Below are 144179 nucleotides of genomic sequence, written 5' to 3' on the forward strand. Positions count from 1 at the left end.
TTGGACCTCCTCGGAAACTCATCATAGAATTCGTCCATGTTATATTTCTTACTTGATGTAGCAAATAACCTTTTATTCATTCCGCTTGAAGTTGTCTCAGAAAATTCTCCCAGGAGATAAGAAATAATATGTCGATTCAATTAGCAAATTATTTATTTTTCAAAGTATTTTTTATTAGAACCTGCTCTTCAACAGTTGTTTATCAAGATCATTAAGGTGATTATAGAATGAAGCCAGAAATCGGCCATTTTGTAAACCACGTGCTTTTCCAATATTTTTTCAAGAGCACTAGATGAAAGAACCATAACGCCTATGGGGCTGAAATAATGGTAGATCGTTTGCTTAGTTATGCTGAACAATCATAATTTGAGTTTCGGCACTGTACGAAAACTATTACGCCAGATTTGGGGTTTTGGAAATGTATATAGATAAAGGTGTGGTGAATTTGAAATTCACCGCGGGCTTCATTCTATAATTACCTTAATTCAATTGTCTCTTTACAATTTTCTCCTCGAATGTCCCAACGGTTTTTCATGAATTCTAAGCATTCACAAAAATTGTTAAAACTTCTTCAGGTTTTTGCTAAAAGTTCTTAGGACAATTTGAAACATACTCTTAAATTCATCCATTGTAGATGATATTTTCGCTGCTTAAGGTTTACATTCATATTGCAATACTCCAAAATATAACCAACTACTAGCTGTATGTACCCGGATCATTCCGGGCAAACGTCTATTTTTAAAGAAGGGATCACATTCACCAGGAAACACATAAATCATTGCTTTTAACTGGGCAAACCATGATTTATATGAAGGGTTGAGTTGACCGATAGCTAAACATTCCCAAGCAACCAAAAGTTCATTTCTGGCTTAATCAGCTCCAAGTGGGATCCTGAATAGAATTCTATTCAGCTAACTTTTTAAGTAGTTAACCGAACTATCGTTCACATTAAGTTATTTTCAACCTTTTAAGTGGACAAATTTCGGTGAGAGTCCTGTATAACATGTTATTCAGTCAAACAATGAACTTAAAGTGTACTTTACAAAACAAAATAAAACCACAAGGCGATGTACTGTAAGAGCTAATTTCAATGATTGTACCACAAGTATTGAACTTTAGTCCTCCTCTTGTAATCCGGGATGCGTACCACTGCTCCATACGATCGACATGTGAAGAGGCAAAATTTCACTTCGCGAGTTGATTTCATATATGACACTTGTGTCAAAGTTCACCATAAGTTCAATTAGGATAACTGATTCTGAATTTGAAAGTTCACAAAAAGTTCGTATGGAGCATGATTCTGAACTTTAAAGTTTATAAAAAGTTCATGTGGACCTTATTGGCGGCTTTTAACAGTTTGGCGTTTCACTTTATTTTGTTTTTGTAGCAGTGTGCCTATGCTCAAGTTCGTACAAGGTATTATTCAGAACTTGTTTGTACTTGTGAAGTGAAAAACATATTTTGTGAACTTTTGTGCTGACAACAAGTTCGATTTGTGCAATCGTGGAACTTGATATTAGAACTTCGGAACAAGTTCCAAAGTAGCGTGGTGTGAACTTTATAGTTCGGAATAATATTGATTTTTCAAGCTGATTAGAAGTTCGGTTAGTACTTGAACCGAACTTCTTGTTAGAAGTTCAGAACAATAATTTAAGTAGCATGACGTGAACTTTAAAGTTTAGATGAAGAGGAATAAGCAACTTTTTCATTAAACTTTCCAGTTCATTAATAGTATTAATTGAGAGTTGAGTTTGGTTTATGAAAACCGTCTAAGACGAATTAAGTACTGTCCATTTAATTCCACCAGTTAATTTTCGTTATCTTTGCAGATACGTATTTCGACCACAACTGTGTGGTCGTCTTCAGTGTCTTGTACTTGACTCGACTGAGTCAAGTACAAGACGACAAGTCGAGTCAAGTACAAGACACTGAAGACGACCACACAGTTGTGGTCGAAATACGTATCTGCAAAGATAACGAAATTAACTGGTGGAATTAAATGGACAGTACTTAATTCGTCTTAGACGGTTGAATACATTCCATTAAAAGAGCTATATATATTTTTTTGGTTTATGAAAAATGGAGCTATAATCGGACTAAATGTGAACTTCTTAGTTCAATCCTCAAGTCTAATCTGAACTTTTGGTTGCTTGGTTGTTTGCGAGATTTGGCTTAGTGAATAATTTAAAAAAAAAGCTTAAGAACTTTTTCCAAATTTTATTTTTGTATCTAAGCCTCTCCAAAAGCAACATTTTCTGGAAAAATCCTGTAACTTTAATCAATTGATTAAGTCTACCTGTATGAAAGACGTTTAAGTATATAAAGTGAACCGTAGAAAAACACTTATTTAGGGTAAATCCGGATGAGATGCCTCGTCGGTATAGATGCCGCACTTCAGAGATCTGGTAGAACGAACTTGATTTATTGACACAAATGTGCGTGAAAACAACAACGTATGTAGTAACTGCTCATTATTATTAGTCAAAAAAGTAATATAATGGTTTATAGACTTTTACTTATGCGACAGAAGACGTAAAATTTCTAACACTATTATTAAGTAATGATTTTTCGTACCGTTTTGCGATTTTTTTTACGATTTCGCATGTTTAATTCATTATGTGAATCCTCTAAAAAGCTTGTAGGTTATGTTTGTAAGCAGTTTATGTTTTGAGTAAAAATTATAGTGATGTGGCGTCTATCCCTTACAATCGGTATAGACACCGCAAAAAAACAGGGAGATATGCCGTACCTACCTACTATCAGCACTTTAATGAGATATTATTTTTAACTGGGAGAATCATATGAAATACGAAGACCAAAATATTGCAAGGGATTAGGAGGAGAATCCCGCCCAGAAAATGTAGACGTCCTAGGATATTTGTTCCTTTCTTAGTAACATGCTCCAAAATTAATGGTTTTTTCACAAGGAACGATTTAGACTTAATACCTATCTTTCGTTTTTAATTGCTATCATGCTCGCACACTACTGAAAACATCACAATAAAGAGAAACATTTTTGCTCAAATCCATAGACTTCGATTTCGAGGAAGGAAAACATTGTTTCGAAGAATATTAGGCCACCTTAGAAAGTACGTCAAGTTGAAAAGACGTGGTGGATATAGAAAAAGGCAGTATGTGCTATTTTTAACTATTTGTGTAGGGGAACAGACGGCTTTGGCAGGTTTTGTTCTATTATTGGCAGGGGGTTTTTGTCGACCGAATTTTATGAGATTTGGCCACAATATTCATTGATATGCAAAGAATGTTTAGGCCAAATTTGAGCAAAATCAGTCATAAAAAACCCCCCTGACAATAATAGAACAAAACCTGCCAAAGCCGTCATTCCCCCTAATTCATTGTGAGAGGAAATCAATTAAATAAAAGCCAATTAATGACTAATATCCTCGACTGTGAATTATTACACAGTAGAAATAAAACATTGTTCAGGCGATGCATTCGTTTGTTTTTTGGGCTTAAATACAAATATAAATGATAATGCATAAATGTATCATCGGGTTAGCCTCATGATACACGGATGCAAAAATAGTTACTTGGCTTAGAAACCTCGCAGTTAACAACTGTGGAAGTGCTTAATGAACACAAAGCTGCGAGGCGGCTCTGTCCCAGGTGTGGGGATGTAATGCCAATAAGAAGAAGAAGATAAATGATAATACTTTTCTGAAAAATATCGTGCACCGCAAAAAAAAATCCTATTTCTCCAACATTTCCCACGTGCGGCATCTCCCCCTGAGGTGTTGCATCTCACCCGGATTTGACTTTTATTTCGTAACTAGTCGACCCGGCAGACGTTGTCCTGCATAGTAGGCGGAAATGCGCGTTGTGAACTGCCCGTGGGAAATTTCCATACGAATCTTAATATTAGTTTTTTCACGATTTAAACAACTTTACTAATGATTTTCGCATGAGGAAATATTATATAAACACGTCGGAAACAATAACGAACATATCTGCTGAAGGAATGAAGACAATCCATCCAGCAGGGTTGTTAACGTTAATCAACGATTAACGCCGTTAACGTTAACTTTCATTTCAGTTAACGTCAACGTGGTTGCGTTGGATTACTTTGATTATAACGTTAACGTTAGCGGAATGCGTTGAATCAACGTTAACGAACATCGATAAACTGTCCGTTATTTTTTCTCCATGCAGACTAATCAACAACTATTACGTTCCTAAGCCATTGCGGTTTCCATGGCGCATGGAACCTTTATTATGAGCATTTTATTTTTCAATCATAGTTCACTGTTACAAAAATCCAATACATATTTTCATTCAAGCCATATCAAGTTTTGACAAAGTACGAAAAAACAATATGCCAAGTCTTGGAACCTACAAGGCAAGGAGACCGTTCAAGACGCGCTCATCAAAAACATAAATGTTGGCTGCAGCGTGTTTGCAGATATCATAAAATCGAAACTGTACTACAATTCCTGCTCTCAAAGCAAGGGCGTTCCCGTTTTTTGATTCACCGGAAAATTTTGGTATTGAAACCAACGCCTAAAGAAAAATATAGCTTTCAGTCTTACGAAATAAAATACTACGAAAAAGGTACACCAGATTGTTTCATCCATGGAAAGTTCTACCCAGTCTATGAACATGGTCTTTCAAGGGATTTATAATTATGTAATGAGTAGAACACGAATGTAATGTTTTTCACAAAAGCAAGTATATTCGCAAATAATTTATAATCTGTTTTTATTTGTCCAACTATGTGTTTCATTTCGAGTGATAAGTTCCCATAGTATTTTTCTTTTGTGTCAATTCTGCCATTATTCCGTTAATGATAATAAATATCTGAGTACACTGGGGTCGCCTTATACGCGGATGAATTTCATCATTTTCTCATTCTGCCTCAATTTCTACAACTTTTTTAATACCATTTGTGAAGTTTGCTTAATGCTCAACACAAATCCAAACTCTAAAAACAAGCAAAAGCAAACCGTGTAATAAGCGACTCCAGCATAATTAAGGGTTTTTGGCACAATTCGTCTTTCCTATGGCCAATTTGGCCATCTTATTAATTTGGCCAACACACTTATTAATGCCTTGATAGAACAGAATTTGTCAAACCCGTTGTTTTGCTTAGAAAATTGTACTCCGATAAAGCAGACCATTAACGTTTAAAATAACGCGATCGTTAACGTTAAATCAACGGAGAGCGTTACCGTTACCGTTGATAAACGTTCAATAGAAATTAACGGAAAAATCGTTAATCGTTGATATTAACGTCAACGAATTAACGAAACGGCGTTAATCGTTGATTAACGTTAACAACCCTGCCATCCAGCCGTTTTCGGGTTATGCGGATACGAACACAGACCATTTCATTTTTATTATATAGAAGATGTAAATAGTACAGTCAGATTCTTTTTGTTTTGCAAATGACTTCTACACTATGTAGTTGGATCCCTAATCTATCGAAAACATTAATAAGAGCATCAATAAAACGGATCTGCTTGAAAAAATATCGATTTTTAAAAAGGTGTGGAATAGACTGGCCCAGCTTAGTATAGGGAGAAAAAAATGTTGTCGAATACCACGGGGCACCCCCCAGAATTGTGTCTTTGGGTGAGAAAATCAATCTCTGAAAATTTCAGCTCAATCGCTTATTCCATAAGCTGGCGCATTTGATTTGAAATTTGTATGGGGTTTTCAGCCAAAATGTATAGGAAAATACACCTCTGTCACTCATTCGATCTGGAAATTGGTTCTGATTACTCGATTGACCTCAGAATTGCAGAAACGGCAGTTGGTGTGCTACAGAACATTTTCACAGAACATTGTATGATGATTAAAAGATCTTTTATAGAGTTTTCGGCTGATTTATTAGGAGTTGAATTGTGTATTTTTGGATTTATTGATCGAATCGCATCAGTCGAAACCTATATAAAAGTTCATTTAATTATCATACAATGTTCTGTGAAATTGTTCTGTAGCATACCAACTGCCGTTTTTGCAATTCTGAGGTCAATCGAGCAATCGTAACCAATTTCCAGATCGAATGAGTGACGGAGGTGTATTTTCCTATATATTTTGGATGAAATCCCCATACAAACTTCAAATCAAATGCGCCAGCTTATGCAACAAGCGATTGAGCTGAAAATTTCAGAGATTGATTTTCTCACCCAAAGACACAATTATGGGGGGTGCCCCGTGGAATTAGACAACTTTTTGTTTCCTGGGCCAGTCTAGTGTGGAATCTCACCCGGATTTACCCTATACCTATAGCCCACTTCGGTTCTAATCAGGGTTCTTATATCTTATATTCTTATATCTTGTATTCACCTTAGTTCTAATATTCACAGAGTCAAATAATAATGTAGTAAATTAGTGTGAACAATACACGATGGCTTTTTGCAGTTGCACCTGAGGGCGCTCAATGTTCAGGGCGACTGAAAGCGATTGACCCAGGATCATGTCCAGTGGAGAAGGATACTCCATTCGGCGTAGGTTCATCTAAGAGCTGTAGCTCATCAAGTGTGAACAATAAAAATCAATGCCGCCTTCCTTAGCCTAGTGGCAAGGGTCCGTACACATATTACGTAAGCACTTATGGAGGGAGGGGGGTCTGTCAATATCTTACGCTCCATATAAATGAAAAATCTTGTGTATGGAAAAAATCTTACAGGAGGGGGTCGAAAACCCAAAAAAAAAAAATGCTTACGTAATAAGTGTACGGCCCCCAAGATCCGCGACTACGATACAAAACCATTCAGAACGTGGCAAGTATTAGGGGAAGTGCACCGGTTTTGACCAACTTAGTGCCTAATTTGGCCAACCCTGAAAAATACATATTTTCCAAAATAATCGATCAGTTTAGAGCAGCGTTGAAGCGTGAGGGATATATCTCTTGTTGGAACTAATAAAACCCTTGCGAATTGCTTTATTTTTGGAGTTATTTGCAAAATTGGCCAATTTAGGAACATGGCCAAAAGCGGTACAGTTCCCCTATCATGTTAGCCGATATCTGAATACCAAAATGATTACCTTTCAGTGGATAACTATGGAGTTGTCTAGAAAAATGAAATAGCAATGCGGAAATGTACCAGGAGGGATGTAATGTTAACAAGAAATAAGCAGAAAACTAAAAAATAATTGATGAACGTGTTCAAATATTAATTTACTAGTCGAACCTGCCCGATCTTGCTCGAGTTATTTTTTTTTCGTCCAAAACGTCAATCGTTTAGTAGTCGCCCACTAGATCGATTTCTGTTGGAGCTTGGTGGTTTTCTTCAGAATTCATGGGAACGTAACATTTTTATATTTGTTCAACTTTTCCTGCAAAATGTTCTATTTTTCATATACATAAACGCAGAAGAACAAATCGGTCAGCCCGTTCGTGAGTTATATTGCCTCAAAGGAAATGCAAACTTATTTTTATATATAGATGAAGAAGAATAAGAAGAAGATGTTGCTTTTTTTATTGGTCTCATATGGTCCTGCCCTCCTTTGCCTAGCGGTAAGATGCGCGGCTGTAAAGCAAGAACATGCTGAGGGTGGCTGAGTTCGATTCCCGGTGCCGATCAAGACAATTTTCGATTTGGCCCTGGGCATAAAAGTATCATCATGTTAGCCTCATATACGATTGCAAAAATGGTAACTTGGCTTAGAAACCTCGCGGTTAATAACTGTGGAAGTACTGAATGAACACTAAGCAGCGAGGCGGCAATGTCCTAGTGGGGGATGTAATGCCAATAAGAAGAAGAAGATGGTCCTGAGTATCCAACGATTTATTTTAAGTTTTTAGAATTAGAGGCCGTAAGATTGATAAATAGATTACCACACTGTTATACAGAGCTTGAATTTATAAATATTAGAAATTCACTCTAACTGCAAAATATATATCTTTATCTACATCACGTCCAAGGCATACGGAGCGAATACCTACTCTAAGACTGCCAGAAGGTACAAATTCACGTTCAATTCCATTCAAGGTCTCAATGAGTAGCGCATCCTCTAGCGATGATCTAATGGTCGCCGCATGTAAATAGTTTGCCCCTTTCCGTCTTTATTACCCCTCCTTACCCGGTGGCAGTCTGCATCGACCAGTCAGTCAGTGCCTGGGTGGGTCCATGTCTGGTTCATATACCGTTTTTCCAACGTCGTCGTCGCTTGGCGCATATACTAGGAAAACTATTTCGATGCATACACATTAATGGACTTTGGTGGTGGACGTTGGCGATGACTATGGCGGTGGTGGGGATGACACAACCACAAAACCAACCCTGGTTGGGATGGAGCTGTAGAATAGCACTTCTCATAGAACCAAAACCAACCGCACGAACGAGGAAGTGTCGCACAGAATATGGCTCCCAAGCTGCACACTACCAGTGGGACAGGAAGAGTTCTTTCTCTCGTGTACCGTGTACTGTGCAGTTTGCAAGTAGTGTGTACATACCAGTAGTTAGCTGATAGTGTTTTCAATATGATTCATGCGCAATTTTAGTTTGCACTATTATAGACATATCTAGTATGAGTCCGCGATGCCAGATTTTTTTTTTAATCTTTGACATTGGCTGTATATTATTGACAATTGCTTCCAATGTGAAGTGAAACATAAATTCAATAAAACGCTGTATACTATTACTAAACAGTTACGAAAACAACGTAAATTTTGAGACAGTCAATTAATTGAAATTGGCGATGGCTCAAATGCTACGTAATTCTACGCAAATGAAATATAAATTAAATCCTTCTCGTAATTAGTACATAAATACACCATCAATTTTGGTTCAATAAGCCAAGTTTATCATAAAATTAAAATCAATAGTGATCAACTAGACATTCTTGAATTGAATTTTATTTCGTCAACCGACGTGGACTAGTATATATAGGGGAAATGCTCCTGGGTTTTATCGCATGGCTCCGATGTTCATCTCATTAAAAACAAAGCAATAAAAAGGAACTTGACTTATTTCTTATTTTTGTGATTTTTCACAGCAGCGAGTACGCATACTTACAAAAAGTAGCGACGAAATTGGTGCCGTATTTCTTTTTTTCACGATGAGATGAATATATGTTCAGTGAGATGGAGATAGGAACATTTCCCCTACAATATACAACGTTTTAAAAACGTTTTTATAATGTATAAAAATAAAAATAGATTGGTTAAGTAGTGTATTTTTGAATAATTAGTATTATGTAGTAATTTTTAGATGCGTAGGTTTCTGATTGTGAGAAAATATTTTTTTAGATTCTGCCGAAACATTGTAAAGTCTATAGTTCCGCAGTGTTGATTATAGATGGTCATCATCTGATTGAGAGGTCCGCATTTGGCATAATTTGTACGACAGTGGTTAGTTGAAAGTATGTTTCGATGACAAAGTAGTCGAGATGGCATGTAGAAATTTAATTTCAATAAACTATTTGTTAAATCAACAGGCTGCAAAACTATATCGTTAACAAAAGAAACCACTGCAAATTCACTACGCTCTTTCAAAGTTTAAATGTTTATAAGCTTTCGCTCATATTCTCAAACTGAGTCGATTTGTATATGCATATTACGATGGGTATCCGAGCCTGGTAGAAAAAGGTGACCTTAGGCTTAGCCTTTTCGAGGAAAGCAAAGAGTTCTACAGTCTCTTAATTAAGTAACGCTTGTAAGACATTTTGTCCGTATTATTTTGTCATTCTCTCTTGCTCACGACTCTTTTCAAGGATTTCAAAAGGAAGGAATCATCTTTGAGAAAAATTCTAGAACAAAAGTCATTTGGCATAACTTAAATTAGTGGAAAACGAAAAAAAAAGTTTTTTATTGTAAATCAATAGTTTAACTATTTGTTCAATACCAAATTTTCAAAACGACTTATCTGCTTTTTTAAACAAAGATTCAAACGTCGATTTGTAGAATCTGAGGGCCTCCCACTCAAATCAACACCATCAACACATAGATGAAGACCTCGTCTACTTATTGGTGGTGTTAGTTTGCGTGGGAATGCTTCCATATTCGACAAATCGACGTTTGAATTTATGTTTACGAAAGCAGATGTCGTTTTGAAATTTAAATATTTGTTCTCAAAATTGATTATATTTACAGTTCAATGGAACCATAGAGATGTGCCAAATATTGTTTTTTGTTGTTGAAATAATTCGATGAATGTTAGAAGGTGCAAAATTTGATGGTGCTCTACAGACACCATGGGCGGTAGAGGGTTTATTTTGAATTGATTCAAAGATTCCTTATTTCTTTTAACTTTTATTTTTTTACCGTTACATGAGCTACCATGCGTCTTATCCGTTGCTATGCTCGTGTGACATTGAAAAGTCCAAATAACACCTGAAATAGTGCCCTAGTCCTAATTGTAACAATTTTCTTGAGTGTTTGTACCCCTTGCAACAGTTTAACAATATAGCTAGATGATGCTTACTGAGTTAGATAGCTTCTTCTTCTTCTTATTGGCATTACATCCCCATACTGGGACAGAGCCGCCTCGCAGCTTAGTGTTCATTAAGCACTTCCACAGTTATTAACTGCGAGGTTTCTAAGCCAGGTTACCATTTTTGCATTCGTATATCATGAGGTTAGCACGATGATAGTTTTATGCCCAGGGCAGTCGAGACAATTTTCAATCCGAAAATTGCCTAGACTGGCACCGGGAATCGAACCCAGCCACCCTCAGCATGGTCTTGCTTTATAGCCGCGCGTCTTACCGCACGGCTAAGGAGGGACCCAGTTAGATAGCTAGATCATCTTAAATTAATTGCTTTATTTATTATATTGCTTAAATAGATTCTAGAAAATCTTGATCATATTAACAATATTCATATTTCAAAAGGTGGTGATATTGTGTTGCCGGAAAACTCATGACCATGAGACAGCACGCTTTTTAGCTGGCAGCTCTAATGGAACAACGCATCACGTGTCGGCGAATCAGCATTCTAGAACGGATACCTAGTGCGTGGAGGCACGTAGTATATTGTACATAGGTTAGTCAGTAGAAGCATAACTACTAGAACGCTAGTGGCGCTGTAGTCATTTAAATTATTTTGCCAAGTAGTACCGGTACTTTTGCTGTCATGGTCGAAGTAACCTAGATGTTAGTCACGCGAACAGGAACGACATTAGCAATCTTATACTTTTAAATCAACTGATTGTTTTTTCGACTGATCTGTCAATTGTTTAGTCGATTGCAGCGTGGCACTCTAGATCGATTTCATATGGGAAGATCCATTAATCTTTTTTCTTCTTTCTTCTTCGTAACGTAAAAATGGTCATTTTCAACCCCCCTCACCCCTATGTCACACTTTTTGTGTGAAGCCTCTGGAAATTTTGTATGGGTCGTCACACTTCAGACAGTCCCCCCCTCTAAGCGTTACGTAACTTATGGATGTTCCCTTTCGAGCTAGATGATTTTTGTTGCACGCTAGCTTTCATCTACATACTTAGTGACTGAGTAGAATTTTATTGCCCCCTCTTTTCTTCCCACGGTTATACTTCCGAAGGCGGGACTACTCAAAACAATTTTTAAATTGAGTAAAATTTCCGTATAAAGAAAAGAGACGGCAATACAATTTTACTCAGTCACTGAGTGGAACTCAGTTAGATTGTGGAACTCATGAAAATGTAGCATTTTTACATTTGTTTAACTATCCCAGCGAAATGTTATATCTTTCCATGTACATAACCACAGCTGATCCCAAGACATTCCACTAAAAGTGCTTAAATAATTTTTCTTTTATTTGTTTCAAAATGTTTACGCCTCACTCACTTTTCGCGAAAAATGACCGCAATGGGATTCGCACCTAGAACACCGCGATAGGATGTGGTCACTATAGCTATACCATCACATCGACTGCTTATAGTAATGAGGTTATTTGTTCCATGAAGGCTACTCTTTTTGCAATTGGTGATGGTACAAAAAAGATGAAAGAAGTGAGAAAATAACCTTTTGCGGCACTGGCATTGAGAGAAAAATATTTATTTCTCATCAAACCTTTTTATCTTCCTGCATAACGATTTCTCGGAGAAAATCTGCATTAGTGAGCATTCTCTGCTTGTGAGAATGAGTTTGAATTACGATCCTCTATTGACATAGATTGAGAGATTGTATTTGGAGAATGGTTTTCAATAGTTTAATCAAACATCGCTGCATTTAGAAGTTATTTAAATGTTTTATCCATTCTACTCATGGGACAGAACCCTTAAAAATGATTGTAAATTGAATCCTACATTGTCTTGGATGTTCATTGGGAATTTAGGACTAATGCTTTGTTGTATCTACTTAGGGTATAAAATTGAATAAACCCAAACTTTTTCTCGCTCTTTTTCACATGTATTATGAACTCTTGACTTTCTACTATACTTCTCGAATCGCAGTAACCCATGGACCAGGTTGATTATGAAAACCCTATTTCATACTACCGATTCTAATAATTCTGAAGGGCATCCCGAGTAGGAAGGTAAAACAAGATTTTAACATAATAGCATCATATGTATAACAACTGTTGTAGCAAAATTATAACATCGTTAGTTTTGTTTGAAAATTTAGTAACAAAACATGATATAAATTTGTTATTCCACTTATGCTCTGAGATGCATAATTATTGCGTCAGAATCGAATTAGATGTACCGTTGTCGGAGGTGACAATGGGTCTGGGGGTAAGAATGGGTCAGTGCCCTCACCGGCAGTCTGCAGGACGGATTTGAAAATCGTTCAAACAGGTATCTTATAATTCAGTTTTCTCGTCCTCAGATACATTTCAGTGACCCATCCTCAAATCCATTTGACCCATTGTAACCCACGACGATGGTATGTAAACAGTATGAGATTGTGACTGTGATCGTGACTGTAAACACCTACGTAATCTCAATACGTCGAATGGAATTATTTGAAAATAGAATTGTGTATGCTTCTAAAAAGCATGAATACTGTTTCCGGCTTTCAGAAACTGGAAAATAGCAGTTAGTTAAGGAATTGCTAGAAGGTTTATTCAGGTTTGATTGAAAAATTCGCTTAACCATCGACTCATGTGTTGGTTGTATTACTTTCTTTGATGGCAAAGCTGTAAAAGGAAGATTACATTTTTAGAAACAAATCAACCTACGATTTTGTAATGTGTGCATCCAAAGCTCAGTAATAAATATTATGTTTCGGTATTTAAAAAATAAAATCAACCGGAATCGCTGGAATATGGATTTAAAATACTATGTGAAAGTGTGGAATCAAAATTCAGGAAGGAGCTTTTGACATGAATTTCAGATCATAGGGTAACGATGGTATTTTGGACATCTGAATATATGGACTTTTTGCTGTATTTAGTTTATTTTGTTACATAAATGTGGTTAGAAATGTGATTATTGAAGAGGCTAAATTGCCACATTATTCCTATTTATTTAAAGAAAGCCAAGTTGAAAAACACACAAAATATAACCAAAAGTCCAAAATTTATTCAGATGTCCAAAATCTTCAAAAAATCAGATGTAGTAGGGTATACCTTATTTTACAGTTCATGTTTCATTTTGACAATCAGTGTTTTATTGATCGTTACTGTACAAAACATTACTAGAGCAAGAATGGATTTTGCTTATTAGGCCTAGTTGTGTGGTCGAATAAGGTTGTTTTGTCGTATATATCGCATTATTATCAATAATTACTTTAGTTTGGCGAAGTCTGTGGCGCATTATTACATAATTACAAGTTTTCTAAGCTGAGTTTAAAGTTTTCCAGAAACAGGTTTTGATATCGCCTCATAGTGCGCCGAGGTGTGTAATTCTGTTCGACAATTTGAAAACTGATTGTTGTCTGCGCATGTGAAGTAAATCGGACAGAGGAAGTTCTGTTTCGAATATGTTGTCAAATTTAAACCCATTTTTCGTCATAACATAGTGCACGCAACTCGTTTCAAAATATGATTTTCTCAGCACTCGTATTACTTATACAATTCAACTCGTATTATCTATATTTTTTTTTATAAAATTGAAAAAAAAACTGAAACTATGAATCGTTATTTATGAAACGAGCAGAAATAAATTTATATATTTAGCTAGGATGAACGCACAATTCGTGCTAAATATTTTAATTTATTGCTACTCGTTTCATAAATAACGATTCTTAGTTTGTTTTTTTTTTAATTTCAACTGAATGCATGATGTTTGAAGAATATTGTGTCCAAACATTCAAGTTAATTGGAGTAAAATTGACGATTTACTTAAAGGTGCCGGACACCTTAGCCATTTTACTCAAAACTTTTAAACTATTTGGATTTTGTTGACTGGTACACTCTAAACACACAATTTAAAAGGTTATGATTAATGTGAACCGTATTCGAGCATTCAGCTAATACACGAACACGGATTTCCGGATAAACTGACACGGTTGATCAACGCAACGATGGAGCGGGTGATGTGCGTAGTTCAAGTTTCAGGAGCATTCTCGTGTCCTTTCGAAACCCGCAGAGAGTTACGGCAAGGTGATGGTCTTTCGTGTCTGCTATTCAACATCGCTTTGGAAGGGGTAATACGAAGAGCAGGGATTGACACGAGTGGTACAATTTTCAATAAGTCCGTCCAGCTATTTGGTTTCGCCGACGACATTGATATCATGGCACGAACCTTGGAAAGGATGGAGGAACCCTACATCAGACTGAAAAGCGAAGCTAAACGGATTGGACTAGTCATCAACACGTCGAAGACAAAGTACATGATAGGAAGAGGCTCAAGAGAGGTCAATGTAAGCCACCCACCACGAGTTTCTATCGGTGGTGACGAAATCGAGGTGGTTGAAGAATTGGTGTACTTGGGCTCACTGGTGACCTCCGATAACGATACCAGCAGAGAAATTCGGAGACACATAGTGGCTGGAAATCGTGCGTACTTTGGACTCCGCAAGACCTACGATCGAATAGAGTTCACCGCCGTACCAAACTAATTATCTACAAAACGCTTATAAGACCGGTAGTTCTCTACGGACACGAGACCTGGACGATGCTCGTTGGTCCTCGCGCACTGGGAGTTTTCGAAGGAAAAGTATTGCGTACCATCTATGGTGGGGTTCATATGGCAGACGTGGTATGTGGTACGTGGAGGAGGCGAATGAATCACGAGTTGCATGAGCTGCTGGGAGAACCATCCATCGTTCACACCGCGAAAATCGGACGACTGCGGTGGGCCGGGCACGTAGCCAGAATGTCGGACAGTAACCTGGTCAAAATGGTTCTCAACAACGATCTGACGGGAACAAGAAGGCGAGGCATCAGGCAAGGTGGATCGATCAGGTGGAAGTGACTTGCGGACCTTCCGTAGACTGCGTGGTTGGCGACGTGTAGCCATGGACCGAGCCGAATGGAGAAGACTCTTATATACCGTACCGTACTTCGGCCTTAGTCTGAATAAATAATAAATAATAGTATTCGAGCATTTGAACATGTTTTTCGACGATGAAATTTGATGATAATGATGTAAATTTTTGCGGTTCATAAAAGTGTACCCCGATACTGAACACTGTTGCGATGTGTTTAGATATGACCAAATCCCTAAAACTTAAGTTAATAAAACATTCAGAGTAGTCATAAAGCCAGTCCATGTTAAATTTCGGACAGTTAGATGATATTTATTTGATTTGTTACCACTTCATCATTTTGGACGAAAGTCATGCTGAAAGTAGCAGTAAAGCGAAGAGATTGAGCTATCATGTGAATAGATCGTGTCAGTGGTTGGTAAAAATGTTTAAAAATCGCGTTGGAAGATGAGTGTCCGAAATGTAACGTGAGCAGTAACGTACCACAGTAAAAATTGAACAATGTTTTAAAGTAAATTCAACAATACAGCTGTAAAAATATATTGTTTTTTCATACATATGAAAAATGTTACTGTCCGGATCTATGGAACAGCTGCCCTTATACCGAAATTGGTTTCAGAATATATTTAGAAGATATTTAGCAAATAAACGTTGTCCCAAATGTAGGGAAATGTTTCTGGTTGTTGGCCACTTTGAATAATTTTTGACACTTGATAAATACAACAAATCTGAGCAATGTCAAACTTTGAATTAAACAGCATAAATAATCAGAGCCAATATCGAAGCGTTCACACGCATATGGTTTCCTGTCGCAAGCAAACAAGAAAAAATCGTAAAAATTTGATTGCGTTTTAAAATTTAGTAATTTTTCAAGTGCGATAAATCGAAGCAAATCAGTGGTAAAAGGTAAGTGTCACACTTTAACATTTAGTACGTCATCGTATCGTCATTAAGTGTACTTCATGATGCGATATTAAATTCCAATGAAATGTTTGTGTCGTACACATTTGCTGAACAAAATAAAAAATGTCCATAATTTCCGGTAGTGGGCCATTTAATGTACCTAAATGTTGGCCGTTACAAACTCCACTCATTGCGATGATTGCGATTCGTGCATTTGAAGTGCGCTGGTGTGGCAACCACATGCAACCGTAAGTTTCTTCCATTTTACTAATATAAAACCCTGATTGTTCCACCTAGCGGTGTTTGAGCCTTTCTCGTACATCAGATATACAAAAAAAAATTGAGTGAGAATTTCTTAGCGTTTTTTTTTGTATATAGATCGTATTTTGGCCATAACTTGTGATCCCATAGTCCGATCTGTCCAATTTTCAATAGGAAACAATGGGACAGGATTCCTCGTCGAATGCAATTATTGCAAACAAATCGGATCAAGATAAGTGCCTAGAAGATGAGTGAGTTTAATTTTGCGCACATACATACACACATGCACACACAGACAGACATCATCTCAATTCGTCGAGCTGAATCGATTGATATATAACACTATGGATCTCCGGGCCTTCTATCACAAAATCGTTTTGGAAGTGAATATATAGCCTTTTCGTTACACTTTGGTGTACGAGAAAGGCAACCCCATTTTTTTTTTTGTGGGAGCTTCTAAAATAAATAAACTTTTTTTTCCATAACCGGATACAATTTTTTTGTTGGTCAAACATCCTTTTGTGTTAAACAATAAAGTTACTTCGGAGAAAAGTTAGCCATGGTTTGTGGTGTTGCGTAATGTCGACTTGAAAAAAAAAGTTATGGGCGAAACATGCAACTAGGCCCACAACCAGAAACATTCTCGTATAATTTCTAAATAATCAGAAAGGATCTAATCGATTTAATATTGTTCATTCAAAACTTGATCTTTTTAAAATATTTTCTCAATCTCAAAATTTTGAAAAAGAAAGCTTAAAACATGGGAATCCGAAATTCCGTTCAGGTTGAGTGTTTTAAATAGCTTCTTTGTGTGCTACAAAAGATATTTAAATCAGTTTTACGAAGTTTAGAAGCGTCCCTTTTGAGAAGTGTCCCTGCATTAGGAGGTATCCAGCGCTAAGGGCTCTCACCCTATACTTTCGCATTTTTATATTGTATACACGACCCGAGCGTGCTAGAGTTACCCTACTTTGATGTGGCGCTTGTACTGACTATCCATTTAAAGTTCTGTACACATAAAATCTTTCCACTGTAAAGTAGTATCGTATAAAAGTATCGACTCCACTAAACATCGAATTAACCTTTCCGTCCCCAACGTCTGTTTTTAAGGGCTTTCAAAAATCTAAACTGATGTTAAAATCGCATTTCTTGACCGATTCTTTCGCAACAAGTTGCATTCCATCCGGATGGATCCCAAGTTTTGATTTATACTAGTTTCGAGGCTATGCACAGTACGGTTCCAGAATTATTCCAGATTCCGTTGGGGTCAGTTGTCCCCGGAATAAGTGGCCATTTACAATTTTAAGTCAAAACAGGTCGTGCGACACCTCAAACTTCATGATTTCACAAAGCAATGATGGGAATAATATTTTTGGGGTTCCTGGCCCATTCGGACTCAATCTGGCCACATCGGTTACAATCCGGGGACCTACGGAATGGCCATTTTCTAAATTGATTCAAAATAGGTCGTGCGACACCTCAAACTTCATGATTTCACAAAGCAATGATGGGAATGATATTTTTAGGGTTCCTGGCCCACTCGGATCCATTCCGGCCACAATCCGGGGGACCTACGGAATGGCCATTTTCTAAATTTATTCAAAATAGGTCGTGCGACACCTCAAACTTCATGATTTCACAAAGCAATGATGGGAATGATATTTTTAGGGCTCCTGTCCCACTCGGACTCAATCTGGCCACATCGGTCACAATCCGGGGACCTACGGAATGGCCATTTTCTAAATTGATTCAAAATAGGTCGTGCGACACCTCAAACTTCATGGTTTCACAAAGCAATGATGGGAATCATATTTTTGGGGTTCCTGGCCCACTCGGACTCAATCTGGCCACATCGGTCACAATCCGGAGACCTACGGAATGGGCATTTTCTAAATTGATTCAAAATAAGTCGTGCGACACCTCAAACTTCATGATTTCACAAAGCAATGATGGGAATCATATTTTTGGGGTTCCTGGCCCACTCGGACTCAATCTGGCCACATCGGTCACAATCCGGAGACCTACGGAATGGCCATTTTCTAAATTGATTCAAAATAAGTCGTGCGACACCTCAAACTTCATGATTTTACAAAGCAATGATGGGAATCATATTTTTGGGGTTCCTGGCCCACTCGGACTCAATCTGGCCACATCGGTTACAATCCGGGGACCTACGGAATGGCCATTTTCTAAATTGATTCAAAATAGGTCGTGCGACACCTCAAACTTCATGATTTCACAAAGCAATGATGGGAATCATATTTTTGGGGTTCCTGGCCCACTCGGACTCAATCTGGCCACATCGGTCACAATCCGGAGACCTACGGAATGGCCATTTTCTAAATTGATTCAAAATAAGTCGTGCGACACCTCAAACTTCATGATTTCACAAAGCAATGATGGGAATGATATTTTTAGGGTTCCTGGCCCACTCGGACTAAATCTGGCCACATCGATCACAATCCGGGGACCTACGGAATGGCCATTTTCTAAATTGATTCAAAATAGGTCGTGCGACACCTCAAACTTCATGATTTTACAAAGCAATGATGGGAATGATATTTTTAGGGTTGCTGGCCCACTCGGATCCATTCCGGCTAAAATCCGGAGGACCTACGGAATGGCCATTTTCTAAATTTATTCAAAATAGGTCGTGCGACACCTCAAACTTCATGATTTTACATAGCAATGATGGGAATGATATTTTTAGGGTTCCTGGCCCACTCGGATTCAATTCGGCCATATCGGTCACAAGCCTACGGAACGTTTTTTTTCTAAATTGATTCAAAATAGGTCGTGCGACACCTCAAACTTCATTATTTTACAAAGCTTTAATGAGAATTATATTTTTAGGGTTCCTGGCCCACTCGGATCCATTCCGGCCACAATCCGCAGGACCTACGGAACAGCCATTTTCTAAATTGATTCAAAATAGGTCATGCGACACCTCAAACTTCATGATTTTACAAAGCAATGATGGGAATGATATTTTTAGGGTCCCTGACCCACTCGGATTCAATCCGACCACATCGGTCACATTCCAAGGACCCAGGAGTTCCAACGAAAAAATTTATACAGAAATTATACCGTAAATGAAATCAATAATGGAATTTTCGGAAGAATTCCTATATTAATTCCCAAAAAAAAATCCTGAAAGAATTCCGGTGGAAACTTCAAGATTTCTACTGGGAGATCCTTCAGGAGTTTTTCCGAAAATTCCTTCTTGAGTTCCTCCGGGAGTTCCACGTGCAGTTCCTCAAAGAGTTCCTGCAGGATTTTCTCCGAGAATTATTCCGGTAGTTCTATCGGCAGATCCCACGGGGATCCCAAAGTTCTTCCAATAGTTTCTCTGAGAGTTATTCTAGGAATTCTTCTAAGAGTTCCTCCTGAAATTCCTCCGGGAGTTCTTGCGGGAATCCTTCCGGCAGTTCCTAACGGAATTCCTCCGGGAGGTCCACCGGCAGTTTCTATGAGCATTCCTTCGGAAGTTTCTACAGCTGTTCCTCCGAGTGTTTCTCTAAGAAGGAACTCCTGGAGTAATTTCCGGAGGAGCTCCCGGAGGAATTTCTGGAGAAATTATCAGAGGAATTTTCGGAGGAACTTCCGGTGGAACTTCTGGAGGAATTTCTTAAAGAACTACAGGAAGAATTTCAAGAGTAACTCTCGTAAGAACTCTTGGATGAACTTCCGTAAGAGTTCCAGAAGGAACTCCTGGAAGAATTATCAAAGGATCTCCCGGAGGAACTCCAGGAGAAATTCTCCGAGGAACTTCTAGAGGATTTTGTAGATAAATTCACACCATAAGCCTGAATGAATTCCCGGAGGAGCTACTGGCGGAAGTCCCGGAAGAATTTTCAGAGGAACAGCCGTTGGAATACACGGAGTTAAATTTCAAGAGGAACTTCCGAAATTCCATTTCCCGTGAAATTCCTGCCATAGTGCCATATATCCTCCAGGAATTCCCTGTGAAGTTGTTGAAGGGATTTCCGGAGGAACTCTTGGAAAAACTCCTGGAGGACCTCCCGGAGGAACTCTCACAAGCTCTTCCGGAAGAATTCTCACAAGGAAGTCCTGAACTAATTCTCTCATGAAGGAATTTCTGGATAAATATCTGAAGGAACTCCCGGAAAAATGCCAGGAGGAATTAATGCAGGAATTCCCAGATGAAATGCTGAAGAAATTACCGGATGAATTCCCGGAGGTTAGTTCTGAAGAAATTCTTGGAAGAACTCTTGGAAGATATCTTGGAGGAACTCTCAAATTAATATCCGATTGAAATTCTGGAGTAAATTTCTAGTGAAGTCCGGAAAGCATTCTAGGACAATTTCGCGGAAAAATTTCGAGAGTAATTCCTGGAGAAGTACTTGAAGCAATTCCAGGGAAAATACCGGAAAGAATTTCCGAGGAAATACATGGACGAATTCCTGGAGAAATTTCTAAAGAAATTTTTAGATGAATTCTTGAAGGATATTCTGAAGTAATAGCGGAAAGAATTCCAGAATGAAATCCTAGAGGATTTCGCAATTAAATTTATGGAGGTATTCCCGGAAAAAACTGTTGAAAGTTATCCTGGGGGAATTAACGGAAGAATTCCTGGAGGAATGCCCGGAGAAGTCCCTAGAAGAATTTCCGAAGGAATTTCTGATAGACTCACAAGTGAAATTATGGAGCGAAATCGGAGGATTTCCGTCATCAATTTCTGAAAAAACTTCTGGTGGAATTTTGGGAATTCCGTACGTATTGTTGAAAAACTCTCGAATGCATTCCTGAAGGAAATGGCGGAGATTTTTCTAGAAGAATAGCCAAAGAAATATCTAGAAGGAAAAATTGGAGAAGAAAAGAAATCTTCAAGGAATTCCCTCATGAATTTCCTAAAAAACAAATTTAGTAAGAGGTTTCTAGATAAGGAGAAATTACAACTACATGAGAAAAATTTTCGAACTGTTTTCAGAGGAATTTGTGGATAACTTTCCAGGGGAATTTAGAAGTTCCTAGGGGAGCTTCTAGAAGAATTTCAAGGAGAATTCTTGAGCCCGAAATTTTTCGAGTTGTTTCGCTCCAACCTACCCCCTCTGGCTACGCCCTTGTATCATTCCCATCATTGCTTTGTAAAATCATGAAGTTTGATGTGTCGTACGACCTATTTTGAATCAATTTAGAAAATGGCCATTCCGTAGGTCCTCCGAATTGTGGCCGGAGTGGATTCGAGTGGGCCAGGAACCCTAAACATATCATTCTCATTATTGCTTTGTAAAATCATGAAGTTTGAGGTGTCGCACGACCTATTTTGAATAAATTTAGAAAATGGCCATTCCGTTCGTTCCCGGATTGTGACCGATGTATCCGGATTGAATCTGAGTGGCCAGGAACCCTAAAAATATCATTCCCATCATTGCTTTGTGAAATCATGAAGTTTGAGGTGTCGCACGACCTATTTTGAATAAATTTAGAAATGGCCATTCCGTAGGTTCTCGGGATTGGGGCCGGAATGGCGCCGAGTGGGCCAGTAACACTAAAAATATGATTCCCTTCATCGCTGTGTCAAAGCATGGGGTTTGAGGTGTCGCACGACCTATTTTGAATCAATTTAGAAAATGGCCATTCCGTAGGTCCCGGATTGTGACCGATGTGGCCAGATTGAGTCCGAGTGGGCCAGGAACCCCAAAAATATCATTCCCATCATTGCTTTGTGAAATCATGAAGTTTGAGGTGTCGCACGACCTATTTTGAATAAATTTAGAAAATGGCCATTCCGTTCGTTCCTGGATTGTGACCGATGTATCCGGATTGAATCTGAGTGGGCCAGGAACCCTAAAAATATCATTCCCATCATTGCTTTGTGAAATCATGAAGTTTGAGGTGTCGCACGACCTATTTTGAATAAATTTAGAAAATGGCCATTCCGTAGGTCTTCCGGATTGTGGCCGGAATGGATCCGAGTGGGCCAGGAACACTAAAAATATCATTCCCATCATTGCTATGTAAAATCATGAAGTTTGAGGTGTCGCACGACCTATTTTGAATCAATTTAGAAAATGGCCATTCTGTAGGTCCCCGGATTGTGACCGATGTGGCCAGATTGAGTCCGAGTGGGCCAGGAACCCCAAAAATATCATTCCCATCATTGCTTTGTGAAATCGTGAAGTTTGAGGTGTCGCACGACCTCTTTTGACTTAAAATTGTAAATGGCCACTTATTCCGGGGACAACTGACCCCAACGGAATCTGGAATCATTCTGGAACCGTACTGTGGATAGCCTCGAAACTAGTATAAATCGAAACTTGGGATCCATCCGGATGGAATGCAACTTGTTGCAAAAGAATCGGTCAAGAAATGCGATTTTTACAGCAGTTTAGATTTTTGAAAGCCCTCAAAAACAGACGTTGGGGACGGAAAGGTTAAAAGTATCATATGATGACTCATATATTATATCTATATATATAAAAATCAATCTATGTATGTATGTTCGCTAACTACTTCTGAACCACTTGGCCGAATTCAACCAAATTTGGTACACACGTTCTCTATCCTCAGGGGAAGTTGACAAAGGGGATGGGAGGGTCATTTAGAAAAGGGGAGGGGTTTTGTTTAGAAAACGAACAATTATGTGTAACTTTCAACTACTAGGACCGATTTCAATCAAATTTTGTACATATTCAATATAAGGAGACAACCATATGAGAGTGTAATCTTTGAAAGGGGGAGGGGTCTGGAGGAGGGGTATGGTTCAGAAAACGGGTAATTCAGAGTAAATTCTGAACCCCTGCACCGATTTCAACCAAATTTGATACAAACATTCTCTACCCTAAACAAAAGATAACAAAGCGGGTGGGGCGGTCATTGTAAAAAAGGAGGGTATGGGGAGGGGTTGTCTTTATAAAACGAGCAATTCAGTGTAACTCCCAACCCCAGTACCCATATCAACCAAATTTTGTACACATATTCACTAAGAGTAGTCGATCATATGGAAGTGTAATTTGGGAAAGAGGGAGGGGCTGGGGGAGGTATTGTTCAGAAAACAAGCAATTCAGTGTATCTTTTGAATCCCTGGACCGATTTCATCCAAATTTGGTACACACATTCTCTATCCTAAGGAGAAAATAACAAAGGTGGTATGATCATTGGGAAAAAGGGAGGTAAGGGGAAGGGTTGTATTTAGAAAAGAGCAATTCAGTGTAACACCTAACTCCCAGGACCGATTTCAACCAAAATTGGTGTACACATTTTCTATCCCAAGGAGAAGATAACAAAGGAGGTGGGAGGGTCATTGGGGAAAAAGGGAAGTTATGGGGAAGGGTTGTCTTTAAAAAAAATGAGCAATTCAGTGTAACTCCCAGGATAAATTACAACCAGATTTGGTACACTTATTCTCTATTTTGGAAGATGTTTATTGAAAAGGTAGAAGGGCCAAACAAATATATAAAAATAGATTGATACAAAGGAACAATTCTATGAGCGGTAGATCTACCTCTGTGGGTTTTGTGCTACAGCATTGGACATTTTAATTGAATAATTTACTTTTCAGTCCCTAGCAAAGCCGAATACATATAGCTATTAGCTATCTATATATCTCGGATACTTATTCAACGTATGTGACGTATGTGATTTTGTAAACAAAAATTTAAACGTTGATTTCTGCAATCTGATAGCACTCCCACGCAAACCATCGCCACATACAGGTAGGGGGAGGTTTCGGCTACATGTTCGTTGTGTTGGTTTGCGTAGGAGTGCCATCATATTTGACAAATCGACGTATGCATCTTTGTTTACAAAATCACATACGTCCTCTTGAATAAGTACCCTGAGATATATAAAACTCAATGTTTGTATGTTTGTGTGTATGCTCCAGCCTAACTTCTGAACCCATTATTGTATTGTTTAGTTATCGATCAATTTAACCATTTATCGAAATTATGGTTGCCCAGTGACAAGCAATGATTAATGTGTTTCCTTCTGGATGGTGAATGTGATCCCTTCTTTAAAAATAGACGTTTGCCCGGAATAAGGCATCGGTGGATGTTTTTCCTTCTTTAGAAATAAACGTTTGCCCGGAATATGGCGATTATGGGTTTGCTCCCTTCTTCAAAATCAGTCAATGTTTTCAAATGAAATCTGCCTTCTTCTGATCAAATGATGAAGTATCGATAAGAAAACGCAATTATCCTGTTGACCAATTGGTTTATTCATTTTCCGATTGTGAAAGTCTGCGAATCAAACTGGCAATTCCGAGCAAGGCCGGGTACATAAAGCTAGTTTGAAGTAAAATTCAAAATTGATTGTTTTGTCACTGTCAAGTACTTATTGATTTTTTATGTTGGATAAAACTCTAAAGGGTAGAAGAATTAAGCTCATTTCATTACTATTTGTACTTTGATACTTTAATTCACTTATCTCGAGTGTATTCAAAGCGGTTAAACGTTATTTCACGGGAAACATCATTGAAACAATATGTAAACCAATTTGCAAAGATGCAAATTTCTCTGATGCTTTCCATTATGGGACTTAAGCAACACAATTGCAAATACAGTGTTGACCCGATTTTGTCACTCCCCGATTTTGTCTACCCCCGATTTTATCGCGTTTTCGACCCGATTTTATCACGTCCCGATTTTGTCACGTTTTCGACCCGATTTTGTCACCCCTTTCAAATTTTTCATTCTTTTTATTTTCGTAAATAATACCAAAAACAACATTGATTGCCATGAAATAACTTTCACCGACTGTAGTTTATTACGAACGACTTCTGAGTACCTGGGAAATATTCTGTAATTAATTTCGACAAGAAATAACGGGTACTGTTCACGCATTTGGGCTTTCTAAGGAATAAAATGATTCATATTTGTGGAATGAATTAAAAAAAATGAAAAAAAAAATTTCCGATTTTGTCACATACATATCATTATTTTATCACCCAAAAATTCACCAGGGGGGTGATAAAATCGGGATATTACTGTATTAGCTCGAAGCCGAAATTACCGAGATATTTGAGTAATTTTCTATCGAATTTGAGGAAACTTTAAACCGATATATTGATTAGGATTGAGTATAGTGACTAGTTTTTTCTTGAGTCAATCCGACACACTTTATGCATTATTTATTTTGAAAGCTTATCAAATTGATTCAAAAGAATTAAATGTGCTATCAACCTTCAACACCTAGTATGAGGCCAACTACTCGATTTCTTAGAAACGATTACTTTGAATTTTCTTAATATTTTTGAGAGAATTATTTCACAATCTTGATATCGTGGCCTTGCGGTTTGCTCGCCGGTCGTCTGGGCGTATGATATTCCGACCACAAGAAGATAACAGATTTATATTAGAATGTTTTTATTTTGTTACGGCATTTTTTTTATAACGGAGGTTGTTTTTTAATATAGATCGTTCCGATAATTATAAATACACTAAGAAAAAGTCGGCAATTGGAGTGGCGTTAGATATTTCATGAAAATGTCGATTCTTCTTATAGATTACATCCTACTCTTGCACGTATTATATGAAACGATTTTTTTTCGCTGAAAATTAAGAAATTTGTTTTTGCACAAAATGAGTTATTTTTGGAACGTGTTTTTTGGGTATATTATCTCGAAAAAGTATAGAACTGTTAAAGCAATATAATTTTCAATGCAGATACATAAAAATGCCTGTTTAGTCGCATTAGCGACGAGATCTGTATGAAAAATGAATTCAATGACCTGAAAATTCCGAAAAATCTCAAAAATTATTTCGAAAATGAAATAATCCACATAGGCGCGGATATGGCTTTAGAATCAGACGATTGATACATTAATGACACAGACTACATTGCTCCAAAAAGTAAAAAACTGGTTGCATTAGTGAAAACGAGAGCTCGAAATAATTTTTTAATGTTTTTTGAGGCTAGTCGCTGTTAATTTGAAATTGTTTTTTTTTGTATATTTATTAAGGAGACTTTCAACCCTAAACTTGAAATTGTTCTAATTCTCGTCCGATTGCAATTATTTAATTTTCAAAATGCATAATGCTTGTTAAATGAAAACCAAGTTGTATGGAGTAAGTAGAAATATTTATGAAACATGTTGTGCAAAATACTCAAAACAATGGGAAGTAAAAATTCATAGAACTTGATAAATATTTAAAACATTCTCGAATACTCGATGCTATATGAAAGTAAATAAAATTTTGGGCCATATGAAACCATAAAATAGTAGATTACTTGAAAAATTTGAATTATTGTGTTTTTATTATTATCGGAACGGTCTGTATGTACCATAAGTAGTTAAAATAACAAAAATTGTAACCAAATTTCTTTTAGATTTAACAAAAACTTCAAGAAATATGTTTTCAATTGAACAAAAATATAACTCGATGTGTTATATGAAAAGTAATGTGCTTCGGGCGTTTTCCTGATTTAACAATTTGTTTAGATCTTTACAGGTATATGGATCTTCCAGATTTTACACATTTTCTGACTTCCAGATTTTCAGATTATTACATAAATAAAGTTAAAAAAATCAGATCATTGAAGTGACTCAGAGCCTTTAGATTCAGATCAGTGACGATTCAAACTTTTCAGAATATTTTGACATATTTTCGATTTCGTACATCAAATTAATTTTCAATGATTCCACACTCTCCTTACAAACAAACCCTTAACGTTATTAATTTTCAGATTCCATAGATTTTTACTGATACCTAGGATTTTGTACAGTTCCATGCATCGCGGGACAAATAAACTGAATTCGGCTCTCTCCCACATAATATGAGACGTCTGGTGACTTTAGATATTAGAATAGGTTACAGTTATGATCCGACATTTTAAGCGAATCATAATGAAAAATTTGGATGATTGTTTCGAAGAAAATACGAATGTTTCTATAAAGGTTTATTATATTAAATAGACTTCGAATCGAACCTCAATTCGATACTTACTTAGTATCGATTTCAAAGTACTTGGTATCGAATCAAAAGTATCGAGTATTTACTCGTATTTACTTGTATCGATCCATCCCTAGTTACAAGGGACACCGCAAACTAGCTTTTGAGTCATGTCCGAATAATAGCTGTCATTGTCGTATATTTCAATATTTCTACTTAAAAATCTTAAATATTCTTTAAATGGTCAACTTTATGTCCCATTGGTTTCGATACAGAGATTTCCTCTGTGTCGTCACAAAATATGCACAAAAATATGGCTTTCTTGGTACGAATTACTTTAACCCCTCCTTCTTTTAAGTGAGCATATATGTTATCAAAAATAATTTATGACAATAGTGCTCTATTAAATAGTTTCGTGGAAGAACGAATATGCGACTCTGTGAAGAAAATTTCGTTGAGTAAATTGAAAAGATTGAAAAGCTTGCACATATTAGGTTACGAAAAATCAAAGTTATACTAGTAGAATAATGTGGAAGGCGGCGATGCGTATTGCCTTTTGAATTGCAGTGCATTCAACTGGAACACAATAATTATCTATAATCTTGTAATCCTAATATCCGAATAAAAAAAAATCAAGAAAAAAAATGATTATGTTTTTTCTTTAAATTTGAACACATCAATCAAAGATTTGGTAAGCAGTTAAAGTTTGAATGTCGGAAATTGGTCTTAATTGCAAACTTCTTACAAATATATGTTTTAATGTATTCAAAACGCAAACGCAAAATGATCATCCTCGCCGTAGTTCAAATGTTATCTCATCTGGCACCCCTGAAGCAACCTAACCCGATTTCCTCGTGAACAAAGAGATGGAAATTGAAAAATTCTTCCTCGTAGACGACGGTGCAAGGTCTTTGTTGGTCGGAATCGGGACCAATTACTTATCCTAATAAAATTAGATTAAATTAGTGAGGCAGACATGCTTACGTTGAGAGTGTGGTCACGGCGTTAGATCATCCTGGTGGAAATGGTGCAGTTTGTAATGGTAATTGCAATAGTTCTATGGAACGAGTCTGATTCACAGCAATCAATCTATTTTCGCTGACTGCCGTTCTACTTGGTTCACTGGTTATTTCTTCTTCACTTGAAACACATTTGCATAGATTTTCATTTTATTGGGTTTCTACTAAGCCGCATTTCTGCGCACTGCTGTATTGGGTTGGTTTTCTTCGTTTTAGTATTGCTGAAAACAAAATTCACATTCCTCCAAGGGCATTCTAAAATCAATCGCGCATTTAGAGACTCGTCTACAGCATGAGATTGCGTGGATTTTTTCAACTGCTTTTTTGTTCCAAAATTCTCGTGAGCATGCATCGTAAGGAATTTGAACCCGTGAACAGACACATGGTGTTAAAATTAACCGTTTGAAAACCCAAAGGCTGTCACTAAAGTACGGGCCAACTGGAGTAGGCATTAGCGTATGTAAAGCTCAAACCATTATTCTTTCGTTTTTACTGCTCCATTTGGAGTTTCTTCCCCGAACGCGCTGCACATTGCACTCGCAATTTTTCACACTCCGTGGTACTTCTCCTCCGTTAACTGACGACAACTGGCTTATACCCGCACGGCTTCGAACACGGCAGATGAACACTACAAAAACGACAACTACGGCGACGACCAGCTTTGCAATGCACATTGAATTTCTTCCGATCTTGAACCTCTGCACTAAACCAGTACATACGGTGGCCGTTGCGTTGCACTTCCCAAGTCGTTGCACATTCTCTGAGATGTCTGCTCTCAGCTCCAGCACCAGGCTCTCGTATCGTCCCATAATGAGATGAAATTCGATAATGCCATAGCAGGAAGCATTCGGATGCAATCGTCCACGACTACGAGCCGGTGCCCATGGAACCAGAACCACCACCTAGAGAAGCAGAGCTAGGACCTAGAACCTAGAACAACCGCGCGCCAGGTCGCTGGTCGTCCCAGAAGCCACTGCAACAAAGCGCAACGACGACGTCGGCGGCTCAGAGAAAACTATGGATCCCGCAAAAAACGTACAATAAAATGCACCGCGATGCATTATGTTTGAAATTTTTTTGCAGTCTACCCCTCTCAGTCTTGCCAGTGGCAAAAAGCCGAATATGTTCGCTCTTTTCACCCGATGCGCTTGTCGTCGTCGTCGTTTGTCCTGTTCGATGTCTGTGTCTCCGCGCGTAGCGGTCCCATCTTTGGACACAGTCCACTCCAGTTCGCATACACATTCGCATCCGGTTCCTATCCGATACCCGAACTGACCCCACCGCGACCAGTGCACTGCTCTGTCGCTGCACACACATATTCATCAGTGCCGTGGCGTGCTCTTGCTCAAAAAGTGCAAAAGTGCATCAGCGGCTGGCAATCGATGTGGTACAACAAATGCAAACCTGTCCCAAACCCAGCTCGCCTATATCTCGGTGGTTGCGTTTGCTCATTCTCTTCCAAAGCCCTGAGCCAAGTTTGTGCAAAATGCAATCGGCTCCGGTGAAGACGACAACGACGACTTCCCACAGTGACAAGTCCTCGAAGAAGAGCTTGAAAAATCAAACGGGATATGGGAAACCATCGACTGGAGCAGTGATACGTAAACTACTTTTATTGGGAACTACCTAGTTATTAACGTCCTAATTAATTATGCATTCTGAGCTTTTTAGAGTTCACAATGATGGGTTATAAAAAGCTCTCCAATCTATTTTATATTGCATTATTAATACAGCTTCTACAAGATAAATTGTTAATTGTTCGAGAAACGAGTCATTTTTTTCAAGGGGGTCACGTAAAAAATATCATGAATTCCTAAAACTTTTGTAAAGAAAAAATCATGCTACCTGAAGTCGTGCCTAAACCGGCTCTAGCCGCGTGATAATAAACGTCAAATAAAACAGAGTATTAACAGACTAAACAGAGTACTATTATGATAATAGTGATAATTTATGACTATTAGAATGGGATGAAGAACAAATTTCCAATCACAATGTGCATATTTCGAAAGTTTTATTCAAATAATGGCATTAGTAATATGCTTACAGTTATATGAAAAGACATATTGTGTATATGACCCTTGTTACTACTAGAGACCAGGATCTCATCTGCATCTCCACAATTGCATTAGGATAGAAAATTGTGCAAATAAGGAATACTTTAGCTGGATTCACTTCAGTAAGTCATGCCCATCCCACATGAAGTTGGAATATGTTTGCGGACCCATCTTTTATCATGATTTATCCGGTCATCGGTCACTCTGTAACGCGACGGTCGATATCGGACGATGAGGCGATGGTGCAGCTCCACCCTCCGTTGCTGTATTCCAACCGGCCGACATCAGGCGTCCGACCTTTGACGGTGCTGCAGTTTCCACTTTATATTGCATTAATATTTACGTGCATGCATATACGGTGCGCCAGCGATCGACCGGCCGTCGAACGAACGGAACCTCAGTGTGCGTGCACTTGTGCGAGCGAGAAGGCATTCTCTAGTAAAGGGTTAATCCTGCTAGGGATGCTCGCTTGCGAATAGTGGCCGACTAGCCGTATACACGAAATAAATGGGTTGATTAATGGTTATAAAACCATTGGAAATAAAACATAAAAAAAATAATCTGCTTTGTTTGTTTTTACCTTTCTCGTACACCAAGGTGCAACGAAAAGGCTATATATTCACTTCCAAGACGATTATGTGATAGAAGGCCCGGAGACCCATTTTGTTATAAACCATTCGACTCAGCTCTACATATTGAGATGATGTCTGTCTGTATGTGTGTGTGTGTGTGTGTGTGTGTGTATGTGCGCAAAATAAAACTCACGCATCTTTAAGGAACTTATCTTGATCCGATTTGTTTGCATTGCAAGTTGCATTCCACGGGCAATCCTGTCCCATTGTTTCCTATTGAAAATTAGCCAGATCGGACTATGGGATCAAAAGTTATGGCCAAAATACGATTTCTGTGCAAAAAACACGCTAAGAAAATCTCTTTCAAGTTTTTTAAGTATATATAATGCACGAGAAAGGCACAAACACCGCTAGGCGGATGAATAAGGGTTTTTTAGTATTAAAAGACTAAAAAAAATCAAGAAAGAAGAAAGTAGATTAAAAAATACAAAAATAAAGAACCAAATACTATGACGATGAAGAAAAAGAAAAGAGCATGAAGAAGGAGAATAATGGAGTAAGAAGTAAAAAAGTAGTAAAATCCACTAACAATCTTAAAAGGGTCATACACGAGAGAAGTCTTTTTGTTTGCAGTAGGCGGCATTTTGATTTCATACGATCCAGCCACAGCCAATAAATGCTGGGAACAAGGCAATCTAAATAAATCTAAATAAAAAAATCTGAAAAATTTGGACGACACTATGGGTGTAGCCGTCGTCGAAGTACACCGGCCAAACTTGGACTGCAAAATGTTACATCTATAATCGATTCTACTCCGTTTCGCTGGAAGGTACTGCGAGAGCCATCGTTTTCTAGTACGACGTCCAGCTTAGCTAAGGCCTCTAGTAACGTTTGCCCGGTTAGTAAGGCGGCTTCCCCACTCCGTCGCCCACGTATTGAAGTCACCTGCAATGACTACTAGCTTACAACCCGCCAGGTCTGATGTCAGCCGATCTACCATCTGGGTGAAATGCTCTATCGGCCACCTTGGCGGCGCTGCAGTTTCAGTAGTACAATCCATTTATCTTAGTTATAATTGCACCCTCAGCTCTTGTGTTTACCACGTCCTAGTTCGGAAATCTTCCCATCGTATAAATCGCTGGATCCGTCTGCTACCCAGTTCCCGTTATCTGCGGAGATGCGGTACGGGTCCGACAGGATAGCTACGTCTGTTCTCGCTTCTGCTACCGCACAATGGTTGAGGTTGAGCTGTGTTCCTTAGACGGCTTACTCGTACTAACACTCAACGGGCAAGCAGGCCCATCCATGACATGGTTGTGTATCTGGTTCCTGCTCGCACATAGCGGCGATTTCTCGCACGTGTGCGCCTTATGCCCCTTTTCGCCGAATCGCCTACATAAGATACTCCTATCCGGCCCTTTGCACGCCCACGATTTGTGTCCCGCTTCGAGGCAGCAGAAGCCCTTGTCGGTTGGTAGAGGCTGACTGGACATACTGACCAGCTAACTTTCAGCTTACCAACTTTGATCACCTTGTTAGCGTCGGTGGCCGGTAACTTCACCGTGGCACTCTGCGTTCCCTGCGGTCCTCTTCGCAAGTGGACGGACGGCTTTGCTACTCCCACTCCTCCTTGGTCCTTGATGGCCGAGGCGATCTCTTCCGATGTCGTGACCTCGTCCAGCTGCTTACACTGGAGGGTCACTTCGTCATGTAGCGCCCTCACTTCTACTTTCTCGCCTAGGACCTCCTGGGCTAGTGCTCCATAAGAGGTACCGCTCGCCTGTGAGCCCTTGTGACGTCATACTCGATTGAATCATAAAAATAAAAGTTCAATTGGATCCTAACTTCTATCCGCCAGACTGCACCACCCGTTCGGTAACTGCAACGCATTCTAGACGTCAAACGTTTGTCAGTCGACGTCAGATGCAATAAAAGTGCATCTGATTGTGCAGCGTAATGCAGCTGTCATCGGTTATTGTGGGGGTTGAGTGAAATTCCTTTAGCGTGTGTTAATAGATTCACATATCACCGTGTCAATCGGCGAGCAGCAAGCCATGGCTTTGCCCCTTCTAGTCAGACCTCCACGGCGTGCACACGCATGTGCGGAGAGTCGCTGTCATATGTAACTTCGTTCCGGCCCTTTTGGGGTACACATTTTGGCGATCCTGCCAGTCTATTTTTTGAATCCTGTCGCTGATTTCATGAGGTGAATTGAATTCAAGTGGTTTAATTGTGACGAGTGATTTATTTTAGTGCAGAGGTGAGCCAGCCAGGGGTGAAAACCTCTTAAATAAAGACGATAATAATAATTATTATTTTAGTTTACAAAATCACAAGGCGCGCCTCGAAGACCGTCGGAAAATGGTTTGTGGTTTGCTAAATCACAAGACGCGTCTTGAAGACCGTCGGACAATGGTTTGTGGTTTGCTAAATCACAAGACGCGTCACGAAGACCGTCGGAAAATGGTTTGTGGTTTACTAAATCACAAGACGCGTCTCGAAGACCGTCGGAAAATGGTTTGTGGTTTGCTAAATCACAAGACGCGTCTCGAAGACCGTCGGAAAATGGTTTGTGGTTTGCTAAATCACAAGACCCGTCTCGAAGACCGTCGGAAAATGGTGTGTGGTTTGCTAAATCACAAGACGTGTCTCGAAGTCCGTCGGAAAATGGTTGGTGGTTTGCTAAATCACAAGACGCGTCTCGAAGACCGTCGGAAAATGGTTTGTGGTTTGCTAAATCACAAGACGCGTCTCGAAGACCGTCGGAAAATGGTTTGTGGTTTGCTTAATCGCAAGACGCGTCTCGAAGACCGTCGGAAAACGGTTTGTGATTTATGGAAGTGGTTGTTATGGTGCATATGGAAGACCAACGGAAAATGGTTTACGATTTAGAAAATTTCAAAGTCCTGCGAGCATTGATTTTGATTAAAACAAATTTAGATTTCATGATGCCACCTGGCGACGTACATGAGACTACCAGTTGAGCTATGATATAACGAAATCTGAGAGATATGGACAAAAGTTCAATGCTGTACTGTTAGAAACTGTTCGGAAAGCCAAATATATTATCTGGAAATTTATCTTGGAATGTACTGACTTAGTAGCCATAGCGGGATTTTACAAAGCTATTCGGAAGTTCTTATTGGCTAACAGTACTAGTTTATAGCAAATAGTTGATGGTGTACTATACGCGGATTGGATTTGGTTTGGAATTGGATCAGATTGGATTTAGATTTGGATTGGACTTGGATTGAATTTGGATTGATTTTGGATAGGATTTGGATTTGGATTGGATTTAGATTGGATTTGGATTGGATTAGCATTGGATTTGATTTGGATTAGCATGGATTTTCTTACCTTTATTAGGTTGTTCTTAAATCTTATTAGTAACGAAGTTCAACACCGCTTATTTTTGGATTGCATTTGGGTAAGATTTGGAATGTTTTTTGGAAGAAATTGTCATTGTATTTGACAAACAAAAGAAGTTCATTTGCTTCGTAAATTTGTTGTTCTTTAATCATCCAACGAAAGTATGAATCACGTTTCATCTTTCGCGACCCACAGTTTGGGAACCTACACTCTGAATCATTGTTCTGGTATTAAAACCATGATGTTGAAGACAAGTTTATTTTGGTGTGCAGTTTTCAATGGAGTTAACCTGTTGCTCAAATGCAACCGATGTTCACGTTCGTATCATTTAAATAGCCCAGGAGAAAAACAAGCATTGCATCCTATGCTAGAAGTATTTTTTGCGTTTTTAATGAGAGAAGAAGGGAAATGTGGGAATTGAGTGAAATGCCTTTAGCGTGTGTTAATAGATTCACACATCACCGTGCCAATCGGCGAGCAGGACGCCATGGCTTTGCCCCTTCCAGTCAGACCTCCGCGGCGTGCACACACATTCACGGAGAGTCACTGTCATAACTTCGTTCCTGCCATTTTGGGCTACACAGTTATGACATCGCACGGTCTTGAATGTTATCGGTCCGATAACTGCAAAACTGTTGCAACTGTCGAATTGCAGTCAAATAACTTGCAGTTATGGATCGCATACTGTATAGTAGAGTGACTGTTAATAGAACATACTAACCATTTTTATATTCTGATATCATGATGCTTTAATGCCCAAGAAAATCTTAAATATTTGCAACCCAAAAATTTCCTTGACCGGATTGGGAATCGAACCCAGTCACCTTCAGCATGGTCTTGCTTTATAGCCGCGAAACTTACCGCACGGCTTAGGAAGGCCCCAATCAATATTTATAAGGGAAATTGTTTACGTTGGGGTTGGTTGCGATGTGCTTCAGTAAAGGTGTGGGCCAAAGTCCTCTATGTCTGTAGTAGTCGAAAAAATAACGTAAACATTGCCACCCACAGTGGGTGGGCGGAATGAAACGTCACGTCTGTTATAAAAATTGTACTGAGTATGCCAGACGTGACGTCACATTCGGTCGCCTTCGGCCATCTTCGGCAACCCAGCTGAGAGTTTCTCTCTCAAAAGAGAGAATTTTCGTTGAACAAATACTACTTTAGGGTTTGGCCCACACCTGTAGTAAAGCACATCGGGTTGGTTGTTTACAGTTGACGTTTGTGAAGGTCAACTGCACCCACCGTTCCGAGCATTTTGATCAATCTGGTAAATAAGAAGGCGTGAATCCACTTCATCAGCACCTTCTTATTTAACACATTGATTTTTCCCGTAACACGGTAGATCACTTTGACGTAGTGTGTTGCGGTGTAAGATCTACCAAACAGAGCCCTAGCTTAATCCATTTTTCTAGCTAGGGCAATAAGTTGTGATAATTAAGGATTCATCGTATTTAGTCCCCGCTACCAACAGCAGTCTCAGAAATAAAACATAATTAATGTTACCTTGCAGAGAGTTGAAAGACTCGAATTCCTCTTGTTTGAGGCTAGACTGTATGCAGCGGAAACAACTCTTCAAGCAGTTAGTTAAAAAACCTCGGTACCCGGTCCTAGGCTGAACTGACTGCTGGAAAAAACGAGTTAGTGGTTTAAATACGTACTAACTCGTTTTGAACTGGTAAACAATGGTAGGGAAAGGGGGGGCAATATGCCCTAGCTAAGCAAACACTGCTCTATTGTCTTATTTGTAACGCTGTTCATGGGTATTTTTACATTATGCATCAGTTAAACAAGATAGCTAGTTGATGCCATTCAAAAATTGTCAAAAATCTCAATCATATTGATAATATTCACATTTCAAAAAAGTGGTGATATTTTGTTGCCGGAAAACTCATGAGGCAAAACGCCTTTCAGCTGGCGGCTCCTAGGGAACAAAGTACCACGCGTCGGCGAATCAGCATTCTAGTATGGATAGTCCGTGGAGACGCAAGTACTTTGTAGGTTATTGCCACTAGGGCGTTTTGCCTCGCCAAAATGTTAGATGTTTCTTCAAAATGTGGAAATTTTCGGTTTTTCCGACCTTCCCATGCTCTATTTTGAAACTTTCTTCGCCTATCCTACATAATTTTAGATCTAGTTTTGTTACGGACATATTAATGAAGGTAAATATGAGGGAAACCACAAAAGGCGTTTTGCATCGGGGGGGCGTTGCATGGCCAAAAACAGTATTACTGTTCTGTTTACTCAAGAAAGGATTGATTTCCTATTGATAAGGGGCGCGCCTTCAATGGGATTGCTCTCTGTGAAGGGTCTAAATAGCGGGACCTTGTCATGGTGCTCTTGAGAAAACAAAACAACAACTGTATCGAAACCGACACTGCATTGCTTATCAATAGTAATGAAGTAATTCGACATGCACTTAAACACTAAGGATACGGGTAATGCTACAATAGATCTAATAACAGGTCGCAGTGGCACACCCGAACAGGAAAAAAAACACATTGATCAAAATGCTTGGAACGATGGGTGCAGTTGACCTTTAGGGATTATATATATGTAGGATCCCTATTGACCACAAACGTCAAATCAGAGAGTACAGCCCACAGGCAAGCTAGCGGCCATTACTGTTCGCGGAAAACTGGAAACCGTTTTGATTCATATTCCGAACACTTTAGTACATTTTTCACCTTGGAAGTATTCATGGTACATAAATTAACAGCAGTTTGTGCAACTAGTTGCAAAAGGATGATTTTTTCAGCACGAGTTGTACGTTGCCGAATTGGATAAATATTACGAAGGCTGAAAAAATCGAGTTTTGCAACGAGTTATACACGCTATTTTTTGCAATGACGAAAGAATAAGCTTTAATATGATAAATCTGTAGCAAAATGGAACAAACTGATTTACTCCACATGATCATTCTTACCAATAAATCATGTTGCTGCACTCGGCAAGCCTCGTTGGATAAACGTACACCTCGTGCTGAAAAAATCATCTTTTTGCAACTTGTTGCACAAACTACTATTATGCAAATCATTTGAGCACCCATTTCGTTGGTATAGAAAAGTAGGCGTTTTATCACTCAAAGACGAACTGGTCGGGGTTCAGCCAAACCGCACCAAGCGGCTTTTCGACTGGCTTGTGATATTTTGTTCGTAAAAGGACAACGGAAATAGTTTCGTATCACTTTAAACGTACATTTGCAGTAGGATATCCTCAGTTATGGGGTTGATGGATATCCGATACGATTTACGATCAATTAAATCTGCTAAACCAGCGGTTCTCAACCTTTTTCTTGAGAGGTACCCCTTGGAACTTTTGCATTAATTGAGGTATCCCCTCTTGAAAGTAAGCTTCCAAGCCTCTCGAAAGAATAATTCTGAGCCCTATGAAGGGAGGCTTCCGAGCCTTTTGAAGGAGCCTCTGAATCTCTTGAAAGTAGGCTTCCGCAACTCTTGATAAGAGGCTTTCGAGCATCTTGAATGATGGCTTTCGAGCCTCTTGAATGGCGGCTTTTAGGCCTCTCGAATGGCGACTATCGAACCAGGAGGCTTCCGAGCCTCTTGAAAGGAGGCTTCCGAGCCTCTTGAAAGGAGGCTTCCGAGCCTCTTGAAAGTAGGCTTCCGAGCCTCTTGAGAGGAGGCTTCCGAGCCTCTTGAAAGGAGGCTTCCGAGCCTCTTGAAAGGAGGCTTCCGAGCCTCTTGAAAGGAGGCTTCCGAGCCTCTTGAAAGGAGGCTTCCAGGCCTCTTGAAAGGAGGCTTCCAGGCCTCTTGAAAGGAGGCTTGAGCCTCTTGAAAGGGAGGCTTCCTGAGCTCTTGAAAGGAGGCTTCCGAGCTCTTGAAAGGAGGCTTCTGAGCCTCTTGAAAGGAGGCTTCCTGAGCCTCTTGAAAGGAGGCTTGAGCCTCTTGAAAGGAGGCTTCTGAGCCTCTTGAAAGGAGGCTTCTGAGCCTCTTGAAAGGAGGCTTCTGAGCCTCTTGAAAGGAGGCTTCCGAGCCTCTTGAAAGGAGGCTTCCAGCCTCTTGAAAGGAGGCTTCCTGAGCCTCTTGAAAGGAGGCTTCCTGAGCCTCTTGAAAGGAGGCTTCCAGGCCTTGAAAGGAGGCTTCTGAGCCTCTTGAAAGGAGGCTTCTGAGCCTCTTGAAAGGAGGCTTGGGCCTCTTGAAAGGAGGCTTCCTGAGCCTCTTGAAAGGAGGCTTCCGAGCCTCTTGAAAGGAGGCTTGAGCCTCTTGAAAGGAGGCTGAGGCCTCTTGAAAGGATGCTTCTGAGCCTCTTGAAAGGATGCTTCCAAGCCTCTTGAAAGGAGGCTTCTGAGCCTCTTGAAAGGAGGCTTGAGGCCTCTTGAAAGGAGGCCTGAGGCCTCTTGAAAGGAGGCTTCGAGCCTCTTGAAAGGAGGCTTCCTGAGCCTCTTGAAAGGAGGCTTCTCTGAGGCCTCTTGAAAGGAGGCTTCTGAGCCTCTTGAAAGGAGGCTTGAGCCTCTTGAAAGGAGGCCTGAGCCTCTTGAAAGGAGGCTTCTGAGCCTCTTGAAAGGAGGCTTCCTGAGCCTCCTCTTGAAAGGAGGCTTCCAGGCCTCTTGAAAGGAGGCTCTGAGCCCTCTTGAAAGGAGGCTTCCGAGCCTCTTGAAAGGAGGCTTCCGAGCCTCTTGAAAGGAGGCTTCCGAGCCTCTTGAAAGGAGGCTTCCGAGCCTCTTGAAAGGAGGCTTTCTAGCTTTTTGAAAAAAAAAAACTTCCGATCTTCTTGAAAGGATCAATCCGAGCTTTTTGAAAAGAGGCTTCTGACTCTCTGAAAATGAGGCTTCCGAGCCACTTGGAAGGAGACATAGGGCTCTTGAAAAGGAGGCTTCCGAATCTTCCCTAGCAGCACGCGTGTTCCACATGTGGGTTACGAGTTGCTGCAAACATTTTTACTGACATGTGCTGCTCGGGTTTTCAAGAAGGATTCTGAACATCTTGAAAGGAGGCATTCGAGCTGCTCTGAAGAAGGCTTCCGAGAAGTGTAGAAGGATGCTTCTAATCCTCTTGCAACGAAGCAACCGAGCTCCCGAGGTTCCGGAGGCTCCCGAACCTTTAGATTCTAGATTTTAATTCAAAAGCATGTTTCTATCATATTATTTAACATTTTGTTTAGATCAGGTAGATTGCATTCAAGATTTTTTAAATTTGATCATTCGACGTTTTATCCGTTTGATCTTTTGTTCCGCAGCCTCTCATACGCTGTTCTGGTTGAGGAGGGTGAGGTACAATTGGCTTTGATTTACTGATCGCCATGCATAATATGTACAAGACAATGTTTTGAAATAAAAAAATTCACAATTATTAAAACTTTATCGATAAGCTCCGATTGAAATTGTAATACGGCCGCCATTATGCATTTTTTTCCGAGGTACCCCCTAGAGCCAGCAAAGGTACCCCCAGGGGTACATTTACCCCAGGTTGAGAACCGCTGTGCTAAACGAAAGTTTGAGCAGAAAAATCGGTAATTTTTCGTTGGCGCTTGGTGCGTTTTGGCTGAACCCCGACCAACTGTAAACCAAATTTTATGTTCAAGAATTGCAAAATAGTAGTTTGTGCAACTAGTTGCAAAAAGATGATTTTTTCAGCACGAGTTGTACGTTTATCCAACGAGGCTTGCCGAGTTGGGTAAATAAAACGAGTGCTGAAAAAATCGAGTTTTGCAACGCTATTTTCTGCAATGACGAAAAATAGACTTTAATATGATAAATCCGTACCAAAATGGTACAATTTACATGATCAATCTTGCCAAAATATAATGGTGCTGCAGGAAACAAACATATTCCATGTTATCGTGCCACATTTGTATGCTCGATAGACCATGAAGCGATAGAAAAACCTGCCTTTGAAGAATTTGATGTCATGCCCATCAAATTATTTAATTTATTATGTGACACGGAGAATACACTATTTGAACACTCACCCAAGGTAATTGAGCAAAATGTGGTCTATAATGGATTGTATGCAACCCATTTGAGTTGCATAATGTTCATTAAAGCACCCATTTCATTGGTATGGAAAAGTAGACCTTTTCATCACTCAAATGTCAACTGTAAACCAGGTATTATTATCAGGAATTGCAAAAAATATTTTATAGATCAAATGTCTCCATCGGGTAGCGAAAGAATAGGACTTTCATATAAGCACCGGGCACGTAGCCGAACTCTCGCAATATTTTATTACATCAATATATTAACGTAACGCTAAGAGGGGGAGGGGGGTTGCCTCAATTGTGACGACCTATCCAAAATGTTCAGATGCTTCATACAAAAAAGTGTGGTATTAGAGGGAGGGAGTTGAAAATATACAAATTTTGCATTACGTAATTAATGGATCTTCCCAAGCTGTCAGTAATGAATGGTTTTATTCCGCCAAACTTTGTCTCAAATGCTGAACAATGAACATGCATAGTAAAAATTGACCCAAATTCCGAACACTTTGATTCATATTCCCAACGCCACCTTAAATGCACTAAAATGAAAAATTTCAACGTTATCTCATTATTGGACTATTATAATGTCCTTGATCTGTACGTCTGCCGAGAAAATTCGTTTGTTTATTAAATAATAACAGAATGATTCAGAGAAATCTCCAAGTAACGAGTGTTCGGAATATGAGTTTGTTCAGGATATGAATCAAAACGGTAACACAAAGTTCAGAAACAAACAAAATCAAACCGTGTAAAAAGCGACCTTAGTGTAAACAGCCTGTTAAAAACATATACATCTTAGGGATCCTACATCCCGAGATATGCGAAAGCGGCCATCTTATGCCAATCGAGGATTGAGAACTGACAAAATCTGAGCCAAATATGAACATCGTTATTATTGCAGAGCGAAAGGTTTTGCGATTGTAATGGAAGAGATTTTTCAAAAAAATTTATCGAATGAACAATTCATTTTTCTTTCGCAACTAGAAGTAGTCTAGTTTATTCATTGAATCTTGTTCTTTGGTACTACACTTTTATTTTAGTGATAATGCACAGTTGGAGGATAGATAACATAATCGAAAAGTGTCATCAATTGATCAATTGCAATGTAATATACAAGCTACAACATTTTACTCTACGGCAAGTGCTGGCAGCGTTTGTTTATGTAATTAACAGCGTTGCTAAATCGCCTTTAAAAGTATTCGCCCATCTCTTAATACAGGATCCCTAATACATCACACATCACATCCACATCGAAGCAATTGATGACAAATTGATCTTTTATTTTTAATGGCATCCTCCACCAACAGTTTGTATGTCTTTTTTCTTGTCCTTATGGTTTAACTTCCAGGGTTTAACCATTCGAAGCAACAAGATCGAATGAAAGAAGTAAAATACAAAAGGGCATGCATAGCAATGTTCCAAACCTTCAACTTCTCCAAACATAATTATTTCAGGCTAAGAAAACTTGCACAGAAGAAATGTTGCAAGTGCAGTTAAATATGTGTCATACAAGTCTATGTGAGACGAAAAAGGGATACAAGTATCAGTTTCGAATCTAAAATCGCGATATATATTCAGGTGAAATGGCTCAGTATACTATTTTCTTTGCATAAAATGTATCGAAATCAAACTTGAACCGTTTGAGAAACTGCATATGTAACATTTTTGGCCAAAATGAGATTTTTATATATTCTGAATCCTCGTCCAAAAATACGTATTCTGATATATGTAATTTTTTTCGTTTGTTTGAGAAACTACATATGTCCACGTACTTTGAAGAGCAATTGCACAGAGAAAAAAAAAGTTGGGATTCCAACATTTTCTACTTTTTATTTTAAAAGTAAGGATAATCTGGTAATTTTAAGTGCTAAAATAATTAAAATCAATGTAAAATATTTGAAATGAAAGTTTTTTTCTCGGTGTAGAACTGTGATTTTCACAGCGATCTCAATCATAACAAAAATTATAAAATAATCAAAACAGCTTAGATATTTCATATTTCTGGCAACCATGCCAACATAAAATAATATAACTGGCAGCTAAAGATAATATGTCAGAACAGTCAGAACAGCAACAGAAATATTTGAGAAAAAAGTTGTGCACCATCAGCAGGATTTTTTCTGTGGGCGAAAAGGTTAACAGAACCTGAGTTACGGAACGATCGTGACACAGAAGAGGGAATCGGCCCGACTACAACAACAACAACGGCGAAATAATCTACCGGACAAAGTACATCTGGCTGCTGATGAAACACCCAAGCTCGGAAACACCCAAAACGGAATCGCTCCACCGGTGGGTGCGGAAGAGGCAAACGCTGAGCAGAAAATATTGATATAGTTCCTCCGACGATGATGACTTTAACGGAGTGGTTCAGTCTATATGGGTATCCTGGATTCAATCAGCTGCACATGAAAAGCAGAAATAGGACTAAAGGGTGATTATGGGAATCCACTTTCGGAGGAGGCACTGTCCGATAATATGGCTTTACGGGTAAGCTTGCAATTTTTGTAATTCTCTTTATTTTTTCTTTTATTTTCTCATCCATTTATACATGCCACAATTATGTTTTGCTTTCAGAAGGCTCTCAGACCCTCTATACCGCAAACACAGCAACGGCTGGATCACTACGCTTCAGCAAAAGTTCGACCCAGCTGATTCGCAACGTCTTCATCGTCTAATATTCATCGAGAATCGCCACCTTCTGAGCAACGATGGAAATGGACGTGGTGGCGGTGACAAATTCTAGATGCATCGCCGTAATGAAGGCAAACCAAATCACCATTAGCACAACTATCGCAACAATCAAAACGGTGGTCAGAACCGAGACGGAATAAATAAGCACAATTCAACCAACTAAAGTCGAGGCGACGGCGTTATTCTGATTACAATGCTTCTAGAGTATAGGCATAAAAATAATGGCATATCTGTAATAATAAAATAGAAAAAATAAATGAAATGATTACAATAAATAAAAATGAAAATAAACAACTTTGCAAATGTAACATTTGATTATGACGACTCAAATTGAAAGCGCACACTAGGGGAAAGTGGGGCAAGATGGCCACCCTAAGCGGTAACCCTTGTAAAATAGTGACACTCCTTCAAATTCTGCTGATTTGTCCATGAAACACCTTTGTGATGACCCGTCTTTGACATAAGTATCAATAAACACTAATTAATAAAGTTTTAGTATCTTATAAACTGGTTTTAAAGAAGCTGTTTTTATGATGCCTATATTTACCATATGGGGCAATATGACCACCCCCTCGGGGCAAGACGAGCATTGACCAAAAACTATATCAAAAGTGTGCTAAATTTATTAAGAATAGGGGACACATTTCTTGCACTTCTATGGATTATGTTCAAATGATGCTTCGTTTAAAAATGTCGTATTTCGTGTTGATTTCTTGACAACTGGCACTACGACAATATCAGAATTTGCCTAAATATAATTTCTACTGTTAAAACCATATCCTTTGTTTTAAATCATCTCTGATTCACACAGAAACTGTTTTGATCATTTTTTAAATGCATTCAAGGGTTAGGCGACTCTTAATCCTGGAGATGACCTTGTTCCTATGCAGTTGGCAATACCGCCCCAAGCCGTCGCATATCCAAAGATTTATATCCTATCGAACCTAATTACTGTGAATCTCCTCAAATTATTATTGTATAGAGGCTATAGTTATATAAAAGCTTCGGTAAATATCAATTTGTCCTGAAAAATGAGTAATTTAGGCTTCAATTGTTAAATTATGTAATTAGAAAATTATAAGAAAATTCGAATTTCAACTAAACCATCTTCAAATGAATATTACAAGAAGAAGTGAGGTTGACAAAGTGCATTTTTCAGTTGTATAGCTCTTTTACATTATTGTGAACCATCCCTTGTAATAATGATGTGAATATAATGCTCACTTAAGGCATAATTAACGTTGGCTGTCTTGCCCCATATGGCCATCTTACCCCACTTTCCCCTACTTGTTGTTTTGAAAGTATCACTCGTTCATTCAAGTATAAAATACGCATTTAGTTTTAAGAGAAAAATGTTATTTCAAAAAGTCGACCCTTGTTAAAGTTCTTCCCGATGTGACATTTTTGCAATTGTAGATTTAACAGTTCAATACTTTCTACTGAAAATCACTAACGAATTTTCTTAATTTTACTAACGATTCTTTGGATTTTACCAACGATTTTTTTTTTGTGTGTGTGGAATACTGCTTAGATTTTTTGCACTGAAAATGCCCAAGGGTGTTTAGTATTGCCAAAAACTATGTATTGATCTGTATCGAAGAAATCGAAAGATTCGGTGCAAATTTGTTCAGAAAACAGTTTTTTGTTGTTTTCTCGAAATAGTGTAAAATGGACTTATGCAGTTTCTCAAACAAATGATTCACTTACTATTTTAGAAAGAATTTTAGAAAAAATACAAAATTTGGAAAATTTCGAGTGGGAATTTGTTTTGACTTCTCTGGGCATGAAGTGTGCTAGCCATAGAAGGGAAATTGGAATATAATAGCTGTGAAAATGATTTAATCAAATTTAAGTTACGATGCGAAAATGAGGCGTTGGAGAAATATGATTTGAGTCGGAATAGAGTCTGTACTTTAAAAAAATAATCAAATTTTGCAAATAAAGCGAGTTTACAAAGAAAATTTGATTTTAATCCCAACAGGTTTAAACAGAGTTATACATTTAGAAACCAATATTGTATCTTACTAAAGCCTCGAGTGCAATAAAACGGAACTTCGACGATAACGGCGGGATTTGACAAAAAATGTATGGACTAACGGTCAAATCCTGCCATTACCGTTGCCATTCCGTTCCAATGCGTTTAGAACTTAAGTATGTATTGGTAAAATGTAAAAAGCGTTAGCATTATCTTACTTGTCAAAAAAATTCACCAACCTTGTATAGTACAACTTTTTTTTTAATATCTCTGGAATGCAATGACCGGTCATTATCAAATGCAACTTGCAACAAACGGTTTAAAACAAGTCTTACAGTGGAAGTACTGCATGAAAATTTGTTTAATGTTTTTGTTTTTTAATTATATTTTGTGCATACCCACGGGCAGACAGACATTATATTATATTACATTATGGATCTCTCCAAGCAACACAAGTCAGACAAAATAGGTTGCAGCAACTTGTTTGTGACTAAGTCTGGTCACTTACGAGTTGCAGTATCCTAAGTGAAAAATATTCCTTTCATTAAAAGTTTGTTTTTGGAGTGAAATGATAGCCTTTTGGTACAACTTTGTCGAAAAAACCATGATTGATCCACCTAGTGGTGTTGGTGCCTTTCTCGTGCATTAGATAAACTAAAAAAATGTTTTTAGCGTGTTTCTTATAAAAATTGTATATCGTAATCGTATTAATCGAAGACTATGGGGCCTTATTATGGATTCCACTGCCCGGTACACAGATTTCACATAAATGAAGTAGACTATGTATTCCTTAGCTGGTCATTTGCAGGTTCTGCCATTGAATGCGATGGAATAATGGAACTGGTCATCTTTTTCAAACACCTCATTATAAAATAAATAAAATGCATTTTATTTCACAAAGATAGATAAATAATTGTACAAAATGTAGGTATAACTAACTCACCAATATCAAGCAGAATAGCGTGACCTTCAATCACAATATTGTATGCATGCATTGTGCTTACTTTTGATAACTTCATTTTAGAGCAAAGTCCCTAGTTTCGTATCAATGTTTTTCATCCAATAACATAATAAATAGCGATATTCAACTTTCTCCTTGAGCTGCCCGTCGCTTTTGCTTGTAGTGGGTTATTGTCCCATAGACACTTATAACAAATGTACTCATAGATAGACTTCATATCAATTCAGAGTATAACTAGCATACCGTTCCGATGATGCGTGAGTAGATTAGCGTACGTGCGCCTATTTAATAGTAAGTAACAATAAAACAGTACAAATGGAAAACCCCGTTGCAGTGCTTTTCCTACGTTCTACTGTTGAGCACAGCGTTCTTTTGATTTTCGTTTCTTATTGTCGGCTGAGGTGTTTCGCCGCGTGCCTTGTATCGGCATGTACGGTGGCACTGGACTAGATGAGCCGGGATCGGAGAACTCCAGGATATCTGAGGATTACAAAAGGGGTTTCGTTGAATATTTAAAGTCCATTTGTTGTAACAAAGAATTGTCACCTGGTGGAGAGGACAGTGTTGAAGCAGTCATCGAATTTGTGTTCATCGGACTGCTTCCGGAGGTGTTGAACGTAGGATCGATTTTGGTCGCGATGTTTTCGTCGTTGTATGGATTTCTGTGAGAAAATAAAAAGAACTTGTACTCTAATTAAGCATAAATCAATGGAAGGGAGTATTACCTCGATCCAGGTGATGTACGGTTAACGACTCCTCTGACATCCAGATGACTTGGTCTTTGCGGGCTTCGATTATCACCATTTCCATCGGAAACTGGCAGCACGTATATGTCGTCCTCTTTCCTACCGTTCTCCACTAGCCTTTGGACATTGGCAGATAGTTTTAGATTTGGTGTAGATTTCTGCTGTCGGATCATATCGATCGGGTTCGAATAGCTATCGTCGTTAGGTGAAACTTGAGAATTCACATAATGACTGCCCGATCCTGACCCATGTGACGAAATGCTTCCCTGTGCTTTGTGAATTGCACCACTGCTGTGTTCTGGCGAATGAGTTGGAGCTCCATAGTATCGTTTAGCACTTCCGACACTTCCTCCGGAATTCCCCATAGCACCAACGGTTTGCGATTGTTGCAACATATCGATCGGATTAGAGTACGAGTCTCCGTCGTCCGGATCCCCGATGTCTGGTTCCAGCGACCCAGGCTGTTGATCACCGATCGGTTGGGCTGAGGAACTACCCTCACCAATGGTGTCTTCCGCGTCCCCAGAATCCTGGAGTTGCTGTTGTTGTCGTTGCATTTCCTTTTTGAGACGAGCCTTTTCTCGGGCTCGTTTAGCTTTGGCTCTTTCGCGCTCCTGAAGCATCTTGGCGAGCTCTTTGTCTTGAGCTTCCATGGCCACGCGGCGATCAATTACCTCTTGGTCTAGTTCATCAGCCTCTTGCTCTTGCAGCTTGCGGGCGAGTTCCTGAAGAAGATTTAAGTTGTTTTAATTGAAACTAGTGCAAAGGATAATTGATCATGCTGGATTACATTAAATGAGATAGATATAATTTTCAATGTTGTGCAAATCAGCATGAATGAATACTCATAAAGTGAAACAAGAATCGGTAATGATAAAATTCGCTCATTGTCATTATTCCTTGATTCCTAATCACAAAAATGATATTCTACACATTTTAAATATTCTGTTAATCTTTCTATACATAATCTTTCTATACATAATAATGAATTTCTGTCTGTCTGAACCTTATAGACTCGGAAACTACTGAACCGATCGGCGTGAAAATTTGTATGCAGAGGTTTTTGGGGCCGGAGAAGATTCTTAAGATGGTTCGAGACACCTCCCCGTTTTGCAAAGAGGGGCTTCCATACAAACTGAAATTTCTGCATAACTTGAAAACTAATCTGAGAATAGATCAATTTTAGGCGAAACGAAGTTCGTCGGGTCTGCTAGTAACCGTGGCTTTAAGCATTAGATACGGTCAACGATTTGTTACATTCGCTGCTGCTAGATAGATGGCAATCTGCAGTACCTATTTCTCACGTTTAAGTGGCGACACTTTCTTCCAGATAGATTACATGCTGATTGCTGATCAACGGAACGCATATATCGGATGTTATAGAGTAAGGTCCTTCAAAGGCCCAAACATCCACACGGATTATTGTCTTTTGAAAGCGTCCATTTGGGCCTGCCTCACAAACTAATAAACTATAGAACGATTCGCTTCACAGTTGAAGTGGTCTAGCTAAACAGTACCACAAGAAGCCAGAGTGTGTCAAATACAGAACTCGGCGTACAAAACATTACAATTTCTGTTTGTTATCTGGGCCCAATTGAATTGTTCTCGGCCAGTGAATACCAGTTGGGTTAAGTGGATGATCGACCAACATACAGTTTGAATGTTAACGCTGTAGCTGTACGTACAACCTGAAATCAAACTATTTTTCCTGTTACAAGAGTACCATCGTGTCAGCCTTTTGAGAAACGAATGCAAAATGGCTAATCGTTGCAAAAAAAGTTTAATAAACACTAAGCTGCGAGCTGGAAATGTCTCAACATGGTTTTCAGGTGAAACTAATCAGCTTTATTTGAGCAACGCGTGGCTAGAAAATAATATGAGAATTGCGATTTGAAACGAAATGTCAACTTTGTTTGTGACTGTAGAGGAATTGCCACAGCGTGATGCGTGATTTTAAAGGTGCGTATAGGAGATCTGGCGAGTAGAGGAACGGCATTACCATCATGTGGTCTCAAACGCTCCTAGGCTTTGCAGATGACCTCATCAGAATCGATCGTAGGACTGTGTTAGAAGCTATAATTTTAACTAAAGAAAGATACTAAGAAAAAAGTTTTGACTTTAAACTCTACCAAGACGATGTACATTAGAGTGATTCAAATTTTGACTTTTTCGCTCCCCTGTGCTTAAACGATTGTTTTTGCTAGTTTAAAAGTCATCCTTAATTTTTAGCTGATTTGGATGTAATTTGATTGTGCACGTGCCATTTAAAGGTTATATGAAAATTCATCTTCTTCTTATTGGTATTACATCCCCACCCTGGGACAGAGCCGCCTCGCAGCTTAGTGTTTATTAAACACTTCCACAGTTAGTAACTGCGAGGTTTCTAAGCCAGGTTACCATTTTTGCATTCGTATATCATGAGGCTAGCACGATGATACTTTTATGCCCAGGGAAGTCGAGACAATTTCCAATCCGAAAATTGCCTAGACCGGCACCGGGAATCGAACCCAACCATCCTCAGCATGGTCTTGCTTTGTAGCCGCGCGTCTTACCGCACGGCTAAGGAGGGCCCCATACGAAAATTACTATGAGAAAATTACTAAGCAGCCAAGAATCTTTTTGATTATATTTAACGCATCGCCATCACAGAATAGATCCTAAGCTGAAAGTCAGTTGTTGTTGCGAAACAATCTGATCTTTGTGAGCAAAATTATAAAGAAAACAGAAATGCTCATTATTGATATTGATGTTATTCTTTTAAGTGTTAAATTGAATTTCCCACAATTCAGTATTTTCCTAATAACTTTTGTTGCCAGCATCAAATCGATTAGCAACAACGACGATATTTTCCCTTGTTAATTTTTCTATGTTGCTGATGTATTCATACATTTTAGAGCTTAATGGACGATGATGCAGAACGGTTTTTCACAAAAGATACTGTTTTCATAGTAATTTTCATACAAGCTGCAAACTGCTTGTGTTCAGTTATATTATATCCAAATTAGCTAAAAATTTAGGACGATTATTAAAATAGCAAATGCCATCGTTTAACTTCAGGGGAGCAAAAAAGTCAAAATATGAATTACTCTAACATGATTGCGAGTAAAGACAGAGGTATACTTAACAGTAATAGGGGTAATGACGGCTTTGGCAAGTTTTGTTCTATTATTGGTAGGGGGGTTTTTATGACTGATTATGCTCAAATTTGGCCCAAACATTCTTTGCATATCGAAGAAAATTGTGGCCAAATTTCATAAAATTCGGTCGACAAAAACCCCCCTGCCAATAAAGAACAAAACCTGCCAAAGCCGTCTGTTCCCCTAGTACAGCGGTTCTCAACCTGGGGTACATGTACCCCTGGGGGTACCTTTCCCAGACCCCGGGGGTACCTCGGACAAAAAGGCATAATGGCGGATTTTAATCAATTGGAATCATTCAAGTTTTCATAGGGTAAACGTTCCGATAGTCGTGGGTGTTCCTATAGTTGCGGTAGTACGGTTTGCAGGGAATCTACAAATTAAACGCAGTAGCCCACATTACCAGTCAATTAGTTGACCTGTCATAACACGATAGAGTCAAAAACAACATTGGAATTCCATTTAAACTGGTAAAGTATCTTCAAAATACCTAATTTTTTCCTCTTCCTTGCGCCAATAGTTGCGGTAGTGTTCCTATAGTTGCGAATCCGAATAACAAAATACCGCAACTATTGAAACACCAACTATTGAAAAATACCGCAACTATTGAAGCACCAATAATTGGAGGATTGATTTCAGGTAACAAAAAAGGATTTTGATACAATTATGGCACGCTTTGGATAAAATGTAAATAATGAGCTTTCGGATGCACTCTCAAGGTAAGGGAAATGAAATATAGATTAGAAGTTATTGAGAAATTAGTGTTGGAATGTGCTTAGTTCCTCCACTATTGGGTCTTTTACCCTATCCAGTATTTTGCGCTAGATAATGGCGGCCGTGAGTGCCTTTTTGACATTCAAGAGGTAGAAAATATTTACATACTTCAATCACAGTAGGCTTTGATTTATTGGAAAACATTGGAACTCATCCGGTATCAACAAACAAACAAATGTCAATTATTTCTTCTACGCTATTCAAGGATTTGGTACTTTTCTGATCGATTTTTTTTTTTTGTAATAATATAATTTTATTTTCTAGGAATGAAGCCACAAAAAATTAACAAATCAATGATGATTAATCAGTATTTTTCTAATGGAAAGGAAATTTGCAACCGAGTCCTGTGCGAGACGATAGCCAGGTAGTGTCAGGCTTGGTTCACTACGCTGGATGCATTAAAATAAACTTCGTTTGCCCTATCCAGCTGCCTCCGACCCCCACATCACTGCGAATATTCTTAAACCTCTAGCAGACAACTAAATGTTCCACTTACTGAATCTTAGACCTGTTACAATTGACCGGCCACGTAGCATTATTAACTGTATAAAGTTGTTGTGCTGATATTTATTAAGGGACCCATAAAATGTTTTTTTTTCACAAATTACAAAAGACCTAATTTGCCATTCTCAACCTTAAGATGAGGTGCCAAGTCCACCGCTGCAAGGATACTTCCGTCGCTTTACTAGAGGAGTATTGTGGGACAGATGCTTCCGGAACGTTATTGTGCAGTCAGTGGGAAAAGTGGGAGTACAATATGTGTCGATGTGCACGTAGGTAGAGCATTGAGCGCAATGCTTAACAGTCCCTTTAAAGTATTTCTTGAGTGGGGGGGGGGGGGTTTGGCGGAGGCATCTGGATAGGGCAAACGAAGTTTATTTGAATGCGTCCAGCGTGTGAGCCCAGCCTGACACAACCTGGCTAACGTCTCACCCAGGTGCTCGGTTGTAAATTTCATTTCCCTTAGAAAAATACTGATTACAATCATCATTGTTTCGTTGACTTTTTGTGGCTTCATCCCTAGAAAATAAAATTATATTATTGCAAAAAAAAACCACAAGAAAAGTACCAAATCCTTGAATAACGTAGAGAAATATTTGACATTTGTTTGTTTGTTGATACCGGATGAGTGCCAATGTTTTTCAATGAATCAAAGCCTACTGTGATTGAAATACGTAAATATTTTCCACCTCTTGAATGTCAAAAAGGCACTCACTTGGCCGCCATTATCGAGCGCAAAATACTGGATATGTATTTTTTTATTTCAAAATTGTGTACATAATATGCATGGCGATCAGTAACCACAGGACTGTTGAATCTTTCTCTACACAATCACCACAGTGGATGAAGGACAGTGGGACAAAACACCAAAAGGCCAGAACGACGAATGAATAATTTTTTTAAAAAATCTATGCAATCAACCTTGAATCAAAATGTTGAATTATGTGTTAAGAATATGCTTCTGAATTAAAGTTTAGTGATGGCCTCCTTCTAAACAGCTCGTAGGACTCTTTTCAAGAGGCTTGGAAGCCTTCTTTCAAAAAGTTCGGAAGCTTACTTTCAAGAGGCCCGGAAGCCTCCTCTCTAGAGGCCCAGAAGCCTCTTTTCTAGAGGCCCGGAATCCTCCTTTCTGGAGGCCCGGAAGCCTCATTTTAAAAGGCGTGAAAGCCTCCTTTCAAGAGGACCGGAAGCCTCCTTTCAAGAGGCCCGGTAGCCTTCTTTCAAAAGTTCCGGAAGCCTACTTTTAAGAGGCTCGGAAGCCTTATTTTTCAAGAGGGCCGGAAACCTCTCTTCAAGGGACTCGGAATTCAACTTTCCAGATGATTTGAAGCCAACGTTCAAGATGCTCAGAAGCGTCCTTTCAAGATGCTTAGAAGCTTACTTTTAAGTGACTCGGAAGCCGCTTTTCAAGAGACTCGAAAGCTTTTCTTCAAGAGATCGATATAATTAAAATTTCAGTCAACTTTATGGAGAGTCATATATCCCGTTAATTTTCAGTACCATTTTCCATATATCTTATGAGTTATTTAATTAAAATTATGTCCTTCTGGTCTCTGAAAGGTCAAGTTTGGCGAGGATAATAAGAAAAATAAATATTAAATGAAAAAAAAACTTCTAGGATTTCTTTAAGAATATTTTGACAATCCTAGGAATTATCCAAATTTTATTTTGTTGCCCCCTCAAAATATTATTATTCTTTACCAAAAATCCAAGGGGGGGAACAAAATGTTTTTAAATATTTGTATCGGCCTCATTTTCACAGCAAAAAAAGGGGTACCTCAATTGATGCAAAACTCCGAAGGGGTACCTCTCAAGAAAAAGGTTGAGAATTGCTGCCCTAGTACAAAGGACTTCTTTCGATATTTTTTTGCTTGTAGAAGTATCATCCACATTAATAACTCAACTTTTTTTTATTGCCAGTAAATTAAAACTCAAAGCATCCATGAATCAACTGAAATCATGAGACAAATAATTAAATTCCTACATAATCCAATCCAAATTAAATCTAAATACCAATCCAGATCTAATCCATACCTAATCCAAATCCATCCTAAATTTAATTCATATTCAAATTCAATTTAAGTGTAATCCAAATGCAATACAAATCCAATTTGAATCCAATCAAAATTCAATCCAATTCAATACAAATTCAATCAAAATGCAATTTGAATTCAAATCTAATCCAAATACAAAGCCAGTTAGAATTCATTACAAATCCAAACCAAATTTTAAAAAAATATCCAAATGTACTTGTCATAAGACGAGTTTGTACAATCCCATTGAATTCCACCACTTAATTGTATCTCGACAGATACGTATTTCGACCTCAACAGTAAGGCCGTCTTCAGTGTCTCGTACTTGACTCGACCCCTGAATTTCTCTAAACCAAAATATACACATTAAACCGCAAGACACTACCTTTCAGCACCCGAAACAAATGGATCCCCGTTTTCCCCATTCAAAATCATAAGCACTTCAAAATGTATTTTATAACAGAAATTGATCAGTGTAAATACTTAGCTTATTAATCAAAACACGCATCTTTTTCAGCTCTAAAACTTTGTAGAAGACGGTATCTCGATATAAAGTGTGAAATAAAAAACAATTATTTAAATGGGCCCTTATTCCGGTCAACATATTTTTCACTTTTCAGCATTTTATATCGGTAAAATTGGTTTGGTAATACACTATTATGTTACCTGTTATGCCTTCTTGTGCTGTTGTGTTTGAAATTCAGAGCGGATTTTCACCTAAAAAGTCTTAAATATTTGTTGTGTCACCCACACCATGAATGTATAAAAATGTATATACCTGTAAAATGATAATACTTTGTTACAAACGTCAAACAGACGATAACCGAAAAACCTCGTGCTTCCGAGGTTGGAAACGAATAAATCATCGTTCACTTCTATCTGGACCGTCAACCAGTCAGCACCTGTCTTCTCATTTCTCTTTAACTGGCGACGAGGAAAAAACCTTTTACAGTTATACAGTGTGTGAACAGTGAAACCTTCAAAGTAAAACCCAAATCTTGTGCAGTGGGACGGATACGTTTTTTTTCGGCTACAACGGCAACAGATAAACGGTTTTGCAGTGCAAAAGTTTTGGTTACGACGACAAGTGCCTAGTGAAGCAAGTACGGTTGCTATCGATAAAAAAACGGACTGCATTTTGGCGCGTATGGTGTGTGCGGAATTTTCTCCCACAACGAAGGCCACGAAACAGCACGCCGGGAGCAGCCTACAACCACGGGAAAAGGCATACGGCGAAGCTTTGCAGATAGCGTTCGAGCATTTTTTTTCTTGCTACGAGTCGCAGCCAGCGGCGGCATTTAAAACGTCGGACAACGAGGACGGTGGTAATAAACTATCCGCCTAATTGGCCGCTACAAACGCCGGAAAATCCAGACGAAGGTGGCGAATTTCGTTATCACCATTAATTTGCGGAGGAAAACAGCAATTTCGTCGAAAGGTCGGTATTCGCAGATCTCAGGAAGTGTTTGTGCCACCTAGGAAGGTTTTAAAGTAGTTCGAATAGTACGGCTTCGGGTCGTTTTCCGGAAGACCACATAGGGTAACTGCGACAATTGTCGACACGGGCAAAGGCCTTAGGCAAGAGCCAATCGTTTCTGTACGGAATTGAACATGTATGGAAATCAGATTCCAAGTGGCATGGCTTCTAGTATTGAGCCATACCGCAAGGGAACTTCCTTTTCAGACTGGGTTGACCGTCTGCAGTTTTCTTTTGAGGCAAATGAATTGTCAGAAGTACAAAAAAAGTCGCATTTCATGAATTTGTGTGGACCTTATGTCTATTCCCAATTGAAGTTAGTTTTTCAGCAGGAACATTAGCGACAGTTGATTACGCTGAAATTGTAAATAAGTTGAAACAAAGGTTCGACAAAACCGAACCAGATTTAGTTCAGCGATTCCGCTTTAGTCATCGCGTCCAACAACCAGATGAGTCAGCCGAGGATTTCGTCTTGGCGGTAAAACTCCAAGCGGAATTCTGCGGTTTTATGGATTTAAGAACATTGCTATTCAAGATAGAATTCTGCATGGACTTAGAGATGAGGCATTGAAGCAAAGGCTTCTGAATGAGGAAAACTTAACCCTTGAATCTATGGACAAATTCATTACAACATGGAATATAGCAAAAGACAATGCGAAAACGATTAACACGGGGTTTCCTCAGGGTTCTCGGATAAATCAACTGCTTCAAGTTTATAATACAGCAAGGGAAAGTCCGGTGGGAACACCGGGCAGCTGACTCAAGTTCGGATACCAGTTAGGGAAAGATTAGGTTTCCAGCCCTACAGACAAAACAACCGGAATACACAACCATTCAATAACATGAGACGTACCCAAGATTACAACAATCATGCACAAAAGACAGCTAGATTCAATTACCGAAACAATGACAGACATAGGACAGACTATTCTAGTATGACGTGCGACTTTTGTGGGGTCAAGGGACACATAAAAAGGAAATGCTTTAGGCTAAAAAACATGAAAATGGATGCGGTAAAGTTCGTGGATGTTGCGAAACCGGGTACGAGCGCTGAGAAAGACCTGAGCACCTTGATGGGTAGAATGTCGACGATTCCGGGGGCTGACGATGACAGCGATGATGATGAATGGAATTCAGATAGCAATTGGAAGCGCTCTCACCATGGCCCACCGAAGTCAGCTTAGGTGCTACAAGGGGCAAACTCCGCAGCCGAGACAAAACGTGTGGCTGGGAGTCGGTACGGGTAGTAGAGATGCTACGGTCGAAGAACGAACTGGAATTGAAGAACGACACGAAGAGGACACCGAAGAAGTCAACGCTGGAAGCGGCTCTGATGATGAACCATTCAGGGGATTCCCTATGGTTCCGGCAAAGGCCAGAAAGCGAAACGCGACTTTGGCGAACTTGCCGAACGTGTATCCACGGCGATCGAAGCGGATCCGTAAGCGAATCGAGGATCCAGATTTCATTTATTCGTAGTTAATAAGTTCGAAGTGAATTTTACAGTGAAGTGAATTATTTAAATGAATTTAGTTCTCAACGATTTTGTAAATTTGATAATTTGAAAAAACATGATTTTGTTTATATTTGATAATTTCAAGTTCTGATACGGATACGAATACTGATGTATTAATTAAAAGGGGAACAGCTGTTGTGTCACCCACACCATGAATGTATAAAAATGTATATACCTGTAAAATGATAATACTTTGTTACAAACGTCAAACAGACGATAACCGAAAAACCTCGTGCTTCCGAGGTTGGAAACGAATAAATCATCGTTCACTTCTATCTGGACCGTCAACCAGTCAGCACCTGTCTTCTCATTTCTCTTTAATATTATGACAGACGTCCTTAGCAAGTGGTTTAATGAAATCAGTCAGATTGGCGCCTGTACCGATGACCAACAAATTTTGTTTAAATTTTCACTAATAACCGCTAAAAATGACGCTGCTTTCCATTGCATTTCATGCATACATAACCATAGAAAAGTACTAGGATATTGCCTTTCTCGTATACAAAATATACGTAAAGGCTATATGTTCGCTCCAAAAACAAACTTTTTATAGGAGACTCGGAGACCCACAGTGTTATATACCAATCGACTCAGCTCAACGAATCAAGGTGATGTCTGTGTGTATGTATGTGCGTGTGTATGTGTGTGTATGAAAAAAAACTGAAAACCATTAACCATCACCTGAGTCTCTCAAAGTTGAAAAACCTGAAAAATGTGTCAAAAGTGCTCCACACGCCGGTAGGGCCTGCTTAGGGCCGATGTCCACGTAGCGTTTTTTTTAAGCTGCGTGCACGCCGCGTTCACACAAGATACTCATAATCAAATGACGTAATGCACATGTATACGTGTTCACGACTACATTTGATGCTGGGTACCTTGAAAAAACGCTACGATGGCATCGGCCCTTAGGATGGTTTGAAGTTGTTAAGGTCACTCCTTATGGAATCCAAGTTTCAAAGTGCTCGCGTTTTCGAAGGCACACCACTCGATACGGAAGCAACGCACAACTGTCATTTTTATCATTTCACGCATGCTGCGACGCAGCCAAGCTAGATCAACAAAAATGACAGTTGTGCGCTGCCTTCGTATCGAGTGGTGTGCCCCCGAGAACGCGAGCACTTTGAAACTTGGATTCCGTAAGGAGTGACCTTAAGGCTATTGTGCAATAAATTCCGCGGGCTATTCCATATTTATGTGTATCTAGACCCATTTCCAAAAGCCCAAATTTAACATAAAAAATCTGGCTGGAGCACTATTCATGGAGAGCTTATGTAGATTTTATGTGTTCTTAACAATTGTTTGTGTTCTTTACATTTTTGTGTGTGTTCTTTACAATTCAAGCAATTTCAAATAAGACCAAGCTTTCTCATTGAACTAGAATTCACAAAATTTAAGTTACAACTTTTGTTCTTGATTTCAAATAGCTTTTTTGCAGCAAATTGCATTTGATGCGTGATATCATATTGTTGTTCCCTATTTCATTTATTTATAAATTACTATGCGCAATTTTCAATACTTCTTGTACCCAGATTAAGTAAGTTTGATTCAATATTGTTGATACCAAGTTGAGCAAAATTCATCAAAATATAATTTATTAAGATGTAATTCGAGCTAAACATAAGACATAAGTCCTGGACAAAAATGAAACTATACAGAAAAACATTTACCACAATTTTGATAGATTATTGAAGAACAAATCACCATTCAAATCATAAAACCAACTGAAGATAACGATCCTAGACCTAAACGAGTCTGCCTCTAGTCATGACAATCGAATGCATCACATGACACTAGAAACGGACCCGCTCAAATCGAAAATCATAACTGAACCGAACTGAAAACAAGTGAACAAAATGCTCCGAGCTGTGAGTAACGCTACTCCGACGGAACTCACCTCGTCCTTCAACTCCTGCTCTAGCCTCATGTCGATTTCCTGTATCTCCTCCGGTGGCAATCCAATTTCCTTCAGCGCCCGTATCCGATCAGCCTTCTCATAGCTTCCGCTTTTGGAGTGTGAGGGAGATATCCCCCGAGCTTGACTATGGTGGGCTGCAGCTTGCTGTTGCTGTTCTTGCTGCTGCTGCTGTTGCTGAAGTTGTTGGGCGTGATGTGGATGATGATTCTGATAAAGATGCGGATTTTGGTGATGGTGGTGGTGATGCGATGTTTGGCTTGCATTACTGTGATACTTTGAGCTGGCCCCAGTGCTCGATGGTGATACCAGATCCGCACCCATTGGCGGTAGCCCTATCTGATTCAGCTGCGGGGTGTGATTGGATGGCAGTGGTTGAGCAAGGGCTTCGTCGATGTCGTCGTCATCGTAAACGTTGTAATTGATGGCCGACGCTCGCGAATTTCGGCTGGGTCCACCGTAAGCTCCGGCTAGCGCACCCCCCAAGGATGGAGGACTAACTATTTTCTCCGGGGATATTTTGTTGAAGTTAGAGTTGTTCTGGAAGTCGTCCTCAGTTGTGACATTGTTATTGTACTTGAACGCTTCGGATGGATGGCTGTTCCTTTGGTTGGAAAACCGTTGACTATGACCGGTGATGTCGTTCAACGAGGGAGGAGGTGGTAGTTGATAGGTGTAGTCGCCGTCATAGGGTATGTCGTACTGCCGGATACTGTCTACAATGTCTACGGATGATGAACCGTTCCGGGGGTTGTTGGTGAAGGGAGGTTGCTTTTTTTCCGGGGTATGCGAGTGGAGATTTATGTTGGTGTAGCCATCTTCATCTTCATCGTAACGATTGTAGTTCGATGGTGGGTTGTGTGAGATTTCCTGGTAAATATTCGCCGAAGGGTTTCGACCATTCTGAAACATCGAGTGCGGAGGAGGTCGCTTCGGTGAGTTTAGTTCGAGTGATGCATAGTGCAGATCTGCTGAGTCGATGGCGGAGGAAGTTGGTGGTCCAGGTGGTGAGTGGGCGATGTAAGGAGACGCATGATGGATGGAGGGAGGTCTTGCAGGTACTTGATGTTGCTGTTGATGTGATACAGGTTTCGGATGGTTTCTCGGTGGAAGTGGAAAAGCGAGTTCGGGCTCGGCCGATCGATGGGCTCTTCTAGCCCCACCGATCGATGCCTGTTCCTGCAGCCTTCGAGCCAACATTTCACCTTTCTCTGCTTCCAGTCGGCGCTTCACTTCGGTTTCTCGTTTCAACTGTTGAGCAATGTCGCGTGCTACTTTGGCATCCATTTCTTCCCTGTAAGATTAGAAAGTAATTTATGAACTTCGCTACAATATTGATATGGAAGAAACACCTACTGCTCGTTGATCATTTGGTGGTACAACGCAGCCTGTCGTTCGGCATCTTCCTTCTCCCGGATTTGCTCGGACAAGGCAGTTGGAAAGTCTTGCCGAACGATTTGGTTCCGATGCTTGTTTCCTTTGTAGTGCTCGGAGACTGAGTATTAAAAAAACAAATAAACAATATTTTTGTATAGTTTAAAGTCTTAACCGAAATATTTGAGTGATATTTGTTTTGCTGACATTTTTAATAAATTCTGTTTATCATTGTTTAACAACATATGTATAGCCAAAAGTGTACTTACTTTCTTTATTCTGTAGCTGGTAAGCTAAGGCGCTATCTTCTCTAACGAGCCACTCCTTGCAAACTGTAAAAAAGAGAGACATAAAACAAAGATATTTAATAATTAACGAATAACCGTTACGTTTTGCCTAAACATATATTCAATCTTGGTTCAAATCCAAAGCAAAAGCAGAATGAATGGCCCTAAGACTTGTTACGAGTAGCTACTGTCGAACAAAAACTCTTTCTTCCTTATTCATTGCAGATTCCCGGTTTTCAACGAAAATCAAAGCAGATATAATATTTCATAGCTTGTCTAATTAAGCCTCATCTTCTTTGGCTTCGTAATCGAATAACCGCTCCTTTCTCGTCTTGTCAGCAGCCAGTCGGCTCAAAACTGGATTAGTTTGTTATGCCCTGCGCTACACATGGCTCAGTGTACCCGCACGCAATGATCCAAAGCAAAAATCCGGACCATATGTTGTTATGAGAGTCTGAGTAGTTATGTTATTTCATCTGCTGCGGCAGCAATGCACAGTACAGCACTTGATGCATAAAACGTGTTCAAAATATGTTTTGTATATTACTGCACACGAAATGTGACTTATTTTATTTGCAAATTGTTTTAACTACCCCTTTCACATTCACACTCGAACGGAATCTTTGGACGGAATGTTGTCTCAAATAGATAACTAACTTATTCCTATTTCAGAATCCTAGTCCTAGTCCTTTTATAAGCATACAACTTCTTCCTGTATAACTTGCTCAAAAACTGCCCTGTTAATAGCTGCGGAAGTGCTCAATAGTTCCAATGTTAATGTAGACAGGTACTATGGTTTGTTTTCAAACGCAATCTCACATAGTAGGTACCAACTTAGTTTCAGTTGCTCGAATTATGACCATGTTTCTAACTGATTTACTTCACTGTGCAACGGGCAAACTCTGGCGCGGACATCATTCATCTTTCTCGGAGACTGGGATGCATTGATGTTGTTTCTGTTTTAGCAGTTCAAAACATAAACCGCACTAGCAGTACATATGCAACTCAAGTGCACACATATAGAGGGGTATGGTCAAGTGTGTATAAAACTTTTCCGATATTTTCGGTAAAATTATGACTCAAACTCTAGAATACCTAAGAGTAGAATAAGGAAACTATTTGAATTCTTAAGCACTCAGAACCACTATTACAAACATCTGAACAGAAAAAAAGAGACAAGGCAATGGGTATTTCATTGAAAAAATGAAATGAAAAAAATAGATACTAATAATATCCTCTTTTTTATCCTCAATCTTTTGCAAGCTTATTACTAGAGATGTCGAGAAAATTATCAATCCAAAAGATCCCCTCAACTGAACCAGGAATTGAACTCGCCATCTCAAGCTCGATAATGCCGTGCATTTAACGATTAGGCTATCTAAAGTAGGGTAACGGTTCGGCACTTTATCCAATGAAAAGGAAATTGGTTTGTTTCTTATTTTTGAGATTTTTTTCACCAGTGAGCACGCGTGTTAGCAAAAGAAGCGACAAGATTCGGGCTGTATTTATTGTTTTGAGATTATATGAATATATGTTCAGTGAGATGGAAAACGGAACAGTTCCCCTATCTCCTGTTGATATGTAACGTAACTATCAGTTTCAAATTCCAGGAGTGCTTTTATATGATTGATTAAATGCGATAATATTGTACTGGACGTTTGATTTAGGTATGGCAGGCATGATTAATTTTTATTATAATTTTAGGTAATTTAAGGTATGGCAGACATAATTATATTTTTTCTATTAAACATCTTTACCTACACCCCGGAGATATTTTCAACGCCAGCGCTGATTATTATGCAAAATAATCATGTTTGTGGATCAACATATCCTGCCATTTAGACTAGAACATATTTTCACTCCCAGCTTAATATGACCTTCTTTTTCATTCAATGAGTGTTATCTGTATCTGTGTTAGCTGTAAAGACACGTTTCAGATGGAAATTATTACAAAGTCACATGTATGGATTCTCATGTAAAAGTGGTGGCTCTATAATTATTACTATCTGAAACGTGCCTTCCAGTTACCATGCATACAAATAACATTCATTGATTAAAAATTTGAGTTGTTTTGAATTGCTGGCCTTCTAATGCTGGCGTCCGATGGCGTAGAAGATCAATGCCGACCAGTGCAAGAGATCTTTATCGTATGCAACTTATTCCCGAGCAACACAAGTCAGGTAAAAATGGTTGCAGCAACTTGATTGTGACTAAATCTGGTCACATATGAGTTGCAGTAACCCATCTGGAACATGTGTGCTGCTAGGGTTCTAACATGTGACAACCGCGCTTATGAAAATATGTTACAGCCATGATAAATGTTTAGTCCTGGGTTATTTTTGTCCAGCAAAGAATGGCATCTCACGATAAAAATTATAAACAATGTTTTCCATTTTCCCGTCTTTTTATTAACAATGGCTAAGAATGATCTGAAACGCATCGATGGAATAAGGCGGGTTTTATTCCATCGATGCGTTTCAGATCATTCTCCCACATGTAACAGACAGTAATCTGCCGCACGCCGGTTTCCTTTCTTAGGGCGCGAGGCTGATGGCACGGCAATGAACTTAGACAGGATAGGAAAGTCATAATAACATCACGTCATCGTTAGAGCTTATCCAAACACATCGCAACAGTGCAGTGCAGTGTTGGTGATGATGATGCAGTGGAATGAATTTGTGTTCGGAATGCGCCGACGACCGGTGGAAAGCACATGCGCTTGTGCGCATTTCCAGTTTTGGTTTAGCGACGATTATGGACTATATTTATAGATCGAAGTGCTGAAGTTTGCATTATAGGGAAGCAATTTTAAAGTCTTCAACCACAACAGTTGAGTTGATAGAAATTAATTGTATGCATTCTCGAGCAACTATTTTGTTGATATTTAGTTTATTATATATGGAACATAAAGCATAAATCAGATTTATTGGCAACCGTAGCTTCAAAACTAACAAAGTAATCGCAACAACCCACACTGGTAAACAGTTAGTATATCTGTCAGTTTACGAAACGAGTCACAATATCTTTGATAGCCCTTCTGAACTGGTAAATATTTTCAAAATATTGCGGATCTTTTCAAAATTTTCCACTTTGCGGATTCCGCAAAGTTTTTCCGCAGCTGTCAAACTTCTACCGCAAGCCTGAAAATATTCGAAACACTTAAACAAAAACCTGATTTTTGGCGTTGTCATCGTAGAATGCCATGTAAAACAACAAAGAAAAAGTATGAAGTGACAGTTACGGTTATAAATTGAACCGGAAAGAGGAAAGCTTTCTCTGGAAGAGCAATATCTTAGCATTTTTTCGTCTATACAGTTGTAATTTTAGGATTGAAAAATTAATTCCCTTTCAACAAAAGCATTCAATTATTAAAATAGAAGCGAAAAGCTTTCAAATTCATATTAAATGTAAGTAAAAGTAAAATCGATATTATTCCGAGTAAATAAATAGTGTTTCAACGTGCTTCATTCTTCCACTGTTGGAACATTTACCATATTATGTGATCATTGATGTTCTGTTTTATAAAGACCTTTGAAGTGAAAATAGTTGTTCATGCAACAAGCGGTATGAAGATTATGTTTTTTTTTACCACCAGATGTATTATCCAACAAGGCTTGCCGAGTTGAATAAATACTACGAGTACTGAAGAAAAAATCGAGTTTCGCATATTCGCGAGTTTCGATATCGTTTGATAGGATCAGCATTCAGCATTGTGTGTAAAAGGAATTTTCTGACAATATGCATCCTATTCTTTGTCATGTTGAAATAATAGTTAAAGAGTAAAAAAAAAACACTCTACTTACTCTGAGAAGCTAGTGGTAGATAGAAATGGGTTAAGCCGCAAACTTCTCAACACCGGGCGACTAGATACATCAAACATAAACAGAACTCACTACCCCAAATTGCTTTTGAGAAGTCGTCTTAGAATCGCTTACACCGATTTAAGTCTTATTAGATCTACACACTTAATAAATTGCCGATTTCTGTAAAATTTCACCAAAGTCTCGACAGCAGAACGGTTCGTTAAATAATTCAACAGTTATTCAGTAATTAATTGCATATTATTCGGCAACTGGGCCATGGACAAATTGATATGAAATTTGCGAAAAAGAATTCACGTCTCTTGGAGGGACTCGAACCATCAACCTCATACTCTCTAGATAGACGTGATAACCCCTACACAACAAGACAACTTAAAGGTCGCGTTTGCGAAAAAGCCATCAGAATCCGAGTACCAACCTCCACCGCAGTTAGCTCTTTTTTTGCAAATTGAATATCTTTCGAATTCCATTATGAGAAACTGGTTGGGGATGTTTGACTAAAAACGAGTGACATTTTTACGCATGTTTTGCGGATAAAAAAACAGTAAGGGATAAGTACCAAAAAAAAATGATGACACTTTTTAGGCGATTTTTGCTTAAAAAAGTATTTTGGGCATTAGGGTGGCTCAAAAAACACTTTTTCAAATTTTTTGATGGGCCGCCCTCTTATTCGTTTTTTTTTTTCGACAAAATTTCAGCCAAATCGGTCAACGTTTGGGCGGTGCTAAACTCGTTGGAAGTTTATATGCAAAGATGTATGCAGAAACATCCAAGAACAGTGATTTGCAGTTAAACAGCACAATTTGCAAAGCAAAAAACAGCAAAAGACAGCGAAAAAAAAAGAAAAAAGTTTTTCTCATACTAATTTGAGCCACCCTATTGGGCATAGTTTCTATGAATAATATAATTCTTCTACATATAATTGTTCAATTTCCAATAGGAAACAATGGGACAAGGTTCTGCGTCTGCGCACAAAGTCCGATCTAGCCAATTTTTAATATGAAATAATGTGACAGAAATCTACATCGAATGCAACTTCTTACAAGCAATTCGGTTAAGTATTAAAAAAAATGAGTGGTATTCTTACGCGATTTCTGCGTAAAAAATTGAATTTTGATCATAACTTCCAATCCCATAGTCCGATCAGGCCAATTTTCAACAGGAAACAATACGACAGTTCGTATTCGCAAACGGCAGATATGTTCGGTATAACGGGTTTACTTGACATAACCTCATGAAAAATCATGAGTAAGGTCATTGGCGTAACTAGCCACGACGCCTAGGAAGGGGGAGGGTGGCTATAGCTCCTAGATCTATTTTCTCTATTCTGAACATTTTACCACCTCATTAAGTTATTCATTGCTAAAACGACTCAAATTGATAGTACATGGCTATTGCAATAGCTAAGTGTAGTAGCGCTCGGTTTTATCACGCACACTCAAAGGACAATGTGTGATGTACTAGCATCAGGTTATCACCGAGGCAGTGCATATATTGACATACTTCTATAAATGTTCTATCTATTTTACACCCATTGGCGTAACTAAGGAACAATTTTAGAGGGGGTTCACTTACAGTCAAAATTTTTGACTGTAAAAACACAGAATATTTATCGTTTTCGTTCGATGCTCGACTTATGTATACTGTTCGCAAATTTGCAAGTCCATAGTAGACTTGGATATTCCATGCGTCAGCACTGCCCTCATGACAAAAAATAAATAAAAAGTCGTGGAATTTCCGAAATTCTCGATAGGTTTTGAAAACAATAGCAAAACAAAAAAATAATCTGGAGTTTTATAAATCTATACGATCTATAAATCTCTCATTTAATTGTAAGTTACCTCTTCTTGAAATCTCAGCGTTTGCTGAAACTTTCTGGAATATGAAGTAACCTAGCGTGTTTAATGGGAATTCATAATTTTCGAGAAATAACTGCAAAATTCTTAGAACTTGACCAGACAAATCTTCGGTCAATCTTCGGTCAATGCAATACATTGTACCCAGGTTGGTTGGTTGGTTGTACGGTTGGAATTCATTAATTTCTTGGTTATACTAAACTTTCAGATTTCAAAAACCACCTGAGTTTTCTTTGTTTTTGTGATTTTTTTTCGTAGGGTTAACTAATTGTTTCATTGACGGTTAATCGACTGAAACCAAACCGTGTTAAAACTATTTGTATTAGCATTAGCATTGAGCAATTCGCACAAATTCGTAGGTGGTACAAGACAAGACTATTGTATGAGAGTAGCATTACTTTCATCCGTTACCTCAGATATTGATTTGGGACTAATCACTATCTCTTAGATGGAAACATTGCACTCTCCAATAGTCGAGACCTGTCCTGGCCAAGTCCTTGCGAATGCTTAGGAAGGGGAAGGATGGTTTGTTGGACACCTACTTAAGAAAGATGCAGATAACTCTACGACCTCTCATAGGTGCCACGGGAGGTTTTGGGATTGTGTGGAAGGTTATAACAGTAGGAATCGTTTTGGTAGAACGTGGAACACGGAAAGAGCTAAGATAGAAATACAAAGTAGGAAAGGGACGAGCCTGAAGTTGAACCCACGACCTCCTGCTTATAAGGCAGAAGCGATAGCCTCTAGACCACCGAGCTCGTCTCTTAGAACTTGACCAGACAAATCTTTCGAAAAAAATGCATAAAAAAGAAATGTTAATCATCTTTTAGAAAGATTGTACGACCTCTTGATACGCTCGTTTTAGTTAAAAAAAAATTATAATACGAATCTCTGGAATAACTTAAAACTCTTTAAAATAAGTATTTGTTAGAATATTTAATATTAAATATTTTGTCTAACATTGTATATGCATCACTATTAAGACCATATTAGCAGTTCAGTATTTTTATTAGATTTTCCTCATTCAATCCATATCTCAGAAATAGTTATTTTTTGTTTGATCGTTCATTTAGTCTGTTACTCCTGTTCTCTATTAGGAGTTTATCTATTAAGAGAATTCATTTATGTGCAATACTTATGCAAACATTTTAGGGGGGCTAATTTGATCCTAGGTGAAGCTAAAGCCCACCCCCTCCCTTAGCCCTCCTGTAGTTACACTAATGTGACCAGCAAGTGCCCTGCGAAACGCAGGACGCCTATTTGGATTGCGTCACCAGCTTGAAAATGGATCCTCCAAAAGTGCATTTCGCATATATTTTGGCCCCAAAAAATTGGAATATTATTTATAAGGCTATTTGGATAGAAATAAATTTTTAAAACGAAGTATAAAAATGCAGACGTCTGGTCACATTAAGTTACGCCAATGTTTACACATACAAAAATCCTCCAGGTATTCTAACAGGAATGTTCCAAAGCTTCCGACGAGAATCTACAGAGAACAGGAATCCTCCAAGCTTACCGAAGGCAACCTCTTGAAGGAAATCCACCTGGGATTCCAAAAGGGATGTTCCATACATTTCAACGGGAATGATCCAAACATTATAGATATCTTCCATCTTCCAGGAATACCGACGGAAACATTCCAGGGATTCTGATGGAAAGGTTCCAGAGAATCCGATGGCAATATTTCATAGATTCCAATGAGGGTCTTCTAAAGATTCCGAATGGAATCCTCCAGGAATTCCGACGGGAATATTTCCCGCAACCCCAACGAGAATGAAATCCAGGAGTTCCAACGGAAATGTTTCAGAGATTCTATCGAAAATCCTCCAGGAATTCCAACATGAATGTTCCAGGGATTTCATAGGCCATGTTCCAGGGATGCAGAAGCAAATCATCGAAGGACTCCGAAGTTAATCGTCCAAACGCAAGTAGCTCGGAAACATCCTTTGAAAAGATTACGAAGCCTTCTCAAGAGGATCGGAAGCCTTCTTCGAAAGGCTTGAAGGCTTCTTTAAAAAGGCTAGGTAGCCTCCTTTCCAAAAGGCTTTGAAGTTTCCTTTTCAAGAGACTCGCAAGCCTTATTCCAGAGGCCTGGAAGACTCCTTTAAAAGTCTTTGCAAAAGACTCAATGGCCCCGAAAACCTTCTTTCAAGAGGATTGGAAACCTCCTTTCAAGAGACTCGGGAGTCTCCTGTCAAGAAGCTTGGGAGCCTCCTTTCAAAAGATTTGGGAGCCTCCTTCCTAGCGCCTCCATACAAAAGCCGTCTTTCAAGAGACTCAGAAGCCTCCTATCAATAGGATCGGAAGCCTTTAAAAATCTTCATAGTCTTGATGATGTATAAACTTAATTTGAATTGAAAACTTTCACGGAGTAACTAAATAACGCTTATTTTCATTACTGCGATAAAACAGGGGGTACCTCAATGAATGCAAAAGTACGAAGGGGTACCCACCAAGAAAAAGGTTGAGAACCGCTGGTCCCGAGAGTTCGAACTAAATCTTCGAGAAATTCCGAAGCAAACCGTTGATGTATTCTGAAGCGAATCGTCGAATGATTCCGAAGCAATTCGTCGAGGGATTTTGGAGCAAATCATTCCGAGGCAAAACGTTGAGAGACTCCGAATTAAATATTCAAGGGATTCCGAAGTATTCTGAACAAATTGTCAAAGAATTCCGAAGCAAATCTCCGAATGATTCCGAAGCAAATCTTCGAACGACTCCGGAGGAAATCCGAAGAAAATCAATGCAAGATTCTGAAGCAAATCCTCCATGGATTGTGAAGGGTATCCCCCACATATTCGCAAGGGTATCCCTCAACGACACCAAAAGACATCCAGGAATCTGATTTCCGGTTGGAATACTTCGATGGTTCTGAAAGGAATTCTTCAGAGATTCCAATGGGAATTCTTCTCGGATTCTGATGAGAATTCTTCTCGGATTCTGATGAGAATCCTTCTCGAAAGCTGATGGGAATTGTGGAGATTATCATGCTGCTAGGCAAGCGGGAGTCTGCTGATAAACTGTCAATCCAGTCCGTGATGGTTGACTACATGTCTTTGACTGCTGGCGCAGTAACACTATTGCTTTGATTGCTTTAATTGATATTTTGGTGGCTCTCCGTTGTTGTTCATACCAAGCTTACTTTGATGCATTCAAATCAATTAGATATTGCCTTTTCATAATTAACACCAAGTGCAATTTCACTACCACAAAAAAAAACTTTCTGATAAATAAGAGACAAGCTCATTTGTCTTCCTCTCATTTCATTATTATAGGGTAAATATGGGAGATAAAGATAACTCTTTTGTCTTCAAACTTTTTTTATGAGACAAAAATCCATTGAAAATTAACGATTTTTCGATACAAAGATACAAAGTAAAAAACTACAAAGCCTAACATGGGATAATCATGAGTAGTATGGTAGTGAGTAGGATAGGTTGATGCGTATTCATCGACATGTCAGCAATTACTTCAATCAGAGATTGAAAAAAAACCTGATTAATCCACCTAGCGGTGTTGGTGCTTTTCTCGTGCAAAAAAGAAGAACTAAAAATATGAGTGAGTGCTTTTAGCGTGTTTTACGCATAGAAAATAGTATTTTGGCCATAACCTCTGATCCCATAGTCCAATCTAGCCAATTTTCAATAGCAAACAATGGGACGGGATTCTCAGTCGAATGAAACTTGTTGCGAGTAATTCGGCCAATGCTAAGTTCCAAAAAGTGTTCTACAAATTATTGTACACATACACACACATACACACAATTCGTCGAGCTGAGTCGATTGGTATATAACAATATGGGTCTCCGAGCTTTCTATCAAAAGTTTGGTTTTAGAGTGATCATATAGCATTTACATATACTTGGTATACGAGAAAGGCAAAACATTTAAAATAAATTTGTATTCGCATTATGCGTAACATTTGGTGGTACTCTCCCTCTCCCCCAACTTTTGGTGTAACAAAGTATAACGCAAGTTGGACCTCTCCCTCCCCCCAAAACCGTTACGTAATTTGTGAACAGACCCAAAGTCTACTGGGTCAACTATAGTGTATGATATTTGCTTAGTAAAATTACGAGCATTTTCTTCCGAATTTCAAATTGCCAATTACCAGTTTTACATCATATAATATGAATCAAGCTCTCATATGAACTAGAATTTGCTGTAGGGTAAGTGTACCGGTGGCTAAACCTAATTTGGCCAAACCTGAAAAATGCATATTTTCCAAAAAATATCGATCAGTTTCATCAGCGGAGAAGCATGAGGGAAATACTTCTCTTAGAGCTAATAAATCCCTCGAAATTTGCTTTATTTTTGGAGTTATGTGAGAAACTGGCAAAATAAGGAACATGACCAAAACTTGTACAGTTACCCTAGTGTGCATGAACAAAATTTAATCGAATCATTTTTTCGTTAAATAACTTTATTAGCACATTTAGCACAGCACATATTCACGAAATGGACAAATTGATACTAAATTTGCGAAAAGGAATCCACGTGCCTTGTATAAATTTGAACCCCCAACCTTCTTCTAAAAGTTATCAAATGCCAACAATTTATTTTAAATAATGAGTTGATACCCTAAAGGACTTTTGAATAGCTTTTTGTGTAGTGATGGAGGAACCTCTCCCAGTGTCGTTTTAACTATAAAACATTTTAAATGATTTTTTTGTATGTTATGTATACAATGTTTCAATGTACAGTACTATTTTGTTTTATTATGCTACATTTTTGAAAGCACTTGAAGCCAGATTTTTTGCAATCAATTATTGAGCATTGAGACAGTTTAAATTGTGTCTATAAATATTTTTTCATAAAATCAGAAACGTTTATTGTTCCTTTAACCTCAGAACATGGATTCAGAGTGCGCATTATGTTTTAATTATTACATTATGCAATTTTTCAAACCAATTGTTCAAATTGCCACTCGCTTTCTCTTACTTCACTTACATCATCCGTCATTTATAAATCAATTAACTTCTTCTGATGGAGCAACATTCAATCTGCAAACTTTTCCTGCATCTTCGAATCTACATCTACTTTCAACGTGTTGGGATTTCCCATCAAATCAAAATATTCCTCTCGATTCGATTTGGGGAATCTTTGCCCACCCTTTGAAACTGGAACATCTCGATCAGATTTATCAATTTCAAAGTTGGTAGGTACTTGAGATGAACCACAGACTGCCGAGCATCTAGTTTATACTCCGAAAACATAGCACAATAGAGCCTATCAGTAAAACCGAAAAAAAAACGTGAGGAAAATATAGACTTTCCCATACGACTGCTGTACCCGTGCAAAGATCTGAATGAGTCACACCGGAGTTACGTCTCTGTGGGAGATTACATTTTGTATTTATTTTCTGCAGTCAATGGCATTGGGATCGAGTTCGACCTACCGCTCTGCTGCTGCTGGCTGCTATATCTGGCCATCATGTTACCGAAAGTACAGTAATGGAATTCAGCGCGCTTCAGCTTTATGCTCAGGTATGGGCACTGCTCCTCTGGCATCGCGTCCGACCGACAGACGAACGGCGAAAGTAAAATTGAATCTGGCAAAAATATGTATGTCACATAATAGAGTGGGAGTCTTCGATAATAATTGAAAGTAATCCACGACGAAATGAAAGTATTGGTAAATAGAAATTCAACTATAATCATAACAAAAATTATCTTTTTTGCATTTTCACAGTTTTATATTATTTATGGTCAATGAATCTGTTACTTTCTGCAACTTTCGAGTTGTCATAATTGTATGGCATCAAATATGGAGAATAATGAGGTTGAACAAAATGTAAAAGTGGCAGTTTGATTAATTCGATAAACATAATAATATCATATGGCTTGGGGTCCTCCTTAGCCGTGCGGTAAGACGCGCGGCTACAAAGCAAGACCATGCTGAGGGTGGCTGGGTTCGATTCCCGGTGCCGGTTTAGGCAATTTTCGGATTGGAAATTGTCTTGACTTCCCTGGGCATAAAAGTATCATCGTGCTAGCCTCATGATATACGAATGCAAAAATGGTAACCTGGCTTAGAAACCTCGCAGTTAATAACTGTGGAAGTGCTTAATGAACACTAAGCTGCGAGGCGGCTCTGTCCCAGTGTGGGGATGTAATGCCAATAAGAAGAAGAAGAAGAAGAAGATCATATGGCTTAGAAACCTCGTAGCTAATAACTGTGGAAGTGGCGAATGAAAACTAAGCTGCGAAGCGGTAATGTGCCAGTTGGGGATGTAATGCCAATAAGAAGAAGAAAAATAAAAAGATTCAAGATCCAAAACGGCGTGAGTTTATCCTAGAAGTTGTGCGATTTGCAAATCTAATATCAATTAAAGTATTTCTACTCTTTAATGGGGCATATATTTCGGTGCCATTGGATGATGTTTGGTTGTTTAAGTACCTACAAAGTGCATAGTCACTGAGTGGTGCCTGAATGGTGGAGTAGGTGAAAGGAATCGCGGTATGATTTCTTTATTTTCAAAGTTGATCTTGAGAAATAAAAAAAACTAGCTCAGCTCAGCGAAAAAGATATTATTAGTAGAAGTCAACGGAATATGGTTTCTATGAATGTATGCGGAGGTGAAGTTCCGATTTCGTTGGGATTATTCATAATTATTTCTATCCGATTAGCTTTTGGGAAATGTTAAATTTTCTGAAGTTATCTAATTCCTTTCCCCCATGATGTTACGTGGTTTATTTTGAAACCCAAAAACTATTTAGGTTTACATAACAATTTCCGAAGTACCTAAATAAAGAACTCCAAGATTCGAAGTTTAGCTGGTGAACGTTAAACCTATTTAAAGTCTTGAGCTTATTTATACAAATTTGAATCTTGGGAATAACAAAATGATTTTACTCATTTCAACATAATTTAATGAAATTGATGGTCTAATAAACTGATTTGTCAACCTCTTGTTTCTGACCAAAAACTTCAATCCTAATGGACCATGTTTATCATATATGCTGGATGCTTTAACCAATCCTGAACAAATTCAATAGCTTGCGATGAGACAAGTTTCCCTGTCGTAGCAATGTTGGATTGGAAACATGCACATATAAACATAATAATTCGAGTAGAGCCGGAACTGAATAGATTTGAATAGAATAGAATGGTGAACTATTGATTTTTAATAATTTTGAGCGTCTTAGGGCGTATAGCGTCTTACACAAGTATAAGATTCTTTTCTTCCATTTACTTCCTGCTATGATGATGTATGTATTTTTGTATCAACAGATACGTATCTCGATTTCTACTTGAAAAATTCTAATAGAAAACAAAATTCGTATCCGTCGGTCAATACAAAAATACATAGTAGTGGAAGTAAATTGAAGAAAAAAATCTTATAGTTTTGTAAAATTTCCCCAAAGACGCTCAAAAAGAATTTTATCAATTGTTCATCATTCTTCCAAAATCATCAAAATCAATTTATCAATTGTTCATCATTCTTTCGTTTTCAGAGATGTCATTTTTGTTATTTCCGTTATAAAGCTTGTCACGATATTTGACGGAGAATGTTGTCTTGTTGACTATCGAATTTGCTTCCGCAGTTGTTTAATAGTTATAATAATAATGGTATTTCGCATCCAATTGGCTTGTTGTTTGTAGTTTGTGAAAAAATGGTATCACTACTGGGTGGATCAATTTTTGTTTGACTTGAATATATTTCATGTGCTTAACGCCAAAACAAGGCCACTTAACTTCAATACAAGGTCAGTGAAGTTTATAGCACCCCTATATAGTGTAGTCAACTAAACACAAAGTCATCACTCAAAGGCGTCACCTAAAATTGTCACTTGGACCGTAAACTAGCGCCCACTCCTGTTTCTAATTTTCTTCATTCCCAAGCAGCAGCCGATTGTTCGCTCCAGAGAACTGCCATCGAATTCATCGAACCTCGCTGCCATTTGTAGGCGGTCGTTCTCACCACTGGAGCGGCAAATTGTCTTCAATTAAAGAAGCAACATGCACTGAATTGAATTAAGCTGGCCCCGTATTCGCGACTATGGCAAACGAGGGCCGCCATACAACAAAAATGTAACTAACTAGGAATGATGAATACAAACCAAATAAACTATAACGATCAAGATATATTGGAGGGAGCATTTGAACGTCTTGACGAGACGGATCACCCCTTAATGGTGTAGGAACGTTACTTTTTTTTTACAGTTGCCGCCGTATGCGAACATTCACAGGAATAAAAATGAATAACAATAAACCTTCTTTCTTAAAAACAAATGAAATCTATGGATTAGAAGAAAAAAAAACAAGTCATAGGCCAAAATTTATTCTGGTATACACATATGAAATAGGCACATGATTAATATCCATGATTACAAGTGTTTCGAAGAAAAGGGTTCCTCTTTCTGTATCTTTGTGACAAACGTGCATTGGACGGAACATCAACTCACACGCGAAATATGCTGCATACACAAATGTCGGGTGCACGCCAGTTTCCTTATGTTCATATTGCTTGACGCACGACAGGGCAGGAGTCTCTGCCATAGCCTCATCAGATGGATTCAGCAGAAGCGCGTTCAGTTGGTGCAATTATCCGTACGTAAGACCCTCTGGCTTCTTAGGCCTGCCTGCTATACAGTATTACTCGAAGACGCACCGCTCACTCAGCGTTTGTCGTAAGAAGGAAGTATGCTTGGCAGCGCTGAGAAAGTGAAAATTTTGCCTACTACTAATGACATTCGAATGGCTTCGAGGAGGTGCACCTTGGCTGCTGCTTGGAGTTGAATGCAATTTTATTACACACTTACCAAGATACAGAACAGGTGAATTAAGCTTATTCGCCGCATCAGTTGGTAAGAATTACGACAATAACTTTATGTGTAGCGATTGTATCGGTTGAAGTATATGCAATGCACGAAATGTCTGTTTTTAATAGTTCCGTAGATTCATGAGATGCCGGCAGAAAGCAAAAAATAATAAATTTTATGAAGTTATAAGGGTCACGTGCCATTCAGCCTCCCCTCGTTAGTATTGGATCTAACGATTCCCAAGTTAATTAAATATCATATGATGCCACGGTACAGAATATAATAAGTGTAGGATCGCCCTAAAAACAGTATCAAATTATCAACTGTGAAATCATTAAATCAATTGCAAACATTAAAACAGTTCTATGAAATGCAGGCTTCAATTTAAAAAAATTGTTTTTATTCTGGCGGCTATACATATATCGTTCTTATTCCGTTCTTTATAAACAAACAATTACGTTGAATAAAAGCAAGATACAACGTTACTTGAAATGAGCAGAGAATGACAGCAGTGTGAGCCAGCCGAGAATTTAAAACTATCGGGAATAATTTGTAATATTTTAACCATGCGCACGGCCTTCTGCTGTATTGAAGAAAGAAATCAATTTTTCATCTATTTAATGAATTTAACCCTTTCAGCAAGGATGGCATATATGCCCAGCGTTTTGGGGTGTAATATCATAAAAGAGAACCAGGTCTCTGGAAGTCCCGTTGTGTTATAAGCGGATGGACATGGGTTCGATTCCCAGCCAGCTCCACCAAAGACTCGTCAGTTATTAGATGCGCAGCCCATACGGTGACGAATTGTTCTTCTCGAAGGCAGTATCACAATAATGAGTAATGGAAATCTATAAATAGATTTTATGTGGATTCTGTAGAGTAGTTCTGGCAAAGTAGCGGTTAAGTAACACAGAGTGCCTATCAAATAAAGAATGAAAAAAAAATTCTGAAACCTTTGGAAGATTTAGCGTTCAAGCGTGTAAAAGAATCTGAAATGTTTTAAAATTTCAAATCGCCTATGAAACAAAACGCAGCAACCTACGCCGTTAAGTGAATACCTCCTATTATCTAATGAAGAAAAGCGTGTATATGTGTGAATCTCAGGTTAAATCAGTTCTTTGGAGACTGGTTTCGACATCATCTGAACAAAATCAAAGAACGTATGCCTCAAATAATGAATCCCGAGCAGAAAGATTGTCTAATATGCAATGCACCGAGCAAGATCTACGACAAGGTTTAGTGCGACAAGTGTAACATTTGGGCCAACTATTCTTGTGCTGGCGTTACAGAGGAGTTAGAGATGTAGGATTGGAGTTTCGCGAAGTGTGTAAGTACCCTACATATACCTAAATTGCACAAACAGGTAAAAGCCTCACGAAGAAGACAGTTGCCTCGAAGCGCTCAGGAAGTGTTCAAACATTGGTCGATTCCCTGAAAAGGTTGCAACTGGAACAGTGCGCTCAGGATAAGACATTGGAGGACGAAATGATCCTACGTGAAAAAACTAGAGTTCTTCAATGATTACGGGAACTGAAAGAATAGCAGTTGAAGGAAGAGCGTGAGATGCTAGTGGAAAAGCTGATCAAAGCAGCAGAACTTCAAGACCGGCGTAAGAAGATGTATTAACTGGGCTGTCGAGGGGATTTTCGATGCTTTGTTATGATCGATGTTTTATATGAAACGACAATAATATATCATTTAGGGCCAATTTCTTCACCACCGCTTAGGCCTTAAACCATGTTTAAGCGTATGGGTAAGCACCGCTTAAGCGTTAAGCGGAGGTGAAGAAATTGGCGCTTAGACTCCCCTCGCAGCCTTTGTCTTTGTGGGTTTTGGGATAGTTAGCGAATGCCCAGTCAAAAAGCAGTCCAGTTAAAAAGCGCCCAGTAAGCAAATTGTTGCTGTATTTTGGTTGAAAAGCAAACGTCTGGGGAAGGGTTTACCACTGACTATGCAGGATAAAAAATATTTCGCCACCGGGCAAGAAAAAGCCATCTCCAGTGAATGAGCAACTATTAGCGATGAAGGTAAAAGAAACACCTCGCAAATATGTGGGTTCTCAAATTTGAACAACCTGAAATGTTTGCAGGGTAGTCTTCAACGTAACGCATCCAAACTTGCGGACAGCTATGTCGATCCCTCCCCAGGCCATCTGCGAGTAGTGGGGCTTGCCTAGGAAGTGGTGGGGTTTGACTGTGGGCCCTGTTAAATTCCTATAAAAAGCTGCATGTATCCGCAAGTAGGCCCCACCAAAGCGACCGTGTGCCGCTCAAAGCGCACAAGCCCAAGTCCTGTTGTTAGCTGGGACGCTAAACAGCCCTGACACGACGGCCCTCCGACGAGACAGGAGGTTTGCGCTGGCCCAATAAGCCGTCTGGAAAACCTATAATTACGAACAATATAAGAGTTAATGCGACTCGATATAATCGGCAAAGACCTAGGCGACGAATAAAGGTTCACGATTGGAAGCTTGGAACATAGAACTGCAAGTCGCTAGGTTTCGCAGGTTGCGACAGGATGATCTACGATGAATTACATCCCCGCAACTTCGACGTCGTAGCGCTGCAGGAGATTTGCTGGACAGGACAGAAACTGTGGAAAAGCGGGCATCGATCGGCTACCTTCTACCAAAGCTGTGGCACCACTAACGAGCTGGGAACAGGCTTCATAGTGCTGGGTAAGATGCGCCATCGTGTGATTGGGTGGCAGCCATTCAACGCAAGGATGTGCAAGCTGAGGATTAAAGGCCGTTTCTTCAACTGTAGCATCATCAACGTGCACTGCCCACACGAAGGGAGACCCGAAGACGAGAAAGAAGCGTTCTACGCGCAGCTGGAGTAGACATGCCCACTGCGGGACGTCAAAATCGTCATCGGTGACATGAACGCATAGTTAGGAAGGTAGGAAATGTAAAGACCGGTCATCCCAAGTAACATTTTAAGTTTTATTCCGCTCTAAGAATGGTTTTCAAGATCAATTTATAAGATCTAACAATAAAACCGAGTAATCCACGGCAACCTTCTGATGTCCACTATAAGAGTAAGATATTGCCAAGTGGCCCTCTCCAGATAACCACTATAAACCTATTATAAGAGCATTTAGACACCCTTTTTAAACCACCCGCAAAAAAAGGAAATTTGGCTGCGGCAGCTGTCAAAATGTTGCTTTAAAGAAAGAGAAACAAATCTTTGCAGAAAAATAATAACAAAATGGATTGTTGGTGAAATTTATGATGATGACAACAAAATAATATTTTATTTCAGATTGTTTTTTTTTCGATTCAGTACCATTGAAAAGAAGTGCGCTTTCGATTTTATGGTCAAATGTTGTGAAAAAATAAGGTTGAACACCACGCGCCGGCCATATAACGTAGTTCAGGGAAATAAATCGAAAATATTGATTACCACAACATCTAGGATGTCCACTAAATCGATTAGTATTTTTGCCCAAACTATTAAATAATAAAATTATTTATCGGAAAAAGTATAATAAGCGGTGAAAATTTCGTTAAATCATGCATTTCAGTGATATATTTCACTGACTGCGAAATGCTTTTCCGTTTTCAATATGGCCATCATGGAATTTGATCAGAAAAATTTGCTTTTATAAAACACCGTCATAAACTCTTCGCAATACAAACATTCTTATGGGGGTAATTCATTTGACCACATTATGACCAACAATTTTAGCTTTATTCGAGCGTTGAAAATTGGATTTATTACGCTCTTCATCACTACCATAGATCTGTTCATATGGTCAATAGGCATTTGACGTTTGAAGCATTTTTCAGCAGATTTATGGGAGGTTTATTGATAGCAATAAGAGCGCCAATAAAACTGAGCAATCAGCTTGGTGATTGCTGTCATAAGTCCGCAATAAGAATTAGATAAATCCAAGAAGCATGGAAATTGTTACTTGGGATCAGACGGGATAGTCTGCACACCGTATCGGCCAACGATGCATAAACTTCGCAGCCTCCCGCGGAATGGTGGTCCGAAGCAACTTCTTTCCCCGCAAAAATATCCACAAGGCCACGTGGAGATCACCTAACCAAGAAACGGAAAACCAAATCGACCACGTTTTAATCGACGGTAAATTCTTCTCCGACATCACGAACGTCCGCACTTACCGCAGTGCGAGTATTGTATCCGACCACTACCTCGTTGCAGTATGCCTGCGCTCAAAACTCTCAACGGTGTACAACACGCGTCGAAGTCGGACGCTGCGGCTTAACATTGGGCGGCTACAAGACGGTAGACCAGTCCAAGAATACGCGCAGCAGCTGAAAGTGGCACTCCCAACGGAAGAGCAGCTAGACGCTGCGTCTCTTGAAGATGGCTGGAGAGATATTCGATCCGCCATTGGTAGCACCGCAACCGCTGCACTTGGCACGGTGCCCCCGGATCAGAGAAACGACTGGTATGACGGCGAATGTGAGCAGTTAGTGGAAGAGAAGAATGCAGCATAGGCGAGATTGCTGCAACACCGCACGAGGGCGAACGAGGCACAATATAGACGGGCGCGGAACAGACAGAACTCGACTTTCCGGAGGAAAAAGCGCCAACAGGAGACCATGAAGAGACGGAGCAACTGTACCGCGCTAATAACACACGAAAGTTCTATGAGAAATTAAACCGTTCACGTAAGGGCCACGTGCCACAGCCTGATATAAACGGGAACCTTCTTACGAACGAGCGTGAGGTGATCCAAAGGTGGCGGCAGCACTACGAAGAACACCTGAATGGCGATGTGGCAGACGAAGATGGCGGTATGGAGATGAACCTGGGGGAACGCGCAGGACATAATTTTACCGTCTCCGGATCTCCAGGAAATCCAGGAAGAGATTGGCCGGCCGAAGAACAACAAAGCCCCCGGGGTTAACCAACTAACAGGAGAGCTATTTAAACACGGTGGCGAGGCACTGGCTAGAGCGCTGCACTGGGTAATTACCAAGATTTGGGAGGAGGAAGTTTTGCCGCAGGAGTTGATGGAAGGTGTCGTGTGTCCCATCTACAAAAAGGGCGATAAGCTGGATTGTAGCAACTACCGCGCAATCACATTGCTGAATTCCGCCTACAAGGTACCCTCCCAAATTTTATGCCGTCGACTAGCACCAATTGCAATGGAGTTCGTGGGGCAGTACCAGGCGGGTTTTATGGGCGAACGCTCCACCACGGACCAGGTGCTCGCCATTCGCCAAGTACTGCAGAAATGCCGCGAATACAACGTGCCCACACATCATCTATTCATCGACTTCAAAGTCGCATATGATACAATAGATCGGGACCAGCTATGGCAGCTAGTGCACGAACACGGATTTCCGGATAAACTAACACAGTTGATCAAAGCGACGATAGATCGGGTGATATGCGTAGTTCGAGTTTCAGGGGCATTCTCGAGTCCCTTCGAAACCCGCAGAGGGTTACGGCAAGGTGATGGTCTTTCGTGTCTGCTATTCAACATCGCGTTGGAAGGGGTAATACGAAGAGCAGGGATTAACACGAGTGGTACAATTTTCAATAAGTCCGTCCAGCTATTTGGCTTCGCCGGCGACATAGATATTGTGGCACGTATCTTTGAGAAGATGAAGGAAGCCTACATCAGAATGGTAGAAAAATTTGTGTACTTGAACTCACTGGTGACTGCCGAAAATGATACCAGCAGAGAAATTCGGAGACGCATAGTGGCTGGAAATCGTACGTACTTTGGACTCCGCAAGACGCTCCGATCGAATAGAATTCGCCGCCGTACCAAACTGACAATCTACAAAACGCTCATTAGACCGGTTGTTCTCTACGGACACGAGACCTGGACGATGCACGGTGTAAAAAAACGGATGTATTATCGTTTCATGTACCTCTGATTTTTTTTCACAGAAAATTAGGCAAGGTCATTAGAAATGAGGTACGGGGTGTTTTAAAATATTTCATCGGCGATTTTTTGAAAAAAAATATTTTTATTGTTTTCTTCTCTAATATACCGTACAAAAAGTCAATTGATAACCCAACAAAGGATCAATCATTGTAATTTACCCTCAAAATTGAAAATGTACACATTTGTAGCCTTTTTGCAATAAGAATTGCAGATTTTGTTTCCCATTTATATTCATTAAAACGGGATTTGGCACGGGAAATCAATAATCCCACCCTGTTGCTCTTTTCGCATTTGTCTCTTGATATTTTTTCTTAGCGATCTTTTGTTAAAAACCGGCCTTAGACAGGGTACTTTGACTATTGTTAGTTATTTTTAATTGACCAGTATTGGAAAAGTTATTGATATTGGTCAGTAAAAAAATCCTTAATGCATGTCCAAAAAGTTTATTTTATAAAATTTCAAAACTCCTCAATTTTTTCAAATATTGGGAGATGCGTAATTTTCTGTTCTTTGGTGTTCTTGTCCGCGTTTTCTTTGAAGAGTGAAATATTTGTAGTTAAGTATTTTGCCACAACTAACTCAACAGAGAGTTATGTTGGTGAATGATTCACTCTAAAATATTTCTAATTTCATTTCGGAAAATGAAAATTAGGCCCATAAATTTTGAAATTTCCACAGCTTTTGAATTTTATCACAAGGTTTTTTAACATGTCCCGTTTTTCACCGAAATGATCGGGTTAGCCTAGCCTTGTTATTTTTTTTCTAAATCAATCATGTTTTGGATCCACTCATGAGTAATGACCCAAGGTGGCCTTCGAGAAGCATTCGGAGACCACCGTTGCCATTGAATTGCAAATATTTTCTAAGAAACATTACTTTTTTATGGATGTTACACCTAAACGTGCTAGAGTTTATTTTCTCAGGGATGACGTTAATAAATGAATCAAACATAGTTCTAATCGAGCTTTTTGCAGCTTCTAAGAATTAGAAATCTTCAAAAAACGAATCCATAGAAAAATGAATCGTCAAAAACATTCATGTAGGCTAGATGCCCCAGTTGTCGCACTAGTGCTTTATATGCCAAATGGCCAATCAAATCACCGCAAACTAAGTTCATATCGATAAACCATATTCATATGATACGTTAACACCTTTGATCTCTTCCAAAACAAGCAAAGCATAATTGTAAAAAAAATATTTTGCTTAGTTTCTGACGTCCTTTGCACCAGTTGTCGCACTAGTGGTCCCAATTTGGCCAATCCCATAAGAAAACAATGGGATTTGCCAAATAAGGAACCAAAATTAGGAATAGAGCTACAACTGGTGCATGCGTTCCTATTATGGATTAGGGTAACCGTACCCTTAGTGGAGGTAGCACCAATAGTGGAGGTAGTAGGGTTTTAATGAGATTTATCATATTTATACACATTACGATGGTTTCAGTTGATGCGTCGTGCTTTAAATATCCTGTTAAATGCAACTTACTTTAAGATTTCGCTTGATAAACTATTGAAATAATGATTTTCCTTAACAAAATTGACTCCCTTGCACCTATAGTGGTGCAACTGTACCAATAGTGGCGAGTCTCATAAGAAACCAATGGATAGCACCACTATGGGAACCAAAATTATTTTTTACCGCCACTAAAGGAACGGTGTACTCATAGTGGTGCAAGCAATATTTGGTAATTGTTGATGTTAAATGACATCTATCTCATTTTTGTTAGCAAATTTATATATTGACTAAGATAATAAAGCAGTAAATTTCCCATAATTATCATTTTTTTTTAAATATTTTTCTTTGTGGATCTACTAATACCTCCACTATTGGTACCGTTACCCTAATCAATTTTGAGGATAATAACAAATTTTATTGTGGTTTTCACAGCTGTTCTAAGGAGCAGGAAATAAAACCTTTCGCTTGAGTTATAAAGTCCATCCACATGCGTTTTAGGACTTATTATTTTTTTTAAATAGTTGTAGAGCGAGATAGATCAACTAGGTCCGAGCTCAATGACAGACAAAGAATAAAAAAATAGTTGTTCTTATGTATGGCGACAATTGGTACACCCACCCTAATTAGATTTTTACAACACACCTGAACTGCCGCTAACCGCAAGTCAGACTTATCTGTACATGGATGCCATATCCAAATAAGTCTGACTTGCGGTTAGCGGCAGTGAAGTGCCTTTCTAACTGTCCCATGTACATAGGAATCCCAGCAAACATGTGACGAATATTTATATGACAGCAGTGTTATAACAATAATAATGCCGGCACCTCAACTAACTTGTTAACCTAAAATATGATCAGGGATGAAGTGTTCTCGATAGCTTTGTCTATCAAACAGTTATAATTTTCAACCTTCCATATTTTCGCTATTTTGTTACACATTCTTTAATCATTTGGAAATTGCAGCTGTAGTCATTTGAAAGGCTAGATTTGATCATAAATATCCTGAATTGTTGAAAAAAGAAAGATTTACAAAAAAAATAAAAACGTTTGAAAATTAATCTATGTACTTACAATTTGGTCGGGATTCAGCCAAACCGCACAAACCGGCTTTTTGACTGACTTGCGAGTAAAGATAAATGAATGCGTATCTATTCAAGCGTACATTTGTTGCAGGATATCTTCAGTTATAGGGCTAAGGGATATCCAATACGATCTGTGACAAATTGAATTTGCTACTAAGAAACATGAAAAAATGGTTGATTTTGTAATGGCGCATGGTGCGATTTGGCAGAACCCCGACCACTTGTGGTAAGAAAAATATTTTTTTCAAGACGCTGCAAAAATACTTAAAGGTTACGGCAATGTTTCTCGAAGTTATGAATTTTTAATCAAGCTGGTTCTATCGATTCAATCCCGCATCACAATATTTCATATAAAGGCACATGAGACTTATGAATACTCGTTCTTATCGCAATCAAGCCAAGCAACGTGCTTTATTTCATCTTTCGCTCGGAAGCATTTCGTGGGAAACACGTGAAATTTGATAGTGGGAACGAAGTCAAAGTACTTTTCACACACAGATTGAAAGCTTAGTAGATAGTCGCACTGTATACTAGCACTGAATAAACATCAACAACAACCAAGTGTGTCCTACTAACCTTCGGTGACACGGCCGCTCTTCGGGAACGTATCCGTCACTTTCATGTCCGGCATTTCCGAGATGGAGAAGTGAGCCATTTTTTTCGGTCTCCCTAGCAGATCCCGAGCCAAAATATGGAACGATGGCGCTGAGTTGGAAGGCGTTGTTCTCCTTCAAGTTCGTCTCACTATACGCTCCGCAGCAAAATCCAATGCACTTCTTTTCACTTTCTCTCGCAGCAACTCTGAAGCAGCAAATTGGCCACAGAAATCGAATGCTGGTGGACCAGTCATTGGGCTCACTCTCTCTATGCGCGAAATTTCAATTTTCAATTCAATTATCCACCGAATCTGTGCTGCCCAGCTAAAGGCAGACTCATTTTGAACGTTTAACACACTGACTGCGACAGACTACTTCTGCTGTCGTTGCTATTTTTCGTTTTTTATTTCATTAGATGTAGGACGGTTCTGCTTTGCTGGAGCTACGGCGACGAACAATAACGAGAAAACGTGAAAAAAATGAAAACCTTTGTGTCCGCCCCGAGTGCGCTCATTTGCAACTCTGCACACATTAACTCATGTTTCAGCACATTTCAGTCCTGTTCTCGCTGACATCGCGCTATTGCGACCAAATGATACAAATATTTTCACATTTCGAAAGTTGTCCTGCCCGGAAGCTGGAGTTCTCCAATTTCTTCACACAACCTCGTCGAGCTATTTCTGATGCAGACACACTTCACATACACGTTTGCACACAGTTCCCTATAGTCGAGTTTAGAACTAGAACACAGCGTTTTGGTCGTTGTAATCTTGTTCTCGTTTCTGTCTGCTACAACTGCTGCTGCTGCTGTTACTGCTGACTACCGACTATCGATGTGCCCAGCCCGAAGGCCCATCTATCTATCCATGTCCCTATCGTCCGTTCGGTGCCAGTCAGCCAACGGAACACACGGCGATGTACGATCCCCTCGACGTACCGAGAGCAACAAGAAAGCAAACATAGAGTCGAGTCAAGTGAAGCGAGAGTATACGCTAAGAGAAGAATGAATTCTGTCATCAAAAGAAAAAGTAGAATCATGAAAAAAATTTCACAGTGAGGTATGGAATGCAGCTTTCAAAATAATTTTCAAAATTTCAAAATAAAATTTATTTATAAATAATTTATAGCATGAGGTTAGAATTTTTATTGTCTACATTATACATATATTAATTTGATTGTTAATGACAATGAAGTTTTTTCTTGAAATGATTCCGGAGATGCTACTACTGTTAATCTTAATTGAATTTCTAATCCCGCCTAATAAATCATTTTCAAAAAAATCTCTGTTTGTAATTTTTAAAATTATTTTCAATTCCATTGGCTATACCTTGCCGTGTTAAATTTCAGTGATTCTACTTTTCCTCTGATGACAGCGTTCATCCACTTCTCCTCGCGTATGCAGAGTCAGCAAACGCGCCTTTCGAATATGGAGAAAATGAACGCTGGGAAGAATGGTACAATATGCATTCCATTACGAGCTGAAAGAAAATCGTTGACCATTGGTGAATATAATATAGGAAATGTTCCGATCTCCATCTCACTGTACATATATCCATCTCATCGGAACAAACCAAATTCCTTTCTTTTGCTTTGTTTTTGATAGGATGGAAATAGGAACTATAAGATGAAGTGACGAACCGTTCCCTAATTATATATAATTGGCAATGGTGTTCTTTCAGTATCAGAACTTCGATTTGTTCAGATAAACTGATTAGAACGCGAATTGAAAGGGTAAAACATCTAGACTGGAAGCTAGTGTAGTGACACATATGCTTTTCTTAATTATGTATAGAATGCTATCAAAAATCAAAAAGGGAAGATATACCTACTTGATTCTAGTCTAGAACAAGAATAACAAATACGTGAGCATTACTACTCCCAACCACGCTTATCTCACCCATAACTAGGAAGAAGGAAAGAAAATGATGATGTAACCTACTTGAATGGAGCCACCTTCATAAACTCCACCGATTTGCGTATTGTGCCTTGCAACACAAAATGACAACTTGTGTGATCATTTTCCAAGGCTCTCATAGATGTGAAAAATTTGTTATGATACACGGTATACAGAAAACAAGGTAGGCGCGTTAGAAAAATGACACTTCGAATGTGACGCATATTTTATCGCCACATGTTGGAGTACAAAAGCGAGCATGCTGCGACCGTATAGCATCGTCTCGGTCCAGCTTCTGCGAAGATAACAGTGACGTCACATCTTTACATTCAAACTGAATGTTTACATACGTGATGAGCTTGCCTTGTTTTTTGTATGCCGTGGTTATGATATACGAATGTAAAATGGTACCTTGGCTTAGAAACCTCGCAGTTAATAACTGTGGAAGTGCTTAAGTGAACACAAAGCTGCGAGGAGGCTTTGTCCCAGTGTGGGATGTAATGCCAATAAGAAGAAGAAGAAGATCTAAGCAATCATCGCCACAATCCACCAAGTGTCGGCCAAATTTTCAAAAATATCAAATTAGCTTTTTTTTCTGACGGTATGTTTTTCTTGGGCGACTATCTGCCGCTCATTTTCTGGTGCGATTAAAAATAAGCAGAGATTTTTATGAGCGGTACAGTTGGGAAATTTTACCATAGTAAATCTTACACGTAAAAGTCGGGAAACAAACTCCATAGAATGCAAACGATATTCTAAAATAATAATTGTATTGTGTGATAAAGGAAATCTTATTTTGTCGGAAACATACCGTGTTTCTAAAGGAAATCCTTGCTTTTGCAAGAATTTATTTATCAATGTTTGTTTAACAAAATCATGTAAGCCCACATCCCAAAGAAGTCCGGAAGTGTCTACCATACAAGGGCTGGTTTCAACAAAAGCAAATTAACCTATCAATCATATGAGCAAGCTAAAAATATGGAAATGAATTTAACGTGTAGTTTAAAGTATCAACACTGTGCTAATAGTTCTAAGTTCAACAGTACAGTCTTACATTAAGAAAGTGCTTAGTTAGAATTCTTTTTGCATTAGCATTAGAGCATTAGCAAGATGGCCGTACATTTTATAGTTTCTTATCTATGATTGACCGGAACAATCGCAATTACACAGGAAATCAACGGATGGGACATGGGATTTCATTCTCAAACCTTAATGTGCAAACAGTCCGATAGCTCTAGTAATTTCAAATGGTTAATAACGGCGCTGGCCACGTCCTGGGAACGGAAAGAAATTGACGATGCAATCACTTGCTCACTGCAAGCAAAGAAACCACTGAACTTGTCACGAGTTCATGCAGAATTGTTATTGGAATATGGGCTAAGATTATGTTGACAAAGTTTCGTCTTGGTTAACGGTTTGCCAATGTGAAGGAATCAAAGGATAGCATATTCTTGCTTCTGGAAAACTGTTCCGCGTACAAACATTGCACGTCTTTTCAATTTGTCGTAGAGGAGAAGACATTTCTGACTGCATGGAAAACAGCTTTCGCCGTTCCCATTCACAAGACAAGAAACATAAATAGAGTAACAAATTAACGTAGTGTATCCATGGTATACTGCTAAAGCAAATTTATTGAAAAGCTGATACACAAGGTTCTCTACACTGTCGCAGTGCCTCTAATCTCGAACAGTCAGCATGAATTTTTAAGCATCTTTCAACAACAATAACAAATCAGGAGGCAAGCTGACGCGATTAACATCGATTTGGCATTTCATATGGTACCTCACGTCAATATCTGATGTTGGAGTTACAATCGATTCAAAGCTAGACCTCGAAAAATCGGAATAACGGCCACCAGAATGACCTGTTCTGTATTTTGTTTGACGACATTCTTCAGGATTCAACAACGTATTCGCACTGAAGACATTATATACCGATCGTTGGTGCACTGTATTCTGGAGTACGCTTCAACTCTATGGTCAGTGTATTTCGTGACTAACGTTCTCTCCAACGCTATAAGCAATGAATTTATTTCAACATATCCAAGAGAGGCCTTGAAACACCGCATTAGTAGAACGGTGTAAATTAGAATAAGAATAAGTATTATGGTTAAATTCAGTCTGTTCGATTTATTTTTGAAGACGGCGTAATAAATCAGTAAATAAATGAATAATCAAAAAAATAAATAAATGAATAAATAAATAAATGAATAAATAAATAAATAAATAAATAAATAAATAAATAAATAAATAAATAAATAAATAAATAAATAAATAAATAAATAAATAAATAAATAAATAAATAAATAAATAAATAAATGAATAAATGAATAAATGAATAAACAAATAAATAAATAAATAAATAAATAAAAGAATAAATAAATAAATAACTAAGAAAATGAATGAATAAATAAATAAATAAATAAATAAATAAATAGATAAATAAATAAATAAATAAATAAATAAATGAAATAAATTCTAATTGGATGCAGAAACTGCAATTACTACAAAAATAGTCATATAGTCAGAGTTTCGACTTTTTGTTTCAATGAGACCAAAACAAACGTTTTTCGGGCCAAGGGAGAATCTTTTTTCATTGTTTATGTTCAGGGTAATCTTTCATCCATCAATCTTTTCTCTAGAATTAGACTTGAATCCTTTTTCGTTTCATCACTTTTACCTCTCACTTTTCGCGGGAATTATCGCAGAACAATTACAATATTGTATGGCCGCGCCGGAATTCGAACCCAAAATAGTAACAATAATAGCCGTGTGGAAGCGTAAAGTTATTTGTTCCACATAAGCTACTAACATTTGCATTGATGATGCCACGAAAAGACTCGAATATGAAAGGAAAAGAGCAAACCAACGTTTGGCGGCAATCAAAGTGAGCGAAAAATGGTAATCACTCTCCAGGCTGTTTTTCTTTCCCGAAAACCGATTTCTCCCCGAAAATTTTCGTGAGGGAGCATCCTGTGCTCCTGAGATTCGATTGAGTGAGCGTTATGAACCCTGCAAATAATGTGAAAATGAAGATTCAAACGGTATGAAGTCCAGAGATATTTAGAGCTTGAGAAATATATGAAAAGGATACAAAGTAGAAGAAGGGAACGGATCTGGAATCGAACCCACGACTTCCTGCGTATGAAGCAATAGCGGCAGCCATATGACCACCAAGCCGGTTCAGTTATTTAGTTAAAATTTGATTTTATCACAAAATAATGAAAAAAAATGTCAAAAGGTTTGCCTTTCCCGATTCAAATCAAACAACCAAACATGAAATTATTCAAACTAGCATTTTTAATGATCTATTAATTTGCAATTTCCATAGGAAGTTTAATACGATTGCTGGTTTTCTGTAATACTCTTTTGCACCATCAGCTGCGTTTTTGATCATATACCCCTATACGATTTCTCTCTTTCTCAGCAGACGTAGCGTGGTAAATAGACCTTCCACGAATACCCTCGGTTGAATGTAGCTGAGTGAGAATGATATGTTTGAAACATAAATGATGCCACAAATGCAATTTCAGCATGCTATAGTAAACATATGATATAACCCATTACGATGTACCAAACCCAGTTCGAAGACACTTCTACATGAAGGCTAGACCGTTACGGTTTTTATAGTCTTCCCACGAAGTGAGAATTCATGGAATAAAAGAGTGCGTTCAATGTAGTACAATATGCAGATCACGGCACCTAACATATTAGGATACACTGTGAAATAAAATTAGCTGTGAGTTGCTTACGAATTTAATATAATTTATTAGCTCTTAAGCGCTTCAGGGCAAATAAGCCTTTCTAATAAATGAAATTCCAAAAAACAAACTATGAAAATCTAAGACGAATTAAGTACTGTCCATTTAATTCCACCAGTTAATTTTCGTTATCTTTGCAGATACGTATTTCGACCACAACTGTGTGGTCGTCTTCAATTCTTGTACTTGACTCGACTATTCGGGTCAAGTACAGAATTTGAAATTTCTGCAAAGATAACGAAAATTAACTGGTAATTAAATGGACAGTACTTAATCTTAGACAATTTAATACATTCCACTAAAAAGAGCTTAATATATTTTTCTCAAACTATGAAATTAATGTAATTTGATCTCTTTTGAAAATCGTCTTCGTCGTCTCTTTTGAAAATCGATATTATGGTAACTCGGTCTTGAATTGGGCATGCAATCATACAAAGAAGTTATAAATAATCTTAGTTGGTATATTCGTCGTGCAGTCTTTAGTTTGAATAGGTTTGAATAAAAAGGCAGAAGTTACGCTTTTGCACTGATAGATACAATGCCATGAACTGAAGATGGCAGTAAACAGTATCGAAACGTAGCTCGAAGACGAGCCAGCCTAGGGTTGAAAGTCACCTTAATAAAGAAAAAAAAGAAACGTAACTAAGAACATAAAATACTCGCTCAGACCAAGTAACAGGACGGGGAAGGGTCGAAAGCCACTAGGCAGAAAGTTGTTAACTATATATAAAAAATAAAATAAAATAAAATGTTAGGCCAAATATACCAGTTGGCCGAACAGACCGAAATTCAGACCGATAATTTGGCCGAGTAGGTCATTTGACCGCATTGATCATTTGGCGGTATAGGTCATGTGGCCGAATAAGACATTTCGCCTACAAAGTGATATCTCAGATCATCTTTCATCGTCTGTCACCATTAGTGAATGAGTTCGTTATCAAGTTATCAAGCCGGCTTCGTTGACGGCAGCTCGACAACGGACCAGATCTTTACTGTACGGCAAATGCTTCAAAAATGCCGTGAATATCAAAAATGCCGGTCCCAACGCACCATCTGTTCGTTTATTTCAAGGCGGCATACGACAGTATAGACCGCGTAGAGCTATGGAAAATAATGGACGAGAAAAGCTTCCCTGGGAAGCTTACCAGACTGATCACAGCAACGATGGATGGTGTGCAAAACTGTGTGAAGATTTCGGGCGAACACTCCAGTTCGTTCGAATCGCGCCGGGGACTAAGACAAGGTGATGGACTTTCGTGCTTGATGTTCAACATTGCGCTAGAAGGTGTCATGCGGAGAACCTCTTGTAACAGCCGGGGTACGATTTTCAACAGATCCAGTCAATTTATTTGTTTCGCGGATGACATGGACATTGTCGGCCGAACATTTGCAAAGGTGGCGGAATTGTACACCCGCCTGAAACGTGAAGCAACAAAAGTTGGACTGGTGGTGAATGCGTCAAAGACAAAGTACATGCTTGTGGGCGGAACCGAGCGCGACAGGGCCCGCCTGGGAAGCAGTGTTACGATAGATGGGGATACCTTCGAGGTGGTCTAGGAATTCTTCTACCTCGTATCCTTGCTAACGGCTGATAACAATGTTAGTCGTGAAATACGAAGGCGCATCATCTGTGGAAGTCGGGCCTACTACGGGCTCCAGAAGAAATTGCGGTCAAAAAAGATTCGCCATCGCACCAAATGTGTCATGTACAAGACGTTAATAAGACCGGTTGTCCTCTACGGACATGAAACATGGACAATGCTCGATGAGGACATGCAAGCACTCGGAGTATTCGAGAGACGGGTGCTTAGGACCATCTTTGGCGGTGTGCAAGAAGACGGTGTGTGGCGGCGAAGAATACCCAATTTTACCCAGTATCCAGAAGGTAGTTAAAGCCGGAAGGGTACGATGGGCAGGACATGTTGCAAGAATGCCGGACAGCAACCCTGCAAATATGGTGTTCGCTTCCGACCCGGCAGGTACGAGACGGCGTGGAGCGCAGCGAGCGAGACGGCCAGACCAGGTGCAAAACGACTTGGAGAGCGTAGGGCGTATTCGAGGATGGAGAGATGCGGCCTCGAACCGTGTATTGTGGCGTCAAATGGTTGATTCAGTGTTATCTGTTTAGATGTAGACTAAATAAATGAAATGAATGAAGACATTTAGCTGAACAGGTTACTTGAGCGAAAATGCCATTTGGCCGAAACGGTCGTTTAGCAGAAAGGGTCATTCGATCGAACAGGTCATTTGGCCGAAAAAGTCGCTTGGCCAATTAGGCCATTTGGCTGAAATGACGCCGTATGGCCTTAATGGTCGTATGACAAAACATGGTTAAAGTAAAAAAGTTAGAAATAAGGTGCTAGAGTGAGGCCTCTCACTTCTAACTTCGCACATTCGTCTCTTTTCTCGCTGCTCACTCCTCATTTCTAACTTCTCACTGTAACAAGTGAGTTGTGCGAAGTGCAAAATGAGACATCTCACTTCTCAGATTGAAATTGTGAGAAATTCTCGCTTCTCACTCATACCTCGTTTCTCACTGATCATTTCTTACTTATTGCAATGAATTGAGAAGTGAGAAATAATAAGTGAGCAGTAAGAAGTAGGACGTCTCACTTCTCATTTCTCAATTTAATTACTTACTTCTTATTTTTCATTTTTCATTGAGAAAAGTAAGTAGAGCGTAGTGGTGAGAGGAGAGACGCTTCTCTTCTCATCCATCATTCTAGGCCTATATTGTTGGAAAAAATAAAGCGCTTTGGAATTTCGGGTTCTGCATAGGAATTGTTCAGAAACTATTTGTCTGACAGAACCCAACAGACTGTTCTAAAAGATTGTGTCTCAAATCCCATGGCAAGTAATCTTGGTATTTAAGAGGGAAGTGTATTAGGTACCGTAATCTTTTCGCAGATGACACAGTATAATTATTTACAGCTAGAATTCTAGACCAACATTTGAAAAGGGCGTAACAGCCAAAATTTTTTCTTACTGATTCTTCGTCTACAAACATAGCTATATATGTGGACGAAGAATCAAAAGGAATAAATTTTGGCTGTTACGCCCTTTTCAAATGCTCGTCTAGAATTATTGATGATGTTGTTTCACGCTTGAATACAGATTTGCATTCTCTAAGTAGATGGTTGAAGTACTAACAGTTGAAGTTGAATGTATGTAAAACTAAAAATCGGATCATTGATAATGTTTCTGTTAGAATTGATGGTGAAACTAAATATCTTGGAGTGATGTCATTAAGAAAACAGCCAAGAAATGCTGAATTATTTGTCGACTAAAAACCATGAGATACCAGTGGAGATATATCAGCTTCCACACTGATATTCTTTCCTCTCCCTTCATACGGGAGCTTGGCAGAAGGAAGGTCGTGAAACATGTGTCATCACAAATATTGCCCTCCGCTCGCTTTCAAATCGACTTCTATAAAAACATTCTTTATGCCTGCCGTATCCTAACGGAACTATCAATTCTATACTTTCGCCTCTAATTCTATCATGAACATGTACGTCTAAGTTTGGAAGATGAGTTCCATATCAGACTAAAAAACGGTTTAAAGGTTACGAGTAGAATACAGCTGTACAAGTCAAGTCTATCATTTCCTCTTACTTGGACTTTTGTACCACCATTTTATTTTTGGTCAATGAAACATAAATATCGAGGTTACAGCGTTTGCAGAATAAAGTAATGCGTCTGATTTTGGGATGTAATAAATTTACTTCCTTCTCCTTTTTGTCAGACGCTTTACAATGGTTATCAGTGAAACAAAGAATTGTTTATTTGACCATGGTGTTAATTTTAAAAATAATAAATGAATTGCTGCCCCGAAATTTTTATGTCATCGAATTGAAAGAGGAAGTGGTGGGATGATGATCATCATCATCACAAGTTTTGTATTTTAATCGGACTCGCTGTATCACTGATCCTTCTAAAAATCTAACTAACTTATACATATTAGTTTTTGCTGGATTGCGATGCTATTTTTAAATGTTTTTTTTATATCTGTTGAAATAATCGGATCGCTAAATATGATTTATGTTGGTCATTATTAACTCTCTTGAAGATAAATCTCTAGCTCAAACTTGCATGGGATATGTGGCTGGACCATCATCATCATCATAATGATCATTCATTAATTTTCATTTATCACGTTTAGCAGTGATAAGCTGTATGAAGGGATCATCACAGTAACCCAAAACATGTTTTTTAATATGGTATCATTTGCTTCCATGAGCCGACATCAAATCATAGGACATCGTTTGTTTGAGGTTTGACTGTATTTGGCCGAATTACATATTCGGCTGAACAACTTATTAGGCCGAACGACTTATTTGGCCATATGACCTTTCGGCCAAATGACATATTCGCCAAAATGACCTATTCGGCCGTACGACCCGTATGACCAAATTACTTTTAGCCAAATGGTTTTCGGCTGAATGAGTTTCGGCCAAACGGCTCTTCCCCATATTTACTAAAATGTGTACCGTTGCAATCGTTCTTTAAATTTCTTCAATAAAATATGTCATTTTGAAGTACACGATGTTTTAACCATATTTGTGTTGGAATTATTCTTTTCTGTCGACATCTTCTTAATATGTAAGTTTCGGAAAGTTGATGCATCAAAGCATGTAGAGTCATTGTAGACTAACTAATGAATTGAATTATTTTATGAGAAGGTAAATAAGGAAAGAAAGCCTATTCATACACACTAATAACATGAAATAATTATTTAAGGAAAATTAACGGTCAATGCACATAAAACATTGGAAAAAAGATTATTTTAAAGATATACCCAATATCGCATCATAATTATGACTAATGACTACAGTGAAGCATTAAATTAATTTACTATGATGGAAAAATATATACTACAGGGTGATATATTTGCCTTGAATTTGTATTTGAATGCATACAAATATTGCTTCAAGGTAATAATAAACTACTATTTAATTGTTCGACCGAGTTCGTTTAACCTACAAACGCAAATAGACTAGATGACAAATTTTTAAGCATAATCATGCAATAGAATAGGTACGTGTGCATTACTTACATGGTATCAGATAATCATTGGTATCCGTAATATGGAGTTGAATAAAACAGCAACAACTCACGATGAGTAATGAATATGTTTCCACTATACATCAAAACAAGCTAGCAACGCTGATCTTTGTTTAATTTGAATTGATTTTTATTTATCAATTTATGATCCCATATGCGTAGGGACTCATTTGAAATAATGAGTCCCTCTGAATAATCGAAACTAATAGCTCTGAATAAAAATTAATTGTTCCAATAGTAACTGCTACGAATTATTCGTTAAGCCATATTATCCCCAACTGAAAATGGCTTCTCGGATTGCTAATTCAGACGCACAATTCACCGTAAATGGTTCCAGTTCGCATAACTTCTGAGTCGACACTATCACCACGAAGACAACCATTCCAGATCCCGGCCACCGACTGAAAGAAGTCACTTGCCCTTCTACACATTCAACGGACCGACGACGCGCACTCCAGATAATCCACACAGGTTCTAGTCATTCAACGTTGCGCGTTTTTTTTCCTCTGTCCGCACTCAAATACATGAGTAACTTGTATCTACGCTTCTTTCTTCCAGTTTTTGCTCCAGCTTCAACCCCACTCCGTTAAGGTCAAATTCTTCGAGTACAGTCAAGCGCGAATACTAAACTTGAGCAGGAAGAAAGAACACAAAACAACAACCTGCCCATCGCAGCCCAGCAGCAGCGCCGAGCGGCCATGCCTCCCCTGCTGGCCGGCTGTAGGTATTTGGGTCCGAGGTTGGTCGTTCGTTGGCCACCTTGGCCACGGTCTGCTGCCGTGCGGTGCCTAATTACGCCAAGACGGTAACAATATCAACAACTGCCACACAGCAGCAACAACTGGATGAAATAAACAGACGCCCCAAAGCAGGTTTCCAAGTATTGCGTTGAAGGGATAAAGCAACCAATGATGGGTTAAGGGATGGGGTAATCGTTTTTTTATGTTGAGCTGTAAGATATATCATAAGTACAGGAGAAGTTGCGATAAAAATAGATTGTATTATGTATTCTTTTTTTCAGCATCAATCAATGACTTGGATTGATAAAAATATTTAAATGAAATCTAGTCAAAGTATTTGCATATTCCACTATCAGTAAGAGCAAATGCAATATCTGAAGATTATTTTATTATTATTTATCCAAATTACAGTATTTTTAAATTGTTACACCGTACTTAGAGTTTCAATATTAACAATAACATCCGACGCACTTTTTTATTATAAAGTCGTCAACATCCCAGTTTAGTTTGCACCTTTTGCATGACATAATATTGTGAAGCGGACACGAGTTCTGCGATGAACGAGTCGCAAGAGCCCGAAAGTGACTGATTGCATATTAGTAGAAAAGAAAGAAATTTAAAAAGGAACTTCCTCCTTCAATTCTTCCAGAATAATCTGCGAAGAACCTAACGAAAATACATGCAAAAATTCCGCAATATTTTTTTCAATTCTTTCGTAAGTTCAAGGTGGAGATCCTGTGGAATATTTTACAGAAATTCTTGTGGACATCGCTCCACGAATTCCAGCGAAAATTGCTACGTGAGTACTTAATACAAAAACTTCTGCGTAGTTTTTCTTACCGAAATCTTGAAAAAAATATCACCAAACTGTGGAAATTTATTCATCAAATTCTTCATAGAATCTTTATAATAATTCTATCGGTGATTTCTTCGTTATTTTGCAGCATAAATTCCTGTGCAAATGCAATCCCGGGTTTTTTATGAGGCATCTGCACCAAATAGAGGAACTTTATTTCAATTGTTCTATAGACTCCGATTCATTCTAGACGAATGCTGAAGGCAATAGCTTCAATACCGTAAGAGACTAATTTCTGACGGTGAAAATAAACAGAAACTGACAATTATCGATAAAAAAATGATAATATGTGACGTCTCTCCCTTTATAACTCTTGTTAATAAAAGATCAAGAGTGAGAGTATGATATTTATTAGGGGAAATTGATTTTGATTGATTTTGCATTTTTACTCGTAGAGGTTTCCGTTTATCGCAAACCATGTAGCACATTGCGTTAAAGTTTAATTGACAATATACCGAAAAACTTTGTTGAAAAAAGCACGTTGCTGGAACGTCTACAAAAAAGTGTATAACACTTCGACGACTGATTGTTCAAATCATACGCAAAAATCGTTTATTCTAGCAGCACTGCCGAGCTACGTGGTCCAATAATTTAACTGAGCTTATTTTTAAATTATGTTGTTATCTAACCAGCTGCTGAATGTTATTCAGAATCATTTCTTAAAGTCGAAATCCGGACAAGAAGAAGCCCGGTAGTGTGTGCCAGAGCATAAGAAAATCACCTTCACGAAGCAACTTCGGGCTGAATATTGACAAACGTCGCATCATTATTGAAAACATAAAATGACTTACTCAGCTTTCTTCTTCATAGATTGACTCAATGAATGGGTACTGTGACTGAGAATGGTCACAGCCTACGAAAAAAAAAATTAGCCTTGATTATACTGCCTTTTGGCGCTAAAAGTGACTATCAGTTAAGCGTCAGGGTTAGCTCTTTTGTGGGTAATTGTTCAAATCATCAAATTAGTGTTCAGTTTTACAGAAATTTATGGGCTTACGTAATGTGAATAAATTTAATTGAAAAATGTAAATAAATACTAACTGACTGATGTTCGATCGGAATTTGACAGTGACAGTCACCAAAAACTTTCGATTATTTAAAGCTCTGGTCATAAGACGAGATAGTAGTGGAATTAAATGGGATAGTACTAACTTGTCTTATGACAAGTGAAGACATTGAATGCGCCTTTAAAAGGGTGGTCGGTGGAACATGCATTAAAAGGAACTTCTGGATGCTATTCAGTCGGGGGTAAGCACTGTGGAACAAGCGGCGGGGTACCCGGTACGGCGCAGTGTGAACGTTGGATGTAAGAAACGCATTCAAGACCGCTAGTTTGGCGGCGATCACGAGCTTGTTATTATGGGTGGGAGTCCCGGAAGACCGGTTTATGATCCTACAAAGCTTCTTCCAGAACCAAGTACTGTTATATGAAACAGAGGAAGGAATTGTGAGGGTTCCTTCTATGGCAAGTGTTGGTAACTGCGAGATTAACTCTAAGAGATGGCTTCAATATTCATGTTGGCTATTAGAGTTTCCATCCCGCGACATCGCAGGACAAAATTCCACGAGACTTAGGAAAATTCGGGATTTCCCGATTCTCGGTATATTATTTTTATCCCGAAAATTCCTCTCCGGAAAGCACCTCTTGGACTTCTGCTGACCAGCCAGCCCTCCTAATAAATTCCATACGACGCTACTCACGATTATTCCATGGCAAATATTATTTAGTTGATTATATAGTCTTTAATTACGTCTTTGTAACTAATCTATCGACACTCAGTTATAGATCCGGGACCGTTCCTAGCCCCATAACCGGTAGAAGAATAGGAAAGCTCTCTTCTATCATGGTGTGCATAAAGTGGTTTCGATATTGCAAGGAGTTCCACATTTCGCCCTATAATTCCACCACTTGGTTGTAGGGATATAGTACTAACTCGTCTTAGTATATCCTGCCTATCCTGCGATTTCTTGATTTGGCTGAAGACGGCGATTCGTCCGGATTCAGCACGTATCCACTATGCAGGGCCAGAGTTTAACAGGTACGCTGCCGCTAACCGCAAGTTAGACTTATCTGTATGTGGACGCCATATCCAGATAAGTCTGACTTGCGGTTAGCGGCAGTACGGTATAGGGACAATCTTTGTTTTTTCTAACTTAAAATCGTCGGCCCACTGAACTTAAGATTGGGAGACTTCGTTTGCCTGTTATATCATTATTTTCATGAGACAAATCCAAAAAATTTCGATTAAGGTGCTTAATTTTGAGAAATCGAACCTTAGATGCCTTTCGCCATACTGATTTCAGAAAGTTAACTTCTAGTGTGCTGCCTGTAAGCACGCTCAAAGCAGGCGATTCATTAGGGGAACGGTTTGTGCAGGCCCCTAACTCCTATTTCCAACTCCATCAAAAAACAGAGCAATTCGCCAATATTCGCTCATTTTGCTTTATGAGAACGTTAGTTAGAAAGTTATAATGCGGTACATATTTGTGAGCTGTAATATTTTATCTGATAATTATGACAATAAATCTATAATAGCAGAACGTGCCCTGCATTGCTCAAGTTTTTTACGTTTAACGTTTGAAATGTCATTTCTGCGTTGATTGCGGCGCCGCACTCTGGATATTTTTTTGCGCGATCGTATAGTGTTTCCTTATAAGTCGTTTCAGTATTGTGTTTTCTCAATTTTCCAAATTTTACTAACTTTCTGTATATATAAACATAGCAGAGCCCGAAGACGAATCGATTGATGAGCCAATATTGCAAATAGGTCATCCCGTTTGTAAGTATCTTTTTATTTTTTTTTTTTGTCTTTATTAAGGAAACTTTCAGCCCGAGGCTGGCTCGTCTCCGCGTTCGTAAATTATATTGCCTCAAAGAAAATGCAAACTCATTTTTATACAAAGAGATTGTCAAAATTACACTCAGAAAAATTATGTTTTTATTTTGTAAAAATAATTACATGCAAAAAATTGTAAAAGAAATTCCTAAAGCTGCCTATGGTTATTACTACGATAATGGAATCAGCAGAAACGAGAAGAAACAGTACCCAAAAAGAATGAGACTCACTTACTCACACATGGTAAACATTTTAATGCTTAGTTTGAATGGGTGATTGACGAAAGAATTTAAAAATAAATATTAGCCTAAACTTGTTCAATTAATTCTCATCGCAACGCACCTATTTATGTCACCATCTTCGATAATTGCAATTAGTGGTTGTGTTCCCGTTATAAACAGCTTTGCGACTCTAATCGCTCAAGTTGCTCTCGTACGTCGCTACAATCACTTTTCTTTGTGAAACAGACGGCATCGCTGTGTAGAACAAGTTTCTTATTTTCCAATCATTGTAAATTTTACAGCACCAAAACTCGGCAAACCAACTACAACGCCATTCATGTTGGGTTCGTCACTTGATATCGACTACGGCAAGTGCAGTCCTTTCACCGAATCCCGGAGGTCATTGAAGTCATTTGTTCACCAGACCGAAACACTTGCCTCTCCCGACTGATCAATTCCCAAACTATTGAAACAATATCTCTCGCGAGTCAAACACACTGAACCCGGATGCTCGATCCTTCTGCTGCCAGCTCACTTACGATAATGACTGGCGGAGCTTGGCGCCGTTGCTGTTGCGCATATGCCAGTGGGATTTACCAACACACCCACCATCATCGGCTCAGCCTCCGTTTCTCTTGGCGTGCTTCTTACCGAAGCCAATCACCACCCCAACAACAGGTAATTTTAGAGCTGTAATAGCAACTTCCTTTTGCGTTGCTCGTGGATGTGAGTGTGCCAGCAGAAAGCATTAAAACACTTGTGCTGCGATATTTGGAGCCACATAAATGGCTCAAAAATCTGGAAATATATTCAGACGTTGAATTCTATAGATTTTTTTTTATTATTTCGTTAAAGCCAAAGGCATTTCAAAATTTCTCACAGAAATGGAATGTAATCAAAAAATGTAAATCCAATCCAAAAGCAAATTTTCTTTCTGAGCTACAAACCTGGTCGGTAATATTTTTTAAACATATTGGATTTCTCTTCAAAATCTAAATAAACCAATCCATAACATCCTCATAGATCTGTGTTGAATTGTTGGAAGAAAAATGATATTAGATCAACCATTTACACCAATAAGATTTCTAACAAAATAGGACACTATAATGTTAATGTTATATTCCGTTGCGTAAAAACTCGCACACTTCTGGGTATGGGTGTTAACGCTTGTGTTCAATGGAATGGATAAAACCAAAGAAAAAATAAGAAAATAACCTCCGGCAATGTTGTGTACCACCTGAGAAAGCTGACGAGAGGTGGCAAGAGAGGGCTGGCGATGGAAATTAATTACAGGTTGGTTGGAGAAGCGCAGAATGAAGAAATGAGCTACCAATACAATAGCAACGGTCTTAATCTTAAGACTCGATCATACGCAATGATCTCCAGCATGATTGAACCCATCATGACGATGGTCAAAACAAGCGAATAGTGTGGTATTGGGAGGAATATATTTTTTGATGAACTACGTGGTACAGAATTGAAACACAGTTGACTTGTACACGAGATCATGAATGAAGCCTTGTAAGTGTGATTAAACTGGATATGTATTATAGCTAGATCTTTGTGGTTTCATATATTGGATTGCATCAGTGGTGAAGCTGCATTAAAGGAGAATCTGGCAGTGTTGTACATTTCAGTGTTATTTACCAAGAAATGAAACATTTTACTATTAACCTCAATACCTAGAGAACAATCGTGAGAGTTGTTTAGTTTTTCAAAATTATTTTATTTTGGATTTTATATCTGTATATATAAATACACTTTCATTATGTTTATCTCGGGCTTCCATATTCCCATAACAAAATACCACCAATTTGATTGATTGTTCTGGATATTCTTCACATTACAAATGATTTTGATTGAGTCTCATTTCTTTATTTACTTACACATTGATATTGATATTGATCAGACGAAAGCCGATTTTCATAGAACATAATAGCCAGCTTTGATAAGCATATCTTCTGCATTTTATTTGCTTTGTGTTTCAGTGTTTCAAAAGCTGAGTATTTCGGAAAAATCATAGGCTCCCGGAAAAAACGCCATTTGGGCATTCCCTCATATTTACCGTATTTGGCATGGTCGTAACAAAATTAGACCTGAAATTATGTAGGTTAGGCGAAAAAAAAAGTTACAAAATAAAAGATAGGAAAATTGGAAAAATCGAAGCTTCCCATATCTTGAAGAAACATCTAACATTTCGGCGAGGCAAAACGCCCTCGAAGGGCTAACCTACAATGTACTACACGTTTCCACGCACTCTCCATACTAGAATGCTGATTCGCCGACGCGTGGTGCGTTGTTCTCTAATAGCTACCCGCTAGAAGGCGTTTTGCCTCATGAGTTTTCCGGTAGCGGAATATCATTATTTTTTCAATGTGAATATTATCGATATGGTTGAGATTTTTTAGATGACATCAGTTGACTATTTTGTTTAACTGTTGCATGATATACAAATATCCATGAAAATGGTTACAGCTAAGACATTAAAGCAGTTTTTTCTTAGCTAGGGCATATTATCCCTCTTTTCACTAATAATATGACAGAAAGCTTTCGTAGTAACAATTTAAATTTTATTGAGTTTTGACTAGGCAGGGGAAGAGGCCCCTAAACCCCCCCCCCCCCCCCGGGGCAAAACGACTTTCGGGTATTCACTTATATTTACCATGTTGGAGGTAGCCTTAATAAAACTAGACGTAAAATTATGTAGGTTAGTCGAAAAAAGTGTCAAAATAGAAGATAGGAATGAAGGAAAAACTAAAATTTTCCACATTTTGATAAAGCATCTAACATTTTGACGAGGCAAAACGCCCTAGTGGAACTATCCTACAATGTACTCGCGTATCCATGCACTGTCCATACCAGAATGCTGATGTGCCGACGCATGGTACGTTGTTCCCTAAGAGCTGCCTGCTAAAAGGCGTTTTGCCTCATGAGTTTTCCGGCAACGAAATATCACCACTTTTTTTAAATGTGAATATTATCAATATGATTGAGATTTTTTCTAATTTTAATATGGCATCAGCTAGCTAGGGGAAGGGGGGGGGGGGCAATATGCCCTAGCTAAGCAAACACTGCTTTGTTGTCTTACTTGTAACGCTATTCATGGTTATGTTTACATTATGCAACAATTAAACAAGATAGCTGTTGATGCCAAGTTGATGCCATTCAAAAATTGTCAAAAATCTCAATCATATTGATAATATTCACATTTCAAAAAGTGGTGATATTCTGTCGCAGGAAAACTCATGAGGCAGCCAAAATGTTAGATGTTTCTTCAAAATGTGGAAATTTTCGGTTTTTCCGACCTTCCCATACACTATTTTGAAACTTTTTTCGCCTAACCTACAAAATTTTAGATCTAGTTTTGTTACGGCCATCTTAATGACGGTAAATATGATGGAAACCACAAAAGGCGTTTTGCCTCGGGGGCGGGGAGGCGTTTTGGGTCCTCTTCCCCTATATTGTTTAACTGTTGCGTGAGGTGGAAACAACCATGAAAATCGTTATAGCTATGCTAGGGCATATTGTCCCTCCTTCCCCTACTTCCTGTCATGAGGTTTGTTCTCCTAAATTTCACAATAATGAGTAGTTATTGCTACACCACGGGCAGCAGGGACTATGCCCAAGGGCTTGACGATCCCTCCCCAGGCCATCTGCGAGTTGTGGGGCTTGCCTAGGATCTGGTGGGGTTTTAAGTGTTAAATAAAAATAAATAAAAAGCTGCATGTATCCGCAAGTAGACCCCACCAAAGCGACCGTGTGCCGCTCAAAGCGCACAAGCCCAAGTCCTGGTGTCAGGTGGGACACAAAACAGACTTGACACGACAGCCCTCCGACGAGACAGGAGGTTTGTGCAGGCCTAATAAGCCGCCTGGAAAACTTATAATTTCAGGCAATATAAGAGATAATACGACTCGATATAATCGGCAAAGACCTGAGCGACGAATAAAGGATCACGATTGTAAGCTTGGAACATGGAATTGCAAGTCGCTTCGAGTTTCCCAGGTTGTGACAGGATGATCTACGATGAATTACGTCCCCGCAACTTCGACGTCGTGGAGCTGCAGGAGATTTGCTGGACAGAAAGTGTGGAAAAGCGGCTACCTTCTACCAAAGCTGTGGCACCACCGACGAGCTGGGAACCGCGTGCTGGGTAAAATGCGCCAACGTGTGATTGGGTGGCAGCCAATCAATGCAAGGATGTGCAAGCTGAGGATAAAAGGCCGTTTCTTCAACTATAGCATTATCAACGTGCACTGCCCACATGATGGGAGACCCGACGACGAGAAAGAAGCGTTCTACGCACAGCGGGAGCACACATACAATGGATGGCCACTGCGGCACGTCAAAATCGTCATCAACGACATGAACGCTCAAGTAGGAAGGGAGGAAATGTATAGACCGGTCATCGGACCGGATAGTCTGCACATAGTACCGAATGATAACGGCCAACGATGCATAAACTTCGCAGCTTCCCGCGAAATGGTAGTCCGAAGCACCTTCTTTCCCCACAAGAATATCCACAAGGCCTCATGGAGATCATCTAACCAAGAAACGGAAAACCAAATCGACCACGTTCTAATCGACGGTAAATTCTTCTCCGACATCACGAACGTCCGCACTTACCGCAGTGCGAGTATTTTATCCGACCACTACCTCGCTGCAGTATGCCTGCGTTCAAAACTCTTGACGGTGTACAAAACGTTTCGAAGTCGAACGCCGCAGCTTAAAATTGGGCGACTACAAGACGGTAGACTAGTCCAAGGCTAAGCGCAGCAGCTGGAAATGGCATTCCCAACGGAAGAGCAGCTAGGCCCAGCGTCTCTTGAAGATGCCTGGAGAGATATTCGATCCGCCTTTGGTAGCACCGCAACCGCTGCACTTGGCACGGTGCCCCGGATCAGAGAAACGACTGGTATGACGGTGAATGTGAGCAGTTAGTGGAAGAGAAGTGAAAGTGGAAGAAAAAATGCAGCATGGGCGAGATTGCTGCAACACCAAACGGGTGCGAAACAGAAAAAAAATCGATTTTCCAGAGCAAAAAGGGGCAGCAGGAAGATCGAGTCCGTGAAGAGACGGAGCAACTGTACAGCGCTAATTACACACGAAAGTTCTATGAGAAGTTGAACCTTTCACGTAAGGGCCACGTGCTACAGCCTGATATGTGTAAGGACATAAACGGGAATCCTCTTACGAACGAGCGTGAGCACCGTCGACTAGCACCAATTGCAAGGGAGTTTGTGAAGCAGTACCAGGCGGGTTTTATGGGCGTACGATCCACCACGGACCAGGTGTTCGCCATTCAGCAAGTACTGCAGAAATGTCGTGAATACAACGTGCCCACACATCATCTATTCATAGACCTCAAAGCCGCATATGATACAATCGATCGGGACCAGCTATGGCAGCTAATGCACGAAAACGGATTTCCGGATAAACTGACACGGTTGATCAAAGCGACGATGGATCGGGTGATGTGCGTAGTTCAAGTTTCAGGGGCATTCTCGAGTCCCTTCGAGAATGAGGGTTACGGCAAGGTGATGGTCTTTCGTGTCTGCTATTCAACATCGCTTTGGAAGGGGTAATACGAAGAGCAAGGATTGACACGAGAGGTACAATTTTCAATAAGTCCGTCCAGTTATTTGGCTTGGCCGACGACATAGATATTATGGCACGTAACTTTGAGAAGATGGAGGAATCCTACATCAGACTGAAGAGGATACCAGCAGAGAAAATTGGACCGTACGTACTTCATTACTCCGCAAGAGGCATCGATCGAATAGAGCTCGAAGCCGTACCAAACTGACAATCTACAAAACTCTCATTAGACCGGTAGTCCTCTACGGACACGAGACCTGTACGATGCTCGTGGAAGATCAACGCGCACTGGGAGTTTTCGAAAGGAAAGTGCTGCATACCATCTATGATGGGGTGTTCTCATCTGCTCTTCCCATGATCGCATATTTGTAACATTTGCATTTTTGTCGATTTTGAGATAAGCTAATGAATCATCTCCAAATTACTAGTTCTTCCAGCTGACCAGGTGAAATAAGAAAGTTTGTTCCAAAAAACTCGAAAAAACTTCCAAGTTGTTTTGTAACATTAAGCAAAGTAACCACATAACCGCAACACTGGAAAACTTTGTTGCCAGTACGCCATGCGCTGTGTATAAAAATTTTCGAAAATGACTTGACTTTCAAATACCAAGTAATGGAAATGTTTTTACCGAAAATTTCAACTGGATGAAGTGTTTGTGCAATTTATGGGAATTTTCAGAAAATCATTGAGATTTGCATACTGATGTATATTACAAACTTCATCGTCCCATTCCTTCCATGCCTACTTTTGTCGATTATGCGATCATAGGCAGTAGCTCTCCCCTACCCATGATGATGCCTCTATCAGGCCGCCAATTCGCCAGCTGAGATATCCAACTCCTCCAAGAAGTCGTTGGGAGTAAGATGGATGTAGTTAGCATGCTCGTTAACGGTCTCTTTGGTCCACACGATGATGTTCTGTCAAAGATTGTGTGAGCTAACAAAATGATGATCTATTTCGGCGACCTTCTCTGTAGGAGTTATTAAGCGATCCTTAGAGTCATTGTTCCGTTTTGACCAAATGACCATTTCGGTCAAACGACCCTTTCGGCCAAATGACCCTTTCGCCTAAACGACCCTTCTGGCCAAACGATCCTTTCGGCCAAACGACCCTTTCGGCCAAATGACCCTTTCGGCCAAATGATCCTTCCGGCCAAACGACCCTTTCGGCCGAACGACCCTTTTGGCCAAACGACTCTTTCGGCCAAACTAACCTTTCGGGCAAATGACCCATTCGGCCGAATGGGTTTACCCCGAATGACAATTGATTTTAAAAAAGAAACAACGATTGTATTCAGAAATAGAATGTGTTCACTGTACATGACAAAAAATCAAACTAATTGTAAAGGATGAAAAAACAAATGATTTCAAATTTATAAAACAATGCATGAAATCCCAGTTTTTATAAAATATATTATATAGTTTCAAACAGGAATTATTATATTTATAATAAAAACGATTTTGAAAACAATGATATATTATCACTATTTTCTATTAAATATCTCATTGAATCAAAAATCTTCTTCAAATAACAATATTATTTTTATTCGCCGAGCCGAAATTATTGCGTTAAAATTGCAGCCAAGCTCCAAACCCATTTGAATTCAAACATATTTGCGTCAATCAAAGTTAATTGCCTATTTCCGGGGATTAAACCACCCGACTTGGACATTAATTTACAATGTTGGGAAAACTCATATGTAAATATGTACATTATGCGGAAGATATTAATTTGAAAAATGTATTGGAGGTAACCACTTTCCCTTCGATGGGACTTGAGCCCATGACCCTACAGTAGGGTCATGGGTTTTAGTCCCATCGAAGGGAAAGTGGGAATCTTCCGCATAATGTACATATTCACATACATATTTTCTTTTTTTAATAGTACTCAGATAAGTATGATGCTTAAAACAATAATAGATTCCTGTAGCGCCAAAACAAAATGAAATTCTGTTTAACTTTACGTCAGTTATCATTATTATTACAATATATTTTTCTGCGTGATGTTCTGAACGAGCTGTTAAAATAATTCTCTATTGATATTTTTTCAGAACGTAGATATACATTAGGAGTGTCCCAAAATTGGACCAAGTCTGGGATTTTGGGGCTCAACCTTCAAATGAAAGCTTAGGGTATAACAAAGAAAAATTGTTCTACGACAACTCTGGGAAATGTGGTTTAGGGGTAGCCCCGACGTATTTTATGAAAAAAGTGCATTTTTTGTATGTAACATCGAAAAAACGGTGTATTGGAAACAAATTCGATGAAACCCATCCATTTTATATTTTTTACATTTAACTTAGGGTCTATACTTTGTGGTAAAACTTTGATACCGCATGTTTTAGCTCTATATATTTTTCACTGATGCTTTAAATGCCCAAAATGATTAATTTTCTTAATATTTTTATTAATGCATCCAAAACAGGTATCCATCATAATGCTTTCGAAACTTGATATACATAGAAAGGTGGGGAATTTTATAACGAATATTTTGCTAAAATAGCAACCTCCTATCTCTATCCGTTTAAAAGTTATTCACGATTTACTGCAGCTTGGAAAAAGACTTTTTGAAATTTCGGATCATAATACCTGGATCATGTTTAAGTAAAGAAACGCCTACTTTTCATACCAACCAAATGAGTGCTTTAATAACCAATATAGCATTCATATGAGTTGCATAAAATTGATTTTAATACTTATTTGAGTGTTATAATGGAAACCCAACGATGGACCAGCAGTAACATGACTGACTACAAATTGTTCAGTTAGTCTGGGTGAGTACTCAAATAGATTGATGAATATGGTTTCAAAACTACCCATAGGTAGGTTCAGCTATCGTTTCATGGTTTGGTGAGCTGTGCAATGTTTCACGATAACATGGAAATTAATTGTTTTCTGACCAACTTGATTTTTAACCAGCACGATCATGTGAATCCGGCTGGATCATTTTGGTCCTGATTTATCGATGCAATCAATTTAGCATTGTATTCAGTATAGGTAGGCAAAATAGTTCGTAATTAGTGTAGATTGTTCTTATTTCCAGAGATTCCGTAGATGGTAGATGCCAAATATTTCAATATGCATTATAAAATAATAATGATAATAGTAGTTTGTGTAACTAGTTGCAAAAGATGATTTAATCAGCATGGTTGTACGTTTATCCAACGAGGCTTGCCGAATGAGATAAATACTACGAGTGCTGATAAAATCGAGTTTTGCAATTAGTTGCACACACTATTTTGCAATGGCGTAAAATGAGCTTCAATATGGCGTAAAATATGACAAATCAATATCAAAAATGATCTAGTTGAATTTGCTTCACATGATCGTTCTTGCAAAAAATCAAGATGGTCACAAAACAACTAATTTCCATGTTATCGAGAAACATTGCATAGCTCGACAAACCATGACACGAAAACTGAACCTACCTATGGGTAGTTTTGAAACCATATTCATCAATCTATTTGAGCACTCACCCAGACTAACTGAACAATTTGTAGTCAGTCATGTTACTGCTGGTCCATCGTTGGGTTTCCATCATAACACTCAAATAAGTATTAAAAAATCAATTTTATGCAACTCATATGAATACTATATTGGTTATTAAAGCGCTCATTTGGTTGGTATGGAAAAGTAGGCGTTTTTTTTTACTTAAACATGATCCAGGTATTATGATCCGAAATTTCAAAAAGTCTTTTTCCAAGCTGCAGTAAATCGTGAATAACTTTTAAACGGATAGAGATAGAAGGTTGCTATTTTTAGCAAAATATTCATTATAAAATTCTCCATCTTTCTATGTATATCTAGTTTCGAAAGCATTATGATGGATACCCTGTTTTGGATGCATTAATAAAAAATATTAAGAAAAATTCATCATTTTTGGGCATTTAAAGCATCAGTGAAAATATATAGAGCTAAAACATGCGGTATCAAAGTTTTACCATAAAGTATAGACCCTAAGTTAAATGTAAAAATATAAAATGGATGGGTTTCATCAATTTCTTTCCGATATACAGGTTTTCGATGTTACCTATAAAAAATGCACTTTTCATAAAACGCCTCAGGCCACCCCTAAACGTCATTTCCCAGAGTTGTCGTAGAACAATTTTCCTTTTTGTTTTACCCTAAGCTTTCATTTGAAGGTTGAGCCCCAAAATCCCAGACTTTGTCCAATTTTGGGACACCTAATATACATTCACCACCATGAGTATAAAATTTGATGCCTAATTTATTTTATGCATATAACATAGGCAAGCCTGCATTTTAATTAGGATGGTTTTGATCACCCCGTGACTTATTTGAAATTAATTTATTGGTTTTTGTTCGGTCTCCGCTAGATTTTCTTCACATCTTTCTCCATAAGTTGTGACTTATAAATTCTATTGCAAAAGTGTTCGTATAATTGTTATCCACAGTTTCATAGATAATATCACTTACCAAGTTGATAGCCAGACAGATGCAACTTTCATCCTTTCGTTTCCTTACTAGGGAAATCCACCTCTTATGGCATTCGTAGAGGTGAAAAATAATCGATCTCTGGTAACAACTAATGTTATATGTACAAACGATCCTTCCCTTCCCCGATGACCAGAGGAACGTGGCCTATGCATAATATAACTCTCGTATTGTATACATTCAAATATACATTTTGTAGCAAATAATCTTCTTCAGCAAAAAACTAGCTTGTTCAGCTTAAATTGTTTGTTGGGTCCTAAGCTCCATCAATAAGTTCCTTGTGCAACTTCAATCGTTCAGGTCAATCACTGAGTAGCCATTTCAAATTGTGGTTATCCTTCTTATTTTCATTACGGAACGTGATTTTTTTTAAATCTTTGCAGTGAATTTCTAATGTCTCCGGTTGACCGGTTGAAGAATGTACCAAACACAATCAAATCCGGAACGGAAAAGTGACAAGTATACAAAACCATTTTGTATTAACAAAGCTTGATCAATTATTGCTGCTTCCCAATTCTTCTCGCAACATTATTACAAAAATATGCAACGAACCAAAATAATACAAGAACTCGATTGAAAGTGAATTACTCGATACCTTGTATATGCATTCCTCCCCATTGCACAAATCCGAACGACTATAAAATCGCATCGCACCTGTCTGCATCTGGCTACCTGTTCGGGTTGTGCGGGAGTGTTCATTATGTATCTTCCACCTTTGTTGTTTACCTGTTCCACAGGTTGTTTGCGTGTATACTCGCACAAACACCTAGTCGAAGAAAAACCCAACACATTATTATCAAAGCTATGCAGGCTAGGGCAGCTGTCTGGCGGTTGGATTCCGTGACGGAAATCGCCGGACGTGGTGTTTGGATTTGTCGTGTTACCTATATACATTCGTATGCAAGAGACGAACCCTTCGCTGCCGAGTAGTGGGCTTGCAGAGATCACGCTTGGGCTCGGGGATGAAGTATGTGCCTACCACACGGTACATATCCACATCGATAGTATTGGTCCATCCGAGTCGGAGGTGAGTTCTACATTATTTGAAGAATTTCTCATCATCCGGAGCGATCTTCGCGGTCAATTATTTTGGAGCTGCTCGGATTAAAAATAAACTTTCTACGTGGAGGTCAAATCTAGTCAAACAGTTACATCAAATATACGTGTCAAGTGAAGCCACATACTAAATGTTGGTGAAGGTTACTTGCGTTCGCGCAAGATAAGTGGAAGTGCAATTCTGATTTACTCCTCTGATTGCGGTTGTGTTATCCAAATGCGAAAGGTATCTTCGTAAGATTAAATATACCGCAGTGGTGATGAGTCATTCGTGGCTCCCCAAACAGCCTCCCGAACTAAGTTCTTGGAAATAAAACACTGTTGTTGCCTGCATTGGATTACGGAAGTTAATGTGGCGTGGTTCTGCAAGCTTTCACATCTTATGTCGTAGTTGCTAGAAACCAGTTCTACCGGACCCTCCCTGTAAAACGAGCAAGATTGGAGTGACAATCCCAAAGTTGGGGTTCAATTGAAGTTAAGGTGTTTATTTGTGCGCAAGTTAGATCGCAATTATGGCTGTGAAAGCAATGTGGCTTAGTGCTTGGATGGTGTTCTTAACCTTCTGCGCTTTGACGATGCCGGTGGCAATGGACCAATGCCACGATGATAAACCCTGCCCGGAGGATGAATACTGTGATCAACATAGCTATTCCTGTAGTCCTTGTAGTGAAATTTGTTCCACTGCTGTAACCAAAGTGGATTGTAATAAAAAATGTAAAGGTATGTAACGCTTATATCGATTGCCTATAGATTAAGTTATCAGCAGATGACTAGTAGTTTAGACCTACGCCAAGTGAACCCATCATGAATACAAGATTAAGAAAATCAGTAATTATTAGAAATTTTCATATTTGTGAGTAGCTGGAAAACCATACATGGTGGCTACCTACATATTAAAATCAATCAATTTCCAACACCAAAAAGTCATATCAGAATAAAATTGAAGGATTCTATTAAGCTTCTACTAATTATAAAAAGCTTCTAAAGTGATCGGATAGTTAGGTGAATTGATGCGATTCTTGTAGGCTATTCGAACTAAATAAAACATCATAACGTGATTAAAACTGTCTTGATATGAAACATCTTGTTCATTATCCCTGTGAAAAAGTGATGTATAAACTTCGACATGAAGCTAAAGCTAATAGTCTGAATAGGCTAATAGCAAAAAAAAGGGATCTAATAAAATGTCTAAAGCCATGCTGAGTCAATAATTTAGCCATTTTAGCAACTATTCCCTGCCAAAAGTAATCTTTCCTAGGAAATTATAATAGCTCAATAAAAATTGAAAATTGGAAAGCGGTTCCAAATGAACCGGCTTTATGAATTTATTATTTGAAAAATTATCTATACTGTATGCATCGATTTTATATAAATTCTGGTAATAGTCCAAATCAGTAAAATGATATTTTCGTGCCTAAGACATTTTAAGATAAGTTTTGGGCTGAGCAACTTCTGTTGCTATAAAGGCAAGATCAGCCACAAAACTACAGGCCGCTATATTAGCTGTCAAACGTTGAGTCTAGTGCCCTGCGGTGCATTGCTAGTGCGTTTGAAACCATATTGTACTACAGTCAAACCTCCATGAGTCGATGTTCTATGACTCGATATCGACTCATGGAAGCAAATTATGCCATATAAAAAAAATCTGGGTTACTGCGGTAGTTCCTTCAAACAGCATTCCACGGATTTTCAATTCTACATCTCCATATTTCCTTACCTTCAATATCGACTCATGGAGGTTTGACTGTACTTTATTTTGTCGGTCAAACCCGACCAAAAATGTCGAGGAAGCATTTTTCATCTATTTTTAAATTTCAAATCAAACAATGGGCTTTTCGACTTCTGAGACGGAAAAAAATCTGGCGCGTTCAGGATGATTAGTTTCATCATTTTCTGAAAGAAAATCGAATATCGATTCTTCATTTTAGGTCTATATGATCTGTAAGGCCATACGACATTTCCAGCTGTATGACCCGTTTGCCCAAATAACAATTTCGGCCTAATGACTCTTTCTGCCAAACGCATATTTCGACTAAACAGTATTTCCTACCAGCAACGACTTTTTCGGCCATATGTGCAGCCAAACGCTTAATGACTAGAACAAGAAGAAGATCATCTTCAACAAAATAACATGTATGGCCAAATGACATTTTCGGTCAAACGACCCACTGGGGCAGCCCAGGTTCAAACACGGAATAAAGTACTCAGTCATTGAAATGATGAAATGGACCATAGGTGTCTTCAGCTAAATTTAAATATACATCAATGCCGACATTTTCATCAATATTCACAATTTTTCGCGATATTCACATAAAAGTCCCAGACGCCAAATCGCCCAAACAAAGTGCGATTTCTTCATACAAGTTCCTTTAAAACATTATTCGGGAATTCTTCCAGAACTTCCTTCAGGAATTCATCCAAAAATGTTTTCATAATTTCTTTTCGAAATTCTTTCAGTAATACTTTGGTAATTTTTTAGTGTTTGTTGTTTATTTTTTTTTCTTAGTATTTCGAAAGTTTAATTAGTATCTCAATCGAAACTATTTCAGTAATATCAGAAGGAATTCTTGGCGGATTTTTTTTAAGATTATGTAAAGCAAAAAATCTTGAGGAGTTCTCAAATATATTTTTGGAGGAGTTTTTGAAGAAATTCCAGTAGGGTTTTGTGCAGAAGTTTCTATATGAATTTTCGAAGGCATTTTTTTTAACCATTTCATTTATTTGGAAGGCTCAGTCGTGTGTGACACATTGCGGAGCCACAATTCTCAAGTATGATATCAATACGATGTGTATATCATCTTATAATTAACATTTAGTTGGGAAGGGACAAAGACCAAAATACTCGTGGTGACTCAAGGTTAGAGATTACTTTATTCAGGACGGACGACACATTATGCCCAGGTAGTCGAGAATATTTCTCACCCGAAAACATCCTATACCGAACCGAGAATCGAACTCGCCATCTCCGATTGGGCGAGATTTGCTCGCAAGGCTTCTGGAGACCCTGCAGACAGAAGGTATACGAGCGAAAATACGGAGGAACAAAATATTACTCAATTTTCAAAAATGTGTAGAACATTGAAAATTAACCATAAACTACAATTTCTTTGAAGTTTTTATTATTGTTCGAAATAAATAATATAAATTATTTAAATATTATAATTTACATATCATAATTTACAAAAAAAATCAAAATATTTCGTCTGAAGACGGTATTGGGCTTTAGAGGGTTAGGGAATCGAAAAACAAACAAAGCATTTATTTCAATTAAATTTTTACTGTTGTGTGTATTATGAATATATTATCATAATACAATGATTATTTTATCTTCTCCTTAGATCTCGAATTATTAACCTTATCACAAATACAACACAACTTCAGTATGACTAAAATTAGAACTCCAATCAAAACAATGATTCCAAAAATGTCAAGCAAAAGGTACTGCGCCAATGAAAGATTCACCGCATTACATTTTATATGCTTTGCCCCCTTGTTCCGGATAACATATTCCATCCAATATACGGACTCATTCATTGGATCCACCTGCCTGTCCCGAAAAATCACAGAAATTTCCTTAGCCCGCTTCAAGTAATTTTTATTCGCAACCATTTCTCGAATGTTTTCGAAAAGCTTTTCCTCGGTGACATCTTTGAAAAGCAGTTTTCTGGCAAATCCACTGCGCACCCCTCGAGCGGCATTCCGTGGCTGATCGGCGAAGAACGGTATGACCAGTGTTGGCACTCCATGATGCATCGATTCGTATGTTCCGAACAGGCCGCCATGGGAGATAAAAAGGATCACTTTTTCGTGAGCAAGAATGTCGTTCTGTGGAGCCCACTTTCGAATCAAAACGTTATCAGGGACGTCAATAAGGTCATCGGTTTCAAACTTCCAAATCACCCGTTGTGGCAGTTTAGCGAACACCTTCAGTAGAATTGATCGTTTTTCGGTGGGCAATAGAGAACTCTGAAGGTATGCTCCTAGAGAGAAATAAATAACTCCATGCTCGGCCTCGTCTATGAACCGCAGCAAATCTTGCGGCAGAGACTTGGGTGGTTTGATATGAGCGCCGGCAATGTTAACTACACCTACAATGGATGGCCGAGGCTTCGCCAGAGTTGGATGACTGTTGACCAACATTGCGGAGATGGATTTCTCCAGCGACTGGACATTAGGCAGAGGTCCACGGTGTTTCGCAAGCGAGCTGAATATTTGGTTGGCAAGTTTATTTTGTTCAGGAAGGTAATAGAACTCACGACCAATGTAATCAATCGTGGATAGCAGAGTATTGTAAGTGCGTTGATAAATACTCATCTGATCTTCGTAGTCTAACAACATGTGAGGCACGAATGACCATGGTGTAAGCAGTCCCATAGCACGGTCCATGTAGTCCGAGTAACCGATGGTGCTGATAGTGACGATGGGAGCATTAAACTTGTGAGCGAACATAAGCCAACTTTCCTGGAAGAATTGTTCAGCCACGATCAGGTCATAGTGAAGGTCCTCTCGGTTGATGAACTGTTGGACGTTGTAATTTTCCAGCGCGTAACGACTCGTTTCCAGCCCAAGGCGCCAATACAACACCAAATTTTTGAAGTCATTTTGATAATCTTGGGAACTGTAAATAGCGGAAATCGGAACTACAAATCCAGCAATTAGTTGTTATCCTTTTTAATATTCATTCCGTAACTCACATTTCTCAAGAATAGGATAACTTGGATCAATCAGCACCTCAGTATAATTATCGATAGGGTCGACAAACTTGTAACTAGTCACAGCTGTTACCTCATGACCCCGAACGGTCAGTTCCGTTATAAAGTGCTTAAACATCAACCAATGGCTTGATCCCGGAAATGGAATTAGAAAGAGTATCCTATAACAACTAGCCGCATTAAGGCAATGTGAAGCTAACAAAAGAAACGCGACTAGAGCTTTCGACCTCATCCTCAATGATACTTGATAGTAACTAAACTGAGAAGAGCGACTAATTGAAATATAATTACAACTTTCAGCGCACAGTGAAACCATTCATTATCAGCGAACGACATGGGTGATGACCGGAACATAAATCCATTTTTACAGTTCTGCCGACGGCCTATTTGATGTGCCGTTTTTTGGTACACCGTTTAAACAGTAGCACTGATTACAACAAAGTTGCAAAAAACATATAGGAGAACTGTTCATTTCCATCTTACTGAACATATATTCATATCATCGTGAAAGAAATACTCACAGCGACAATCTCGTTCTTTTTGCGAACAAAAATCACATAAATTCCTTTTCAATTCCTTTTCATTGTATTGTTTTTAATAGGATGAACATAGGAGCTATGAGAAGTCAGAGAAATTTATCACTGAAATTTATGATTAGACGGTGTTTTCACCGCGAAAGACACGTTTTGGTAATTGATTTGAATAACAAATATATTTGGGTCAGCCGGATGACACACAGCTATGCTTCTGGCTCCAGCATAAAATTTACGTTATTATTTTGCTGTTGGCGTTATTTTCTGATAAAATATTGTTAGCAAATATTCGAATTTGTTTTGCAGTGTTGTGTTGGATGACGGTCTTATTACATTTTAATTGAAAATCGAACACATTTTTCACGGCACGGAATGCGTGGCACATAACGAAAATAGTAATAAATTCATTCAAATCGTTTAACAACAATTACTCCATCACAGAAAATTAGTCCTGAAATGATGTTTTTGTTTACTAATTTTGAATTGTCAGTGGGGCCCACCGCGCGCTAACCCCAGAGATGCTAGCCACCATTTTTTCCCATTGGAGAGATAGGCGATGACAGTAGGGTGATTTGGGTGTAATTCAGTATCTGCTTGTGTTGAGGCAGGAGTGTCATAGTGTGCCACCACTATTGTCACTTCGAAGCACGGCAGAAGTTTGAGTGTGGACTATGCATGCCGAAGGAGTGTCGTAGCGTAGTATCGTTGATTGGACCCTACATACCGCTATTGACACCCCGAGACATGCCAGTGGAGTGTTAGGGTCAGCACATGGTGACTCACATGGGGCGAGTGACATTTGGAGAAGCTGCTTCGGCGGTATGGTAGTAGTGGGTTGAATCCACACACCTACAGTGAGGCACAAGTCATACATGGGGAGTGCACCTACTTGGGTAGGGTAGCGCGTGGTCTGCTTCGGCAGAAGAGCGAGTGACCGGCCTGTGCTGAGGACGGAGTGTCGTAGCGGGTAACCGCTATCGTCACCCCGAGGCATGGCGGAAGTTTGTGTATAGACTACACATGCTGAGGTAGGAGTGTCTTTGCGTAGTATTTGTAGGCCCAGGCAGTTACTGCTAGACTCCTCGAGGCATGGCAGTGGAGTGTTGCAGTGAGCATCCAAATGATGTGAGTGCCTGTGTGAATGTGTACATTAAGTACAACTTATCCTCCAGAAGTAATGCTGGAAAGCTGTCCCGGTGGGAAATTAGGGTTGGAGCCTAAAGAGGGTTTAGTGGATGAGAGTCCTATACTCACTTGTTTTACCTACCGTCAACCGATTTACATGCAACAGGTTGCAATTGACGGGGAGTCAAGTTCCATTGTTTTCTATTGAAAATTGGCCGGAACAGACTACAGACTAGTTTTTTGTACTTACCGTCAACCGATTCACTTGCAACAGGTTGCAATCGACGGAGAATCCTGTCCCATTAATTCCTATTAAAAATTGGTCACACTATGGGCTTGGAAGCTATGTCCAAAATACTATTTTATAAAAATGCACAAAAAAGTCTAGCTCACTTTTTTTTCATACTCAACCGATTTACTCAGAACAAATTGCATTCGACGAGGAATCCTGGCCCATTGTTTCATAATGGGGATTGTTTCCCATGGTTTCCTATTGATATCGGTCGGATCGGTCGAATATGGTTAAATGTGCAAAGGCGAAAAGGCGCGAACACCCGTGATGTTATATGCCAATCGTTTCAGGTCGATCGATCGTCAGGTCGATGTGTGCGTGTATGTGCATTTGTATGTGTGTGCGCAAAAATATCACTCACTTTTTAGGCACTTCTTATCCTTAATAAAATGCATTCGACGCAGAATCCTTCTCCAATATTTCCTTTTGAAATTCAGATCGGACAATGGGCTTAAAAGTTATCACCAAAATAGAATTTTGTATATGCAAAGCTACAATCAAAGTCATGTTTTTAAATTAGAAACGCGTTCTGAAGACACACGCATTTTTTCCCATGATCCAATAGAGATCTAGAATTATATAAAAATCTTGAAATAATTATAACAGTGCAGTGCCCATTTCTATTGATTGTGGTTGTAGTGTAAGTCTCTGTTTATTTTGCCTATTGAATACATATTCTCTTCAATTAAATATAGCCGGGCACCGCAAATTTACAAAATGTCAAAATGTGGTAGCTCGGATGATTTTAAAACGGTAGCTCGGTAATTTTAAAACCATTTGTAGGACTAATTGGACGTAAATCGGTATATGCGATTTTCAGTCGACTTTCTAGAAACAAATTAGATTGTACACATAAATAATACTGGAAACAATTAATGATTTTAATCGCTTATTGCTTAATATGAAATAATCCAGGACTTTGGAAGTCTATAGGAGAAAAAAGGTCTATATGACAATCGAAATCTTGAAGCGCTAAACCATTAATTGCTTTACATTTGTGCTGTTTTGACCCGATGATCTTTTCTCGATACATTTTATAATGAACGAAGAAGGCATCATTACTGGTAGGTAGATAAATCTGGGTTTTATTCTTTACCATAATTACCCAAAATTTCTCAAATAAGTGAAGTTAAAAGCAATTGGATGAATTGAGATTCTTCTTGAATTGCTTAAATACATTCGAATTAATTTTCGATTAAATCAACTCTATTGTCTCTTTATTACTGCTCGACAGTATCGGTAACCAGCAAAATATGACCATTCAGAAGCTTTAAAAGGCCTTTGTGTGCTTTGTTAAATATAAGAATGCATTTTTCAAATGTTTGTCCATGTTTTTCCTGTTTCTCTACAAAGTCTACAAAACTCAATTTTCTATTAAACTTCTAAAAAACTAAACAAATGTATATTATGGGGGGACACATCTTCTCGGGCCATAGCCCCGTCAAACTTATACCAAGTTCAAGCAAAATTCAACCCCATTGGATTTTAAAGGCAGCATTCAAAATTTAATTTTGCTTAATATGGTGCGATAAATTGGGCTGCATTTCATTTCACTAATCAAATTTAATATGTTGTTGTATATAATATCTGTATATATGTAACTGGCTTAGAAACCTCGCAGTTAATAACTGTGGAAGTGCTTAATGAACACTAAGCTGCGAGGCGGCTCTGTCCCAGTGTGGGGATGTAATGCCAATAAGAAGAAGAAGAAGAAGAAGAAGCAGAAGAAGAAGAAGAAGATATATGTAATAGACCTGTGCGCCGCCGCCGCCGACACTTATTGACGTACGCCGACGCCGGTCAAGGTGTCGGCGGCGCGCCATACGCCGGTTGGCTCGACGCCGCCGAATTTCGTAATTCACGCCGATGATTGGCCAACACAAAAATCGCAGTATGCAGATCAGGCATTTATTAAATAGTTGTTATACCTTTAGCAGATTTGTTTGCTTCTATCTCTAACACTTTTACCCGCATTGGCGTGTTAAATGTTAGATCATCCAAGATCTTATTGGCTACAGAAAGTAATAATGGTAAATTGGCTTCTGAAGCTGGAGCACGATGGGGAACGTGACCTACCAAATTGAACATTTCCTTCACTCTCCTTGTACTTGAATAGCCAGAATTGTTCTATAAATAACGGTTTCGATTTATTTTGATAAACAATTCCCAAAGAAATTTCTTGGTTTTCCTGAAATAATTTCCGAAGGAAGTCCTGGAGGAAGTTCTGAAGAAATACCTGAAGAAAATTCTTAGAGTTCTTAGGAGTTTCGGAAGTTTTCTTCGTCTGGAAGATTTTCTGAAGAAATCCCAGGAGAAAATTCCGAAGGAATGCTTGGAGGAATGCCCAAAGAAATTCTTTAAGAAATTTAAGCATGTCGGTAATTGATGACTTACCGAATAAATTTTCAGAAGAATTATTAAAGGTATTTACGAAAAAAAAAATAGAAATTTTGGAAGAAGCGCCTGCAGTAAGTTCCCAAGGAACTCTTGAGAATATTCGAATAACCGCAATCTCAGGCGTGGTAGCGGGTCACTTTTTAGTGACTTGGTTACTTTTTTGGCCAAGTCACTAAAAAGTCTCTTTTTTTCGAGCTCAAATCACTAAAGTCACTATTTTCAACTATTTCGAAACTTTTGGCTAATTTTAATTTTGGCCAATTCCTAGAGTTCATGGCGGAAATTAAATGACGTTTCGAGGAAACCGAAAGTGAGCAAGGGGTTGCGTTGATCAAAAGGTCATTAATGCATTCCTTGAGCAAACATGCATGCTTTCCATTTTTTGCAACAAATAAATGTATCAATTTTGTAATATAAAATGAATCGAAAAATTAAAATCTGGAATGGTTTATTGATTACGTATCAATACTTGTGAATTTTTAAAAATATATTCATCATCATGTGTATCAAATGTATATCATCATCTGAAACTGAAAATGCATAAATTTTGGGTACTCAAATATAAAAATTGTGAATGTTTAAAAATTTTGATGATTTTGAATTTGACACACACCGTACAAACTGTTTGTTCAGACATGTCATTAACAAAAAAGGATGTAGGATGCTTGTAGAAAACATGCGCGCGTAGTTTTATTTTATCGGAATTGCTTAATTTTCCTCGGACACTTTCTTATTATGCTTACTAGTAAGTTGTCCATTTATAATCGTAAAATTCATGATTTCATAATGTAGATTTACTGCTCCTCGACTTCATCCCATAGCTCCTGTGTTCATCCAAAAAAAAATCAGAAGGGTTATATACAAGATACGACCGCCCGACGTAAACTACGTAAAACAGATCATAAGATAATTATTTTGGTTAGAGCCTAGAGTGATTGAAATTTTGACTTTTGACCCTTATGCTTGAACGATAACATTTGCTGTTTTGGTTAACCTCCTAAATTTTCAACTGAATTGGTTATAATATAACTGAGTACGAGCAGTTTGAAGTTTGTATGGAAATTACTATAGAAAACGCCCCGTATGTGGAAGATCGTTACGTGAGGCGGATCACTAACAATTTAGGGGAAGATCTCCCAGCGCCGGACACCTTCCAAAACCGGACACTTCTTAAAACAACACTACTTGCAGAAGTCCCTCCTTCATCTTATTAAGTACAAAAGGAAGCTATTGAACAGGCTTCTAACGGTAAGGAATATCATATCTTCATGTGATAAACTTTGTACAAAACTACACTTACTTCAATTCAATTGTTTCTTCTTGCTGAGAAACCACAGAAATTAGCAGAAACAAAAATTGAAGAGGACATTGAAAAAGGTGGGAATTTGGATTAGGATGTAAAAAATTTAGCTAAAGAGTCAAATAAGCTCCACTAACAATTTTAATATTTCCAAATTAAAGCACGTGAATAATATTACTATTCTGAATTATGTCTTTACTCATGTAACAGGAACTTAGTCACATTTGAACATGATGCAATAGTGTCCGGTACTAGGAGACATTTTTCTGGATCGTAAAATTTTTCACCAAAATTCATCGTCGAAAAAGGTGTTCAAATGATCAAATATAGTTTGTATGAATCATCAATGGTCAATAGTCATATTTTGTGTTTCTTTCTTCTATCTATTCTATCTTCTATTACCGATTTGCGAGATTTCCTCACTAATCGATTCGTATTGGGATCAGCTGTGTTTCTATATGCATAAGGTTAGTAAATTTTAAAGGAAATGTTGGGAAAATTGTCAAAATACAATAGGGGTATACACTTAACGGCGTAGGTTGCTGCGTATCTGATTATAGAAATGTTTCACACTCAATCACTAGGGACATATTTCAAATCGCCTATGAAACATTTCCATAAACAGATACACAGCAACCTACGCCGTTAACTGAATCCCCCTAATATTAAGGCGAGTTTGGAGAAAACCTAATGCGATCGCTCGAAAAATGATCTAGAGTGCGGCGTCGTCGCAATCAACGCAGAAAATGACATTTCGAACGTTAAACGAAAATACCCGAGCAACGCAGGGTACGTTCTGCTAGTATGGTATAAAAGGAAATATAATCCGGATAGTTAAAGTTTTTTTGTTTAATGGCTTATGTGTCCGGCACTGGAGGATCTCCCCCTAAATATAATCAACCCGAAGACTTCGTAGAATATTTCTAAATCTGTAAGACGATTGTTGTTGCGAACCGATCGGATTTTCGTAAGCAAAGTTATAAAGAAAATAAAACTGCTCATTATTGATGTTATTCTTTCACGTGCTCAATTGAATTTCCCACGATTTAGTATTTCCTTAATAATTTTTCTTGCAAGCAGCGAATTGTTTCGCAATAAAGACGATTTATTCACTTGCTAAGTTTCATATGTTGCCAACGTACTCATATATTTTTAGATATTAATGACCAACGTTGCAAAACGGTTTTCCGAAAAATTTACTGTTTTCATAGTAATTCTCATACAAGCTTCAAACTGCGCGTGCGTGCTTAGTCAAATTACAACCATTGGGATGTTGGGGTCGGGAGGTAGCGAGGTTTGTATATGTAAACGTTTTGCCGCGTGTAATGTGTAGTTTTTCCGCAAATCATGTTCGATCGCACACCAATCCATTTATGTTTCGAACAAAATTGGCGTAACCCACTATATATGAAAATGGTTGGATGGATATGACAATTTAAAATTTTCATTTAAAACCCCCTAATTTATTATTCCGCAGTGGTGATGATGCCTTTCTCCGATTGTTATTCGACTTAAAGTGATTAATACATTTCATAGTTATATTAAATGGCGATTAAATGCTTTTGAAGTGTTTTTGCCTTTCTCGTACAACAAAGTTGTACCGAAAGGCTATCATTTCACTCCAAGAACGAACTTTTTATAGAAGGCCCGGAGACCCAAAGTGTTATATACCAATCGACTCAGCTCAACGAACTGAGCACATGTCCGTCTGTCCGTGTGTATGTATGTGTGTATGTGTGTGTGTATGTGTGTGTGTATGTGTGTGCGTATGTGTGTGCACAAAAGCTAAGAAAAAGACATTAGACAACTTTTCATATAGTAATCCTTTACCGATTTTCCGGCAACTAGTTTTATTCGACAGAGAGCAAAGCCTAGTTGATCACTATTGAATTTGATAAAGATCGACCGTTGCGATTGAAAGTTATAAAGAAAATACCGAACTATATAAGCGCCATATAAGGTTGGTGTCTTGACTAAATACGAGAAAGGCAGTATCACTACTCGGTGAATTAAGTTGGGTTTTTTTAAAGGGATGCTGCCTAAATAGTAGGATACGCGCTAACTTTCACCTACTCAGTGACTGAGTAAAATTGCATTGCTCTCTCTTTTTATCCCACAGAAATTTTACTCAATTTCCTTCAAAAAGTTAGAGTGTTTGTTTAAAATTGATCAATTTTAATATTCACTTCTTGCTTACATGAACATGTCCAGCATCTGTAGCACTTTTTCATAAACACTACTTTTTTGCTCCGACCGCGGTCATTGCTCTGGTTCTGTTTTGTAACTTTTTGTGCGAATCATCGCACAAAAGTAGAGCGCAAAAAGCAACCACAGACAGCGGTCGTAACGAAACTGAAATTTTACTGGGTTGGTGAAGATTTGAAATTTTTAATGTTTTTTCGTTGACAATCAATGATTCCAATAGGCTTAAAAAATTGCTGGAGAGTTGCCGATTCGATTGATAATAAAATCTCGAAAATCCATTGAAAGATAAAGGAGCTATTAGCGTTTGAAATCTATCCTAATTTCGTGACGGTCTCGAATTTGGAAATTTCCGTTTTACACCCTGTATCAGAGTCTTCCCCGTCAAAACAAAGCAACAAAAATGAATTCAATTTGTTGTTTATTCTTGTGATTTTTTAAACAGTGAGCATACATGTTTGTGAAAAGTTACAATGAAGATTGTGCTGTATTTGTTTGTTTCGCAATGAGATGAATATATGTTTAGTGAAATATACGTGAGTGAAAAATACCGTTGTAATATTTTCCATAACAACAAAGATTCCGACCGCAGACTTATAAACTTGATGAGTCGAAATAATTCTATATCTGAGAAATAATTAAATAAGTACCATTGCCACATAAAAGTCAAATGAAAGTGACTATTTAGTCACTCTTTCTGGAACTGAAAGTCACTATTTGGTCCCCTTTTTCGTCAGTATTGGTCACTAAAGTCACTATTTTGAACGACCTTGGTCGCTACCAGCCCTGCAATCTCAATATTTTGGGAGTTTTTCTTGGCATGTAATTTTGATTCTAGTGAAAAAACTGAATTTGTTTTACTACTGTCCGGGTTTTTGAAGAAATTCCAGGAGAAATATAGGAAGTTCTATGTAAATTCCAATAGATGTTTGGAGAATCCATTTAAAATTCCTTCGTAAATTACTTTCAGAATTTCTTCGAATATTCCTTCAGAAACTCATTTTAAAATTCTGTTCGAAAATCTTTTCAGTTTCTTTTTCGGTTATTCCTTCAACAATTGAGTTGGAAATTTCTTCGAAAATCTCTTTAGAAAAGCCACCAATAATTAATTTGGACATACATCCAGGGATTCATTCAGGAACCCCTCCGGAAAGGCATTTGAAATATTTTCAGAAATTCTTCTGGAACTTCCTCCAGGAAGTCTTTAGAAAATTACTTCATGAAACCATACAAAATTACTGCAGGAATAGTTCCGGAAAGAGTTCGAATTTGGAGAAATTTCTAAAGGTATTTGAGAGTTAAACTTATTTTCAAATAAAAAACACTTAAAAACGAAGATTTCGCAATAGAAATTCTGAAGAGATTCCCGAAATAATTTTAAAAGTAATTTAAAAGGAAATTTTCGAAGGTCTACAGGAATTTCTGGAACAGTTGCTAAAGGAATATCCGATGGGATCCCTATAAGAAATTTGAAAAGAAGTCCTTAAGAAATTTTGCAAATAAATTCCAGATGGAAATTCCGAAAGAATACCAAAAATATCTTCCTAGAGTTTCCAAAGAAATATTTTGAGGAATTACTGGAAGATTTTCTATTAGAAATTTCTGAAGGATTTCTCCCAAATGGATTTTCGAATGTATTCATAAAACAGTGTCCCCAGGTATTCTCATAGAACTTCTTGAAGGATTTTCCATGGGTATCTAATTCTTAAAGGAATTTTCAAAGGAATCCCTAAAAATAGTTTCGAATGAATTACTGAAGAAATTCCCAAAAGACTCCGTAAAGGAATTTCCGAAGAAATCCCTCAAGCAGAAGGAAATTCCTGATGGAACTTTTGAAGAAATTTCGGAAAGAATTTCCGAAGACATAGAATCGGTTTTGATAGATGTTTACATGGTCTAATTGAACGTTGGCCGGGAAACTTTTCAATTGATTTAAAGTAGATGCAGCATTGAACCGAATTTCACTCATTTGCAACAACTCGTTCCAGAAACTGAGTTTCAAAATATACCAACAATAACAAGTTAACCGCAGAGGATAATTTCAACTAACAAATTTCTTTTATTTCCATCTCTTTTACAGACTACCTCATCTTGCAAAGGATCGCCACCCTGGAAAACAATTTGTACACCACCATTATCATTTTTGCCATCATTCTCCTCATGCTAGCGGTTACGGTAGTGGTGATCATCGTTCGCTGGTGCCGCAAAAGCAACCACATCTCCTGGGCCTTCCTAAAACGTCTTCTGGCGCGGGAAAAGTCCCATCCGCCGACGATGGAGTACACCCACGAAAATCCCCACACCAAGAGTCCAAAACTGAGCACTCGATCCGGAAACAATAGCACCACGCTACCACCCTTGCCTCACATTGCCACGATCGGTCCTCCCAGCACCTATATGGGCTCGGATGTTGCTTCGGTTCAAACCGTCACGACCCCTATCAGTGGACGCTACCCGGCGGAGGATTGGAGGGAGAATCATGGCTACGATAATGGCGGTCTGGTGGTGACTCCCACGGAAAATACTTACGAGTACGTCGAAGCCAAGATGAACATGCGACGGCAGATGCCGTTTCCCAACTGATCAAATGGTTGGCTAATCTTTGAATAAAAAGGGAAAGATCGTTCCTTAAAAAAAGTATTTATATTTTCGGAAAAATAAATTTACAAAAATCGCATGATTCCAATTAAATTCGATTTGGACACGTGTATTCGGCTATATCATTCATCACACATGAAGATGGCACTTATTTGTGAGATTCGACAATTTCGTTATAGTTAAGTCTTACGCGTAAATTGCATGGCAATTTTATTCGAGCTTCCAGTTGTAGATATTGGCTACCTATTTTAAAAACAAATCTAAATCATAAAGAATCATAAAATTGAAATAAGACATTCTGACTTAAGTATTGATACCATTAGCAAGTAAGTTTGTGAAATCATAGTTCAAAGTTTAAGTTAATCATAAGCCATTAAAAATCAAAGTACTGCATCACACAAAACTGTACAAAGGTTCGCATTTGATTAAGTATCTAGAAACGAAAGAAGCAGACTGTCCTACACCCAATACTGATTCCTTCGGAGCAGTGGGTTCGCCTTCGGCTGTTGTAGGGTTTGTGACTGCGGTTGTTGTGACGGCAAAAGTTGCTGTTGTTGTTGGGCTTGTTGCTGATGATGTGACTGGGCTATGGTGGAGTAGTTCACATCTGGGCCTACTTCACAGGATGAGCTCCACTCGTCGCCTTCGTCACCGTATGGGTAGTTCAGGTTGTTTGGGTTTTGCAGGAGATCTCCGTGTATGTCCAACATGTCATCCTCGGGTTCCGAGTCCAGCTGCAGTGAATTATCTAACCCGATGGGGATGACTTTACAGTGCGGAATGCTGCTGATGATGGGGAGTGGAGTAGAAGCTGAGGTTACTGGAAGGGATTCGTTCTCGGACGGGGTGTACATTCGATTGTTTAGGGTCATGAAATCCGGAGGCCGAGGTAGTGATGGAGGATGATCTTTATCCGGATGATCTTTGTGGGAACTGTTGGATCGACACTTAAGTAGAATAATGGTCATAATAAGGATGACGATGATCGCGGCAGCAGCACAAGCAGCAATTAGGTATTCTAGCGGAAGGCCACTGTCGGCCGTAACAATGTCGACATCGTTGCTACCCTGAGAGCCACGAGAAGGGGAGTAAATCTCTATTGGGACGGTACCTTGACCTGGCTGAGCAGTCTTAGTCGATAGAACATACTCGAAATTATCATTTATCGACTGGAAGTCTTGGCTAAATTTCCTCGCTACGTAATAAATTACTCCACTTTTTAGTTCTTTATAAGTAAACGTAGTAATGTCTTTATCACTCGGTTGCTCAATATAATCAAGCCCAGAACTACGAACAATCTTTCTCAAGCGACCATACTTGGGTCTGCGAGTAATCGTAAGCTTGGGGTTATAACGATTCAGCTTCAATTGGGCCGGATTGTCGAAAATAAAGGTCGAACTTAGCCTAATTCGTTCGCCAGGAGTGATGGTTATAGGGTTAATGATAATAAACGGTTGCACAATCATGCTAACATCGATTATACAAGATGAAGTGGTGTCCGGGATGAACGCGTCCAACTGAAAACTGTCATTTGATCGCGTCATGTCCGTCTGCATGTAGTTGATTTTCCCATCATCTAATTGACGTTGGGTGAACTTCAGGACTGGCTTATTGTTGGATATTATGATCCCTCCCATTGGATTCTTGGTCACATTGTAAACGATCCTACTCTTCTGAACGTTAGTCTCCACAGACACATGCTTCGTCTCCAGTACTCCAAGGTTGGTGCCCTGCTGAACCATGATTGGTTGATTACTGTATCCGGGCAGGATCGTAATAGGAAGGACCTTTATGTTGAATATTTCGTAAGCTGGTTTGAATTTTCCATCAGATACCTTGAAATAGAACGTCGTTGATTGCGGATTACCGGAATGCGTATAAATGATTCTATTTTCGTTGATATCCGCTTGAGTAAACTGGTTTCCATAAGTAATAATATCTTGTGGGTATCCTTCATCAGATATCTTAAGCAAAACTCCGAGATTGGGTCCACTGATCACGTCATAGATGATATCCTTAGGATTCGTATCCGCATCTTCAGTTAGCAACTGAGACGAAGTTATGGTCTGATTCTCACCTTCGATTACTGAAATGTGTGGTGAAGCTGTCAATAACTGGAATGGCTGATCGTTGACAGGATTGATCGTCACCGGAATGGTTATGTTGCACAGAAACAAATTTCCCGGAACCAAGTACACAGCCAATGCGATCTTGTCTTCCACCGTATCCGAATGATCATGTTTGTAGTAGACCTTGTTTTCGTAAAAGTCATTGAGAGAGAATCGGCTAACAGCCGTAAGGGAGTGATCAAGTTCTACAGTTCCATGAGCCGGCGGATGAACATCGATGAACAGTTCTGGGTTTTGAATTCCTGCTCTGGTTTCCAGATACTCCAATACTTTGGAAAGATCAAGCTTGATTGGTCCAGAATCTCCTTCGTCCAGATTTATTCTGGGAACTGGGAGGAACCTCAGTAATCCTCCAGAGGATACAGATACGTCAATGTTGAAGATTTGGTCTACCAAACTACTAGAGAGTGGAGCAGTCACATCAAAGTAGAACGAATCATTTGTTTTTAATTCCACCATGTGATGCGTATGCTCGTAGAAAATTCGTCCGTTCTCTACATCATGTTGCGTAAACTCAGTGATTTCGTTCATGTAACCGTACTCCGCATGTTCGAATATCAGCTTTCCCGTCTGTGGTGGAATAGTGACTACATACTTCACGTCTCGATCATCGTCGGAACATTTGTAAAACAGTTGCTCTGGTAGAATTTGTTTTCTTGTCAACGGAAACACGTGGAGGATCTCGTTCTTGATTACCTCCAATGCAACGGGATTCGTAACGATGTGCAAGACATGATCCGTAGTGTTATGAAGGCCATCACTAACAAAGAATACAATCTTGCCGTTTTGGTTACTGCTGTCATGAATGAAATAAACTAAATTGTGGTTGATGTCCTGTTGAGTAAAACTGTGAAGCTTTCTGCTATAAGAGTCCTTCAACGCCACGTAGCCTCCAGTCATTTGCTGGATGTGAAAGGTGAGATTCTCTGGAGAGGTATCGTAGTCTTGAACCACTAAAAAATATTTCAATCAGTTTCTGCGTCAGTAAAATAATTCGAATATTATACTCACGTAAATCCGTACTCTGAATCATGCTCTTTCCACCGATCCACATGTGCATCCCAGTATTCGTTACCACCTGTGGAACTTCGTCGTTGATCGGCAGAATTTGAATTTGAAGATTGAATGGAACGCTTTCTTTATTCCTGCCCAAGGCCACCAACCGGATTGTGTCCGTCGAATTCTCGCTTCCATTATGTACGTAAGTTATCACTTCTGCCTCCAACTGTTTTTGTGTGAATCTGTTGACCTTTGATGACTTCCCCGATTTAATGCTTCCATGTAAAGGATGTTCCAGAATCTTATATTCCAATATTTTTCCATTGTAATATTCGGAGTATGGAACCATGTCTGTGGGATGTATTTTAACGTTTTTACCTAAAATAGAATACATATTTAGAATTGGGATTGAGAATATTTTGAGTTGCAGGACAGAACCTTCTTCCACAACAATGACATTTGTCCGCATGTACAAATGTTCCGGGATAATGACGATCCGCATGATCAAGTCTCGAAGCCAAGTGATTCCATTCGTCACATCAAAGGTGAAGTAATCTGAAGACTGATTTACGCCGGCCTGGATGTAAAACATCTTTTCCGAGTTGATCGTAGATTGGTCAAACACTTTGGAGTTGTATTCGTCATCCGAAGTAATCGATTGTATCTCTAAATAACCATGCTGAGGTTGTGTTGTTACCAGGTATGTGATGTCCCCGGGCGAGATGTTAGGATGTACGATCTGAAACGACGAGCATGCATAAAAATATATTCTCAACACAATTTAACCTCTGGTACCTCCAAGATATCTCTGGAAATAATAACGCTAGTTGACTCCTCGACAAACAAAGATTGATTCCGTCGAATTCTCAGCGGTTCCCAGTAGGCAGGAGGATAGATTCGAACCATGATCTCACCCTCTGCCCATACTCCCTTAGTCGTCACACGATATTTGACCTTATCCATGGAAGCCACATCTCTGTTCCAATAGACTAACCGTTCCCCAATTAGGTCCGCTTGTGTGAAGTTCATCGTTGTTGTTGCGTTACTTAACTTGTGTAACTGTGTCGCATTAAACTTGCTACTGAACAGCTTCAGCAACCCATTACTTGGTTCGTTCAACACTCTGTACTCGATCTCTTCTGACTTAGCGTTCAAATTCGTATCTACACTCAAGTCACTCAACGTTAACAACACAGCTCGTCCTTCCTGGACGATGGAAGCATTACTCTCTCGTATCTTCAGGAATGGGTCAGAAGCTTCGATCTCCAAGGATCCTGGAACTTCATATAACCCATCCGTCACTATAAAAGACAATCGTCCTTGATCGGTTCCGTTATGCTGAAACAACAATCGACGACTGTCTAGATCTTCCTGAGTAAAGAAGTCTACATACTTTCCATTCCTCAACACATCTCCGTTGTTACAAGTCACCGACCGATACTCCAAATCCAGGTTTCTTGTCGCAATATCCGGATCAGCGTACTTCAAATCACCAGACGTCAACAGTTTCGTCTCGTCTCTCACAATGTGGAACACCTTATCGAACACACGGTATGGCCCGTTATCGTTCAGCAACGTGATCTCCACCTGAATCTCGCAAACAAACTGAAAATCCGTCTCATTATCGGACAGAATCAATAATCGAAAGCTATCCTCGGTGGACTCCGAATCATCATGGCAGTAGTGGATGTCTCCCAAATACAAGTATTGCAGAGTAAACGACGAAATTTCTTTGGATTCGAACGTTCTAGGGTTGACCTTACAGAGTGAACCGTGCTTTGGATAGTGCGTCAAATTGAAAGTTAAAGAGTTGAACTTGTTAAACAGCACTTCGAAATTAGTCCGCGATAGAGCGGTCTTGTTTCCTTCGTGTACGTAAACTTTCTCCCGCTTTTGGTAGATGATCTGCTTTGCCAGATAGTCGGGTGGACTGTAGATGAAGTCAATCTTGCCCTGGACGTCGTCACATTCTGGCACGGAAACGATGAATTCGAATGTGTCGATAAAGTTTCCGTACGACGACCGGTACGTTCGGTATTTGATGAGGTTCTTCTCGACTTCCTGCTGCGTGAAGGAATCACCTGGCTTGGCGTACTCTGGATGTCCATCTACGTAGATTATGCCAAACTTTGGGGGTTTCACAACGGTATAAATGATGTTTCGAGCAAATGTTAAAATCGGAGTCGTTTGATGGAAAAGGTAGTCCACACGGATGACGTTATCTTTGGTGTTGATGTACATATTGTTCTGACGGATGGTTCCGATCCGAAGTTTAGTAAAGGAGATCCGGAAGTCGTACGTGGGAGTCGTTATCGGCCCAAGTGTTACCGTGAACTGTAACAAGATGACATTAGATTCCATTGGATACACAAGTATGGACGCTTACCTTGAACTCATCATGCAGTGGTAGGTCTGAAGAATGCAAATATCGTATTTGTCCGAGTAGTAGCTGATTACTATTGAACGAGTCAATTGATATCCATGACGAATCCACTGATCGCAGTTTTTGAAGACTACCATAAGCAGGAGCTTGGATAACATCATACCTGTAAATGTGTGAATTAGTATTTTTCCGACAACCCGATAAAAATTTGTTCACCTCATATCAACGTTCTCATCATCCGAGTTTGGAACGAATGATAAATTGAACGGCGTGATCAATGCTGACGACTTGTGGATCAGCACCAAACCGGTATTGTTCATCATCCTCAGCTGCAGTGGTAGCACCGAAACCCGAACAGAACTGGCTGGACTTGTTTCCATACCATCGGAAACTTGAACGTTTAACTCCAAGTAGTCATCCGAACCTTTGCCATTAATCAGGTAGGTGACCAATCCAGCATTAACATCCGATTGGGAGAAGGTGGCCACAGCTCTTCCTCCCAACTCTATTCGACCCTGTTGGTCCTCCGAGGTGGGATTCATCAGAACAGTGTAAATCAGTGAGTCTGGGGGGCTATCGAAATCTTCTGCTTGCAGGAAATCTGGACCGATTACTTTAGGGATGCCTTGGGTCACGCGAAGAAGTTTACTCTGAGGAAGCTTTAGAACAGGTGGATCATTGACTGGAGTAACATTAACGTGCAATACGAAGCGATGTTTCCCTTCGAGGTAGCTTGGAAGAATATGACGCGTGGATGGCACAAGGTGCATGTCAATAGTCATATGATCATTGGAGTTCTCCGCTCCGTTGTGAGTATACTTGACCTTATCTGTGGTAAGATCAATATGCGAGAAATATTTCATCTGTGTGGCTGTTGAGTTACCCTCCGCTCCGTACGAGTGAATAGTAATTTTGCCATGCTTCGGAGGCTGTATCACGTGAAATATGACGCCAGCTTCCTGAACACCTAATTTCGTATAATCAAATAGGACTTCAATATGCTTTGGAGAAAGAAATGTGATCCCACCTTCCAAAACTTCTAACGGACTTATCAACATCAGTTCCTTTTCGATCACTAGATCCGATCGGGAAAATATCTTATAGCTATCTGAGTAGTCCGCTTTGATACAGAAAGCTTGATCACAATAGCAAATGAAATCATTTATGCCCTGGTGATGGCATTGTCCGGAAGAAATGCACGGTTGTTTTTCGATGCAAGGATATCTCCAAACACAGTCCACAGTCACACCATGCGTAACCTTGAAATTTGGAAACCCAACGGTGTTATCATCCAGCACTATGTCCCGAATGCATCCTTTCAAGCTGGATTCTGTCGCGCGTGCTCCTTTCATGAAAGCCTTACGCTTTTTACGATGATCATAGCCCCCGATGTAGAACTCCTCTTCTAGTTCGATTATTTGGCTGCTCCCGTTGGCAAATGTTGCGCTATTTGTCACTTCATCTACAGTTATCTGTTTAAAAAAAAGTTCTAATAAATATCTCATACGATTAACCCCATAAATTACTCACATCCACAAGCATCGGACTGTACGTCACAGAAATATTATGCCACTTGCCATCCGATACATTACGATCGGGAATCAGTTCCACCGCGTTTGATCCTTTTCCGACCAGCAACCGTACCTGGCTCTCCACGATCTCCAGTGCCATAAAATCGTACCTTGCACTCGTAGGAATGTTGCTCAGCAGCATTCCGTATGGTTCGTTCGTTCGAAATTCCATACTCCAGCGATCACCGGATCGCGATGTCGACTTCTGCAGTATCACGTAACTTTCGTCGTCCAGGAAGCTAATCGGAGTGGCAACATCTGCGTCGAACTCCGGTGCACATATCCACGAGACCCGCTCGTTTGTCACGTGACCGGTGCGCTCCCTGGCTCGCTTAAAGATGTTGATGTTGTTGTAGAAGATCTATTGGAAATATGGAAATATTGAAGCATTTTTTCATTGATCACCAGCTATGCATACTCACATCAGCTATACATCCTCTGAAGTTTTCCGAAGTACCCAAATATGCAGCAGAATATTCTCCAACGCCCCCGATGAATACACCAAAGTGCACGTTCAGCTCTGTCACATTATCCGGCAGGGTTTTCGTAGTGAAGTATTCATCTATCTGCATGGTCAAGTTCGCTGCATATCTTGATATCGAAATGTCGTGCCACTGCAGATCGTTGAACTTTAGCGCAACCGGTGACCACAGCTGTAATTCGATTCAAAATTCCGTTACATCAATATATTACAAACTATTGGATAAAATGCCTACATCTGTGTGGTAATCATCAATCTTAAAGCTGAATCGTATTCGTCCTCCGTCGATGCTCAGCAGTGAGTAATCTGTTCGTCCAGCCGTCAGTAAAATCAGGGCATTCTCTTGCCGCGATCGAAATCGTAACCGAATGTTTGTAGATATTTTGGCTTCTTGCAGAGGCATAGCTATATGGCTAGCGCCGTAAAATGATACTGTGGAAGAATGGCAGAAAAAACAACAATAAAGACAAATTAGTCTCTGTATATCTGAGGAAAATAAATTCATTGAATCGCCCCATGCTAAAAGGAAATCACGGATAGTGCTAAAAAAAGCGATCGTCACAGCATAAAACCTCCCCCAGACCTAAGCAGTTTCATCGCCGCGACGGCGACAACTAGTCGCCGCGATTCTATCGTTGGATCGCTACAGGCAATGTTCTATTAACGCTTCCATACCACCGGCGACAGAATCGCTGTCGCCAAGCGATAGAATCGCGTCGCGACTGTCGCGTCGCATGTGTTTGGAACCTTTAAACACCACACGAGTGACGAGTATCAATGCCTTTATTGTTGCACTTTGAAACATCGATGACCAGCACGAAATGTCTCAGTGAAAAAACATCCGTTCATGATGCCGCATGTGACGCTAAAGAATGCCGAGATCATAATTGATAGAAACTTAAAATTCAAATCGCTATATCTCAGCAGCGTTGATCGATTTTCAAAATTCTTTTATTAATCTTTTACCCTTCTCATGTAGTTTCATAATACTGATGTTTTGTGTCCCTAGGGATGCTCAGTTTCCCCCTAAAATGCCGTGAGTCAGGACGCTGCCAAGCGAAAAATTGTAAAATTCGGTTTACTCAATATAATTTAGCATAGTTTACTACCATTCCATAAGAAAATGCCACATACATTTTTTTGAACATCCCTAGATGCCTTTGGAAGGCTCTACTATGTTGGAAAACAAAACAAAACAGCGTTCAAAATGACTATATTTCAGCTATTTCTCAAACGATCTTGAACCGGCTTTTTTCATAAAAACTACACCTGAGGAGCTAGATAACGTAACACAAACAATATACCAACAGAAATTCCAGGTTCTCCAAATCGTTTGAAGTTGCCATCAATTTTTTTGTGTGTCTTTATTAAGGAGACTTTCAGCCTGCCATCAATTGTTCTACCAGGTCAACTATGTTCTGTAACTTGCTGGGGGTTACTTGCAATTCAATCATGCTTAAACCGGTTCTTCTAAGTCCTCCAAACTGTTCCGGAGCTCAGATCAATTGGTCTATCAGCAGAGCTGTATTCGGAACAGAACATAAGCCAACAGCGTGTCATGTGTTCTTAGTTCAGTGTGCACTGGGTTAATACGCAAGCAAAAACGATAATGATAACGAAGGTGTTCTAGATTTGGAACTATGCAAAAACATACGAGCTTGCTTGATTTCTGTTCATTAGATGCTCACGTGTTTTATTACTAGACGAGACTAGACGAAAAATGTGTAGCATGCCGTCGCTTGAATTTGTTTTCCTAGGATACAAGTTGCTATGCTAGGTCAATACTTTTGAACAGTGTGTTGTGTTCAGCATGTTTTGAACGCGAACACGCGTTTCGTGTTCAGAATGCATCTCTGTCTATCAGGTCAACTACACTCTGTACCACAACGACGTCAACCCATCAAGCCCACATATTTCCATAGAGCCTATGGGTATAACTGGCAATTCAATCATGCCTAAACCAGTTGTTCTAAATTCTCCAAACTGTGGCGGAGTTCAGATCAATTCCCAAGTAACATTTTTAGTTTTATAACGCTCATGAAAACCATTATTTGCTCTACATGACTTCGATAAAACCAGCATAAAACCGAAATGTTACTGGGGTTGGTTACCAGGTCAACCACGTTCTACATCACAACGACGTCTACTTACAGAATCTAGTACAGGTAGTCTTCATTATAACGTACCCCCGATACAACGAACACTCGATATAACGTCACTCGATACAGCGTTCATTTTTCCCCGATTTTACGTACACTGTGGAAAATAATTTTTATTGTCACCTAGAGAAATTATTGTTACTCTTCTCTTCAAGTCACACAATCGTCAGAATTCTCACGAGAAATTGGAAAATATTGAGTTAATGCATGTTCTGTGTCTGACAGTTAATGCATGTTCTGTGTCATGTTCAGTCAATGTTGAAAAAGGTATTGGTATTGTAGATCCAAGCTTGTTCATTTCATTTATTTAGTTCACATCTAAACAGATAACACTGAATCAACCATTTGACGCTACAATACACGGTTCGAGGCCGCATCTCTCCATCCTCGGATACACCCCACGCTCGCCAAGTCGTTTTGCACCTGGTCTGCCCATCTCGCTCGCTGCGCAACACGCCGTCTCGTACCTGCCGGATCGGAAGCGAACACCATCTTTGCAGGCTTGCTGTCCGGCATTCTTGCAACATGTCCTGCCCATCGTACCCTTCCGGCTTTAGCTACCTTCTGGATACTGGGTTCTGTCGTAGAGTTGGGCGAGCTCATGGTTTATTCATCGCCGCCACACACCGTCTTCTTGCACACCGCCAAAGATGATCCTAAGCACCCGTCTCTCGAATACTCCGAGTGCTTGCAAATCCCCCTCGAGCATTGTCCATGTTTCATGTCCGTAGAGGACAACCGGTCTTATTAGTGTCTTGCACATGACACATTTGGTGCGGTGGCGAATCGTTTTTGACCGCATTTTCTTCGGAAGCCCGTAGTAGGCCCGACTTCCACAGATGATGCCCCTTTGTATTTTACGACCACGACTACGACGGAAGATGATCTGGGATATCACTTTGTAGGCGGCATTATGATGGTGATCGCTCGAAAGTTCTCACACTCCAGTTTGTCGACTTTCTTGTAGATGGGGCATATAACCCCTTCCTTCCACTCCTCCGGTAGCTGTTTGGTTTCCCAGATTCTGACTATCAGTTTGTGCAGGCAAGTGGCCAGCTTTTCCGGGGCCATCTTGATGAGCTCAGCTCCGATACCATCCTTACCAGCTGCTTTATTGGTCTTTAGCTGTTGAATGGCATCCTTAACTTCCCTCAAGGTGGGGGCTGGTTGGCTTCCATCGTCCGCTGAACTGACGTAGTCATCTCCCCCGCTGCCTTGACTTTCACTGCCTGTACTCTCAGCGCCATTCAGATGTTCCTCGTAGTGCTGCTTCCACCTTTCGATCACCACACGTTCGTCCGTCAAGATGCTCCCATCCTTATCCCGGCACATTTCGGCTCGCGGCACGAAGCCTTTGCGGGATGCGTAGAGCTTCTGATAGAACTTGCCTGTATCTTGAGAACGGCACAGCTGTTCCATCTCCTTGCACTCCGCTTCTTCCAGGCGGCGTTTCTTCTCCTGAAAAGGCGGGTCTGCTGTCTCCGCTTCCGTCTATAGCGTTCCGTGTTCTGCCGGGTCCCTTGCTGTAGCGCGACCGTTCGAACTGCCTCCTTCTCCTTCAGAATCTGTCTGCACTCTTTGTCGAACCAATCGTTCCACCGACTTCGTCCCACATACTCGACGTTGTTCTCCGTTGCATCGTTAATGGCTGCTTTGACTGTATTCCAGCAGTCCTCAAGAGAGGCCCCATCGAGCTCACCCTCTTCCGGCAACGCTGCCTCGAGATGCTGCGCGTATGCAGTGACGACATCAGGTTGCTTCAGTCGCTCTAGGTCGTACCACGGCGATCGTCGGTACCGAACATTGTTGATGACGGATAGTTTTGGGCGCAGTTTAACCATCACCAGATAGTGGTCAGAGTCGATGTTAGCGCCACGATATGTCCTGACGTCGAAAATTTCGGAGAAGTGCCGTCCATGAATCAGAACATCGTCGATTTGTGATCCTGTCTGCAGTGGTGATCTCCAGGTGTACCGATACGGAAGGCTGTGTTGGAAGTATGTGCTGCGAATGGCCATATTTTGGAGGCGGCGAAATCAATAAGTCGTAGGCCGTTTTCGTTCGCCAGTCGATGAGCGCTGAACTTCCCAATAGTCGGTCTAAACTCCTCCTCTTGGCCAACCTGAGCGTTCAAATCTCCTATGATGATTTTGACGTCGTGGCTTGGGCAGCTGTCTTACTCACGTTCCAGCTGCGCGTAGAATGCGTCCTTATCATCATCAGTGCTTCCGGAGTGTGGGCTATGGACGTTGATTATGCTGAAGTTGAAGAACCGGCCTTTGACCCTCAACCTGCACATTCTTTCATTGATCGGCCACCACCCGATCACGCGCCTTCGCATATCGCCCATCACTATGAAAGCTGTTCCCAGCGCGTGTGTGGCCGCAGCTCTGGTAGATAGTATGATTACCTCTAAACGTTCGCACCATTGATCCCTTCCAACAAACCTCCTGCAGCGCTACGATGCCGAATCCACGGTCCTTGAGCACATCGGCAAGTATGCGTGTGCTCCCGATGAAGTTGAGAGATTTGCAGTTCCACGAACCGAGTTTCCAATCGCTAGTCCTTTTCGTCGCAGTGGTCTTCGCCGATGGTTCCGGAACGTACTCTCTTGTTGATTGTTCGTTGCGGGAGTTTTTTTTTGAGGCTGGCTTGCAGGGCCTGACACCAAACGCCCTGAATTTCCGGAGGACCATCCCTCCTTATTTCCGGTGGACCATGGTGCACAGTTACATTTAGAGTCCCTCGCTGGCACTCGGACGATGATCAGCCGCCCCTAACATGGTGAATAGACGCTGTTGTGAGCCGATCCTGACATGGAGAACAGACGCTCAATAAGATTTGCACCTCCGGAGAGGAGCAAACCCAACCCCCCCACCCCCTCCTCCCCTGTCAGCATACGACCATAGTTCCCACCAGGTTGGTTACCCGATCTTTCTTAAAGTTGCTCGTATCCCGGCCAGCACCACGGAGAGGTAGGGATAGGAGTTGCTGGGTAAGAGGCTAAGGACCACGAGATGGGGTCTATTTTATTCCTTCAGGTACGCGAAGTACCAATGGTACGCTTTACCCAGCATTTGCCGTGCCAAGCTTGTGCATTTTTTAATTAATCCCAGAGGAAACATCTGCAGGAGTTTCCGAAAGATTTTACTGAGGATTTTGGGGACGAACTCCTGCAGGAATCTCTAAATGAAATTTAGGAGGAATTAACGAATCAATTCCTGAATAAATTTCCAAAGGATTTTTGAGAGAGTTCATGAAAGAGTTTTTGAAGGAAGTCTTGAAGAAATGTCCAAAAGAATTCTTGGAGTAATCTAAGAATGTCGGCAATTTTCGGTAGTTCCTTTGACAGTTTTTCCGGCGGTCCTAAGGAGGATTTTCCTGTCTTCCTAAGGAAATCATTGAGAAAGCTTTGGGCTGATTTCTGGGGAGGCTTCCGGAAAGTGTCTGGAAAGGTTTCCAAAGGAATTACTGGATTCGTTTCATGAAGATGTTTTGAAGGAATTCCTCCAGGAATTTCCAGAACAATCTTCAAGATTGTTCTTCTGGGGAATTTTTGAAGGAGTTTTAGAATGAATTACTGGCAAAGTTAAAGACGGAATTCCAGGAACAATTCCAGAAGGTAAATTAATATAAAAATTAATTTTTAAACCCCTTCGGATGTCCTTTCCGGAAATTGAAAGAACAAATTTTAAGAATTACTTCAGAATTTACCTCAGGAATTCCTTTTGAATTTAGAACTTCCTCTTGGAATTCCTTCGGAAGCTCTATAAATCATTCATTTAAAAAACCCATTTACGAATTCCTTTAGAAACTTTTTCATAAGCACCTTCCGCAATTCCTTAAGAAATACCTACTAAAAACATTTTGAGAATTCCTTCGGAAATTCCATCAAAAATTCGTTCGGAAATTGCTTTAGGTTTGGAAAATTCGCGTAGGAACTTCTTCAGAAATTGGTTTAGGAATTTCTAAAGGTTTTTTTTAGGAATTCATTTAGGAGTTTCTTACGAAACTCCACAGGAAATTCCTACGGGAACTCCCTAAGCCTAAGAAATTATTCCGGGAATTTCTGAAAAAAAATCCTCTAAAACTGCTTTAGATTTTCCAGCAAATCTTCCTTCAGAAAACCCATTAAGGAATTACTTAGGATATTTTTTTTAGCAACTTTTCCAGAAATTTCTTTGATAATTCTAGACCAACATTTGAAAAATGAAGTGACAGCCAAAATTTATTCCTTCTGATTATTCGTCTACATATATAGCTATATATGTACACGAAGAATCGGAAGGAAGAAATTTTGGATGTTACGCCCTCTTTAAATGTTGGTCTAGAATTCATCGAGAAATTCCTTCAGGAATTCTTACGGATTTTGTTTTCACAATTTTTATAGAAAATTCCTATGGAAGTTCAGAATTTCTTTTAAAAAAATCCTAGGAGATTCCTCTGGCTGTTTTTTTTCGGAAAACCCTTCGGTAATTCCTTTAAGAATTCTTTCGATTTTTTTATGAATTCCCCTGGGAACTAATTTGGAAATTCATTTAAAAATACCTTCGAGCATTCCTTTAGAGGTTCCTTTAAAAAATCCTTCGATGGATTTTTTGAAAATTCCTTTTTTTATTTATTCAGAAATACCTTCAAGTAATCTTTGACTATTCCATTTTAAATTCCATCGAAAGATCTTTCAAACATTTGGTTGGAAATGCCTTCATGAGTCCTTTCCTATATTTCTTCAGGAATTTCTTCGAAAACTCCCTCAAGCACTCATTCGGAGATTTCTTCAAAAACTATTCAATTCTTCAGTACCGTCATATGGGGGGAAGATAATCATTGATGCGAAGATGATCATTTGATGTGTCAGTCAAAAGCGCCTATTTTTTTATGAAACGGTTTTCAACAATATTATCCGTTCAAGTAATGTTACCGCTAGGTAAAAAATCCGAGTTTGTCGATTATAATCATGAAAATGTATTTCGCAGAAAGAGAAAGAGAGAAATAGTCATAAATGACACTATTTTCGTTTCAAATATTGACTTCGTAGACTTCTTTACGTAGTAAATTCAACATTCATACAAATAACCTAGTGTATTTTGACGGCATAATGATTTTAGTAGAGCTGTCTTGATCAACTTCACCCCAAACCAGATTACTCAAAAAATGTGTGATAATCTAATTTATTTTAATAAATGCGAACGCATTTCAGAAAACTAAATTTGTTGATTTTTGCAACGTATAACAGTACATGTTTTGAAAATATTTGTTTCGATTTGATGAGCATGAGCATGAGCATGATGACCGTACATTTCGTAGTTGCTACTCCGTGATCGACCAGAACAATCGCAATTGCACAGGGAACCAATGGATGGAAGCATGGGATTTGCTCTCCAACCTCAATGTGCACAGTCCGAGAGCTCTAGTATTTTGGATGGTCGTCCTCACGGTCTCTCGTCCTCACGGTCCTCACGTCACGGTCATCAGGGATGGGAAGGAATTGATGATACAGTCACTCGCCCATTGGAAGCCGAGAATACCTCTGCCCTCGCCACGAGTTCCTGTGGAATTTTATTGGAATCTTGTGGTTAAGGTTTTATGGCAGAGGTTCGTCTTGGTTAACAAGTCGCCAATGTGATAGTTACACTGAAAACCAAAACTACCCAAAAGTGGGTTGTTTGCACTCAAAACCGTTGCCAATAACCCAAATTTGAGTAAAATGACTTTTCTGGCACTAGGTAGTTTGCCTTTACTCCCATGTAAACAATTTACCCAAAGCTGAGTTTAATTTATCCAAAGCGGACCTTAATCAACCCAAAATAGAGAATATTGAATTTACTCAAATTTGGGTTATTGGGCTGAGCAACCTCGGTGAGGTGTTTGCATCTTGCTCTAGTTTTGATAGCAATCATGGGAAAGAAAGGGAAAACTACCCAAATTTCTGCGATATTCTCAATAGTGCGTATATTGAACTCAAAGTTTGGGTTGATTTATCTGTCCGTGTATATGAAAGGGTGGTGTAGTATTGTAATTGGATGCCGAAACGAACTTTTTCGCTCATTTCGAATTCTAACAGTAACCTGCTAGAACTAATCAAGTTGTAGATATAGGGATAGAAGATGGAAACGGTATGAAAGCACATTTCCTGTTCTAACGATTGCTAGAACATGAGAAATATATGAAAGATACAAAGTAGGAGGAATGGAACGGGCCTGAGGAGATTGAACCCACGACCTGCATATGAGGCGGGAGCGGTAACGATAAATGATTTTTTTTTCTAAAGGAATCTAGTGTATTGCTGCCCATTGTTATGCTCTTGTTAGAACAGATCTCTTATGTTATAAAAGTTCTTGTAAAATCAATACTATGAAATTTGATATCACGCATTTATCACAGATTTATCGAAAACAAGATTATTCCAAAAATCGGTGGGACATGGCATTTGAGTCATAGTGAGACTATTGTTTTATTTCCTTTTCATTAGAATTAAGTTTGTATTACTTACACATATATGCTTTGTATTGACATCATTGGAATAACCGTTGCTATACGTCTGGATTAGCTAAATTCTAGCATTCACGAGTAAACCGGGCAGATATGTCACGCGGTGTCACTGCAAGATAAAAAAACGACACTGTTTCTAAAATCAAAACATTGGATTCCACCCATTACGTGATGCTTTGAAAAAGCGAAAGATCTCCGATTTCCATCCCAACACGAAAATCTAATCCGATGGATAAACCAACGACGACGACATGATTCATCGGATGGTTGGAATTACTTGCGGGACTGAACCCATTACCGAAATGTGTAAGCCTTTAAAAAAAAAACCATAACAATCAATCCCTCTTCCCAACGGCATGCATCCAATCCAGGCTCCCTCACCGCCTTCACCAGAGTTATTAGCGTTTACAACTGGTGAACATGTACCCAAAGCTCGACCCGCACTATGTATAAGTGTAGAAACAACATATGGTAGTCCATAAAAAATCAACAAGCGCTGCTGCTGGGCTATCGATTTGTAGTGGCATCAGCAGCATCATTCATGGCGGCAGTGGAGCATAAATACGCGGAAAACTGCTCTAGCATAACATAGAGAGCATTACGCGAGGATCGGTTTTCATATTTTTCATTTTCACACTCGCCCCGCGCATTCTTAATCATCCAATGTTCTTGGACGCGCGTCTTCAGCTCGTCGAACCCAGCTGTTGATCGCTTGTTTATTTTTTATGTTTTGCTTATTTACTCATAGATCTCACTTCACTATGAGCGTATAGTTCATTGTTATGCTTTTTATACCTATATTGGAACAAGCAACAGACAAAAAGACGTTACAGCTAAAATACGCTCCTAAAAGTCCATCGATCAGATACTCTACCATCATGTTGCGTACATACATGTTACACGAGTAACAGCAACCGTAAGCAGGGTGGCGACTCATCTTCAAAATAAAAACTCCCTGATTTTTCCAGGATTTTCAATAAATTTTCAGGATTATAACAATACGTTAAATACACAAATAACATTTAGAAGTAGCAGCAGTCCAGAGGTGAACCAGCCAAGGGCTGAAAGCCTCTTTAATAAAGACAATAATAATAATAATAATGATAAAGCAGCAGCAGTTTTAGGTTATACATGGTGCGTATGACTTTTTTTATCAAATAAGTCATAAATAATTTTTAAAGATAAATAGGAAATTGATAATTATAGCAGTGCACAATAATGGGGAAAATGTAGTATGTTTCGGACAAAATTCAATAATTCAAAGGGAGCACTTCAGTGCAGCTAATAATATGACGTCCCCAAACATCCTAATCCTACGGTATCAAGCAACCCATGCCAAGGGAATACATGGTCTGAGGGGTGAAATAAATAGCAGGCCGCTAACGAAGCCTTTGGGGTACCTGGGCATCCCCCAAAGTATAACGTTCCCTTACCACGTTATTGCGGAGCTCTGGGGCGTGGCGGAACTATTTTTCTCACGTGACTCGTGGGATCAAAATGTGTACCAAACCAAAAAAAACAAAATTAGAGTGGAGAGGGAGAAGCTTCTGACGAAAGGGTGGATCTCTTCGCCAGACGAAGTGGCCTCAACAGGTCTCCCCACTGATCGCCAGGGGCAGGTGATACAGAAGAGCGTGGCAGATCGGAGGAGCCGCCCATCGAGATCAAGATGGACGAAGCTACCCTGACCAGGGTCATCGCGGAAGTGATGACTGATCACAAGGAGATCGGAGGCCAGAAAATGGAAGTGATTACAGACGTGACGGATGTAACCATGTCCTTTCTGGACAACGGGGGAAAGTACAGCAAGGACCTTAAGAAGTCCGTGCTGACCTTCTGCAACATAGTTGTAGAGGCAAAGCAGGAGTGGAAGTCTTTGCTGCAGGCAAGTAAGGAGGCGGAACGAAAGATCCGCCAACTAACCGAGGAGAAAGAGTTGAAAGTGAGCCAAGCGCTGGAGGCCAGGAAGGAAGCCGATTCGAAGATTCGAGTCCTTACTGAAGAAAAGCAGCTGGCAGAAAGCCAGACTAAAGAACTCCGCAGACGCATGGCTGTCACTGGAGCAACTCCAATGTTAAGTAAGGTTAGTATGATAATCGACCTGAAGGGAGCTAGCGCCAAGCTGGTATCGTACGAGAAGAAGGCTACTAAGATCCTTCGGGAGAAGGTTGCCGATCCTAAGGAACGACGGAAACCAGTTCCTCCTTCTACGAGGACTACCGAAGTTCGCCGGGAGAAAGGCCTGCCCTGGAGGGAAGTTGTGAATCAAAAAAGGTGAAGAATTAAGAATGAAAAGCGGTAGAGGAGGCGAAAGCGCCATTTGCCAAGAAGGGGAGTGCCCGTAGAGGAAAGGGCACACCTTCGAATGGTCATGGCAGGAAGGAAACTAATCAAGCAAATGGAATATTATAGGAATTCTAAGCAGCAACTTTAGCCAGAAAAAAGCTGATCACCGAAGTAAAGAGGCATTCCACGGGGCATGTCAGTCGATCCTGAGCGACCATTTCGAAAATATTTGAAACTCTGCACAGTTTTTCAATTTCATCTAAATCGTCATTTTCGATATCAAATCTTCATATTGAGTCACGACTAACTTTTCAAAAGGGTGTATGTGAAAATGGTTCAAAAATATTTAAAAAGCTGCACAGCAAAACAGAATGTTCGATTGTTATGATTTTTCAGCAAAGTTAGACAACTAAATGGTGATTCTTAAGAAAATGTGCACAGTAAAAAAAAATTTTTTTGCCTTTAAAATATCATTTTGTCACAAAAACTCAAATATCTCAAAACCCTATCTTTTTTCGAACGTAATTTTTTAGGGAAAACGGTCCATTATATTAGCTATCTACCATAAAATTTGGTGATGGTAAACTAATAAACAAAAAGTTATGACATTTCAAACATTTCACAATTTTCACATTTAGTAAAAAATTTTTTTCTGTGTAAGTTATTTCGAGAATTGCAGTTTGATGCAGATTTTATTGTTAAGGGACGTGATTTAAACAAGTTGTTTTCATGATATTCTCAATCCAGTTGAAAACCGGAATTGGGTGATAGCGAAGTTGGATTTATCTCACAATCCGAATGTTAAACCTAACTTCGGAAGTGGTGCGCTGTTTTCATATCGCGAAGCGCTATTCAGCGCACCACTTCCGAAGTTAGGATTAATGTACAGATTGTGAGAAAAATCCAACTTCGCTAGCCCCCCATTTCGGGTTTCAACTGGATTGAGTTGATTTAATTATTCATAGCATCTATAAGAAA

At 39.2% G+C, this 144179-nt stretch overlaps 4 protein-coding genes across 15 annotated transcripts in view; 1 reads left to right on the forward strand and 3 right to left on the reverse strand.

Moving 5' to 3' along the window:
• Positions 1-45759: 45759 nt before the first annotated feature.
• On the reverse strand, positions 45760-98686 carry LOC134212913 (probable serine/threonine-protein kinase yakA). 5 transcript variants are annotated; one of them, XM_062691243.1, is made up of 8 exons: positions 83767-84012; positions 83043-83504; positions 59595-59657; positions 59308-59446; positions 57934-59245; positions 46581-47326; positions 46402-46517; positions 45760-46335 (listed from the first exon to the last, which is right to left on the reverse strand). In XM_062691243.1, the coding sequence occupies exons 2-8, from the start codon at positions 83119-83121 to the stop codon at positions 46205-46207; spliced, it is 2586 nt and encodes an 861-aa protein (XP_062547227.1). In that variant the 5' UTR covers positions 83122-83504; positions 83767-84012; the 3' UTR covers positions 45760-46204. The 5 variants fall into 5 exon arrangements, with proteins under 5 accessions (XP_062547227.1, XP_062547226.1, XP_062547225.1 ...); XM_062691242.1 differs by having other exon boundaries at positions 83728-84012; XM_062691241.1 differs by having other exon boundaries at positions 83674-84012.
• A 10669-nt stretch (positions 98687-109355) lies between these two features.
• LOC134212920 (protein grindelwald) lies at positions 109356-125113 on the forward strand. Its single transcript, XM_062691257.1, has 2 exons — positions 109356-110262; positions 124184-125113. The coding sequence occupies exons 1-2, from the start codon at positions 110055-110057 to the stop codon at positions 124684-124686; spliced, it is 711 nt and encodes a 236-aa protein (XP_062547241.1). The 5' UTR covers positions 109356-110054; the 3' UTR covers positions 124687-125113.
• LOC134217064 (UDP-glycosyltransferase UGT5-like) lies at positions 112769-114486 on the reverse strand. Its single transcript, XM_062695822.1, has 2 exons — positions 114237-114486; positions 112769-114182 (listed from the first exon to the last, which is right to left on the reverse strand). The coding sequence occupies exons 1-2, from the start codon at positions 114484-114486 to the stop codon at positions 112861-112863; spliced, it is 1572 nt and encodes a 523-aa protein (XP_062551806.1). The 3' UTR covers positions 112769-112860.
• The window catches only part of LOC134212916 (chondroitin sulfate proteoglycan 4), a 212408-nt gene continuing 193012 nt past the window's right edge, over positions 124784-144179 (reverse strand). For all 8 annotated transcript variants that reach the window (XM_062691248.1, XM_062691249.1, XM_062691251.1 and 5 more), the window contains exons 3-11: positions 132500-132696; positions 132206-132436; positions 131743-132144; positions 130429-131684; positions 130216-130375; positions 128625-130163; positions 128268-128568; positions 127842-128207; positions 124784-127783 (exon numbers count right to left, since the gene is read on the reverse strand). In XM_062691248.1, coding sequence (XP_062547232.1) covers positions 125160-127783; positions 127842-128207; positions 128268-128568; positions 128625-130163; positions 130216-130375; positions 130429-131684; positions 131743-132144; positions 132206-132436; positions 132500-132696 — 7076 coding nt within the window. In that variant the 3' untranslated portion in view covers positions 124784-125159. The remainder of the gene's footprint in view (positions 127784-127841; positions 128208-128267; positions 128569-128624; positions 130164-130215; positions 130376-130428; positions 131685-131742; positions 132145-132205; positions 132437-132499; positions 132697-144179) is intronic.

Source organism: Armigeres subalbatus, chromosome 2, assembly GCF_024139115.2.
Source record: "Armigeres subalbatus isolate Guangzhou_Male chromosome 2, GZ_Asu_2, whole genome shotgun sequence".
Classification (NCBI taxonomy): domain Eukaryota; kingdom Metazoa; phylum Arthropoda; class Insecta; order Diptera; family Culicidae; genus Armigeres; species Armigeres subalbatus.

Excerpts from the sequence above, each read along its gene's own strand:
- LOC134212913 (XM_062691243.1), bottom strand. The coding sequence starts at position 83,121 with ATGGCTCACTTCTCCATCTCGGAAATGCCGGACATGAAAGTGACGGAT. Across the intron at positions 59,658-83,042 it reads GAGCGGCCGTGTCACCGAAG|TTTGCAAGGAGTGGCTCGTT; the intron begins GTTAGTAGGACA and ends TCTTTTTTACAG. Across the intron at positions 46,518-46,580 it reads CGTACATCACCTGGATCGAG|AAATCCATACAACGACGAAA; the intron begins GTAATACTCCCT and ends ATTTTCTCACAG.
- LOC134212920 (XM_062691257.1), top strand. The coding sequence starts at position 110,055 with ATGGCTGTGAAAGCAATGTGGCTTAGTGCTTGGATGGTGTTCTTAACC. Across the intron at positions 110,263-124,183 it reads TTGTAATAAAAAATGTAAAG|ACTACCTCATCTTGCAAAGG; the intron begins GTATGTAACGCT and ends TCTCTTTTACAG.
- LOC134217064 (XM_062695822.1), bottom strand. The coding sequence starts at position 114,486 with ATGAGGTCGAAAGCTCTAGTCGCGTTTCTTTTGTTAGCTTCACATTGC. Across the intron at positions 114,183-114,236 it reads TTATCCTATTCTTGAGAAAT|TTCCGATTTCCGCTATTTAC; the intron begins GTGAGTTACGGA and ends CTGGATTTGTAG.